The sequence below is a fragment of the Dromaius novaehollandiae genome, chromosome Z (genome assembly GCF_036370855.1).
Source record: "Dromaius novaehollandiae isolate bDroNov1 chromosome Z, bDroNov1.hap1, whole genome shotgun sequence".
NCBI lineage: Eukaryota > Metazoa > Chordata > Aves > Casuariiformes > Dromaiidae > Dromaius > Dromaius novaehollandiae.
The window spans coordinates 32,599-154,823 of NC_088132.1; the positions used below are offsets into that span (position 1 = coordinate 32,599).

At 58.1% G+C, this 122,225-nt stretch overlaps 5 protein-coding genes and 4 long non-coding RNA genes across 13 annotated transcripts in view; all 9 read right to left on the reverse strand.

Annotated features, from left to right (window-relative positions):
* Window positions 1–9,909, reverse strand: part of LOC112997167 (maestro heat-like repeat-containing protein family member 7) — a 13,106-nt gene extending 3,197 nt beyond the window's left edge. Inside the window, exons 1-18 of the mRNA XM_064501843.1 lie at window positions 9,780–9,909; window positions 9,176–9,252; window positions 8,809–8,931; window positions 8,439–8,518; window positions 8,119–8,223; window positions 7,893–8,013; window positions 7,503–7,589; window positions 6,612–6,704; window positions 5,994–6,174; window positions 5,517–5,626; window positions 4,966–5,115; window positions 4,615–4,769; window positions 4,055–4,202; window positions 3,246–3,430; window positions 3,019–3,156; window positions 2,190–2,304; window positions 1,605–1,742; window positions 564–740 (exon numbers count right to left, since the gene is read on the reverse strand). Of these exons, the coding sequence (XP_064357913.1) occupies window positions 564–740; window positions 1,605–1,742; window positions 2,190–2,304; window positions 3,019–3,156; window positions 3,246–3,430; window positions 4,055–4,202; window positions 4,615–4,769; window positions 4,966–5,115; window positions 5,517–5,626; window positions 5,994–6,174; window positions 6,612–6,704; window positions 7,503–7,589; window positions 7,893–8,013; window positions 8,119–8,223; window positions 8,439–8,518; window positions 8,809–8,931; window positions 9,176–9,252; window positions 9,780–9,909 (2,313 nt within the window). The remainder of the gene's footprint in view (window positions 1–563; window positions 741–1,604; window positions 1,743–2,189; window positions 2,305–3,018; window positions 3,157–3,245; window positions 3,431–4,054; window positions 4,203–4,614; window positions 4,770–4,965; window positions 5,116–5,516; window positions 5,627–5,993; window positions 6,175–6,611; window positions 6,705–7,502; window positions 7,590–7,892; window positions 8,014–8,118; window positions 8,224–8,438; window positions 8,519–8,808; window positions 8,932–9,175; window positions 9,253–9,779) is intronic.
* Window positions 9,910–16,333: 6,424 nt separating this feature from the next.
* Window positions 16,334–25,111, reverse strand: LOC135324795 (uncharacterized). 2 transcript variants are annotated; one of them, XR_010386056.1, is made up of 3 exons: window positions 25,064–25,111; window positions 20,173–20,256; window positions 16,334–17,612 (listed from the first exon to the last, which is right to left on the reverse strand). It is a non-coding gene; the product is annotated as an uncharacterized LOC135324795 (long non-coding RNA). The 2 variants fall into 2 exon arrangements; XR_010386055.1 differs by lacking the exon at window positions 25,064–25,111 and having other exon boundaries at window positions 20,173–20,777.
* Window positions 25,112–28,353: 3,242 nt separating this feature from the next.
* LOC135324854 (maestro heat-like repeat-containing protein family member 7) lies at window positions 28,354–41,461 on the reverse strand. The gene is made up of 23 exons (XM_064501856.1): window positions 41,332–41,461; window positions 40,728–40,804; window positions 40,361–40,483; window positions 39,991–40,070; window positions 39,671–39,775; window positions 39,445–39,565; window positions 39,055–39,141; window positions 38,164–38,256; window positions 37,546–37,726; window positions 37,068–37,177; window positions 36,517–36,666; window positions 36,166–36,320; window positions 35,606–35,753; window positions 34,797–34,981; window positions 34,570–34,707; window positions 33,741–33,855; window positions 33,156–33,293; window positions 32,115–32,291; window positions 31,092–31,247; window positions 30,171–30,272; window positions 29,631–29,733; window positions 29,206–29,265; window positions 28,354–28,862 (listed from the first exon to the last, which is right to left on the reverse strand). Exons 1-23 carry the CDS (start codon window positions 41,459–41,461, stop codon window positions 28,669–28,671), a joined length of 2,928 nt encoding a protein of 975 aa, XP_064357926.1. The 3' UTR covers window positions 28,354–28,668.
* Window positions 41,462–47,883: 6,422 nt separating this feature from the next.
* LOC135324788 (uncharacterized) lies at window positions 47,884–56,668 on the reverse strand. 2 transcript variants are annotated; one of them, XR_010386049.1, is made up of 2 exons: window positions 56,616–56,668; window positions 47,884–51,806 (listed from the first exon to the last, which is right to left on the reverse strand). It is a non-coding gene; the product is annotated as an uncharacterized LOC135324788 (long non-coding RNA). The 2 variants fall into 2 exon arrangements; XR_010386050.1 differs by lacking the exon at window positions 56,616–56,668 and adding an exon at window positions 52,690–53,754.
* A 2,704-nt stretch (window positions 56,669–59,372) lies between these two features.
* Window positions 59,373–69,353, reverse strand: LOC135324855 (maestro heat-like repeat-containing protein family member 7). The gene is made up of 15 exons (XM_064501857.1): window positions 69,098–69,353; window positions 68,622–68,731; window positions 68,071–68,220; window positions 67,720–67,874; window positions 67,158–67,305; window positions 66,349–66,533; window positions 66,122–66,259; window positions 65,293–65,407; window positions 64,708–64,845; window positions 63,667–63,843; window positions 62,644–62,799; window positions 61,723–61,824; window positions 61,183–61,285; window positions 60,758–60,817; window positions 59,373–60,415 (listed from the first exon to the last, which is right to left on the reverse strand). Exons 1-15 carry the CDS (start codon window positions 69,351–69,353, stop codon window positions 60,222–60,224), a joined length of 2,187 nt encoding a protein of 728 aa, XP_064357927.1. The 3' UTR covers window positions 59,373–60,221.
* Window positions 69,354–69,519: 166 nt separating this feature from the next.
* On the reverse strand, window positions 69,520–78,587 carry LOC135324856 (uncharacterized). Its single transcript, XM_064501858.1, has 8 exons — window positions 78,502–78,587; window positions 72,884–73,014; window positions 72,280–72,356; window positions 71,913–72,035; window positions 70,997–71,117; window positions 70,607–70,693; window positions 69,716–69,808; window positions 69,520–69,530 (listed from the first exon to the last, which is right to left on the reverse strand). The coding sequence occupies exons 2-8, from the start codon at window positions 73,011–73,013 to the stop codon at window positions 69,520–69,522; spliced, it is 642 nt and encodes a 213-aa protein (XP_064357928.1). The 5' UTR covers window position 73,014; window positions 78,502–78,587.
* An 842-nt stretch (window positions 78,588–79,429) lies between these two features.
* On the reverse strand, window positions 79,430–88,215 carry LOC135324786 (uncharacterized). Of its 2 annotated transcripts, XR_010386047.1 has the most exons (3): window positions 88,163–88,215; window positions 83,269–83,352; window positions 79,430–80,708 (listed from the first exon to the last, which is right to left on the reverse strand). It is a non-coding gene; the product is annotated as an uncharacterized LOC135324786 (long non-coding RNA). The 2 variants fall into 2 exon arrangements; XR_010386046.1 differs by lacking the exon at window positions 88,163–88,215 and having other exon boundaries at window positions 83,269–83,873.
* A 2,688-nt stretch (window positions 88,216–90,903) lies between these two features.
* Window positions 90,904–104,541, reverse strand: LOC112982659 (maestro heat-like repeat-containing protein family member 7). The gene is made up of 23 exons (XM_064501859.1): window positions 104,412–104,541; window positions 103,808–103,884; window positions 103,441–103,563; window positions 103,071–103,150; window positions 102,751–102,855; window positions 102,525–102,645; window positions 102,135–102,221; window positions 101,244–101,336; window positions 100,626–100,806; window positions 100,150–100,259; window positions 99,599–99,748; window positions 99,248–99,402; window positions 98,688–98,835; window positions 97,879–98,063; window positions 97,652–97,789; window positions 96,823–96,937; window positions 96,238–96,375; window positions 95,197–95,373; window positions 94,174–94,329; window positions 93,253–93,354; window positions 92,713–92,815; window positions 92,288–92,347; window positions 90,904–91,946 (listed from the first exon to the last, which is right to left on the reverse strand). Exons 1-23 carry the CDS (start codon window positions 104,539–104,541, stop codon window positions 91,753–91,755), a joined length of 2,928 nt encoding a protein of 975 aa, XP_064357929.1. The 3' UTR covers window positions 90,904–91,752.
* Window positions 104,542–110,957: 6,416 nt separating this feature from the next.
* On the reverse strand, window positions 110,958–119,739 carry LOC135324783 (uncharacterized). Of its 2 annotated transcripts, XR_010386040.1 has the most exons (3): window positions 119,693–119,739; window positions 114,798–114,881; window positions 110,958–112,236 (listed from the first exon to the last, which is right to left on the reverse strand). It is a non-coding gene; the product is annotated as an uncharacterized LOC135324783 (long non-coding RNA). The 2 variants fall into 2 exon arrangements; XR_010386039.1 differs by lacking the exon at window positions 119,693–119,739 and having other exon boundaries at window positions 114,798–115,415.
* Between the last annotated feature and the right edge of the window lie 2,486 nt (window positions 119,740–122,225).

Consider the following 122,225-nt stretch of genomic DNA (forward strand, 5'->3'; position numbering starts at 1 on the left):
CTGCCCCAGGAGACGCACCGAGGAGGAGACAGGGAAGGCCCTCCACAGCAGCTCTTGCATGCATCCCCATCCGCTCCAAGCCCCACCTGCCTGCCACGGCAAGCGGCAAGAGCGCATCTGCAGGGATGGGCAGCAGCAGGACAGGCTTCCCTGAGCTCTGCCTGCCTGCCCCTCCTGGGCAACCTTTCTTGATTGCCTGGGGGCTTGCTCCGCGCTCCCCAGCTCAAGAGGCTGGCAGAAAGAGGCAGCCACGCGGCATGGCCTCTCCCTCACGCCCAGGCCTGCTTCTGGCATGGCAGGGGCCAACCACAACATGGAGCAGCCACGGGCAGAGAGGGCGCTGCCTCAACCTAGTCCTGCACACCAGGACACCATGGGCAGGACAAGGCAATGACCCCACATCCACAAGGCAAACAGTTTCCTGACAGCACCCAGGGCCTGTGGTGGAAAGCGCAAATTCGCATGCCGGGGGCATGCGCACAGGGGAAAACACCACAGCCGTGACGCCGCACACAGGCTCACAGACATGCCAACAGGGCCCCCAGCTCTTCCCCCAGCCTTACGTCATCAAAGAGCGGCAGGAGCTTCTCCAACAGCTGCAGAGCGATGCCAGCCACCCTCTCTCTGGCCATGACATGGACCACATGGCTGAGCACCACCAAGGCCTTTGTGCCAATGTCCCTGTCCACATCCTGCAGCTGCTCCATGAGGAGTGGCACCAGGAAATGCATTCTTCGTACCTGCGTGAAACACAACCTCGATTTCTGAAGAAAGACACCTGGCCCTGGCAACGATGCTTGCCTTATTGGACACCATCTTCCTCTCTGGCTTTCCAGAAGCAGGCACAGCAATTACTGCAGCAACCTGCTGCCACGCAGGGCTTACTGGCACAGCCACAGGGGGTGTGGCGACTGGGGGCATAGGCAGGGAGGAGACACCAGCATGGGCTCCTCTCCACCTGACCAGTAGCCCTCTTCTGCACCACACTTGACTGGGCAGGGGCGCTAGTGGCTAACACTGTCTGGAAAGCTGCCCAGGCCACGAGCAGTCTCAACCCTAGCAGGCTTCTTTCCCGTTGGGGCTCAGTGCCCCATTGCCAAGGGCCTGCAGGCACCTACCCCTTGTGCACAGGGGCTGCAGTGTGGCACGGCACAGCGCAGAGACCCCCCCTCCGCAAGGCAGCACTCAGCATGCCGTGGCCCCTGCCTGGTGGGGGCTGCTGCCTCACGGCCCCAAAGCTGCGTGTGGCATTAGCCTGGCCCTGCGCTCAGGCTTGCCTTCCACCACGCAGCAGGATGCTCCCGCTGGGCACAGCACTCCCACCACACAAGCTCTTTGGAGCTGTCCTGCTTGGTGCAGGGCCAGGAGCTCTTGCTGGTGCAGCCACAACATGCAGTGGCAGGAACGCTTTCAGGCATGCACTGGTGTCTCTCACTGTGTGCCACAGCCAAGGGCCTGGCCCAAAAGACTCGGGGAGATGCACAGGGCAAGGGCAGAGCTGCAAAGTCCAGCAAAGTCCAAGCTACTGTGTTACCCAGACACCCCCACCCCCCCCCCCAGCCCCACGCTGCCGGCACGGGTTCACCCGGCTGACCCCTGCTCACCGTCTCCTCCCTCTCACACAGCAGGACGAGGCCTCTGAGCACCAGCCCGCGCATCACCCCGCAGCGACTCTGCAGATACCTCCCAAGGACAACCAGCACATCCTCATCTTCTCCACAAAGGTCACCGCAGGCCAGCAGCTGAAACACACAGCACAATGAGACTGGCACTGTCAGCAGCACTCCCTGCCTCGTGCAGTGCTGCATCCCACCAACAGCTCCGGGCAAGGCCACCGGGCCCAGACGAAGCCCGCCACAAAGGCACCCTTGAGTGCGGAGAGCCCCTGGGGCCCCACTCTCTGCCCGGGGCATCACTGCACCGCACAGATTGCTCGCCTGCTCCTCCACACTATCTGCAGCCTCTTATCCGCATGCCTTTGAGCAGACGGGCAAGAGAGCTGCCACAAGGCAGGCAGGAAATGCAGGTGGGCACAAGAGTTACCCCGCCACAGAGGGGCCAAGCCCCGGGTAGTAATCACAGTGCACCTGCTCCCCAGCTCCACTCACTGCCGTCCACCCCTCAGCGGGGGCACAGGACACTAGAGGGGATAGGGGCACGCCAGGTGCACCGCCTGCCAGCACACTCACCTCCACCAGGAAAGCCATGGCAGGGATCTCTTGCAAGGCCTCCTCCCTGCGGAGCAGCTCTGTCAGCCGCTGCAGCATGAAAGCACGCAGGTGACTTGATGTCTTCCTCATCTCTCTGGCAGAGGGAAAAAGGCACCATTGCTCTTGAGCAGCAAGGAAAATCTCTTCTGGCATCACCCTGCCCCATCCCTCTCGTCTGTCCCCCATGGCCTATGACAGGCAGGGCAGGGCAGGACCAAGTTTCTGCTCAGCTCCGGCAGCCGACCGCATTTGCTCGTGGACACGTGGTCTTTCCCCACCACACCTCACCATGAGGAAGCCACTGCCCAGCAGCATTCGGCTCCTTTTGGCGCCGGAGACTGGAAAAACATCCTTCCGGTCCTGAAGTCAGCCCTGACAACGCGACCCATTTCCTGCTCACTTTAGATTCATGCCCCCCATGGGCTCTTCCACTAATCCCCTGGGCATCCTGACCCTTCCCTGCTTGGCTGCCCTTGCGGGGGCTGCCTGCACACAGTGCCTGCGGCTCGCTCTCAAGGGCACGAGCCCAGGCCCCGTGTGAGGGGACTCCAGGCCTTTGTGAGGTGAGTGCTCCTGGCCCCCACACTCTCTTGTGCCTGGAAACACCCATTCTCCCTCGGCAGCTTGCAAAGCCTGGCAGCGACGGAGTGGCAGCTCCCTTGGCCGCTCTACTCGGCCACGCCTCACTCACAAGTGCTGAAGCTGCAGCCCCGTTCCTTGAGGCCTGGGCACCCCTGCGGGCTTGGTGGTGTGCCCCATCTGCAGGGCAGAAAGCCTGGGGGCACAGCAGGGACAAGGGGGCTCTCACCTGGCCAGCAAACCCACTCCCCTGTAGAGGGTCTCTGTGCTGAGCAGCAGGTCCCAGCCACGCTTCCTCTCCATGAGCAGCACCTGCGCCTCATAGCCAACACAGCACAGCAGCGCTTTCATCGTCTGCACTGTGAACCTGTGTGCAGAGCAAAGCCCAGGTCACACCGGCACCCCTGGCCCTGCCCCCAGGTCCACAGCAGAGATGGCGGGGCTGAGATGCAGCACCTCACGGCACTGCTCAGAGCAGACTCTTCCCCTTGGCATTCCCTCCAGATCTCGGCCTCCTCTGGCGACAGCTCTGTGGTGAAGGAAATCTGGAAGAGCAGCACCAGGAAGAGCTGGTGGAAAAAGGCCTCCACCTCCTGCAGGTAGCTGGACTGCTGGAGGATCTCATGAAGCGCTCGTGTTGCCTGCCAAAAACACACAGAGACAGCTCTCGCTGCGGAGACGTCCCTGTCGCACGGCCCCAGCACCACCGGGCGTGAGGCTCAGACACTGCCCTGGGCCACGGGACATGCAGAAGGAGTGCACGGTCTGGCTGTCCACCCAGACAAAAGCTGTGGGCGCTCTGTGGACTCAGCTCCTCTTCATGATGTGGACACAACAACCCTTCCTGGGGCGGCGGGAATGTTGCCCTGGGGGCCCTCGATGCACAGGCCTGCCCGGCATGTGCCTTGCTCCTGCCAGGCCCCTAACCATGCCCCGCACACTAAGCTAGACCCTAACCCAGGTTTCCAGCCCACTAAGCAAGGTGCAGGGGCAGAAGAGGGGGGGAAGGCCACCCAGACAGGGCTCCAGGGTTGTGTGTAGAGGGCCTCATGCAGTGCACTGCAGCCCAGGGTGCTGCCGCAGCGCAGGCCTCCCCAGTGGAGCTGGGCAGGGCCCTGCCAGCCGTAGCCCTGACGGGCTGTGCCTGTGCGCCCTGGGGGAGGGCACAGCCTGGGGGTGGATGGGGAAGGGGAGGACTCCCTGCCTCTCGCCCACAGAGGTGAGCCCAGCCCTGGGAGCGCGCGAGGCCTCGGCCGGAAACTCACGGCCAGGGAAAAGACGTCTGTGTCGTCCCCATCCGAGGTGAATATCTCGTGCAGCGGCCAGTCCTCCAGCACGCTGAGCAGCTCCTGCAGCACCCTCTCCGCAGCCTCGGGCTTCGAGACCAGCAGCCTCCACATGGCCGCGGCAGCACTGCAGGCCCAAAGCACCCTGTCAGCAGCTGCCGCGGCCACAGCACCGTGGCCTTGGCGGCCCCAGAGGGCCTGGGCTGGCCACCAGCCCTGCCTCTGCCCACTGCCCTCTGCCCACTTGCTGGCCGCGCCCAGCCGGCCCTGCCCCACCTCCCAGCAGACAGCCAAGCTCGAGCACACAGCTTGCGGGGCAGGCAGGGAGCAAGGCAGCTGGGCTCTGGGGCTGACGGCACACAGACGGTTGGCTCTGGCTGATGCGGCCCTGCCTGATGCACCGTGGCTGGCACAGGGGCACAGCGGGAGGGCCCAGCCCCTCAGCACTCTCTTGAAAAGCTCCATCAATCTGGCAGACCACATGGGATGAGCCCAAAAGGCTGCGAGGCCCCAAGCACTAGAGACACCTGGGCGCATACCTGTCGCATGATGGGCAACACCGCAACAGGGTCATGACCACGTCTTCAGGGTACGTGCAGGTCAGCTTCAGGAGGGCCCTGTCCAGGCTGAGCCGGGCAGACACCTCTGTGATGGAGAGCACGCTTCTCCAGATGCACCTCACTATCTTGGGCACCTGGAGGGGACACGGCGCAGAGTGGGGCTGCTGCCGGAGTGCAGCCATTTGCCCAGCTCCCACTGAGAACGGCATCCCTTGCCACCGCTCTGTGCTGGCCTCAGGGGGGGCCGCCTGTCTGGCAGACCTGCAGTCAGGGGGAAAAACATCCCCCGGAGGGCTCGAACCCCGGCCACACCACCCGCCACCTACTCACATGCTCCATAAGGCAGGCATCCTCTGTCACAAGGACATCCAGCATGTGAGCAGCTGCCTGCGTGTCATAGGCGCTGCAGGCTCTCATGGCCCTGATGGCCATGACGATGACGTCTGTGCTCTCAGAGGGCTGCAGGTATTTCCCAACTACCTACAGGAGGAAGGGCAGCAAGCAAGGCGCATACGTCACACCCCGTGTCCCGACTGCGCTGCCTGCCTCAGCAGCGAGTGGCCCTGGAGACAGACACAGGGCAGGGCTGGCACAGCCACCCCCGGCGAGCCAGGAGCTGGGGCCCTGCTGGGCTGGGGGACAGCACTGGGCAGCAGGCGGATGGTTGGGCTCAGGGGCCCCGGGCGCTGCTCCTGCGCGCGACCAGAGCTCGCTGGCGGCAAGAGGGAAGCCTTTGCCTAGTCCCGGCCCACGGACTGTGTGAGCCCTCTCCCCAGGCACCGCAAGGCCCCGGCAGCCCCGCCGCTGAGCAATCCCTCTGCTCGTCCAAGCCGCGTGCTGACCCCTGGGCTGGCAGTCCCAGCCAGGGAGGTGCTCCTTACCGTCAGGAGTTGCCTGGCATCGCTGGACTGTGAAAGACAGAAGGCGTTGATTGCTTCCCAGTCCTTCTGGAGCTGCAGGTGCTCTGGGCTAGCCGGCCACTGCTCCCTGCCTGGACAGGAGGGGAAACGCAGGGCCCTCAGCGGGAAGGCTGCGTGGGTGCCCGCGGCCCACTGAGGGCGTCAGGGAGGACTCTCCCCTGGCAGCCCAAGAGGGCACGCCAGAAATGTCTGGGGAGCAGGATCCCCTGGGAGGGTCTGGGCCTACGGCAAGGCGGGGGGGGAAGGAGCAATTGCTTTCAGGAATACAGCGAGGCAGAACGTCTTGGACCAGACTTTCTGCTCTGAAGCAAGAAAGGAGGCCTCAGCGTAGCAGGTGCTGCCAAAGGGTTTCCAGGTCACTGCTAAGCAGCACAGGCACGAGGCTCTGGCGGCTGGGTGGCTGCGTCTGGAAGGACCCAGCCCAGCGCAGCTACTCACTCTCTTCCCGCAGGATGAATCTGCAGAGGTGCCGAAGAGCAGCCGCAGCCCTGTCACTAGTCCCCTGCTCCTCGTAGGCACAGCAGAGCGTGAGACACCCCACCAGCTGCCCCAGGATTGGGAAATGCTTCTGTCTCCCATGGCCAGAGCTGTCGCTGGTTTCTTCAAAGTGGTGCTGGGCCTGGGGGCACAGGAAGCGCTGGCACCAGGGCTGAGGGGCACCGGTCAGGACCAAAGGCCCAAACCCACAGTCCATCGAGAGCTGGAGCCCACGTGAGCCAGAGCTTTGGGGGGCCCTGCTGGCCCTGGCTCCCAAAGCAGCCGTGCAGCAGCCGAGAGCGGGGAGGGCTGCCACACCTGCTGGGCCCACGACCTGTGCCCAGGGCAGGCCTGCCCTGCGCAGGGCTGGCGGCACAGTCGGCTCATGAGGGAGCTGGGACCACAGCGGGAAACCCAAAGAGGCAGGGCTGAGATCTTAGCCTCTGGGCAGGGTCTTGCTGAGGGCCCTGACCTCTGCCCAGGCCTCCCTCGGAGGCAGCCCGGACCTGCAGGGCACGCCGGGGCCCTGGCAAGGTGTCATGGGGTGGCTGGAGCATGCCTGCACCAGAGGCTCCTTACCTGCAGCAAGGAAGAGCTCACCAGCCTGGCAATCCGCCCCACGGCCCTCACACGCGCAGCTGCTTGCTTGGACTCCGTGAAGGGCAGCAGGACCTGCGAGGAGAAAAGCTGCTGGTCTGGTCTCCCCTGCGCCCTGACTGCTGCTCCGAGGCAGGCAGCTCTGCTTAATGCCTGGCCAGGTTTATGCTTTGGATCCTCGGAGTGGGAGCAAAGCCTGCAAGCAGGTTCTTGCCTCCAGAGGGCCTCGCAGCAGTGGGGCAAATCCCCCAGGTGAACCTGCTGTGGCCACGCTGGTAGCCGGAGCCCGTTGCTACCGCAGCTCCTGCTCCTTTCCAAAACTGGCCCTCCGGGCCTTCCCCAGTACCAGGAGGCTTTGGGGCCAGCACCACCTTGCTGCTGGGCACTCAGGGTGCTGGCCTAGGAGGAAGTCCCAGGGGCAAAGCTTCCAGCCTGACATGGGCAGGTCCCAGGGGGCCGCCGCCCTGCTCGGCCCTGGGGAGGAGAGCACAAGGGATGGGGGAGCCGAGGGGCAGCAGTGGCAGCTGCCCACTGTGTGGGGCCGAGGGAGGAGGCTGCAACTCCTTGCCCTGCTTTGGGGCCAGGGAAGCTTTGGGACAGTATTGGCCTGGAGGCACAGTGGGCAGCACTTTCCCCTGACACTGCAGGAATGAGGGGAGGGGAAGGGATGCTGACTGCCGCCAGGAGACACTGGGCTCACGGAAGAGCGCCGTGGAGAGCTCCGCTCCCGCAAGGCAGCCGGGACCCCCCCCCCACAGCGTGCTCTCTGCAACTGGTGCTGGGCAGGGAGGGGGCGGGGGTCACCTGAGGGTGTAACTTCCCTTCGCGGTGAGGGACTGGCCCTGTGAACCCCACTCTTGGCAAATACCAGACCTTCAGGATGATCTGCATCTCCAGCAGCTGAGAGGCAGGGCAGCTGAGCACCAACACCTGCAGCATGCTGTCCATGGCGTCCAGGGTCTGCAAGGAGGACAGAGGGTCAAGGCGCTTCTTCCCCAGTGCCCCTCGCCTGCCGCAGAGGGGCTCGAATTCCTCCTGCTTGAGGGGGACACCCATGGCCCTGCGGAGCCCAGGGAGAGGCCCTGGCGCAGGGGAGCTGCTGCACAGGCCCAGCCTGGCGGCACTGCCCGGGGCAAGGGGAAGAAGGGAGGCGGGTGGGAAAGCCAAGCTGGGATCCTGCCCCAGCTTGGAGCTTACAGCACAGGCGAGCCAGGGACCACTCCGGAGAGCCTGGCAGGCCTCCGTAGCCCAGCCAGTGCATACCTTGGAGTAGAGGGAAGCATTCAGGCTCTGTGCATCCTCCCTTGGAGGCAGGGAGAAGACGCTGCAGAAGCAGGCATGCAGCAGGCTGTTGTTTTCGCTCTCCGGAACCAGATGCACTTTGCTGCAAGCAGAGAGAGGAGCCTTTCAGTCCCTGAGGCTGGCAGCAGTCCCTTTATGCCCTGAGAAGGTTTTTGCGGACCTTGGGGCGGGAGACCGGGGAGGATACGTGCAGTAGGTGGGGGAGCCACCTCTTGCCCCCAGCATGCTGGCCAGGCACAGGCAACAGTCCTGGCAGGTGGGGCCCGATGCCCTCTCCATCTCCTGCTTCACCCTTTGGGGGAAAGCCCAGGAGACACAGGGTAGCCCCAGGGCCCTGTCTGCCCTCCCGTCTCCACCACTCTCGGGCCCAGCCCAGCAGAGAGCAGAGGCCCAGCACACGGCACTGGCAGATTGCCCCAGCACGGGGGATGCCTCCCTGCTAGGACTGGGGCCATCGGGGCCATATGGTGGGGAGGCCTGGGCCAAGCCAGCAGCTGGGGCAGCTACCTCATGGCACTGATGGCGAGCATGACTTGCTGCCGCACTGCACTGCCCATGTGGTCGCTGGGCTCCTCTTGCAGCAGCACCTGGAGAGCACAGCCGCGACGGGCCATGGGAGCTGCCAGTGCCCAGCGAGCAGCCTGCAGGCCCGGCAGAGCCCGGGTGCCCCCATCCCAGCACTGACACTCAGGGCGGCCCCCTCGTTGCCCAGCGCCCAGTTCGCAGGGGTCCTCAGGGGCTCCTGCAGCCCCGCAGTGGGAAGAAGGGCTGCGCCCACGAGCCATGACCACACACCTCCCTGTGCTTGCACACCCCCATCCTGCCCTCGTTGGTGTGCCAGTGCCCCCTCCACCAGCCCGACCGGGGGTCCCCTCACCTCCAGCGTCTCAGCCAGTTCCAATCTGCACAGCCAAAGCTGCTCCCGTAACCAGGCGTTGGAGCTGGCCGCTGTGCACAGAGTGCAGACAGAGGCCAGAAACCGCAGCTTCTCGGCCTCTTCCTGGTACCAGGAGCAGAGAGACAAACAGAGAGCGTAAGAGGCGCACAGCCACGGCCAGCAGCACCACAGCACTGCAGCGCCTGCAGCCAAGTGTGGGGCACCTGGAAGGGAGCAGCCCTCCCCAGCCAGCAGCCCCCAGAAGGGAGGGGGCTGGGGTGGGGGTGGGGGGCTTCTGAGCATGGCACCCCCGCAGGCACCCACCAGGAGATGCAGGCACAGCCCAGAGGGAAAGGGCAACAGGTACCTTTCCTCGGTGGCTCAGAAAGGCATGCAGGTGCTCCAGGGCTTCCGCCTCCTCTCTGGGAAGAGCCAGGCTGGGAGCTGATGGAGAAAGAGAGCAGGCAGAGCTGTAAGGGCTGGCAAAGAGAGGAGAGGGGAGAGCCGAGCCCTCTGCGCAGCTGCACGCCTGCAATCCCGCACACAGCGAGCCCTGGGCCAGGCACCAGCAACGGGGCACGGAGACCCCATCTCCCCTGGGCTCGTCAGGGTTGGGAGGTGCCCAGCGGACGGGACGGGACAGCACCGGACAGCGTGGGGCGCAGCGCTGGAGCACAGGTCAGCGCCTCCAGGTCAGGAACTCGCTCGCAGACAGGCAGGAAAGGTCCCTAGTGCATGGCTGCCTGGTGCCGCCCCAGCTGCCTCTCCCTGCCCGGCCCAGGGAGCGGGAGCTGGGTCCCCTCTGCTGCTCTGCCCCCGGGGGATGCTGTGCTGCGGTGGGCTGCCAAGCCCCAGCAGGCCCCGACGTTCAGGGCCCCAGGGCGCCCGCAGCAGCCTGACGGGAGGCTGTGGCAGAGCGGGGTGGGTCACAGCCCCCGGCCTGCCCAGCGCAGCGGTGCCCCCTCACTCACCCATCAGCAGTGCCTGGGGCACACACCCCTCATGGGGCTGCGGCTGGCTGCTGCTCTCCGCAAGGACCCCGGCCTCCTCCACCTGCTCCTGCCAGGCCACCCTGGGGCGGCTGGGGGGTCTCTCCGCCATCCTGGAGGACACAGCAAAGGCTCCGTGGGGCTGCCTGGGGGTGCCAGGGAAAGACGTGGGTGTGCTCGGGGGCTCCTCCGCCAGCCCTGCACACTCCTGCCCTGTCCCGGCGCCGTCCTGGCGGACACTGTGGAGCTGAGGCCACGCCGGCACCTGGCAACGCTGCGGGGTGTCACAGGAGCGCTGTCACAAAGGGCCCCGCTGTCACCCTAGTGCGTGCGGCCTGTCACCAGCCCGGGGAGGGGCAGGGCGCGTCCCCTCGGGGGCACAGGGCCGTCTCGCCCCCCCACCCGCAGCACCTCTCTTTGCCCTCAGCATGCCCTGGTCCCCTCAGAGCCGCTCTGATCCTCCTCTGGTGCCCCTTGAGCAGTGCACCCAGCCCCTGCCCTCAGCCCCTCTATGAGCGCCCCACGGGGACAGACTTGGGATGAGGTGTGAAGGCGATGAGCCCCGAAGGAAACCTCTCCTCCAGCGGGGCACCCTGTGGGCTGCTTCATCGCCACCACCAGCCACCCGCTGGGGAGCACGGCCAAAGCCAGAGGTCCTCACCGTGGGCCTGGCATCCCCAGGGCCCTGCCAACACCCGGCACCCCACAGGGCTCCTGGAGGGCTCTCTGTGAGATCAGCACCCTTGGGTGTCTCTGTGAAGTGCCTGTACACTCATGCCTGCAGCAAGGGGAAGAAATGGGAGGAATTTGAGATCTGTGTGCAGCTGCAGGGCTGTGGTCTCGCTGGGATCACAGAGACGTGGTGGGAGAGCCCGCACGCATGGAGTGGTGCAGTGGATGGATGGATGGATACAGGCTCTTTAGGGAGGCCCGGCGGGGAAGGCGAGGAGGGGCAGCCGCCCTGCGTGGGAGGCAGCAGCAGGAACGCATGGAGCTCTGCCTGGGGGTGGGTGGTGGTCTGACTGGGAGCTGATGGGTAAGGACACAGGGGCACACCAGCATGGGTGACATTGTTGTGGGAGTTTGCTGTAGGTCCCCTAGCCAAGCAGGTGAGGTAGATGAGGCCATCTACAGACAGCTACGAGTAGCAGTGCCCCTGGTCCTCTTGGGGCACTCCTCTTGAATCAGCCTGGTATCTGCTGGAGGGACAACGCAGCAGGGCCCAAGCAATCCAGGAGGTTCCTGGAGAGCATTGAGGACAAGTTCCTGAGAGTGGTGATGGAGGACAGGGGCTCTGCTGGACCTCCTGCTTGCAAAGAAGCAAGGGCTGGTCAGGGATGGGCAGGTCATGGGCAGCCTTGGCTGCAGTGACCAGGAGGTGATGGTGGCGCGCAGGATCTTGAGAGGAAGGAGCGGGGCAAAAAGCAGCATTACAAGCCTGGCCTGCAGGAGAGCAGACTTTGGCCTCTTCAGGGATCTGCTTGGAAGACTCCTAGGGGGCAGGGAATGGGGGGGGGGGGGGGGGGGGGCCACGAAGGCACTCAGCTCCTTCTCGCAACCTCAGCACTGAGATCCCTGGGGCAGGATCTTGCTGTGCTGGAGGGAAGGCATCTGCCGAGGGAGCAGGCCAGGGCTGGGACAGTGCATGGAGCCCATTTCTGCTTGCTAGCTTGGATTGCTAACCGCCCTGCTGAAACACAGGACAGGTGCCTTGCGCACCTTCAGAGCAGCATCAGAGCAGTAAAACCCTCTTCCTGGGCCCTGCAGCCACCTTTCATCAAAACAGCCCATCTAGAAACTCTCCCAGACAAAACGTTGCCCAGAGGCTCCCTGGGCAGGTGCCCGCAGGAGGCGGGCTGAGAGCAAAGGGAAGGAGCCACGGGGAGAAGGACAGCGGCAGCTTCCCACCCACTTGGGGAGCGCAGGGGAAAGAAAGCGTGTCCGGTTTGCTGGCAGCTTTTTGTCTGGCTGTACAGAGACAGCTTTTCCCCCTGGGGAACACTGTCAAGCATCTCCCTGATGCCGTATGTAGCTCTTCAATCCCCAGAGGGCTCACTCAGGCCCCTGGGTCATGAAAGAAGCAAGTGGAAGGACCACGGGGCTCACCAAAGGCACACAGAAGGCTCTGGGGTGCACTGAAATGCATCCCGAGAGGGATGGGGCCATGCCAGAAAGCACCCTGAGGGATCTGAGAGGCACTGAAAGGCATCCAGAGCAATCTACGGTGGGACAAACAACACGGCAAGGGCCTGAGAGATGCCAAGGGCACAGGGAGCACCCAGGGATGCACCAAAAGGCTCTCAAAAGCCTCTGGCGTGCACAGCAAGGCAATCAAAGGCTCCCGGGACTCACCACAAGGCACTCGAAGGCTCTTGGGAGGCAACAAATGAACTTGGAGGCCCCTTGAGGTTGCACCAAAAGGCACACGGAGAACCCAGCCCACACCATGCCTTGCCCAGAGGGCCCCTCTCTGCACCAGAAGTGTTGCAGAGGCCCCTGGGGCACAGCAAAAGGCACACGGGAGGCCCTCAGCGGAGGGAAAGGCCAAGCCAGTGATTGGGGATAGGCTGCCGACTGCTCAAAGAGCTCTTGGGCTGCTCTCTATTTGCTGCTTTACGCACCTCCTCGGTGCCTGGCAGCCAGTGTCTGCTGCACACGCTGGACGGGCATAGCTAGAAAAGCTTCTTCCCCTGGCAGGGGCACTGCAGAGGAGGCTGCTCTTCCGTGTCTGCCAAGTCCTCAGGTGCCCAGGGGCAAAGTGGGGCTGGGTGCAGGTCCAGGCCATCTCACGGAGTCGCTGCTAAAACTTCTGCAGTGCCGGCTGTGCTAAGGCTAAGGCTAAGGCTAAGGGACTAAGGCGACCCTTCATTTCCCCCAGCCTTTCCTTTGGCACACAGAGGGCCCCGTCACCAGCCCACGCTCTAGACTGCTCCCAGCTCATAACCACAGGGAAAACAAAGCAGTACGAATACCCTGCTGACAGCTGCTGAGAACCAGCAAAAGGAAAGAGGTGACGAACCGAGACAGGGATTTGGGGAAGCCCTCCTCTCCTGACCTGGCCCAGCCCGCACGCATGGGCTGTGCTGACCTAGGAGCCTCCAGGGAACCTGCCCTGACCGGGGGAGGCAGCCCTGGCAGAGCCAGCTGCTGCAGCGCAGCACCCAGTGCCACCCTCGAGAGAAGCAGCGAAAGAATCAGGGTTAGGGAGTGTGCCTGTGGCTTTGCTTGCCGGTTTCACTGGCCTCCAGTGCAGGGGGCTGCAGTGAGAGCAGGATCCGGATGGCTGCTCTGGTCATTGCAGAGCATCCTGCCTGGGCTGCGCTGGGAGGGACAAGGCTGAGCTGGGCTGGACGGAGGGTGCCGGGTGTCACGGCAGAAAGGGCAGAAGCCAGGGCAGGTGCTGTTGGCTGCCTGCTGCCCGCGTGGGGCTCTTGTCTGGGACGCTTGGTGTGCTGCAGCCTGAAAGGGAGGGGGAGAGGGCTCAGGTGGGACGTGAGCACTTCTCCCTCTCCTTCCTCACACTGGCACTGCCCTGTGCTATACCTGGAGCCACGGCAGAATTTCAGCCAAGCCTAGCATGCCCGGAATGGCACTAGAGACACTCCTCGAGGCCCAGCCATGCTGGGGCTCTGCCCGGCCCCAGCCTCATGCAACACAACAGCTTTGCTCTGCCTGCTTCGAGAGCAGGCGTGGGAACTCTCCCGGCACTGTCCTGCCTGGGTGCCGGGCTTGGCTCTCACGCCTTTGGGGAATTTGCCGTGCAAAGAGACTTCTCCTGACAACCCCCGCCATGGGCACACACACTCCCATCATCTGTGCTGAAAGCGTCCCCCTTTTGACAGCCATCCCAGGGACCCAGATAGCACAAAACTCCTTGCTCCGCCACCAGCTCCTGCAGGACCTAGTCCCAGCTCCCTCCCACTCGGAGGGGGGGGCGGGGGAGGGGGGGGACCAGGGCAGCGCTGCCCCACTCCTGCCACCAGCCCCAGCCAGCCCCAAACCTCTTCCTTTCCCCCCAACCCTGCTCCCCAGGGAAGGGGCACGTTCAATAGCCCTCTGCACCCTGGCCTCTTCCCTTGCTACTCCCCCACGTGGGGCCACCCTGTTACAAGACAACCCTGAGAAGCTCAGAAAGAATGTTCATACTGTTTAAACTAGGCAGATTAGGATAACTTCTATCTCTATGTTCTGAAAAGAAGCAGTCTTTAATCAAAGGCATCCTAGAACTGCTAAAGCCCTAAAAGAAACATTAAATCAAAATGTTTTATTTCTAGGTATGTATTGCCAATTTGGGAAAAGAATTGGAGGTCCAGGTATCCCTAACTGAACTGTCCTCATTATAATACAAAAAATCACGCCCATAGGTCAAAAAGACCAGTGCCCAGGTGAAGACCCCTCCCCTGAGCATGCGTAGGAGTAAAATGGTGTGTAAGCAAAATTATAGTTGTATGTAAATCACTAACAAATCAGTGTAAAAGGGAAAGTTGCAAACCCGGCAATTTGTTTGTATAAATGCTACTTGAAAAGCTGAGGTGCTTGATCTGTGGGAAACCACTGAGCACCCAGGCTTGCGCAACTCTGAAATAAATAAGCAAATGTCTCTCCTCAGTGTGTAATTATTGGCTTATTGCACACCGGGCAACAAATCCACTTTTCGGACAACACCCACAGCGTCCCTCCTATTCTCCCTGCCCTCCCCATTTCCAAGAGGGACAGCCCCAGCCCCTGGGGACAACCCTGCCTGGTCACAGCAGAGATGGAAAATGCTTCCTGCCCTGTACCAGGGAAAACCAGGGAAATTCCACTGTCCCCAATGACCTATAGGGACTCTTGCATGAGCGGCACATGTCCGGTAAGACACAGACACAGCAGTTCACTGCTGCAGGGCTGAGGAGGCACCGGCACCTGGAACTGCAGCTCCTGGCCTGCCACAGAGCACGACGCGGCCGGCTGGTGGGAACCCCGCTGGCAGAGACCTGCCGCCCGCCCGCCATCGTCACCCAGTAGCCCAGTCTGAGAAGACTACCGCTCCCGGCATGCCGCGCAAAACAACATGGCCGCCCGGAAGCCCAGTGCCGGAAGACTGCTGCTCCCGGCATGCTGGGGGCCGCAGCGCTCGGTGAGGTTTGACGCCGTGGAGATTCCGTTCCGTCCCGCCCCTCTTCCTTCCCGTCCCCCCCTGCCATCCTCCCCAGTCCCCCCGGAAACCGCCGCAGAGCCCCGAGCGCGGCCCCGCGAGCCCCAGCACCGGCCCGAGGCTCCCCCGACACCCCCGCGACTGGCCCCGGCTCAGCTCCGACACTGCCGCTGCCCCCCCGCGACTCTCCCTGGGGCTTCCCCTGCGATTCCTCCTCCCTCTCCCCGACACGCCCCCCGCCCGGCGCTACTCCGCGCAGTAAACCGCACCATAGCCCCGCCGCACCCCCTTCCTCCCCCCACCACGTCCTCGGCCCCCACCGCCCCGGCGCACCGCCACCTCCAGCCCTAGTGCTGTTTCCCCTGGCGCTCCCCGGTTGTGCCGCATCACCCAGGACGCTCCCATCCGCCCGGACCCCCGGCACATGCAGAACCCGCAGCCCCGAGTGTGGCGCCCCCGGGCCCCGCTCACCTCTTCTGGGGGGCAGCTGCTGTGCCGGTCCCAGCAGGCAGTGCTCGGCCATGGCTCCGTTGTCACAGGCTGGCCCCCGCACGAGCTTCCCCCAACTGCAGCCCCAGCTCCGGTGGGTGCCCACCCCCTGCCATGGCCACCAGCCCCACCTGGGGCTCATCCCACCCCCACCAGCTCCCCCTGGCATTCATCCCAGCCCCAGGGCCCACAGCTGCAGCCCATCAGAAACTGGGGAGGGGGCATGGCCATCAGCCCCTTCAGGGACAGCTGGGGCTGCCAGGGCAGCAGAGGCACCCCCACTCCTGAGAGCAGCTTGCTGAAAGCTGAAGGGAAAGCCCTGGGGTGTAGAGAGAGGAAAGGGGAGTAGGCAGAGGACAAGAGAACAAATCGAGAGCTCTGGGTGCAACAAAAGTAGAAAAAGGCAATGATAGAGCAAACACAGTGACTCTGGGGGCATCAAAAGGCAAAGGAAAGGCCCTGGGGGCAAGCCAAAATACAAATGAAGGGCCTTGGTGCACACCAAAGAAGCCATAAGGCATGTCACAGTTCAATGCAGCTGACAGCATGGTGCCTGCAGGCTCCCCCCATCCCCATGGAAACACTGTCTCCCAGCTCCAGGTACATAGGCCCTGGCCCCAGACACACAAGCGACACTGGGGAGTGCCAAAAGCAAATCCAGGAGCAGTCTGGGGACCTCATGCAGCCCTGGAGGGGCTCTGGCTGCCCCCACAATGATGGGAAACCCCCAAGAGCCACAAGGGTCCAGGCAATGCAAGGAAAATTCCCCACAGCTCTGTGAACAGCACTGGGCTCCCTGGGAACCACAGGGACTCCAAAGTACAAGGAACTCAGGGACCAGCTCCCAGCCCTGGACACAATGTGTGAGCTCCTCCCCAGGCATCATCTTCAGGAACGACAGACATGAGCACAAAGAATAAAGCAACTGTTTATTGTTTTACTGTGCAGAAACAACACCTGAAAGCAAGTCTGCCATGGAGCTTGGTGCCAGCATGCTTTCCCTTACCTGTGATACCTGAAGAGTCATCACCACACCAGCATCCATCTGTTTGTCAGGGAAGGGTCAGCTCCTGCTGCTGCCCTTGACATGGCAGGTGTCTGAGTAGCTGACAGCCTACTCCTCTGCTTTTTCCTTCAGGGATAGGATTCAGCTCTGAGAGTTGAGAGGAAAATGCCTGATCCCACCTGTCTGCACTTCTGCCCTGCAAGACACTTCCACAGCTCTCAGCTCACCCATCACATTGCCAGTCTCTGTGATAGGCCAGCGCCATATGCAATCCAGCACTCAGGTCAGTGCAGAGCTGAATGCTGGGTACAGGGGGAAGGTTACCAAGCCCAAAGAAGGGTTCACAGCCTGCTGCTTAGCCTTCGGGGCTTACAGTTTATTATCTAAGGATTTAGCCCTTTTCCTTTATCAGCAAGTCATAAGCCTGAATGTTAAGTGACAAACTGCAAGTCTTAGAACCCCAGTGGTTGCCAAAGCTTTAAAATTTACGGATGGGGTTGGATTTTAAGTTCTGTGCCCTGATCGCTAAATGAGCAAACCGTAACCCTTGACTGATAAAGGCTGAGCCCCACAAAATAAAGTAATAACCCATAACTTCTGAGTGAGAGACCCTCAACAACAAACTAAACAATAAACCTTAAGTGAAAAATCCCAAACCCTCGGCTTTAAGCAAGAAACACCAAAGCACTCATGAGCATGAAAACAGTAAAGAGAAGCCAAGGAGTTTTTCCCGCAGCTTAGGAAGTTTCCCCTTCTTTTAGAAGCATAGCAGAACAGGAAGACACACACCAGGATCGTGTTACAGTTGCTGTTTATAGGCTTGTTTTTTAGCCACCATTCAAATGTGAGCATGTGCAAGAATCACTCCACAGGACTGCACTAAGCTGCACTTCCACTGCACCTACCTGAAAGCCTGCAAGCACTAATTCATCTCCGGGTCAGGCAATTAGTATGTTTGGTCCTCTCAGCTCCGTGGGCAAACAGCCACAGCCAGCGACGCCAGTGACCACACCCAGGGGACAACTGCCTCACACCTCCCAGCCCCGCTCACATACGATGCAGCCCAGGACTTAGCTGTGTCCACACTGCAAGTCAGAGCTCATCCTCCACGGCCGGCCGCGCATCTCTGCAGAGCTCCCAGCTGTGACCAGGCTCCTTTGACTGCCCAGCTGGGCTTTGGCACCTGCAAAGAGGTCAGAGCAGTTCCTGAGAGGCCAGGCAACTGCACAGCCCTTACAGACCTACTCCCTAGTCCAAGGCCTGTGATTGTTCCCACAGTTGTGACCGACCCTCCGTGCTGCTTCAGTCACCCTCTCTGGCTCCATTTCATCAGCAAGATGTCAGAGCAGCTCTCATGGACAGTCAGGCTCACTCAGGCACCCGGCTACCTCCAGCCTTCGCTAGATGGTCCTCTCCTCAGGGAAACTCTGCCTCTGACGGACACTCTCAGAAAGCACTGCCCAGCCAAGGCAGGATAGAAACTAAGGCCTCCAAAAGCTCCATACTCCGGAGAGATGGAGCTGATGGGAAACCGACTCGTGCTACTGGTACTGTAGGTTATGCTTTCGCTGTGTACTATGGTGCTGTTGCTTGTACACATGTAACCCCATTTCTCTGCTATAGCAAAGTTACTTTTGTAGCTGGCTCCTGAAAGAAACCATAACTTGTGAAAGCAAAAAGTCCAGGTAAGACAGTTGCGTACTTAAGACATCAGTTGTGAAGGACCTTTACTCTCAAAGCACAAACAATACTGGAACCCCTGGGCTTCAAAGAAAGAAGCCACCTGGAAGGTGTGTGGCCCAACATTAATAATACTAGAAGCAGAAATTGTTTGGAGGGGGCCAGAGCAGCAAAAAGCAAGGAGTTCCAAGGAAAGAAATGAGCCAGAAGCTATGTAAATGATCGCACTTGCTAAGATAAACTCCAAGCATTCTTCATCAGCAAGCGACAGTGGGGAGGGCAGTGGGGGTGTTGACAGCACAGCACAGCCCCTTGGGAAGCACTAGATCAACAACATGGGTTGAGCTGGAGATGTAGGGAAGACACCAGTTTGCATCAAGGCAGACCTGACAGAAAACTGGGCTCGATGCTGGCGTTGTGATCATGACTCAAGCTGCACCGCGTGGCAGCCCCGTCTGCACACAGGCGGACAAGATGTGGTAACTGCAGACTGCACTGACGAGAAGCAGTCGACAACAGCAGCAGCTCCAGACCGCCCTACCGCAGGCACCTGTCCTAACACCCGAGTACTTGGAGCCTCTGCTGCTCTCTGCCTCCACGACACCTTCCCCAGGAGCCTCTTTGCTGTCTACTACATACCCCACAGCATCTCTGGCCCATTCGTGCTTCCCCCACTGCACAGCCACAGCCCTGTGCCTCTGCAGGCAGAGTCACTGCAGCGGTGTCTGATGTGACCCGAACCAGGCAGACCGATGGCACCCTCTGGGTGCTGCTGATCATTCTCTCTGCTGAGCACCAACCACCTCTTGGCACCTGCCACACTAGACAAAACACACAGAAATGACAGACCTTCAGCTGGACACAGGGACAGGGAGCAGAACAGAAGAAAAGAGGGGTAGAGAGCTTGGCAGAGGGATGGAGAAAGAAAGAGAAGGACAGAAACCTGGCCCCAGGGTCAGGGTGCTGGACTAGAAGGACTAGAAGGAGAGGGCTAGAAGGCCACACAGATGGATGGGGGGCTGCACAGAGGACTGGGGAGCAGAAGAGAGCAAAAGAGGGAAGGGGAGGTGGGCAGAAGAATAAAGAGGGGCAAGGAGGGAAGGGGAGGCAGGCAGAGGGACAGGGAGCAAAAGAGAAGGGAAGAGAATCAAACAGAAGAAGAGGGACTGGAAAAGAGGGACAGGGAGCCGGTCAGAGTGATGGAAAGAGAATGAAAATGATGACTAGCTGGCCAGAAGGGTAGAGAGAGAAAAAGAGGGAGGGGAATTCAGACAGAGAGATGGGATAGAACAGGGGAAAAGAGGGACAGGGAGGCAAACAGATGGATGAGGAGCTGAACAGAGGGATGGAACTAGAGAGAGAGGGCTGGAGAGGCGGGCAGAGGGCCAGGAAGGCAAAGAGAAGTACAGAGAGACAGATGAGAGTGGCAGACGGATGGGGAGCTGGACAGAAGGACAGCAGGCAGGTAGCGGGATAGGGAGAGGAAGAGGATGCTGAAAAGCTGGATAGAGTGATAGGGAGCCAGTTAGAGGGACATAAATACTGACAGAGGGATGGAAAGAGTACAAGAGGGATGGGGAGCTGGCAGAGGAATGAGTAGCTAAACAAAGGGATCGGCACCGGACAGAGCCATGGGGAAAGAAAGAGAAGGATGGCGCGCTGGACAGAGGGACAGGGAGTGGAACTGGATGGATCTGGACAGCCCAGAACAGCACTTGCCACGCTCCAGCCCCACTCGCCTGCCAAGCACAAAGAGGTCTCTGCACACTGCTGTGCCCAAAGTCCGCTTCTGGGCCTGCTTACCTGTTTCCCTACAGCTCCGGGGTGTCTGCGTCTGCAAGAGCCAGCGTGCATGCACAGGCCCAGACGGGGGAGGAACCTTGTGTTCAGTCATGGTATTTTACTACTCCTTGTGCATTAGCCCCTTTCAGATGCTTAACCCCAAATGCCCTCAGCCCTTAACAACTTCAGTACCCATGGCACCTGGTTTCTCTCTGCTCTCAAATCTTCCTTGCTCTTTCCTGTCTTGTTTGAAAACCCTCCCAGACCCCTTCCGTACTTACATGCTTCCTCAAAACAGGATCACTGAAAGCAACAAAATGGGCTGAGCTGCTCCTCTTTGAGTTGCTGGCCCTCAGAACAGCAGCCTGCAAATGAATCAAACCACCAGAGTCACTGGCAGACTCTCCTTTTGGAGCTTTTTCTCCCCACCAAAGCTTTAAGGATGGTTCCCTAACCTGGGCAAATGCAGATCCTCCCTTAAGCACTCTAGCAGTTTTTATTCTGGGGTCCCAAGTCACTGTTATGACATTAAGCAGCAAAGCACAGAAAAGACAGGTGGGGTCACAGCTTATCCATCTAGCCACAAAAATTCCTATTTTAGGCCTCACTGGTTATTCAGTATATGCACACAAGCAAGGTAAATGAGAATACGCAAGCCACAAATACCGCTTGCCCCAACCCCTGTTTTGGAAGCCATGACGACAGTCGGGCTTGCCGTGACAGGGAAGTTAGACTAAGCAGCTGATAGCGATTAATCTTTAGCTGATAGCGATTAATCTTTTGGAAACCCTCTGCATCCACATTTTTGGCACAACCGTGCTCTGCACCTCAGTCAATTCAGACACGCACAAGATCCACTGCTTGTAACACTTGCACAGTAACCCCCCCCCCCCCCCCGGCTCTTTAAGATTAGCACCCATTGTGCCACTTGGATAGATGATAATCTGCTGTCTATTTGTTTCCCTGACGTTACTACTTTAGGGGGGATTGAGCAGATTGAATTACCTCTGTGCTATCAAAGGTAAAAGTCTCCAAGATGGTTACAACCTAGACTGCTGCTGAACAGTCTTTCTCACAGCTGGAGAATTTTTGTTCTGGCCCCAAAGGATGATGCTGCTGGCACCCACTTTCCCTTACCGACGTTTTCTAACAGTGCTGCTCCCATGGAGTCAGCAGGTGAAAAGCACTGCTGAAAAAGGCTTGCCTTGTCCTGGGAATTTGAGGGCAGGAAGTGTTACAGCCACTTACTCCCGGTTAGTGAAAGCAGCGTCACATTCCTTGTTCCAGCTCCGTTCCCGACTTCCTTCCAGTCATTTCCACCATGGTCTGCTGCTACTGGCAAAGCCATGTTAACACTGCTGGAGGAAATTACATCCTCCTAAAATTGCTCCAAGTTGGAACTGATGAGAAGGAGCCTTAATTCCACAAGGCTTTAAGCCTGCTTCTATCTTCTGTCTTCCTGTTTCCGCAAATACCATTGCCAGGTAACTACCTGGGGGTTGCACTAATTGAGCCTTCCTGAAGTTGGTCTCTTAATTTTGCACTTCAGACACTTCTCTCTCTCATTCTCACTTGCACACAGAGGCTCTTCTCACTACCACACAGAGGACCAGAGGTGCGGAGTGACCATGCATGGCTGAGAAAATGGTGCAAGAAAGAGGAATTCCAAATCACTAGGAACTATAGAAACATGTAAAACAGAAGGAACCTAGAGAGGAGGCATGGCCTTCCTCATAAGCAACATGCAATCAGTCTGCTGACATTTACAATTGCAAAAAAAGAAAAGATACAAGAGAGTTGAACCTAAGAATTACAGAAAAGCCAACAAGTGTGAAAAAGGGCCTAGTTTGGGGTGATGCATACTGTAGAAGTAAAGATCTAAAATCTTTGTATTCCTAAGTAAAGCCTAAGGTAAAGAGAAACTAATGGGGCAGCTATAAAAATAAAAATATTTTCAAGTTGCAGGGAGAACATTTGAAGACATTGCGTCGGAGATCATACATTATTACCGATTAGGAAAGGCTAAGAAGAGATCCAAAATAATTATTCTGATGGGGGGGGATTAAGGTAGCCCTCAAAAAGTGGAAGTTATGCTCAGAGGCAGAAAACAGAAGTGGCCACAAACTTTCACTTTAAAGCACAATACCTCAGGCCTGAAAAGAAAAATAGTTTGAGGAAAACAATTTGCAGACAGCATGAGAACTGATGAGTATTTTCTCAGCCATGTGAGGAACTGGAAGACTATCAAAGAGTTTGTAAGGCCAATTGATGGTCAAAACTTAAAGAGGGTACTGAAAGTGGATTTTTTGCACCCGTTTTACTTCAGGCAAACTTGAGAAAGTTCCGGGGGGGGGGGGGGGATGCTCCCCCCCCCACCTGCCATCTGGTGCCAGTTACAAGCAGTCTGCATTCCTGTACTTCACACTCTGAAAGGGAGGATGTCAAGACTCTGAGATAACACCTGCTTGGGCACCAGGACCCTGAGAAACAGCCTCCTCTCACTGCTGGGGCAGTGTTAATTATGGTGGTCTGGACTATCTCCTCCTCATCAGGACCTTGAGAGAGAACACCTGCTTTCACAGCTGGGGGGGTGTTAATCATTGCAGACTGCAATTTACTCCTCCTTACCCCAGCTATGGGATCTCTCCTTGGGACCACCACTGAAAGAGTAAAGCGGTCATTTGCAAACTCCTTTCTTCAGTGCTGAAGAGTGCTCAAGGCAGCTAGCCTGCCATTGGGGGTGTCTGGCCACCCCCTGCACACCCCATGACTGTGGGTGCAATCATCATAACAGTGATGGAGGAGAGTCGAACCCTGCAGTAGCCAAAAGCTAGGGACTGGGACTGTGTGAAGAGAACTGCAACTGGCCTAGTGACTCCACCTTCCCCTGAAGGGTAGAAATAGGTTGACCCCAAAGGCCCTCTTTGGCTCTCTGTGGGTGACAGGGAGCCTGCCAACTTGCAGATCCCCTTGGGACAGGGATGCCCTCCCACAGTTACTTCCCTGGGATTGAGTGTACATTGGCTGCTGAGGCAACGTGTGGATAAGATCAGTTAGAATTGTTTTGCCTCGTTCATTTGTTTGGGTAGTTACAGTTAGTATAAATTAGCTAGCTTTGTCTGTTTACTAAGTAGCTACTGTTAGTGTAATTAGAAAATAAATACTCTAGTTGAGCTAAGTTTCTGTTAATAAGAAGTGTTGCTTTGTACCGTTGTAACTTGTGCAGTAAATTTTGATCTTTGAAACAAGTTGTGCAGTAAATCTCCTCCCCTCCCTCGTGCCACAAGAAACCCACACAGTCCAGAACTGCAAGGTATTGGTTGTTCTGCAACAGCATGCAAAGGCAAGATTGCCGTGCCTTGAGACATTGCCATGAGACACTGTTGTTAGGGGAGCCGTTTTAACACGGTGGCACTGCTGTTAGTAGGCTGTGAGTAGGCCTGGTATAAGTTTCGGGAGGGGAGGAAGCCAAGAGGGGCGCTTGTTCTGGGGCAGCATTAGACATGCAAAGGTAAGACTGGCATGCCTAGAGCTCTTCTCTGTGATCCCTGGTTGGTGGGTGAGCCTTTTTAGCAGGGTAGCACTTGTTAGGGAAATTTCCTACTCTACTCTAGTTTTGGAGAGAAAGAACATGCAAGGTCATGCGCCCTACAAGCAGAACATCTTGCATGACCTTGCCTTAACCATGCTTTTTGTACAAAGTTGAGGAACTGCGAAGAAACCAGTCTAATCCAGCCAGCAGTACGAAAGTGGCTCAAAGGTAGCACCAGGAAAGGTGCAAAATCAGCTAATGAATAATTACAAGATGCACCATCTAAGGCTGGCATGAAACTATCTCATACTATAACATAGCAAGGGAACTGGTAGAACTAAGAATCCTAGATAGTTCTGGCTGGTTATGTAAACGAAAGTCTTGAATATAGAACAATTTACTATCACTTTAAAAGGTGTAACAAAAATATTGCTCAGGGTCCTTCCTGTGCTTCCAGCCAAGAGGCACCTTATAGCTGGCAATAAAACTTTAAAAACTTAGAAATCCGACTCCTGCTGCTCATTACCGGTGCCTGTGAATGAACAAAAGAGAAGAGAGCATTTTAGCAGTTTGGGGACCCAGATATGGGACCCAGGGGGCTTCCAATCTGGTGAGTGCCAGAACCACATTCAACACAGCTGGCCCAGGGTGATTTCACCTGACAGTCCTTGTGGTGTCCATACTCACTAGGGAGGTACTAAAACCGCGTCAGCACGAGTCATGGGGGGGTTCAGTAAGGAAGGTAAAATGGGAAAGGCTTCAGGAAGTAAGGCAAAAGTCTGAGGAACATCCAAGTGATTTTTTTGAATTGCTTGTGGCAAGTCCTATTACGCTATGGAGGGATGTCTGTGGAAAATTTTAGTGAAAGGCTGGCAGCGAGCATATTTGTCCAGCAAGCGGCACCAGATATCTAGAAGTATTTCAGAAAACATGCTCCAGGATGGCAGGAGAGAATTTACAGAAGATACTATCGTTAGCAACTTACATATGTGATGGACGGTCAGAAAAAGGAAGGAAGGAGAAGGAAAGACGAAAGTGGGAGGAAGTGAGTATGTTGGCACCAGCACTGGGAGGATTTCCAAAGGTTAAAAGAAGGGGAATAAATGTGAGAGGATGAGGTCAAAAGGGAAGAGGGACCCGAGGAGCAGGAATGGGTAGGGGACGGTTGGACCCAAATTGATGTGCATATTGTAGGAAATATTGAAAAGAGATTTACAAATGATTACACTGTCAAAAAACACTAAATTGATACAATATGTAGATGACTTGTTGATTGTGAGTACTGATTGTGATTTTTTTTTTTTTTTTTTGGGCTGGATACTAAAATATTGTTGTGTGCTCTAACAGAAAAGGGACATAAAGTCTCTCTTGCCAAAATGCAGTTGTACCAGTGTCGCGGCCCAAAAGGAGTCGTTCAGGACAACCTCCCTCCTCTTGGGACCAACGACAAAGTTCATGATGCCCTTGGACTGAATTAAGGTGAAACGACACCAGCCAACCAGTTTTAAGATTTAGTAACACAAAGTTAAGGCATGTGGTCAAATAGGATCAACTAGGTAGACAAGTCCCGTGTCAACAAAAAGGAGGGAAAAAGAGAGAAAAAGGGGAAAAGAGAGAGAGAGGGGAAAAGAGATCACCACCCGTGGATCCAGCGGCGTCCCCTTGGTCCTCTTCCTTTGGGAGTCTCAGCAGTGGGGGGGGGGGGGGGGTAAAGGGGGGGGCTCCCGTCTGGTGGTAGGTGGGTCCTCTTCACCCGCCGCTCTGAGTCCAGTGATGTTCTGCTGACTCCACTCCAGTCCTTCACTCGTCACAAACAAGCCCCACCCCCTTCACCCAGTCTGCAGTTTTTATAGGTTCTTGCCCCGCCTCTGGGAGGTGCTTCCTCACTCCCCATGCAGATTAGCGGTCATGCGCAGTCCGCCCTTCCGGAACCTTCCAGAAATGGGCTGGGGGCATCGGGGGGGGGGGGGGTCTCCTGCTCATGCGCAGATGGCAAATGAGTACGTGCGGTTCGTGCCAGGCATGCTGTTCCCCTAGAGACGACCTTCTGCCCTTTTCACGCCCTTTTTCCCCTGTGCAGGTGCAAGAGGTTTTTCACCTCGCAGACGGCTCCCCGGGGCGCCGGTGTGGCCTTGCCCAATGCGCCTTGGCAGCGGCGGCTCTGCAGCAGCGGCAGCAATGTCGAGACAAAACCGCACTTAGTACCGGTTCTCTACAACCAGCAACAAACTAATTATTTGGGAAGGATAATTTAGTCCTCTCTCAGGAGAGAGATTGATATCATCAGAGTGAATACAAGCAATCCAAGAAATACCAGTCCCTCAGATGAAAAGGCAGGTTAGGGCCTTTTCAGGTACATTAGGATTTAATAGGTATTAGGTTTCACTATTCACTAGGTTTAGTGAAAAAAGCAAAGGCATTAACACAGTTAACTAAAGATAGTGAACCAGATTTAGTGGTGTGGACTCCAGAGGTGGAAAAAGCATTTAAAGAGTTAAAGCAGGCAGTTCTGAAAGCTCCCTCTTTAGCATTACTGGACTATGGAAAGTCCTTTGTGTTATATTAGAATGAACGAAAGGGAATCGCAAGCAATGTTCTAGTTGGGAAAACTGCCCAGGGCTGGTGTGTGATAGCTTATTCTTCAGCGCAGCTGGATCTGGTAGTTCAAGGAATGACTGCATGCTCTAGGACTGTAGTGGCAATGGCTACAATGATTCAGAAGGTGAGGAATAGTGTTTCAGGACACCCTTTAACTGTAATGGTGCCTCATGCAGTGAAAATTGTCCTGACCCAGCAGGGTCACTCATTAGTTACCCACTAATGGTTGCATTGGTCTGAGCTAGTTTTCTGCGCTGAACCAAATGTGGTTTTAGAACAGTGTGATATGCTAAACCCAGCTACTTTGCTACCAGAAAGACTGCAACCCAAAGAAAAAGTAATTCACAGTTGTCTGGAAGTGACAGACTTGAGGCCAACCATTCCACCTACTCTGAAAGAAGAGCCCCTGCGCAATCTGGATTTACTCTTGTTCTGTGATAGATCATCATCCTATGAAAAGGGTCAAAGGGCTGCAGGGTATGCAGTAGCTATGCAACATATAGGACTGGAAGCTGGATCCCCTCGAGGACGATTTGGGGCTCAGGCAGCAGAATTGATAGCCTTAACCCGAGCATGTATTATAGCCACAAATAAGACTGCTAATATCGATATGGACTCCAAATAGGCTTTGGAACTGGTATTTGGAACGGGAATAGTTTGGAAAGAGAGAGGCTTCTCAACGGCAGTAAGACACCAAATAGCCCACTGACATCAGATTTTAGAGGAATTGAACTATCTGAAGGGAGGCTGTGAAGAGGATGAGGCCAGACTCTTCTCAGTGGTACCCAGGGGCAGGATGAGAGGCAGTGGGCACAAACAGAAGCACAGGAAGTTCCGCCTGAACATCAGGAAAAAAATTCTTTACTGAACGGGTGACTGAGCCTTCAAAGAGGCCGTCCAGAGAGGTTGTGGTGTCTCCATCCTTGAGGTACTCAGAAGCCATCTAGACAACATCCTGGGCAATGTGCTCTCGGTGACCCTGCTGAAGCAGGGAGGTTGGACTAGAAGCTTTCCAGAGGTTTCTTCCATCCTCAACTGTTCTTGGATTCTGTGATGGCCCTGGCGGGTGCTTTGTCTTCTGGTGGTGCTTGCTTGTCTTCCGGGGCTAAAGGCAAGGGCCTTGTGCAGGTTACAAAGCTTGTTCCTGCTATCAATTCCTGGAGTTGTGATCTTTGTCAAAAAAAGCATCCCTTGGGGCTGCAGGCCTGCTTTTTGGTAGCAGTGGGAGGCTTAGTTCCCATCAGTGTTAGTGGACTTAGAGAAGGGCTGTTCCTCTCCCAGCACAGCACTTCTTACCAGAGTGCTCCCCAGAACAAACCTTGTGGGAGCCTATTTGTGCTGAACAGGAGCAGCAGCTGGGGCTGCCCAGGAAGGGCTGGGGCTCAACGGCTGCCCCATCTGCTTTGCCGACTCTTACGGCACACATGATGCTCCAGCCCTTTGCAGCATGCTGTCTCTTTGGGTGCCCTCCTGGCATCTGCCGGGACTTTACACGCTCCATCTAGGCTCTCCTGCCTGTGCTCCCAGTGCATGCTGGGCTATGGGGCTGGGAACACCCATGGCCAAGCTCAGGACTGGCAGGAGCTGCCCCTCCAATGTTCCTCTCCCCCAGGGCTGCCTGCAGGAGACTTTCTCAGCAGTGGTGGGGAAGGGGTGCCAGGTGGCCCCCAAGCTCAGTGGGCCTTGGCTCACCTTCTTGCTGTGGTCACATGAAGGTTGGCAGCGTGGTGATCTCCAGGTGGCTGTGGGCCAGGTCAGGGAGCACCTGCTTGTGGCATACGATGACACAGACCTGAGGTAGGGTAGTGCAAAAGATCTTTTATTGAAAACACAATGGCTGGTTATACAGCAATCTAGCTCAGCCACTCCTCCAAGTATATCCTAGGCACTGTGGCATCTTGTGATAGGTAGGAAGACGTCTTCTGATGCCTGGCAGGCAGGCAGGACAGTCCAGCAGGATAGGCCCACCGCAGCTGCTGGCACGTAGGCAGGAAGGCACATGATCACTGGCAACTCACATGCACACATTCTGGCCACAAATCATAGTTACTACATCATTACTTTCTGCTTTAAAGGTTCTCTGCTGTCTTACACAGTGCCATCCTGTTTTGGTCCCCAACACAAACCCTCATCTGAAAGGGGTAAAATCTCTGTGCAAATAATGCATCATCATGTTGAAGGGGCACCCTCAAGCATCTTCCTGCTCTTACTTTTGGCTTTTGAAGTCACGGCGTGTGAAGAGCTCCATCTGCAGAGGGCCAGCAGCCTCTAGGGCCTGTGCAGAGCTCTGGGCTCTGAGGCACTGGTGCCAGGATGGGCAAAGCCAATGGTGCATGGGCACAGGGACTCACAGCCCTTGGCGTGCAAAGGGGAGCTTGCAGCACAGCAGCTGACTTTGCTGCTGAGGCCAGAGTGTGTGATCCTGATGCCTTCAGGGCCTGAGTTTTCCACCGCTTTGTTTGCACAAAGGAAAGACACTGACACGTGCTGAAGAGACAGGGCTGCTTGTTGGGGAAAAGCTCAGCAGAGGGTGGACTGGCAGCACAAGGCTGGGCTGGGCTGGGCCTGAGGGCTGGAGCTGTCCTGGGGCCAGGGAGGGAGGCCAGGAACAGCCCCAGGTGGCCGCTGTGTGCAGAGCAGCCTGGCATCAGGACACAGGCGAGCTCCAGCAGCAAACACGGCCAGCTCCCCAAGGACGGTGCCACCTCTCCCACGCTCTCCTCAGACGGTAGCACAGGCCTTGGTGGGTGCCTCCAGTCCCTGGAGCTCGCAGCAGCAGGATGGTTTGAGTGGCCAGGGAAGAGATCGACGGGCTGATGTCCTTCTCCAAACCTTGCAGGGCTGAGAGAGAAAGGACCAGAGCAGAGATCAAGCCTGTGGACCTGCACAGACCCCAGGCATCCCCTCCTGACAGGGCCAATCCCACCCAGCTCATCCCACGGCCAAGAGGGAGTGGCAGTGGAGTGGCGGGAGGTTGGGGGGGGGGGGGGAATGCATCAGCTGGCAGTTGCTGGCCAGCAACGTCCCCAAAGCCCCTGACATCTTCTTGACGCTCTACCCACACGGCGCCTGCTCTGCACGGGCAGCAGAGCCCTCCTCGCCTGGGGCAGGGATCAGAGCTCGCTGCCCAGAGTTGGTCTTCCTCCTCGCCAGCACCAGCTGGTGCCCCGCTGCCCTCACTCACCCTTGCAGATGTCCTCCAGTTTCTCCTTGCTCCGGCCCCTCAGGCACTGCCCAGCAAGCCCTAGGCACACACACAGCCCCTCACAAATCTTGCTGCCCAGCCCACCCCCAGCAGTAAAACTCTGCTCCGTGCCTTCCAGCCTGGCTGTGTGCCCTCCTCCCCTCAGGCAGGGCTGACCCCCCGGGTGCTTTCCCCCGTGCGACACCCAAGGAAGCTGGGAAGCTGGGCGGGACTGAACAAGGCTCCCACCAGCCCCACGTGCCTGGGCAAAGATGGGAGAGGGTGACGTGGAGCCCCCAGGCACCGCGTCAGGCACTGGGGGCTCCAGCAGCCACAGCAGCGCCACTTCCTGCTGCCAGCGCAGCAGCCAGGCCTTGGGTCAAGCTGCCCCAGGACAGAGAGGGACCCCAGGGGTTGCCACTCACCAGTGAACCTCACGGCTGCCTCCCGCAAGGGCTCCTGTGGGCTCTGCAAGCACGACAGGCTGTGGCGCAGGTATTCTCCTGCCCTTCTGCTGTCCCTCGCCAGCTGGGGAGAGCACAAGAGCACGGGCTTGGCACGCACCCTCCTCACCCAGCCAGGCACTCCCTCCGCCCAGCACTGGCCTCCCCAGCCTTCCCCTGCCAGGACGCTCACCACTCCCACACACAAGCTGTGCAGTGCTGAGGCTTGGAGGCAGCAGGGGGCTGGCTGCTCCCCAGGGATGCTGCAGTGCTCTCCTGCTCCCAAGGCCTGGCTGGGTCAGGGACTGCTTTAGCATCCCAGGGGCCAGTGAGGGGAGAGGCGCCTGGAGAAGAGCCCTCCGGGGCAGTGTGCTTGGAGAAGGGCAGCAGCAGTGCAGCTCCAGGCTGGCAGCCCCACGCTGCAGCTGTGGCGAGGGGCACAGCTGCCTGCCTCACACATTGGGCAGGGAGGGGGACAGCCCTTGTCCGGGCTGCGTCTGAGGGCTTTGGGGCTGGCCTTACCAGGCACTCGCCGATCCTCCACGTCTGTGCTGCCGCGGTCAGGTGTCCCAGCTGCTCCCACTTGAGGAACTTGGCAGCACCAAGGAGGGCTTCCTGCGAGGCCTGCACAGCAGCAGAGACTGAGAGATGCCATCGCAGCCCAGGGGAGAAGACCCTGCACCCTCCTCCCCCTGGCAAGCCTCACGGCCTTTCCCTGCCCAGCTGGGCACCCAATCTGCCACGGTTCCATGCCCTGGGCACAGACATGGGGCAACCACCATCTCAGGCACCTCGCTCTGCCGCAGCAGCACAACAGACACCCACCCCCAAGAGCTGCTGAGCTGGAGGTAAGGCCAGGAGGAGGCTGAAGGGCTGCAGTCGCACAGACACCCAGGCAGGACTCAGCTTCACACAAGCATTCCCAGCACAGTGCTTGGCTCCCCAGCCTGATCCATTGCTGCTCCCTTGTGCCCCGGGGCCAGAGCAGGGTACTCGGGATGCAGGGCCAGTCCCCTCTCCTGGCTGCATCTCCCTCCCTGGCACTCTGCCCTCCCCGGGCTCAGGGGCTGTGCAACTTGTTGGCTCCCAAAATGCCTTGCCAGTGCTGCACCTCTCGGTGTGCACCAGGGGCACTGCGGGCACAGGGTGAACTTAGTGAGCAGGGGGTCTCTTCCTGCGGTGGGCGTGCCTGAGGGAGCTGGGGCATGCCCCGGCCCAGACACCTCCAGGGCCCCTGGGCAGAGCACAGCAGCAACAGGGAATGGGGGTCAAAGCCCGGCCTCGCACACCTGCAGGCACAGCTGGGAAGCCCCGAGGGGCTACAGTGCTTAGGCCCTTGCAGCCACGGGCTGCTGTGGCACCAGGGAGAGCAAGTCTGGGAAATGCCATGCCCAGCTCCTTGGCCCCTTAGAAACTTCTAAGACCCTGGTTAGAAATCCATACCTGGGCCACGTTCAGGATCTCGTCATGCAAATGGAAGACCAGGGGGAGCAGGCTCCTGTGCACTTGCTCCTTCACCTGCTTATCTCTGCTGCCCACTACAGCCTCCATGACATCTTTGAAGAGGTGGATGGAGAGCTCTCGCACGTGCCTAGGCTCCTGGTGGGAAGGAAGAAGCAAGGGGCATCTCAACACTGGCTGCTCCAAGACCACGATCAGCACGGGGATCGGCATGGCAGATGTGGGCACAAATACTTCGGGCCCTCACTCCGCACCGAGGAGCTGTGGGCCAGGTCTGCAGCCATTGCAAAATGGCCCCAGGCCCACGCAGGGCAATGCAGCAGGCTTCTGTAACACGCTGTGGCCAGGCAGAGCAGAGCTGGGGGAGATGTCCGTGTCTGCAATAGCTCCTCTGGCCCTGGCCACACTCCCGCTAGTCACCCCCAGCAGAGGCCCACAAGAGCTGCCCCAGGAGACGCACCGAGGAGGAGACAGGGAAGGCCCTCCACAGCGGCTCTTGCATGCATCCCCATCCGCTCCAAGCCCCACCTGCCTGCCACGGCAAGCGGCAAGAGCGCATCTGCAGGGATGGGCAGCAGCAGGACAGGCTTCCCTGAGCTCTGCCTGCCTGCCCCTCCTGGGCAACCTTTCTTGATTGCCTGGGGGCTTGCTCCGCGCTCCCCAGCTCAAGAGGCTGGCAGAAAGAGGCAGCCACGCGGCATGGCCTCTCCCTCACGCCCAGGCCTGCTTCTGGCATGGCAGGGGCCAACCACAACATGGAGCAGCCACGGGCAGAGAGGGCGCTGCCTCAACCTAGTCCTGCACACCAGGACACCATGGGCAGGACAAGGCAATGACCCCACATCCACAAGGCAAACAGTTTCCTGACAGCACCCAGGGCCTGTGGTGGAAAGCGCAAATTCGCATGCCGGGGGCATGCGCACAGGGGAAAACACCACAGCCGTGACGCCGCACACAGGCTCACAGACATGCCAACAGGGCCCCCAGCTCTTCCCCCAGCCTTACGTCATCAAAGAGCGGCAGGAGCTTCTCCAACAGCTGCAGAGCGATGCCAGCCACCCTCTCTCTGGCCATGACATGGACCACATGGCTGAGCACCACCAAGGCCTTTGTGCCAATGTCCCTGTCCACATCCTGCAGCTGCTCCATGAGGAGTGGCACCAGGAAATGCATTCTTCGTACCTGCGTGAAACACAACCTCGATTTCTGAAGAAAGACACCTGGCCCTGGCAACGATGCTTGCCTTATTGGACACCATCTTCCTCTCTGGCTTTCCAGAAGCAGGCACAGCAATTACTGCAGCAACCTGCTGCCACGCAGGGCTTACTGGCACAGCCACAGGGGGTGTGGCGACTGGGGGCATAGGCAGGGAGGAGACACCAGCATGGGCTCCTCTCCACCTGACCAGTAGCCCTCTTCTGCACCACACTTGACTGGGCAGGGGCGCTAGTGGCTAACACTGTCTGGAAAGCTGCCCAGGCCACGAGCAGTCTCAACCCTAGCAGGCTTCTTTCCCGTTGGGGCTCAGTGCCCCATTGCCAAGGGCCTGCAGGCACCTACCCCTTGTGCACAGGGGCTGCAGTGTGGCGCGGCACAGCGCAGAGACCCCCCCTCCGCAAGGCAGCACTCAGCATGCCGTGGCCCCTGCCTGGTGGGGGCTGCTGCCTCACGGCCCCAAAGCTGCGTGTGGCATTAGCCTGGCCCTGCGCTCAGGCTTGCCTTCCACCACGCAGCAGGATGCTCCCGCTGGGCACAGCACTCCCACCACACAAGCTCTTTGGAGCTGTCCTGCTTGGTGCAGGGCCAGGAGCTCTTGCTGGTGCAGCCACAACATGCAGTGGCAGGAACGCTTTCAGGCATGCACTGGTGTCTCTCACTGTGTGCCACAGCCAAGGGCCTGGCCCAAAAGACTCGGGGAGATGCACAGGGCAAGGGCAGAGCTGCAAAGTCCAGCAAAGTCCAAGCTACTGTGTTACCCAGACACCCCCACCCCCCCCCCCAGCCCCACGCTGCCGGCACGGGTTCACCCGGCTGACCCCTGCTCACCGTCTCCTCCCTCTCACACAGCAGGACGAGGCCTCTGAGCACCAGCCCGCGCATCACCCCGCAGCGACTCTGCAGATACCTCCCAAGGACAACCAGCACATCCTCATCTTCTCCACAAAGGTCACCGCAGGCCAGCAGCTGAAACACACAGCACAATGAGACTGGCACTGTCAGCAGCACTCCCTGCCTCGTGCAGTGCTGCATCCCACCAACAGCTCCGGGCAAGGCCACCGGGCCCAGACGAAGCCCGCCACAAAGGCACCCTTGAGTGCGGAGAGCCCCTGGGGCCCCACTCTCTGCCCGGGGCATCACTGCACCGCACAGATTGCTCGCCTGCTCCTCCACACTATCTGCAGCCTCTTATCCGCATGCCTTTGAGCAGACGGGCAAGAGAGCTGCCACAAGGCAGGCAGGAAATGCAGGTGGGCACAAGAGTTACCCCGCCACAGAGGGGCCAAGCCCCGGGTAGTAATCACAGTGCACCTGCTCCCCAGCTCCACTCACTGCCGTCCACCCCTCAGCGGGGGCACAGGACACTAGAGGGGATAGGGGCACGCCAGGTGCACCGCCTGCCAGCACACTCACCTCCACCAGGAAAGCCATGGCAGGGATCTCTTGCAAGGCCTCCTCCCTGCGGAGCAGCTCTGTCAGCCGCTGCAGCATGAAAGCACGCAGGTGACTTGATGTCTTCCTCATCTCTCTGGCAGAGGGAAAAAGGCACCATTGCTCTTGAGCAGCAAGGAAAATCTCTTCTGGCATCACCCTGCCCCATCCCTCTCGTCTGTCCCCCATGGCCTATGACAGGCAGGGCAGGGCAGGACCAAGTTTCTGCTCAGCTCCGGCAGCCGACCGCATTTGCTCGTGGACACGTGGTCTTTCCCCACCACACCTCACCATGAGGAAGCCACTGCCCAGCAGCATTCGGCTCCTTTTGGCGCCGGAGACTGGAAAAACATCCTTCCGGTCCTGAAGTCAGCCCTGACAACGCGACCCATTTCCTGCTCACTTTAGATTCATGCCCCCCATGGGCTCTTCCACTAATCCCCTGGGCATCCTGACCCTTCCCTGCTTGGCTGCCCTTGCGGGGGCTGCCTGCACACAGTGCCTGCGGCTCGCTCTCAAGGGCACGAGCCCAGGCCCCGTGTGAGGGGACTCCAGGCCTTTGTGAGGTGAGTGCTCCTGGCCCCCACACTCTCTTGTGCCTGGAAACACCCATTCTCCCTCGGCAGCTTGCAAAGCCTGGCAGCGACGGAGTGGCAGCTCCCTTGGCCGCTCTACTCGGCCACGCCTCACTCACAAGTGCTGAAGCTGCAGCCCCGTTCCTTGAGGCCTGGGCACCCCTGCGGGCTTGGTGGTGTGCCCCATCTGCAGGGCAGAAAGCCTGGGGGCACAGCAGGGACAAGGGGGCTCTCACCTGGCCAGCAAACCCACTCCCCTGTAGAGGGTCTCTGTGCTGAGCAGCAGGTCCCAGCCACGCTTCCTCTCCATGAGCAGCACCTGCGCCTCATAGCCAACACAGCACAGCAGCGCTTTCATCGTCTGCACTGTGAACCTGTGTGCAGAGCAAAGCCCAGGTCACACCGGCACCCCTGGCCCTGCCCCCAGGTCCACAGCAGAGATGGCGGGGCTGAGATGCAGCACCTCACGGCACTGCTCAGAGCAGACTCTTCCCCTTGGCATTCCCTCCAGATCTCGGCCTCCTCTGGCGACAGCTCTGTGGTGAAGGAAATCTGGAAGAGCAGCACCAGGAAGAGCTGGTGGAAAAAGGCCTCCACCTCCTGCAGGTAGCTGGACTGCTGGAGGATCTCATGAAGCGCTCGTGTTGCCTGCCAAAAACACACAGAGACAGCTCTCGCTGCGGAGACGTCCCTGTCGCACGGCCCCAGCACCACCGGGCGTGAGGCTCAGACACTGCCCTGGGCCACGGGACGTGCAGAAGGAGTGCACGGTCTGGCTGTCCACCCAGACAAAAGCTGTGGGCGCTCTGTGGACTCAGCTCCTCTTCATGATGTGGACACAACAACCCTTCCTGGGGCGGCGGGAATGTTGCCCTGGGGGCCCTCGATGCACAGGCCTGCCCGGCATGTGCCTTGCTCCTGCCAGGCCCCTAACCATGCCCCGCACACTAAGCTAGACCCTAACCCAGGTTTCCAGCCCACTAAGCAAGGTGCAGGGGCAGAAGAGGGGGGGAAGGCCACCCAGACAGGGCTCCAGGGTTGTGTGTAGAGGGCCTCATGCAGTGCACTGCAGCCCAGGGTGCTGCCGCAGCGCAGGCCTCCCCAGTGGAGCTGGGCAGGGCCCTGCCAGCCGTAGCCCTGACGGGCTGTGCCTGTGCGCCCTGGGGGAGGGCACAGCCTGGGGGTGGATGGGGAAGGGGAGGACTCCCTGCCTCTCGCCCACAGAGGTGAGCCCAGCCCTGGGAGCGCGCGAGGCCTCGGCCGGAAACTCACGGCCAGGGAAAAGACGTCTGTGTCGTCCCCATCCGAGGTGAATATCTCGTGCAGCGGCCAGTCCTCCAGCACGCTGAGCAGCTCCTGCAGCACCCTCTCCGCAGCCTCGGGCTTCGAGACCAGCAGCCTCCACATGGCCGCGGCAGCACTGCAGGCCCAAAGCACCCTGTCAGCAGCTGCCGCGGCCACAGCACCGTGGCCTTGGCGGCCCCAGAGGGCCTGGGCTGGCCACCAGCCCTGCCTCTGCCCACTGCCCTCTGCCCACTTGCTGGCCGCGCCCAGCCGGCCCTGCCCCACCTCCCAGCAGACAGCCAAGCTCGAGCACACAGCTTGCGGGGCAGGCAGGGAGCAAGGCAGCTGGGCTCTGGGGCTGACGGCACACAGACGGTTGGCTCTGGCTGATGCGGCCCTGCCTGATGCACCGTGGCTGGCACAGGGGCACAGCGGGAGGGCCCAGCCCCTCAGCACTCTCTTGAAAAGCTCCATCAATCTGGCAGACCACATGGGATGAGCCCAAAAGGCTGCGAGGCCCCAAGCACTAGAGACACCTGGGCGCATACCTGTCGCATGATGGGCAACACCGCAACAGGGTCATGACCACGTCTTCAGGGTACGTGCAGGTCAGCTTCAGGAGGGCCCTGTCCAGGCTGAGCCGGGCAGACACCTCTGTGATGGAGAGCACGCTTCTCCAGATGCACCTCACTATCTTGGGCACCTGGAGGGGACACGGCGCAGAGTGGGGCTGCTGCCGGAGTGCAGCCATTTGCCCAGCTCCCACTGAGAACGGCATCCCTTGCCACCGCTCTGTGCTGGCCTCAGGGGGGGACGCCTGTCTGGCAGACCTGCAGTCAGGGGGAAAAACATCCCCCGGAGGGCTCGAACCCCGGCCACACCACCCGCCACCTACTCACATGCTCCATAAGGCAGGCATCCTCTGTCACAAGGACATCCAGCATGTGAGCAGCTGCCTGCGTGTCATAGGCGCTGCAGGCTCTCATGGCCCTGATGGCCATGACGATGACGTCTGTGCTCTCAGAGGGCTGCAGGTATTTCCCAACTACCTACAGGAGGAAGGGCAGCAAGCAAGGCGCATACGTCACACCCCGTGTCCCGACTGCGCTGCCTGCCTCAGCAGCGAGTGGCCCTGGAGACAGACACGGGGCAGGGCTGGCACAGCCACCCCCGGCGAGCCAGGAGCTGGGGCCCTGCTGGGCTGGGGGACAGCACTGGGCAGCAGGCGGATGGTTGGGCTCAGGGGCCCCGGGCGCTGCTCCTGCGCGCGACCAGAGCTCGCTGGCGGCAAGAGGGAAGCCTTTGCCTAGTCCCGGCCCACGGACTGTGTGAGCCCTCTCCCCAGGCACCGCAAGGCCCCGGCAGCCCCGCCGCTGAGCAATCCCTCTGCTCGTCCAAGCCGCGTGCTGACCCCTGGGCTGGCAGTCCCAGCCAGGGAGGTGCTCCTTACCGTCAGGAGTTGCCTGGCATCGCTGGACTGTGAAAGACAGAAGGCGTTGATTGCTTCCCAGTCCTTCTGGAGCTGCAGGTGCTCTGGGCTAGCCGGCCACTGCTCCCTGCCTGGACAGGAGGGGAAACGCAGGGCCCTCAGCGGGAAGGCTGCGTGGGTGCCCGCGGCCCACTGAGGGCGTCAGGGAGGACTCTCCCCTGGCAGCCCAAGAGGGCACGCCAGAAATGTCTGGGGAGCAGGATCCCCTGGGAGGGTCTGGGCCTACGGCAAGGCGGGGGGGGGAAGGAGCAATTGCTTTCAGGAATACAGCGAGGCAGAACGTCTTGGACCAGACTTTCTGCTCTGAAGCAAGAAAGGAGGCCTCAGCGTAGCAGGTGCTGCCAAAGGGTTTCCAGGTCACTGCTAAGCAGCACAGGCACGAGGCTCTGGCGGCTGGGTGGCTGCGTCTGGAAGGACCCAGCCCAGCGCAGCTACTCACTCTCTTCCCGCAGGATGAATCTGCAGAGGTGCCGAAGAGCAGCCGCAGCCCTGTCACTAGTCCCCTGCTCCTCGTAGGCACAGCAGAGCGTGAGACACCCCACCAGCTGCCCCAGGATTGGGAAATGCTTCTGTCTCCCATGGCCAGAGCTGTCGCTGGTTTCTTCAAAGTGGTGCTGGGCCTGGGGGCACAGGAAGCGCTGGCACCAGGGCTGAGGGGCACCGGTCAGGACCAAAGGCCCAAACCCACAGTCCATCGAGAGCTGGAGCCCACGTGAGCCAGAGCTTTGGGGGGCCCTGCTGGCCCTGGCTCCCAAAGCAGCCGTGCAGCAGCCGAGAGCGGGGAGGGCTGCCACACCTGCTGGGCCCACGACCTGTGCCCAGGGCAGGCCTGCCCTGCGCAGGGCTGGCGGCACAGTCGGCTCATGAGGGAGCTGGGACCACAGCGGGAAACCCAAAGAGGCAGGGCTGAGATCTTAGCCTCTGGGCAGGGTCTTGCTGAGGGCCCTGACCTCTGCCCAGGCCTCCCTCGGAGGCAGCCCGGACCTGCAGGGCACGCCGGGGCCCTGGCAAGGTGTCATGGGGTGGCTGGAGCATGCCTGCACCAGAGGCTCCTTACCTGCAGCAAGGAAGAGCTCACCAGCCTGGCAATCCGCCCCACGGCCCTCACACGCGCAGCTGCTTGCTTGGACTCCGTGAAGGGCAGCAGGACCTGCGAGGAGAAAAGCTGCTGGTCTGGTCTCCCCTGCGCCCTGACTGCTGCTCCGAGGCAGGCAGCTCTGCTTAATGCCTGGCCAGGTTTATGCTTTGGATCCTCGGAGTGGGAGCAAAGCCTGCAAGCAGGTTCTTGCCTCCAGAGGGCCTCGCAGCAGTGGGGCAAATCCCCCAGGTGAACCTGCTGTGGCCACGCTGGTAGCCGGAGCCCGTTGCTACCGCAGCTCCTGCTCCTTTCCAAAACTGGCCCTCCGGGCCTTCCCCAGTACCAGGAGGCTTTGGGGCCAGCACCACCTTGCTGCTGGGCACTCAGGGTGCTGGCCTAGGAGGAAGTCCCAGGGGCAAAGCTTCCAGCCTGACATGGGCAGGTCCCAGGGGGCCGCCGCCCTGCTCGGCCCTGGGGAGGAGAGCACAAGGGATGGGGGAGCCGAGGGGCAGCAGTGGCAGCTGCCCACTGTGTGGGGCCGAGGGAGGAGGCTGCAACTCCTTGCCCTGCTTTGGGGCCAGGGAAGCTTTGGGACAGTATTGGCCTGGAGGCACAGTGGGCAGCACTTTCCCCTGACACTGCAGGAATGAGGGGAGGGGAAGGGATGCTGACTGCCGCCAGGAGACACTGGGCTCACGGAAGAGCGCCGTGGAGAGCTCCGCTCCCGCAAGGCAGCCGGGACCCCCCCCCCACAGCGTGCTCTCTGCAACTGGTGCTGGGCAGGGAGGGGGCGGGGGTCACCTGAGGGTGTAACTTCCCTTCGCGGTGAGGGACTGGCCCTGTGAACCCCACTCTTGGCAAATACCAGACCTTCAGGATGATCTGCATCTCCAGCAGCTGAGAGGCAGGGCAGCTGAGCACCAACACCTGCAGCATGCTGTCCATGGCGTCCAGGGTCTGCAAGGAGGACAGAGGGTCAAGGCGCTTCTTCCCCAGTGCCCCTCGCCTGCCGCAGAGGGGCTCGAATTCCTCCTGCTTGAGGGGGACACCCATGGCCCTGCGGAGCCCAGGGAGAGGCCCTGGCGCAGGGGAGCTGCTGCACAGGCCCAGCCTGGCGGCACTGCCCGGGGCAAGGGGAAGAAGGGAGGCGGGTGGGAAAGCCAAGCTGGGATCCTGCCCCAGCTTGGAGCTTACAGCACAGGCGAGCCAGGGACCACTCCGGAGAGCCTGGCAGGCCTCCGTAGCCCAGCCAGTGCATACCTTGGAGTAGAGGGAAGCATTCAGGCTCTGTGCATCCTCCCTTGGAGGCAGGGAGAAGACGCTGCAGAAGCAGGCATGCAGCAGGCTGTTGTTTTCGCTCTCCGGAACCAGATGCACTTTGCTGCAAGCAGAGAGAGGAGCCTTTCAGTCCCTGAGGCTGGCAGCAGTCCCTTTATGCCCTGAGAAGGTTTTTGCGGACCTTGGGGCGGGAGACCGGGGAGGATACGTGCAGTAGGTGGGGGAGCCACCTCTTGCCCCCAGCATGCTGGCCAGGCACAGGCAACAGTCCTGGCAGGTGGGGCCCGATGCCCTCTCCATCTCCTGCTTCACCCTTTGGGGGAAAGCCCAGGAGACACAGGGTAGCCCCAGGGCCCTGTCTGCCCTCCCGTCTCCACCACTCTCGGGCCCAGCCCAGCAGAGAGCAGAGGCCCAGCACACGGCACTGGCAGATTGCCCCAGCACGGGGGATGCCTCCCTGCTAGGACTGGGGCCATCGGGGCCATATGGTGGGGAGGCCTGGGCCAAGCCAGCAGCTGGGGCAGCTACCTCATGGCACTGATGGCGAGCATGACTTGCTGCCGCACTGCACTGCCCATGTGGTCGCTGGGCTCCTCTTGCAGCAGCACCTGGAGAGCACAGCCGCGACGGGCCATGGGAGCTGCCAGTGCCCAGCGAGCAGCCTGCAGGCCCGGCAGAGCCCGGGTGCCCCCATCCCAGCACTGACACTCAGGGCGGCCCCCTCGTTGCCCAGCGCCCAGTTCGCAGGGGTCCTCAGGGGCTCCTGCAGCCCCGCAGTGGGAAGAAGGGCTGCGCCCACGAGCCATGACCACACACCTCCCTGTGCTTGCACACCCCCATCCTGCCCTCGTTGGTGTGCCAGTGCCCCCTCCACCAGCCCGACCGGGGGTCCCCTCACCTCCAGCGTCTCAGCCAGTTCCAATCTGCACAGCCAAAGCTGCTCCCGTAACCAGGCGTTGGAGCTGGCCGCTGTGCACAGAGTGCAGACAGAGGCCAGAAACCGCAGCTTCTCGGCCTCTTCCTGGTACCAGGAGCAGAGAGACAAACAGAGAGCGTAAGAGGCGCACAGCCACGGCCAGCAGCACCACAGCACTGCAGCGCCTGCAGCCAAGTGTGGGGCACCTGGAAGGGAGCAGCCCTCCCCAGCCAGCAGCCCCCAGAAGGGAGGGGGCTGGGGTGGGGGTGGGGGGCTTCTGAGCATGGCACCCCCGCAGGCACCCACCAGGAGATGCAGGCACAGCCCAGAGGGAAAGGGCAACAGGTACCTTTCCTCGGTGGCTCAGAAAGGCATGCAGGTGCTCCAGGGCTTCCGCCTCCTCTCTGGGAAGAGCCAGGCTGGGAGCTGATGGAGAAAGAGAGCAGGCAGAGCTGTAAGGGCTGGCAAAGAGAGGAGAGGGGAGAGCCGAGCCCTCTGCGCAGCTGCACGCCTGCAATCCCGCACACAGCGAGCCCTGGGCCAGGCACCAGCAACGGGGCACGGAGACCCCATCTCCCCTGGGCTCGTCAGGGTTGGGAGGTGCCCAGCGGACGGGACGGGACAGCACCGGACAGCGTGGGGCGCAGCGCTGGAGCACAGGTCAGCGCCTCCAGGTCAGGAACTCGCTCGCAGACAGGCAGGAAAGGTCCCTAGTGCATGGCTGCCTGGTGCCGCCCCAGCTGCCTCTCCCTGCCCGGCCCAGGGAGCGGGAGCTGGGTCCCCTCTGCTGCTCTGCCCCCGGGGGATGCTGTGCTGCGGTGGGCTGCCAAGCCCCAGCAGGCCCCGACGTTCAGGGCCCCAGGGCGCCCGCAGCAGCCTGACGGGAGGCTGTGGCAGAGCGGGGTGGGTCACAGCCCCCGGCCTGCCCAGCGCAGCGGTGCCCCCTCACTCACCCATCAGCAGTGCCTGGGGCACACACCCCTCATGGGGCTGCGGCTGGCTGCTGCTCTCCGCAAGGACCCCGGCCTCCTCCACCTGCTCCTGCCAGGCCACCCTGGGGCGGCTGGGGGGTCTCTCCGCCATCCTGGAGGACACAGCAAAGGCTCCGTGGGGCTGCCTGGGGGTGCCAGGGAAAGACGTGGGTGTGCTCGGGGGCTCCTCCGCCAGCCCTGCACACTCCTGCCCTGTCCCGGCGCCGTCCTGGCGGACACTGTGGAGCTGAGGCCACGCCGGCACCTGGCAACGCTGCGGGGTGTCACAGGAGCGCTGTCACAAAGGGCCCCGCTGTCACCCTAGTGCGTGCGGCCTGTCACCAGCCCGGGGAGGGGCAGGGCGCGTCCCCTCGGGGGCACAGGGCCGTCTCGCCCCCCCACCCGCAGCACCTCTCTTTGCCCTCAGCATGCCCTGGTCCCCTCAGAGCCGCTCTGATCCTCCTCTGGTGCCCCTTGAGCAGTGCACCCAGCCCCTGCCCTCAGCCCCTCTATGAGCGCCCCACGGGGACAGACTTGGGATGAGGTGTGAAGGCGATGAGCCCCGAAGGAAACCTCTCCTCCAGCGGGGCACCCTGTGGGCTGCTTCATCGCCACCACCAGCCACCCGCTGGGGAGCACGGCCAAAGCCAGAGGTCCTCACCGTGGGCCTGGCATCCCCAGGGCCCTGCCAACACCCGGCACCCCACAGGGCTCCTGGAGGGCTCTCTGTGAGATCAGCACCCTTGGGTGTCTCTGTGAAGTGCCTGTACACTCATGCCTGCAGCAAGGGGAAGAAATGGGAGGAATTTGAGATCTGTGTGCAGCTGCAGGGCTGTGGTCTCGCTGGGATCACAGAGACGTGGTGGGAGAGCCTGCACGCATGGAGTGGTGCAGTGGATGGATGGATGGATACAGGCTCTTTAGGGAGGCCCGGCGGGGAAGGCGAGGAGGGGCAGCCGCCCTGCGTGGGAGGCAGCAGCAGGAACGCATGGAGCTCTGCCTGGGGGTGGGTGGTGGTCTGACTGGGAGCTGATGGGTAAGGACACAGGGGCACACCAGCATGGGTGACATTGTTGTGGGAGTTTGCTGTAGGTCCCCTAGCCAAGCAGGTGAGGTAGATGAGGCCATCTACAGACAGCTACGAGTAGCAGTGCCCCTGGTCCTCTTGGGGCACTCCTCTTGAATCAGCCTGGTATCTGCTGGAGGGACAACGCAGCAGGGCCCAAGCAATCCAGGAGGTTCCTGGAGAGCATTGAGGACAAGTTCCTGAGAGTGGTGATGGAGGACAGGGGCTCTGCTGGACCTCCTGCTTGCAAAGAAGCAAGGGCTGGTCAGGGATGGGCAGGTCATGGGCAGCCTTGGCTGCAGTGACCAGGAGGTGATGGTGGCGCGCAGGATCTTGAGAGGAAGGAGCGGGGCAAAAAGCAGCATTACAAGCCTGGCCTGCAGGAGAGCAGACTTTGGCCTCTTCAGGGATCTGCTTGGAAGACTCCTAGGGGGCAGGGAATGGGGGGGGGGGGGGGGGGGCCACGAAGGCACTCAGCTCCTTCTCGCAACCTCAGCACTGAGATCCCTGGGGCAGGATCTTGCTGTGCTGGAGGGAAGGCATCTGCCGAGGGAGCAGGCCAGGGCTGGGACAGTGCATGGAGCCCATTTCTGCTTGCTAGCTTGGATTGCTAACCGCCCTGCTGAAACACAGGACAGGTGCCTTGCGCACCTTCAGAGCAGCATCAGAGCAGTAAAACCCTCTTCCTGGGCCCTGCAGCCACCTTTCATCAAAACAGCCCATCTAGAAACTCTCCCAGACAAAACGTTGCCCAGAGGCTCCCTGGGCAGGTGCCCGCAGGAGGCGGGCTGAGAGCAAAGGGAAGGAGCCACGGGGAGAAGGACAGCGGCAGCTTCCCACCCACTTGGGGAGCGCAGGGGAAAGAAAGCGTGTCCGGTTTGCTGGCAGCTTTTTGTCTGGCTGTACAGAGACAGCTTTTCCCCCTGGGGAACACTGTCAAGCATCTCCCTGATGCCGTATGTAGCTCTTCAATCCCCAGAGGGCTCACTCAGGCCCCTGGGTCATGAAAGAAGCAAGTGGAAGGACCACGGGGCTCACCAAAGGCACACAGAAGGCTCTGGGGTGCACTGAAATGCATCCCGAGAGGGATGGGGCCATGCCAGAAAGCACCCTGAGGGATCTGAGAGGCACTGAAAGGCATCCAGAGCAATCTACGGTGGGACAAACAACACGGCAAGGGCCTGAGAGATGCCAAGGGCACAGGGAGCACCCAGGGATGCACCAAAAGGCTCTCAAAAGCCTCTGGCGTGCACAGCAAGGCAATCAAAGGCTCCCGGGACTCACCACAAGGCACTCGAAGGCTCTTGGGAGGCAACAAATGAACTTGGAGGCCCCTTGAGGTTGCACCAAAAGGCACACGGAGAACCCAGCCCACACCATGCCTTGCCCAGAGGGCCCCTCTCTGCACCAGAAGTGTTGCAGAGGCCCCTGGGGCACAGCAAAAGGCACACGGGAGGCCCTCAGCGGAGGGAAAGGCCAAGCCAGTGATTGGGGATAGGCTGCCGACTGCTCAAAGAGCTCTTGGGCTGCTCTCTATTTGCTGCTTTACGCACCTCCTCGGTGCCTGGCAGCCAGTGTCTGCTGCACACGCTGGACGGGCATAGCTAGAAAAGCTTCTTCCCCTGGCAGGGGCACTGCAGAGGAGGCTGCTCTTCCGTGTCTGCCAAGTCCTCAGGTGCCCAGGGGCAAAGTGGGGCTGGGTGCAGGTCCAGGCCATCTCACGGAGTCGCTGCTAAAACTTCTGCAGTGCCGGCTGTGCTAAGGCTAAGGCTAAGGCTAAGGGACTAAGGCGACCCTTCATTTCCCCCAGCCTTTCCTTTGGCACACAGAGGGCCCCGTCACCAGCCCACGCTCTAGACTGCTCCCAGCTCATAACCACAGGGAAAACAAAGCAGTACGAATACCCTGCTGACAGCTGCTGAGAACCAGCAAAAGGAAAGAGGTGACGAACCGAGACAGGGATTTGGGGAAGCCCTCCTCTCCTGACCTGGCCCAGCCCGCACGCATGGGCTGTGCTGACCTAGGAGCCTCCAGGGAACCTGCCCTGACCGGGGGAGGCAGCCCTGGCAGAGCCAGCTGCTGCAGCGCAGCACCCAGTGCCACCCTCGAGAGAAGCAGCGAAAGAATCAGGGTTAGGGAGTGTGCCTGTGGCTTTGCTTGCCGGTTTCACTGGCCTCCAGTGCAGGGGGCTGCAGTGAGAGCAGGATCCGGATGGCTGCTCTGGTCATTGCAGAGCATCCTGCCTGGGCTGCGCTGGGAGGGACAAGGCTGAGCTGGGCTGGACGGAGGGTGCCGGGTGTCACGGCAGAAAGGGCAGAAGCCAGGGCAGGTGCTGTTGGCTGCCTGCTGCCCGCGTGGGGCTCTTGTCTGGGACGCTTGGTGTGCTGCAGCCTGAAAGGGAGGGGGAGAGGGCTCAGGTGGGACGTGAGCACTTCTCCCTCTCCTTCCTCACACTGGCACTGCCCTGTGCTATACCTGGAGCCACGGCAGAATTTCAGCCAAGCCTAGCATGCCCGGAATGGCACTAGAGACACTCCTCGAGGCCCAGCCATGCTGGGGCTCTGCCCGGCCCCAGCCTCATGCAACACAACAGCTTTGCTCTGCCTGCTTCGAGAGCAGGCGTGGGAACTCTCCCGGCACTGTCCTGCCTGGGTGCCGGGCTTGGCTCTCACGCCTTTGGGGAATTTGCCGTGCAAAGAGACTTCTCCTGACAACCCCCGCCATGGGCACACACACTCCCATCATCTGTGCTGAAAGCGTCCCCCTTTTGACAGCCATCCCAGGGACCCAGATAGCACAAAACTCCTTGCTCCGCCACCAGCTCCTGCAGGACCTAGTCCCAGCTCCCTCCCACTCGGAGGGGGGGGCGGGGGAGGGGGGGGACCAGGGCAGCGCTGCCCCACTCCTGCCACCAGCCCCAGCCAGCCCCAAACCTCTTCCTTTCCCCCCAACCCTGCTCCCCAGGGAAGGGGCACGTTCAATAGCCCTCTGCACCCTGGCCTCTTCCCTTGCTACTCCCCCACGTGGGGCCACCCTGTTACAAGACAACCCTGAGAAGCTCAGAAAGAATGTTCATACTGTTTAAACTAGGCAGATTAGGATAACTTCTATCTCTATGTTCTGAAAAGAAGCAGTCTTTAATCAAAGGCATCCTAGAACTGCTAAAGCCCTAAAAGAAACATTAAATCAAAATGTTTTATTTCTAGGTATGTATTGCCAATTTGGGAAAAGAATTGGAGGTCCAGGTATCCCTAACTGAACTGTCCTCATTATAATACAAAAAATCACGCCCATAGGTCAAAAAGACCAGTGCCCAGGTGAAGACCCCTCCCCTGAGCATGCGTAGGAGTAAAATGGTGTGTAAGCAAAATTATAGTTGTATGTAAATCACTAACAAATCAGTGTAAAAGGGAAAGTTGCAAACCCGGCAATTTGTTTGTATAAATGCTACTTGAAAAGCTGAGGTGCTTGATCTGTGGGAAACCACTGAGCACCCAGGCTTGCGCAACTCTGAAATAAATAAGCAAATGTCTCTCCTCAGTGTGTAATTATTGGCTTATTGCACACCGGGCAACAAATCCACTTTTCGGACAACACCCACAGCGTCCCTCCTATTCTCCCTGCCCTCCCCATTTCCAAGAGGGACAGCCCCAGCCCCTGGGGACAACCCTGCCTGGTCACAGCAGAGATGGAAAATGCTTCCTGCCCTGTACCAGGGAAAACCAGGGAAATTCCACTGTCCCCAATGACCTATAGGGACTCTTGCATGAGCGGCACATGTCCGGTAAGACACAGACACAGCAGTTCACTGCTGCAGGGCTGAGGAGGCACCGGCACCTGGAACTGCAGCTCCTGGCCTGCCACAGAGCACGACGCGGCCGGCTGGTGGGAACCCCGCTGGCAGAGACCTGCCGCCCGCCCGCCATCGTCACCCAGTAGCCCAGTCTGAGAAGACTACCGCTCCCGGCATGCCGCGCAAAACAACATGGCCGCCCGGAAGCCCAGTGCCGGAAGACTGCTGCTCCCGGCATGCTGGGGGCCGCAGCGCTCGGTGAGGTTTGACGCCGTGGAGATTCCGTTCCGTCCCGCCCCTCTTCCTTCCCGTCCCCCCCCGCCATCCTCCCCAGTCCCCCCGGAAACCGCCGCAGAGCCCCGAGCGCGGCCCCGCGAGCCCCAGCACCGGCCCGAGGCTCCCCCGACACCCCCGCGACTGGCCCCGGCTCAGCTCCGACACTGCCGCTGCCCCCCCGCGACTCTCCCTGGGGCTTCCCCTGCGATTCCTCCTCCCTCTCCCCGACACGCCCCCCGCCCGGCGCTACTCCGCGCAGTAAACCGCACCATAGCCCCGCCGCACCCCCTTCCTCCCCCCACCACGTCCTCGGCCCCCACCGCCCCGGCGCACCGCCACCTCCAGCCCTAGTGCTGTTTCCCCTGGCGCTCCCCGGTTGTGCCGCATCACCCAGGACGCTCCCATCCGCCCGGACCCCCGGCACATGCAGAACCCGCAGCCCCGAGTGTGGCGCCCCCGGGCCCCGCTCACCTCTTCTGGGGGGCAGCTGCTGTGCCGGTCCCAGCAGGCAGTGCTCGGCCATGGCTCCGTTGTCACAGGCTGGCCCCCGCACGAGCTTCCCCCAACTGCAGCCCCAGCTCCGGTGGGTGCCCACCCCCTGCCATGGCCACCAGCCCCACCTGGGGCTCATCCCACCCCCACCAGCTCCCCCTGGCATTCATCCCAGCCCCAGGGCCCACAGCTGCAGCCCATCAGAAACTGGGGAGGGGGCATGGCCATCAGCCCCTTCAGGGACAGCTGGGGCTGCCAGGGCAGCAGAGGCACCCCCACTCCTGAGAGCAGCTTGCTGAAAGCTGAAGGGAAAGCCCTGGGGTGTAGAGAGAGGAAAGGGGAGTAGGCAGAGGACAAGAGAACAAATCGAGAGCTCTGGGTGCAACAAAAGTAGAAAAAGGCAATGATAGAGCAAACACAGTGACTCTGGGGGCATCAAAAGGCAAAGGAAAGGCCCTGGGGGCAAGCCAAAATACAAATGAAGGGCCTTGGTGCACACCAAAGAAGCCATAAGGCATGTCACAGTTCAATGCAGCTGACAGCATGGTGCCTGCAGGCTCCCCCCATCCCCATGGAAACACTGTCTCCCAGCTCCAGGTACATAGGCCCTGGCCCCAGACACACAAGCGACACTGGGGAGTGCCAAAAGCAAATCCAGGAGCAGTCTGGGGACCTCATGCAGCCCTGGAGGGGCTCTGGCTGCCCCCACAATGATGGGAAACCCCCAAGAGCCACGAGGGTCCAGGCAATGCAAGGAAAATTCCCCACAGCTCTGTGAACAGCACTGGGCTCCCTGGGAACCACAGGGACTCCAAAGTACAAGGAACTCAGGGACCAGCTCCCAGCCCTGGACACAATGTGTGAGCTCCTCCCCAGGCATCATCTTCAGGAACGACAGACATGAGCACAAAGAATAAAGCAACTGTTTATTGTTTTACTGTGCAGAAACAACACCTGAAAGCAAGTCTGCCATGGAGCTTGGTGCCAGCATGCTTTCCCTTACCTGTGATACCTGAAGAGTCATCACCACACCAGCATCCATCTGTTTGTCAGGGAAGGGTCAGCTCCTGCTGCTGCCCTTGACATGGCAGGTGTCTGAGTAGCTGACAGCCTACTCCTCTGCTTTTTCCTTCAGGGATAGGATTCAGCTCTGAGAGTTGAGAGGAAAATGCCTGATCCCACCTGTCTGCACTTCTGCCCTGCAAGACACTTCCACAGCTCTCAGCTCACCCATCACATTGCCAGTCTCTGTGATAGGCCAGCGCCATATGCAATCCAGCACTCAGGTCAGTGCAGAGCTGAATGCTGGGTACAGGGGGAAGGTTACCAAGCCCAAAGAAGGGTTCACAGCCTGCTGCTTAGCCTTCGGGGCTTACAGTTTATTATCTAAGGATTTAGCCCTTTTCCTTTATCAGCAAGTCATAAGCCTGAATGTTAAGTGACAAACTGCAAGTCTTAGAACCCCAGTGGTTGCCAAAGCTTTAAAATTTACGGATGGGGTTGGATTTTAAGTTCTGTGCCCTGATCGCTAAATGAGCAAACCGTAACCCTTGACTGATAAAGGCTGAGCCCCACAAAATAAAGTAATAACCCATAACTTCTGAGTGAGAGACCCTCAACAACAAACTAAACAATAAACCTTAAGTGAAAAATCCCAAACCCTCGGCTTTAAGCAAGAAACACCAAAGCACTCATGAGCATGAAAACAGTAAAGAGAAGCCAAGGAGTTTTTCCCGCAGCTTAGGAAGTTTCCCCTTCTTTTAGAAGCATAGCAGAACAGGAAGACACACACCAGGATCGTGTTACAGTTGCTGTTTATAGGCTTGTTTTTTAGCCACCATTCAAATGTGAGCATGTGCAAGAATCACTCCACAGGACTGCACTAAGCTGCACTTCCACTGCACCTACCTGAAAGCCTGCAAGCACTAATTCATCTCCGGGTCAGGCAATTAGTATGTTTGGTCCTCTCAGCTCCGTGGGCAAACAGCCACAGCCAGCGACGCCAGTGACCACACCCAGGGGACAACTGCCTCACACCTCCCAGCCCCGCTCACATACGATGCAGCCCAGGACTTAGCTGTGTCCACACTGCAAGTCAGAGCTCATCCTCCACGGCCGGCCGCGCATCTCTGCAGAGCTCCCAGCTGTGACCAGGCTCCTTTGACTGCCCAGCTGGGCTTTGGCACCTGCAAAGAGGTCAGAGCAGTTCCTGAGAGGCCAGGCAACTGCACAGCCCTTACAGACCTACTCCCTAGTCCAAGGCCTGTGATTGTTCCCACAGTTGTGACCGACCCTCCGTGCTGCTTCAGTCACCCTCTCTGGCTCCATTTCATCAGCAAGATGTCAGAGCAGCTCTCATGGACAGTCAGGCTCACTCAGGCACCCGGCTACCTCCAGCCTTCGCTAGATGGTCCTCTCCTCAGGGAAACTCTGCCTCTGACGGACACTCTCAGAAAGCACTGCCCAGCCAAGGCAGGATAGAAACTAAGGCCTCCAAAAGCTCCATACTCTGGAGAGATGGAGCTGATGGGAAACCGACTCGTGCTACTGGTACTGTAGGTTATGCTTTCGCTGTGTACTATGGTGCTGTTGCTTGTACACATGTAACCCCATTTCTCTGCTATAGCAAAGTTACTTTTGTAGCTGGCTCCTGAAAGAAACCATAACTTGTGAAAGCAAAAAGTCCAGGTAAGACAGTTGCGTACTTAAGACATCAGTTGTGAAGGACCTTTACTCTCAAAGCACAAACAATACTGGAACCCCTGGGCTTCAAAGAAAGAAGCCACCTGGAAGGTGTGTGGCCCAACATTAATAATACTAGAAGCAGAAATTGTTTGGAGGGGGCCAGAGCAGCAAAAAGCAAGGAGTTCCAAGGAAAGAAATGAGCCAGAAGCTATGTAAATGATCGCACTTGCTAAGATAAACTCCAAGCATTCTTCATCAGCAAGCGACAGTGGGGAGGGCAGTGGGGGTGTTGACAGCACAGCACAGCCCCTTGGGAAGCACTAGATCAACAACATGGGTTGAGCTGGAGATGTAGGGAAGACACCAGTTTGCATCAAGGCAGACCTGACAGAAAACTGGGCTCGATGCTGGCGTTGTGATCATGACTCAAGCTGCACCGCGTGGCAGCCCCGTCTGCACACAGGCGGACAAGATGTGGTAACTGCAGACTGCACTGACGAGAAGCAGTCGACAACAGCAGCAGCTCCAGACCGCCCTACCGCAGGCACCTGTCCTAACACCCGAGTACTTGGAGCCTCTGCTGCTCTCTGCCTCCACGACACCTTCCCCAGGAGCCTCTTTGCTGTCTACTACATACCCCACAGCATCTCTGGCCCATTCGTGCTTCCCCCACTGCACAGCCACAGCCCTGTGCCTCTGCAGGCAGAGTCACTGCAGCGGTGTCTGATGTGACCCGAACCAGGCAGACCGATGGCACCCTCTGGGTGCTGCTGATCATTCTCTCTGCTGAGCACCAACCACCTCTTGGCACCTGCCACACTAGACAAAACACACAGAAATGACAGACCTTCAGCTGGACACAGGGACAGGGAGCAGAACAGAAGAAAAGAGGGGTAGAGAGCTTGGCAGAGGGATGGAGAAAGAAAGAGAAGGACAGAAACCTGGCCCCAGGGTCAGGGTGCTGGACTAGAAGGACTAGAAGGAGAGGGCTAGAAGGCCACACAGATGGATGGGGGGCTGCACAGAGGACTGGGGAGCAGAAGAGAGCAAAAGAGGGAAGGGGAGGTGGGCAGAAGAATAAAGAGGGGCAAGGAGGGAAGGGGAGGCAGGCAGAGGGACAGGGAGCAAAAGAGAAGGGAAGAGAATCAAACAGAAGAAGAGGGACTGGAAAAGAGGGACAGGGAGCCGGTCAGAGTGATGGAAAGAGAATGAAAATGATGACTAGCTGGCCAGAAGGGTAGAGAGAGAAAAAGAGGGAGGGGAATTCAGACAGAGAGATGGGATAGAACAGGGGAAAAGAGGGACAGGGAGGCAAACAGATGGATGAGGAGCTGAACAGAGGGATGGAACTAGAGAGAGAGGGCTGGAGAGGCGGGCAGAGGGCCAGGAAGGCAAAGAGAAGTACAGAGAGACAGATGAGAGTGGCAGACGGATGGGGAGCTGGACAGAAGGACAGCAGGCAGGTAGCGGGATAGGGAGAGGAAGAGGATGCTGAAAAGCTGGATAGAGTGATAGGGAGCCAGTTAGAGGGACATAAATACTGACAGAGGGATGGAAAGAGTACAAGAGGGATGGGGAGCTGGCAGAGGAATGAGTAGCTAAACAAAGGGATCGGCACCGGACAGAGCCATGGGGAAAGAAAGAGAAGGATGGCGCGCTGGACAGAGGGACAGGGAGTGGAACTGGATGGATCTGGACAGCCCAGAACAGCACTTGCCACGCTCCAGCCCCACTCGCCTGCCAAGCACAAAGAGGTCTCTGCACACTGCTGTGCCCAAAGTCCGCTTCTGGGCCTGCTTACCTGTTTCCCTACAGCTCCGGGGTGTCTGCGTCTGCAAGAGCCAGCGTGCATGCACAGGCCCAGACGGGGGAGGAACCTTGTGTTCAGTCATGGTATTTTACTACTCCTTGTGCATTAGCCCCTTTCAGATGCTTAACCCCAAATGCCCTCAGCCCTTAACAACTTCAGTACCCATGGCACCTGGTTTCTCTCTGCTCTCAAATCTTCCTTGCTCTTTCCTGTCTTGTTTGAAAACCCTCCCAGACCCCTTCCGTACTTACATGCTTCCTCAAAACAGGATCACTGAAAGCAACAAAATGGGCTGAGCTGCTCCTCTTTGAGTTGCTGGCCCTCAGAACAGCAGCCTGCAAATGAATCAAACCACCAGAGTCACTGGCAGACTCTCCTTTTGGAGCTTTTTCTCCCCACCAAAGCTTTAAGGATGGTTCCCTAACCTGGGCAAATGCAGATCCTCCCTTAAGCACTCTAGCAGTTTTTATTCTGGGGTCCCAAGTCACTGTTATGACATTAAGCAGCAAAGCACAGAAAAGACAGGTGGGGTCACAGCTTATCCATCTAGCCACAAAAATTCCTATTTTAGGCCTCACTGGTTATTCAGTATATGCACACAAGCAAGGTAAATGAGAATACGCAAGCCACAAATACCGCTTGCCCCAACCCCTGTTTTGGAAGCCATGACGACAGTCGGGCTTGCCGTGACAGGGAAGTTAGACTAAGCAGCTGATAGCGATTAATCTTTAGCTGATAGCGATTAATCTTTTGGAAACCCTCTGCATCCACATTTTTGGCACAACCGTGCTCTGCACCTCAGTCAATTCAGACACGCACAAGATCCACTGCTTGTAACACTTGCACAGTAACCCCCCCCCCCCCCCCGGCTCTTTAAGATTAGCACCCATTGTGCCACTTGGATAGATGATAATCTGCTGTCTATTTGTTTCCCTGACGTTACTACTTTAGGGGGGATTGAGCAGATTGAATTACCTCTGTGCTATCAAAGGTAAAAGTCTCCAAGATGGTTACAACCTAGACTGCTGCTGAACAGTCTTTCTCACAGCTGGAGAATTTTTGTTCTGGCCCCAAAGGATGATGCTGCTGGCACCCACTTTCCCTTACCGACGTTTTCTAACAGTGCTGCTCCCATGGAGTCAGCAGGTGAAAAGCACTGCTGAAAAAGGCTTGCCTTGTCCTGGGAATTTGAGGGCAGGAAGTGTTACAGCCACTTACTCCCGGTTAGTGAAAGCAGCGTCACATTCCTTGTTCCAGCTCCGTTCCCGACTTCCTTCCAGTCATTTCCACCATGGTCTGCTGCTACTGGCAAAGCCATGTTAACACTGCTGGAGGAAATTACATCCTCCTAAAATTGCTCCAAGTTGGAACTGATGAGAAGGAGCCTTAATTCCACAAGGCTTTAAGCCTGCTTCTATCTTCTGTCTTCCTGTTTCCGCAAATACCATTGCCAGGTAACTACCTGGGGGTTGCACTAATTGAGCCTTCCTGAAGTTGGTCTCTTAATTTTGCACTTCAGACACTTCTCTCTCTCATTCTCACTTGCACACAGAGGCTCTTCTCACTACCACACAGAGGACCAGAGGTGCGGAGTGACCATGCATGGCTGAGAAAATGGTGCAAGAAAGAGGAATTCCAAATCACTAGGAACTATAGAAACATGTAAAACAGAAGGAACCTAGAGAGGAGGCATGGCCTTCCTCATAAGCAACATGCAATCAGTCTGCTGACATTTACAATTGCAAAAAAAGAAAAGATACAAGAGAGTTGAACCTAAGAATTACAGAAAAGCCAACAAGTGTGAAAAAGGGCCTAGTTTGGGGTGATGCATACTGTAGAAGTAAAGATCTAAAATCTTTGTATTCCTAAGTAAAGCCTAAGGTAAAGAGAAACTAATGGGGCAGCTATAAAAATAAAAATATTTTCAAGTTGCAGGGAGAACATTTGAAGACATTGCGTCGGAGATCATACATTATTACCGATTAGGAAAGGCTAAGAAGAGATCCAAAATAATTATTCTGATGGGGGGGGATTAAGGTAGCCCTCAAAAAGTGGAAGTTATGCTCAGAGGCAGAAAACAGAAGTGGCCACAAACTTTCACTTTAAAGCACAATACCTCAGGCCTGAAAAGAAAAATAGTTTGAGGAAAACAATTTGCAGACAGCATGAGAACTGATGAGTATTTTCTCAGCCATGTGAGGAACTGGAAGACTATCAAAGAGTTTGTAAGGCCAATTGATGGTCAAAACTTAAAGAGGGTACTGAAAGTGGATTTTTTGCACCCGTTTTACTTCAGGCAAACTTGAGAAAGTTCCGGGGGGGGGGGGGGGGATGCTCCCCCCCCCACCTGCCATCTGGTGCCAGTTACAAGCAGTCTGCATTCCTGTACTTCACACTCTGAAAGGGAGGATGTCAAGACTCTGAGATAACACCTGCTTGGGCACCAGGACCCTGAGAAACAGCCTCCTCTCACTGCTGGGGCAGTGTTAATTATGGTGGTCTGGACTATCTCCTCCTCATCAGGACCTTGAGAGAGAACACCTGCTTTCACAGCTGGGGGGGTGTTAATCATTGCAGACTGCAATTTACTCCTCCTTACCCCAGCTATGGGATCTCTCCTTGGGACCACCACTGAAAGAGTAAAGCGGTCATTTGCAAACTCCTTTCTTCAGTGCTGAAGAGTGCTCAAGGCAGCTAGCCTGCCATTGGGGGTGTCTGGCCACCCCCTGCACACCCCATGACTGTGGGTGCAATCATCATAACAGTGATGGAGGAGAGTCGAACCCTGCAGTAGCCAAAAGCTAGGGACTGGGACTGTGTGAAGAGAACTGCAACTGGCCTAGTGACTCCACCTTCCCCTGAAGGGTAGAAATAGGTTGACCCCAAAGGCCCTCTTTGGCTCTCTGTGGGTGACAGGGAGCCTGCCAACTTGCAGATCCCCTTGGGACAGGGATGCCCTCCCACAGTTACTTCCCTGGGATTGAGTGTACATTGGCTGCTGAGGCAACGTGTGGATAAGATCAGTTAGAATTGTTTTGCCTCGTTCATTTGTTTGGGTAGTTACAGTTAGTATAAATTAGCTAGCTTTGTCTGTTTACTAAGTAGCTACTGTTAGTGTAATTAGAAAATAAATACTCTAGTTGAGCTAAGTTTCTGTTAATAAGAAGTGTTGCTTTGTACCGTTGTAACTTGTGCAGTAAATTTTGATCTTTGAAACAAGTTGTGCAGTAAATCTCCTCCCCTCCCTCGTGCCACAAGAAACCCACACAGTCCAGAACTGCAAGGTATTGGTTGTTCTGCAACAGCATGCAAAGGCAAGATTGCCGTGCCTTGAGACATTGCCATGAGACACTGTTGTTAGGGGAGCCGTTTTAACACGGTGGCACTGCTGTTAGTAGGCTGTGAGTAGGCCTGGTATAAGTTTCGGGAGGGGAGGAAGCCAAGAGGGGCGCTTGTTCTGGGGCAGCATTAGACATGCAAAGGTAAGACTGGCATGCCTAGAGCTCTTCTCTGTGATCCCTGGTTGGTGGGTGAGCCTTTTTAGCAGGGTAGCACTTGTTAGGGAAATTTCCTACTCTACTCTAGTTTTGGAGAGAAAGAACATGCAAGGTCATGCGCCCTACAAGCAGAACATCTTGCATGACCTTGCCTTAACCATGCTTTTTGTACAAAGTTGAGGAACTGCGAAGAAACCAGTCTAATCCAGCCAGCAGTACGAAAGTGGCTCAAAGGTAGCACCAGGAAAGGTGCAAAATCAGCTAATGAATAATTACAAGATGCACCATCTAAGGCTGGCATGAAACTATCTCATACTATAACATAGCAAGGGAACTGGTAGAACTAAGAATCCTAGATAGTTCTGGCTGGTTATGTAAACGAAAGTCTTGAATATAGAACAATTTACTATCACTTTAAAAGGTGTAACAAAAATATTGCTCAGGGTCCTTCCTGTGCTTCCAGCCAAGAGGCACCTTATAGCTGGCAATAAAACTTTAAAAACTTAGAAATCCGACTCCTGCTGCTCATTACCGGTGCCTGTGAATGAACAAAAGAGAAGAGAGCATTTTAGCAGTTTGGGGACCCAGATATGGGACCCAGGGGGCTTCCAATCTGGTGAGTGCCAGAACCACATTCAACACAGCTGGCCCAGGGTGATTTCACCTGACAGTCCTTGTGGTGTCCATACTCACTAGGGAGGTACTAAAACCGCGTCAGCACGAGTCATGGGGGGGTTCAGTAAGGAAGGTAAAATGGGAAAGGCTTCAGGAAGTAAGGCAAAAGTCTGAGGAACATCCAAGTGATTTTTTTGAATTGCTTGTGGCAAGTCCTATTACGCTATGGAGGGATGTCTGTGGAAAATTTTAGTGAAAGGCTGGCAGCGAGCATATTTGTCCAGCAAGCGGCACCAGATATCTAGAAGTATTTCAGAAAACATGCTCCAGGATGGCAGGAGAGAATTTACAGAAGATACTATCGTTAGCAACTTACATATGTGATGGACGGTCAGAAAAAGGAAGGAAGGAGAAGGAAAGACGAAAGTGGGAGGAAGTGAGTATGTTGGCACCAGCACTGGGAGGATTTCCAAAGGTTAAAAGAAGGGGAATAAATGTGAGAGGATGAGGTCAAAAGGGAAGAGGGACCCGAGGAGCAGGAATGGGTAGGGGACGGTTGGACCCAAATTGATGTGCATATTGTAGGAAATATTGAAAAGAGATTTACAAATGATTACACTGTCAAAAAACACTAAATTGATACAATATGTAGATGACTTGTTGATTGTGAGTACTGATTGTGATTTTTTTTTTTTTTTTTTTGGGCTGGATACTAAAATATTGTTGTGTGCTCTAACAGAAAAGGGACATAAAGTCTCTCTTGCCAAAATGCAGTTGTACCAGTGTCGCGGCCCAAAAGGAGTCGTTCAGGACAACCTCCCTCCTCTTGGGACCAACGACAAAGTTCATGATGCCCTTGGACTGAATTAAGGTGAAACGACACCAGCCAACCAGTTTTAAGATTTAGTAACACAAAGTTAAGGCATGTGGTCAAATAGGATCAACTAGGTAGACAAGTCCCGTGTCAACAAAAAGGAGGGAAAAAGAGAGAAAAAGGGGAAAAGAGAGAGAGAGGGGAAAAGAGATCACCACCCGTGGATCCAGCGGCGTCCCCTTGGTCCTCTTCCTTTGGGAGTCTCAGCAGTGGGGGGGGGGGGGGGGTAAAGGGGGGGGCTCCCGTCTGGTGGTAGGTGGGTCCTCTTCACCCGCCGCTCTGAGTCCAGTGATGTTCTGCTGACTCCACTCCAGTCCTTCACTCGTCACAAACAAGCCCCACCCCCTTCACCCAGTCTGCAGTTTTTATAGGTTCTTGCCCCGCCTCTGGGAGGTGCTTCCTCACTCCCCATGCAGATTAGCGGTCATGCGCAGTCCGCCCTTCCGGAACCTTCCAGAAATGGGCTGGGGGCATCGGGGGGGGGGGGGGGTCTCCTGCTCATGCGCAGATGGCAAATGAGTACGTGCGGTTCGTGCCAGGCATGCTGTTCCCCTAGAGACGACCTTCTGCCCTTTTCACGCCCTTTTTCCCCTGTGCAGGTGCAAGAGGTTTTTCACCTCGCAGACGGCTCCCCGGGGCGCCGGTGTGGCCTTGCCCAATGCGCCTTGGCAGCGGCGGCTCTGCAGCAGCGGCAGCAATGTCGAGACAAAACCGCACTTAGTACCGGTTCTCTACAACCAGCAACAAACTAATTATTTGGGAAGGATAATTTAGTCCTCTCTCAGGAGAGAGATTGATATCATCAGAGTGAATACAAGCAATCCAAGAAATACCAGTCCCTCAGATGAAAAGGCAGGTTAGGGCCTTTTCAGGTACATTAGGATTTAATAGGTATTAGGTTTCACTATTCACTAGGTTTAGTGAAAAAAGCAAAGGCATTAACACAGTTAACTAAAGATAGTGAACCAGATTTAGTGGTGTGGACTCCAGAGGTGGAAAAAGCATTTAAAGAGTTAAAGCAGGCAGTTCTGAAAGCTCCCTCTTTAGCATTACTGGACTATGGAAAGTCCTTTGTGTTATATTAGAATGAACGAAAGGGAATCGCAAGCAATGTTCTAGTTGGGAAAACTGCCCAGGGCTGGTGTGTGATAGCTTATTCTTCAGCGCAGCTGGATCTGGTAGTTCAAGGAATGACTGCATGCTCTAGGACTGTAGTGGCAATGGCTACAATGATTCAGAAGGTGAGGAATAGTGTTTCAGGACACCCTTTAACTGTAATGGTGCCTCATGCAGTGAAAATTGTCCTGACCCAGCAGGGTCACTCATTAGTTACCCACTAATGGTTGCATTGGTCTGAGCTAGTTTTCTGCGCTGAACCAAATGTGGTTTTAGAACAGTGTGATATGCTAAACCCAGCTACTTTGCTACCAGAAAGACTGCAACCCAAAGAAAAAGTAATTCACAGTTGTCTGGAAGTGACAGACTTGAGGCCAACCATTCCACCTACTCTGAAAGAAGAGCCCCTGCGCAATCTGGATTTACTCTTGTTCTGTGATAGATCATCATCCTATGAAAAGGGTCAAAGGGCTGCAGGGTATGCAGTAGCTATGCAACATATAGGACTGGAAGCTGGATCCCCTCGAGGACGATTTGGGGCTCAGGCAGCAGAATTGATAGCCTTAACCCGAGCATGTATTATAGCCACAAATAAGACTGCTAATATCGATATGGACTCCAAATAGGCTTTGGAACTGGTATTTGGAACGGGAATAGTTTGGAAAGAGAGAGGCTTCTCAACGGCAGTAAGACACCAAATAGCCCACTGACATCAGATTTTAGAGGAATTGAACTATCTGAAGGGAGGCTGTGAAGAGGATGAGGCCAGACTCTTCTCAGTGGTACCCAGGGGCAGGATGAGAGGCAGTGGGCACAAACAGAAGCACAGGAAGTTCCGCCTGAACATCAGGAAAAAAATTCTTTACTGAACGGGTGACTGAGCCTTCAAAGAGGCCGTCCAGAGAGGTTGTGGTGTCTCCATCCTTGAGGTACTCAGAAGCCATCTAGACAACATCCTGGGCAATGTGCTCTCGGTGACCCTGCTGAAGCAGGGAGGTTGGACTAGAAGCTTTCCAGAGGTTTCTTCCATCCTCAACTGTTCTTGGATTCTGTGATGGCCCTGGCGGGTGCTTTGTCTTCTGGTGGTGCTTGCTTGTCTTCCGGGGCTAAAGGCAAGGGCCTTGTGCAGGTTACAAAGCTTGTTCCTGCTATCAATTCCTGGAGTTGTGATCTTTGTCAAAAAAAGCATCCCTTGGGGCTGCAGGCCTGCTTTTTGGTAGCAGTGGGAGGCTTAGTTCCCATCAGTGTTAGTGGACTTAGAGAAGGGCTGTTCCTCTCCCAGCACAGCACTTCTTACCAGAGTGCTCCCCAGAACAAACCTTGTGGGAGCCTATTTGTGCTGAACAGGAGCAGCAGCTGGGGCTGCCCAGGAAGGGCTGGGGCTCAACGGCTGCCCCATCTGCTTTGCCGACTCTTACGGCACACATGATGCTCCAGCCCTTTGCAGCATGCTGTCTCTTTGGGTGCCCTCCTGGCATCTGCCGGGACTTTACACGCTCCATCTAGGCTCTCCTGCCTGTGCTCCCAGTGCATGCTGGGCTATGGGGCTGGGAACACCCATGGCCAAGCTCAGGACTGGCAGGAGCTGCCCCTCCAATGTTCCTCTCCCCCAGGGCTGCCTGCAGGAGACTTTCTCAGCAGTGGTGGGGAAGGGGTGCCAGGTGGCCCCCAAGCTCAGTGGGCCTTGGCTCACCTTCTTGCTGTGGTCACATGAAGGTTGGCAGCGTGGTGATCTCCAGGTGGCTGTGGGCCAGGTCAGGGAGCACCTGCTTGTGGCATACGATGACACAGACCTGAGGTAGGGTAGTGCAAAAGATCTTTTATTGAAAACACAATGGCTGGTTATACAGCAATCTAGCTCAGCCACTCCTCCAAGTATATCCTAGGCACTGTGGCATCTTGTGATAGGTAGGAAGACGTCTTCTGATGCCTGGCAGGCAGGCAGGACAGTCCAGCAGGATAGGCCCACCGCAGCTGCTGGCACGTAGGCAGGAAGGCACATGATCACTGGCAACTCACATGCACACATTCTGGCCACAAATCATAGTTACTACATCATTACTTTCTGCTTTAAAGGTTCTCTGCTGTCTTACACAGTGCCATCCTGTTTTGGTCCCCAACACAAACCCTCATCTGAAAGGGGTAAAATCTCTGTGCAAATAATGCATCATCATGTTGAAGGGGCACCCTCAAGCATCTTCCTGCTCTTACTTTTGGCTTTTGAAGTCACGGCGTGTGAAGAGCTCCATCTGCAGAGGGCCAGCAGCCTCTAGGGCCTGTGCAGAGCTCTGGGCTCTGAGGCACTGGTGCCAGGATGGGCAAAGCCAACGGTGCATGGGCACAGGGACTCACAGCCCTTGGCGTGCAAAGGGGAGCTTGCAGCACAGCAGCTGACTTTGCTGCTGAGGCCAGAGTGTGTGATCCTGATGCCTTCAGGGCCTGAGTTTTCCACCGCTTTGTTTGCACAAAGGAAAGACACTGACACGTGCTGAAGAGACAGGGCTGCTTGTTGGGGAAAAGCTCAGCAGAGGGTGGACTGGCAGCACAAGGCTGGGCTGGGCTGGGCCTGAGGGCTGGAGCTGTCCTGGGGCCAGGGAGGGAGGCCAGGAACAGCCCCAGGTGGCCGCTGTGTGCAGAGCAGCCTGGCATCAGGACACAGGCGAGCTCCAGCAGCAAACACGGCCAGCTCCCCAAGGACGGTGCCACCTCTCCCACGCTCTCCTCAGACGGTAGCACAGGCCTTGGTGGGTGCCTCCAGTCCCTGGAGCTCGCAGCAGCAGGATGGTTTGAGTGGCCAGGGAAGAGATCGACGGGCTGATGTCCTTCTCCAAACCTTGCAGGGCTGAGAGAGAAAGGACCAGAGCAGAGATCAAGCCTGTGGACCTGCACAGACCCCAGGCATCCCCTCCTGACAGGGCCAATCCCACCCAGCTCATCCCACGGCCAAGAGGGAGTGGCAGTGGAGTGGCGGGAGGTTGGGGGGGGGGGGGAATGCATCAGCTGGCAGTTGCTGGCCAGCAACGTCCCCAAAGCCCCTGACATCTTCTTGACGCTCTACCCACACGGCGCCTGCTCTGCACGGGCAGCAGAGCCCTCCTCGCCTGGGGCAGGGATCAGAGCTCGCCGCCCAGAGTTGGTCTTCCTCCTCGCCAGCACCAGCTGGTGCCCCGCTGCCCTCACTCACCCTTGCAGATGTCCTCCAGTTTCTCCTTGCTCCGGCCCCTCAGGCACTGCCCAGCAAGCCCTAGGCACACACACAGCCCCTCACAAATCTTGCTGCCCAGCCCACCCCCAGCAGTAAAACTCTGCTCCGTGCCTTCCAGCCTGGCTGTGTGCCCTCCTCCCCTCAGGCAGGGCTGACCCCCCGGGTGCTTTCCCCCGTGCGACACCCAAGGAAGCTGGGAAGCTGGGCGGGACTGAACAAGGCTCCCACCAGCCCCACGTGCCTGGGCAAAGATGGGAGAGGGTGACGTGGAGCCCCCAGGCACCGCGTCAGGCACTGGGGGCTCCAGCAGCCACAGCAGCGCCACTTCCTGCTGCCAGCGCAGCAGCCAGGCCTTGGGTCAAGCTGCCCCAGGACAGAGAGGGACCCCAGGGGTTGCCACTCACCAGTGAACCTCACGGCTGCCTCCCGCAAGGGCTCCTGTGGGCTCTGCAAGCACGACAGGCTGTGGCGCAGGTATTCTCCTGCCCTTCTGCTGTCCCTCGCCAGCTGGGGAGAGCACAAGAGCACGGGCTTGGCACGCACCCTCCTCACCCAGCCAGGCACTCCCTCCGCCCAGCACTGGCCTCCCCAGCCTTCCCCTGCCAGGACGCTCACCACTCCCACACACAAGCTGTGCAGTGCTGAGGCTTGGAGGCAGCAGGGGGCTGGCTGCTCCCCAGGGATGCTGCAGTGCTCTCCTGCTCCCAAGGCCTGGCTGGGTCAGGGACTGCTTTAGCATCCCAGGGGCCAGTGAGGGGAGAGGCGCCTGGAGAAGAGCCCTCCGGGGCAGTGTGCTTGGAGAAGGGCAGCAGCAGTGCAGCTCCAGGCTGGCAGCCCCACGCTGCAGCTGTGGCGAGGGGCACAGCTGCCTGCCTCACACATTGGGCAGGGAGGGGGACAGCCCTTGTCCGGGCTGCGTCTGAGGGCTTTGGGGCTGGCCTTACCAGGCACTCGCCGATCCTCCACGTCTGTGCTGCCGCGGTCAGGTGTCCCAGCTGCTCCCACTTGAGGAACTTGGCAGCACCAAGGAGGGCTTCCTGCGAGGCCTGCACAGCAGCAGAGACTGAGAGATGCCATCGCAGCCCAGGGGAGAAGACCCTGCACCCTCCTCCCCCTGGCAAGCCTCACGGCCTTTCCCTGCCCAGCTGGGCACCCAATCTGCCACGGTTCCATGCCCTGGGCACAGACATGGGGCAACCACCATCTCAGGCACCTCGCTCTGCCGCAGCAGCACAACAGACACCCACCCCCAAGAGCTGCTGAGCTGGAGGTAAGGCCAGGAGGAGGCTGAAGGGCTGCAGTCGCACAGACACCCAGGCAGGACTCAGCTTCACACAAGCATTCCCAGCACAGTGCTTGGCTCCCCAGCCTGATCCATTGCTGCTCCCTTGTGCCCCGGGGCCAGAGCAGGGTACTCGGGATGCAGGGCCAGTCCCCTCTCCTGGCTGCATCTCCCTCCCTGGCACTCTGCCCTCCCCGGGCTCAGGGGCTGTGCAACTTGTTGGCTCCCAAAATGCCTTGCCAGTGCTGCACCTCTCGGTGTGCACCAGGGGCACTGCGGGCACAGGGTGAACTTAGTGAGCAGGGGGTCTCTTCCTGCGGTGGGCGTGCCTGAGGGAGCTGGGGCATGCCCCGGCCCAGACACCTCCAGGGCCCCTGGGCAGAGCACAGCAGCAACAGGGAATGGGGGTCAAAGCCCGGCCTCGCACACCTGCAGGCACAGCTGGGAAGCCCCGAGGGGCTACAGTGCTTAGGCCCTTGCAGCCACGGGCTGCTGTGGCACCAGGGAGAGCAAGTCTGGGAAATGCCATGCCCAGCTCCTTGGCCCCTTAGAAACTTCTAAGACCCTGGTTAGAAATCCATACCTGGGCCACGTTCAGGATCTCGTCATGCAAATGGAAGACCAGGGGGAGCAGGCTCCTGTGCACTTGCTCCTTCACCTGCTTATCTCTGCTGCCCACTACAGCCTCCATGACATCTTTGAAGAGGTGGATGGAGAGCTCTCGCACGTGCCTAGGCTCCTGGTGGGAAGGAAGAAGCAAGGGGCATCTCAACACTGGCTGCTCCAAGACCACGATCAGCACGGGGATCGGCATGGCAGATGTGGGCACAAATACTTCGGGCCCTCACTCCGCACCGAGGAGCTGTGGGCCAGGTCTGCAGCCATTGCAAAATGGCCCCAGGCCCACGCAGGGCAATGCAGCAGGCTTCTGTAACACGCTGTGGCCAGGCAGAGCAGAGCTGGGGGAGATGTCCGTGTCTGCAATAGCTCCTCTGGCCCTGGCCACACTCCCGCTAGTCACCCCCAGCAGAGGCCCACAAGAGCTGCCCCAGGAGACGCACCGAGGAGGAGACAGGGAAGGCCCTCCACAGCAGCTCTTGCATGCATCCCCATCCGCTCCAAGCCCCACCTGCCTGCCACGGCAAGCGGCAAGAGCGCATCTGCAGGGATGGGCAGCAGCAGGACAGGCTTCCCTGAGCTCTGCCTGCCTGCCCCTCCTGGGCAACCTTTCTTGATTGCCTGGGGGCTTGCTCCGCGCTCCCCAGCTCAAGAGGCTGGCAGAAAGAGGCAGCCACGCGGCATGGCCTCTCCCTCACGCCCAGGCCTGCTTCTGGCATGGCAGGGGCCAACCACAACATGGAGCAGCCACGGGCAGAGAGGGCGCTGCCTCAACCTAGTCCTGCACACCAGGACACCATGGGCAGGACAAGGCAATGACCCCACATCCACAAGGCAAACAGTTTCCTGACAGCACCCAGGGCCTGTGGTGGAAAGCGCAAATTCGCATGCCGGGGGCATGCGCACAGGGGAAAACACCACAGCCGTGACGCCGCACACAGGCTCACAGACATGCCAACAGGGCCCCCAGCTCTTCCCCCAGCCTTACGTCATCAAAGAGCGGCAGGAGCTTCTCCAACAGCTGCAGAGCGATGCCAGCCACCCTCTCTCTGGCCATGACATGGACCACATGGCTGAGCACCACCAAGGCCTTTGTGCCAATGTCCCTGTCCACATCCTGCAGCTGCTCCATGAGGAGTGGCACCAGGAAATGCATTCTTCGTACCTGCGTGAAACACAACCTCGATTTCTGAAGAAAGACACCTGGCCCTGGCAACGATGCTTGCCTTATTGGACACCATCTTCCTCTCTGGCTTTCCAGAAGCAGGCACAGCAATTACTGCAGCAACCTGCTGCCACGCAGGGCTTACTGGCACAGCCACAGGGGGTGTGGCGACTGGGGGCATAGGCAGGGAGGAGACACCAGCATGGGCTCCTCTCCACCTGACCAGTAGCCCTCTTCTGCACCACACTTGACTGGGCAGGGGCGCTAGTGGCTAACACTGTCTGGAAAGCTGCCCAGGCCACGAGCAGTCTCAACCCTAGCAGGCTTCTTTCCCGTTGGGGCTCAGTGCCCCATTGCCAAGGGCCTGCAGGCACCTACCCCTTGTGCACAGGGGCTGCAGTGTGGCACGGCACAGCGCAGAGACCCCCCCTCCGCAAGGCAGCACTCAGCATGCCGTGGCCCCTGCCTGGTGGGGGCTGCTGCCTCACGGCCCCAAAGCTGCGTGTGGCATTAGCCTGGCCCTGCGCTCAGGCTTGCCTTCCACCACGCAGCAGGATGCTCCCGCTGGGCACAGCACTCCCACCACACAAGCTCTTTGGAGCTGTCCTGCTTGGTGCAGGGCCAGGAGCTCTTGCTGGTGCAGCCACAACATGCAGTGGCAGGAACGCTTTCAGGCATGCACTGGTGTCTCTCACTGTGTGCCACAGCCAAGGGCCTGGCCCAAAAGACTCGGGGAGATGCACAGGGCAAGGGCAGAGCTGCAAAGTCCAGCAAAGTCCAAGCTACTGTGTTACCCAGACACCCCCACCCCCCCCCCCAGCCCCACGCTGCCGGCACGGGTTCACCCGGCTGACCCCTGCTCACCGTCTCCTCCCTCTCACACAGCAGGACGAGGCCTCTGAGCACCAGCCCGCGCATCACCCCGCAGCGACTCTGCAGATACCTCCCAAGGACAACCAGCACATCCTCATCTTCTCCACAAAGGTCACCGCAGGCCAGCAGCTGAAACACACAGCACAATGAGACTGGCACTGTCAGCAGCACTCCCTGCCTCGTGCAGTGCTGCATCCCACCAACAGCTCCGGGCAAGGCCACCGGGCCCAGACGAAGCCCGCCACAAAGGCACCCTTGAGTGCGGAGAGCCCCTGGGGCCCCACTCTCTGCCCGGGGCATCACTGCACCGCACAGATTGCTCGCCTGCTCCTCCACACTATCTGCAGCCTCTTATCCGCATGCCTTTGAGCAGACGGGCAAGAGAGCTGCCACAAGGCAGGCAGGAAATGCAGGTGGGCACAAGAGTTACCCCGCCACAGAGGGGCCAAGCCCCGGGTAGTAATCACAGTGCACCTGCTCCCCAGCTCCACTCACTGCCGTCCACCCCTCAGCGGGGGCACAGGACACTAGAGGGGATAGGGGCACGCCAGGTGCACCGCCTGCCAGCACACTCACCTCCACCAGGAAAGCCATGGCAGGGATCTCTTGCAAGGCCTCCTCCCTGCGGAGCAGCTCTGTCAGCCGCTGCAGCATGAAAGCACGCAGGTGACTTGATGTCTTCCTCATCTCTCTGGCAGAGGGAAAAAGGCACCATTGCTCTTGAGCAGCAAGGAAAATCTCTTCTGGCATCACCCTGCCCCATCCCTCTCGTCTGTCCCCCATGGCCTATGACAGGCAGGGCAGGGCAGGACCAAGTTTCTGCTCAGCTCCGGCAGCCGACCGCATTTGCTCGTGGACACGTGGTCTTTCCCCACCACACCTCACCATGAGGAAGCCACTGCCCAGCAGCATTCGGCTCCTTTTGGCGCCGGAGACTGGAAAAACATCCTTCCGGTCCTGAAGTCAGCCCTGACAACGCGACCCATTTCCTGCTCACTTTAGATTCATGCCCCCCATGGGCTCTTCCACTAATCCCCTGGGCATCCTGACCCTTCCCTGCTTGGCTGCCCTTGCGGGGGCTGCCTGCACACAGTGCCTGCGGCTCGCTCTCAAGGGCACGAGCCCAGGCCCCGTGTGAGGGGACTCCAGGCCTTTGTGAGGTGAGTGCTCCTGGCCCCCACACTCTCTTGTGCCTGGAAACACCCATTCTCCCTCGGCAGCTTGCAAAGCCTGGCAGCGACGGAGTGGCAGCTCCCTTGGCCGCTCTACTCGGCCACGCCTCACTCACAAGTGCTGAAGCTGCAGCCCCGTTCCTTGAGGCCTGGGCACCCCTGCGGGCTTGGTGGTGTGCCCCATCTGCAGGGCAGAAAGCCTGGGGGCACAGCAGGGACAAGGGGGCTCTCACCTGGCCAGCAAACCCACTCCCCTGTAGAGGGTCTCTGTGCTGAGCAGCAGGTCCCAGCCACGCTTCCTCTCCATGAGCAGCACCTGCGCCTCATAGCCAACACAGCACAGCAGCGCTTTCATCGTCTGCACTGTGAACCTGTGTGCAGAGCAAAGCCCAGGTCACACCGGCACCCCTGGCCCTGCCCCCAGGTCCACAGCAGAGATGGCGGGGCTGAGATGCAGCACCTCACGGCACTGCTCAGAGCAGACTCTTCCCCTTGGCATTCCCTCCAGATCTCGGCCTCCTCTGGCGACAGCTCTGTGGTGAAGGAAATCTGGAAGAGCAGCACCAGGAAGAGCTGGTGGAAAAAGGCCTCCACCTCCTGCAGGTAGCTGGACTGCTGGAGGATCTCATGAAGCGCTCGTGTTGCCTGCCAAAAACACACAGAGACAGCTCTCGCTGCGGAGACGTCCCTGTCGCACGGCCCCAGCACCACCGGGCGTGAGGCTCAGACACTGCCCTGGGCCACGGGACGTGCAGAAGGAGTGCACGGTCTGGCTGTCCACCCAGACAAAAGCTGTGGGCGCTCTGTGGACTCAGCTCCTCTTCATGATGTGGACACAACAACCCTTCCTGGGGCGGCGGGAATGTTGCCCTGGGGGCCCTCGATGCACAGGCCTGCCCGGCATGTGCCTTGCTCCTGCCAGGCCCCTAACCATGCCCCGCACACTAAGCTAGACCCTAACCCAGGTTTCCAGCCCACTAAGCAAGGTGCAGGGGCAGAAGAGGGGGGGAAGGCCACCCAGACAGGGCTCCAGGGTTGTGTGTAGAGGGCCTCATGCAGTGCACTGCAGCCCAGGGTGCTGCCGCAGCGCAGGCCTCCCCAGTGGAGCTGGGCAGGGCCCTGCCAGCCGTAGCCCTGACGGGCTGTGCCTGTGCGCCCTGGGGGAGGGCACAGCCTGGGGGTGGATGGGGAAGGGGAGGACTCCCTGCCTCTCGCCCACAGAGGTGAGCCCAGCCCTGGGAGCGCGCGAGGCCTCGGCCGGAAACTCACGGCCAGGGAAAAGACGTCTGTGTCGTCCCCATCCGAGGTGAATATCTCGTGCAGCGGCCAGTCCTCCAGCACGCTGAGCAGCTCCTGCAGCACCCTCTCCGCAGCCTCGGGCTTCGAGACCAGCAGCCTCCACATGGCCGCGGCAGCACTGCAGGCCCAAAGCACCCTGTCAGCAGCTGCCGCGGCCACAGCACCGTGGCCTTGGCGGCCCCAGAGGGCCTGGGCTGGCCACCAGCCCTGCCTCTGCCCACTGCCCTCTGCCCACTTGCTGGCCGCGCCCAGCCGGCCCTGCCCCACCTCCCAGCAGACAGCCAAGCTCGAGCACACAGCTTGCGGGGCAGGCAGGGAGCAAGGCAGCTGGGCTCTGGGGCTGACGGCACACAGACTTGGTTGGCTCTGGCTGATGCGGCCCTGCCTGATGCACCGTGGCTGGCACAGGGGCACAGCGGGAGGGCCCAGCCCCTCAGCACTCTCTTGAAAAGCTCCATCAATCTGGCAGACCACATGGGATGAGCCCAAAAGGCTGCGAGGCCCCAAGCACTAGAGACACCTGGGCGCATACCTGTCGCATGATGGGCAACACCGCAACAGGGTCATGACCACGTCTTCAGGGTACGTGCAGGTCAGCTTCAGGAGGGCCCTGTCCAGGCTGAGCCGGGCAGACACCTCTGTGATGGAGAGCACGCTTCTCCAGATGCACCTCACTATCTTGGGCACCTGGAGGGGACACGGCGCAGAGTGGGGCTGCTGCCGGAGTGCAGCCATTTGCCCAGCTCCCACTGAGAACGGCATCCCTTGCCACCGCTCTGTGCTGGCCTCAGGGGGGGCCGCCTGTCTGGCAGACCTGCAGTCAGGGGGAAAAACATCCCCCGGAGGGCTCGAACCCCGGCCACACCACCCGCCACCTACTCACATGCTCCATAAGGCAGGCATCCTCTGTCACAAGGACATCCAGCATGTGAGCAGCTGCCTGCGTGTCATAGGCGCTGCAGGCTCTCATGGCCCTGATGGCCATGACGATGACGTCTGTGCTCTCAGAGGGCTGCAGGTATTTCCCAACTACCTACAGGAGGAAGGGCAGCAAGCAAGGCGCATACGTCACACCCCGTGTCCCGACTGCGCTGCCTGCCTCAGCAGCGAGTGGCCCTGGAGACAGACACGGGGCAGGGCTGGCACAGCCACCCCCGGCGAGCCAGGAGCTGGGGCCCTGCTGGGCTGGGGGACAGCACTGGGCAGCAGGCGGATGGTTGGGCTCAGGGGCCCCGGGCGCTGCTCCTGCGCGCGACCAGAGCTCGCTGGCGGCAAGAGGGAAGCCTTTGCCTAGTCCCGGCCCACGGACTGTGTGAGCCCTCTCCCCAGGCACCGCAAGGCCCCGGCAGCCCCGCCGCTGAGCAATCCCTCTGCTCGTCCAAGCCGCGTGCTGACCCCTGGGCTGGCAGTCCCAGCCAGGGAGGTGCTCCTTACCGTCAGGAGTTGCCTGGCATCGCTGGACTGTGAAAGACAGAAGGCGTTGATTGCTTCCCAGTCCTTCTGGAGCTGCAGGTGCTCTGGGCTAGCCGGCCACTGCTCCCTGCCTGGACAGGAGGGGAAACGCAGGGCCCTCAGCGGGAAGGCTGCGTGGGTGCCCGCGGCCCACTGAGGGCGTCAGGGAGGACTCTCCCCTGGCAGCCCAAGAGGGCACGCCAGAAATGTCTGGGGAGCAGGATCCCCTGGGAGGGTCTGGGCCTACGGCAAGGCGGGGGGGAAGGAGCAATTGCTTTCAGGAATACAGCGAGGCAGAACGTCTTGGACCAGACTTTCTGCTCTGAAGCAAGAAAGGAGGCCTCAGCGTAGCAGGTGCTGCCAAAGGGTTTCCAGGTCACTGCTAAGCAGCACAGGCACGAGGCTCTGGCGGCTGGGTGGCTGCGTCTGGAAGGACCCAGCCCAGCGCAGCTACTCACTCTCTTCCCGCAGGATGAATCTGCAGAGGTGCCGAAGAGCAGCCGCAGCCCTGTCACTAGTCCCCTGCTCCTCGTAGGCACAGCAGAGCGTGAGACACCCCACCAGCTGCCCCAGGATTGGGAAATGCTTCTGTCTCCCATGGCCAGAGCTGTCGCTGGTTTCTTCAAAGTGGTGCTGGGCCTGGGGGCACAGGAAGCGCTGGCACCAGGGCTGAGGGGCACCGGTCAGGACCAAAGGCCCAAACCCACAGTCCATCGAGAGCTGGAGCCCACGTGAGCCAGAGCTTTGGGGGGCCCTGCTGGCCCTGGCTCCCAAAGCAGCCGTGCAGCAGCCGAGAGCGGGGAGGGCTGCCACACCTGCTGGGCCCACGACCTGTGCCCAGGGCAGGCCTGCCCTGCGCAGGGCTGGCGGCACAGTCGGCTCATGAGGGAGCTGGGACCACAGCGGGAAACCCAAAGAGGCAGGGCTGAGATCTTAGCCTCTGGGCAGGGTCTTGCTGAGGGCCCTGACCTCTGCCCAGGCCTCCCTCGGAGGCAGCCCGGACCTGCAGGGCACGCCGGGGCCCTGGCAAGGTGTCATGGGGTGGCTGGAGCATGCCTGCACCAGAGGCTCCTTACCTGCAGCAAGGAAGAGCTCACCAGACTGGCAATCCGCCCCACGGCCCTCACACGCGCAGCTGCTTGCTTGGACTCCGTGAAGGGCAGCAGGACCTGCGAGGAGAAAAGCTGCTGGTCTGGTCTCCCCTGCGCCCTGACTGCTGCTCCGAGGCAGGCAGCTCTGCTTAATGCCTGGCCAGGTTTATGCGTTGGATCCTCGGAGTGGGAGCAAAGCCTGCAAGCAGGTTCTTGCCTCCAGAGGGCCTCGCAGCAGTGGGGCAAATCCCCCAGGTGAACCTGCTGTGGCCACGCTGGTAGCCGGAGCCCGTTGCTACCGCAGCTCCTGCTCCTTTCCAAAACTGGCCCTCCGGGCCTTCCCCAGTACCAGGAGGCTTTGGGGCCAGCACCACCTTGCTGCTGGGCACTCAGGGTGCTGGCCTAGGAGGAAGTCCCAGGGGCAAAGCTTCCAGCCTGACATGGGCAGGTCCCAGGGGGCCGCCGCCCTGCTCGGCCCTGGGGAGGAGAGCACAAGGGATGGGGGAGCCGAGGGGCAGCAGTGGCAGCTGCCCACTGTGTGGGGCCGAGGGAGGAGGCTGCAACTCCTTGCCCTGCTTTGGGGCCAGGGAAGCTTTGGGACAGTATTGGCCTGGAGGCACAGTGGGCAGCACTTTCCCCTGACACTGCAGGAATGAGGGGAGGGGAAGGGATGCTGACTGCCGCCAGGAGACACTGGGCTCACGGAAGAGCGCCGTGGAGAGCTCCGCTCCCGCAAGGCAGCCGGGACCCCCCCCCCACAGCGTGCTCTCTGCAACTGGTGCTGGGCAGGGAGGGGGCGGGGGTCACCTGAGGGTGTAACTTCCCTTCGCGGTGAGGGACTGGCCCTGTGAACCCCACTCTTGGCAAATACCAGACCTTCAGGATGATCTGCATCTCCAGCAGCTGAGAGGCAGGGCAGCTGAGCACCAACACCTGCAGCATGCTGTCCATGGCGTCCAGGGTCTGCAAGGAGGACAGAGGGTCAAGGCGCTTCTTCCCCAGTGCCCCTCGCCTGCCGCAGAGGGGCTCGAATTCCTCCTGCTTGAGGGGGACACCCATGGCCCTGCGGAGCCCAGGGAGAGGCCCTGGCACAGGGGAGCTGCTGCACAGGCCCAGCCTGGCGGCACTGCCTGGGGCAAGGGGAAGAAGGGAGGCGGGTGGGAAAGCCAAGCTGGGATCCTGCCCCAGCTTGGAGCTTACAGCACAGGCGAGCCAGGGACCACTCCGGAGAGCCTGGCAGGCCTCCGTAGCCCAGCCAGTGCATACCTTGGAGTAGAGGGAAGCATTCAGGCTCTGTGCATCCTCCCTTGGAGGCAGGGAGAAGACGCTGCAGAAGCAGGCATGCAGCAGGCTGTTGTTTTCGCTCTCCGGAACCAGATGCACTTTGCTGCAAGCAGAGAGAGGAGCCTTTCAGTCCCTGAGGCTGGCAGCAGTCCCTTTATGCCCTGAGAAGGTTTTTGCGGACCTTGGGGCGGGAGACCGGGGAGGATACGTGCAGTAGGTGGGGGAGCCACCTCTTGCCCCCAGCATGCTGGCCAGGCACAGGCAACAGTCCTGGCAGGTGGGGCCCGATGCCCTCTCCATCTCCTGCTTCACCCTTTGGGGGAAAGCCCAGGAGACACAGGGTAGCCCCAGGGCCCTGTCTGCCCTCCCGTCTCCACCACTCTCGGGCCCAGCCCAGCAGAGAGCAGAGGCCCAGCACACGGCACTGGCAGATTGCCCCAGCACGGGGGATGCCTCCCTGCTAGGACTGGGGCCATCGGGGCCATATGGTGGGGAGGCCTGGGCCAAGCCAGCAGCTGGGGCAGCTACCTCATGGCACTGATGGCGAGCATGACTTGCTGCCGCACTGCACTGCCCATGTGGTCGCTGGGCTCCTCTTGCAGCAGCACCTGGAGAGCACAGCCGCGACGGGCCATGGGAGCTGCCAGTGCCCAGCGAGCAGCCTGCAGGCCCGGCAGAGCCCGGGTGCCCCCATCCCAGCACTGACACTCAGGGCGGCCCCCTCGTTGCCCAGCGCCCAGTTCGCAGGGGTCCTCAGGGGCTCCTGCAGCCCCGCAGTGGGAAGAAGGGCTGCGCCCACGAGCCATGACCACACACCTCCCTGTGCTTGCACACCCCCATCCTGCCCTCGTTGGTGTGCCAGTGCCCCCTCCACCAGCCCGACCGGGGGTCCCCTCACCTCCAGCGTCTCAGCCAGTTCCAATCTGCACAGCCAAAGCTGCTCCCGTAACCAGGCGTTGGAGCTGGCCGCTGTGCACAGAGTGCAGACAGAGGCCAGAAACCGCAGCTTCTCGGCCTCTTCCTGGTACCAGGAGCAGAGGGACAAACAGAGAGCGTAAGAGGCGCACAGCCACGGCCAGCAGCACCACAGCACTGCAGCGCCTGCAGCCAAGTGTGGGGCACCTGGAAGGGAGCAGCCCTCCCCAGCCAGCAGCCCCCAGAAGGGAGGGGGCTGGGGTGGGGGTGGGGGGCTTCTGAGCATGGCACCCCCGCAGGCACCCACCAGGAGATGCAGGCACAGCCCAGAGGGAAAGGGCAACAGGTACCTTTCCTCGGTGGCTCAGAAAGGCATGCAGGTGCTCCAGGGCTTCCGCCTCCTCTCTGGGAAGAGCCAGGCTGGGAGCTGATGGAGAAAGAGAGCAGGCAGAGCTGTAAGGGCTGGCAAAGAGAGGAGAGGGGAGAGCCGAGCCCTCTGCGCAGCTGCATGCCTGCAATCCCGCACACAGCGAGCCCTGGGCCAGGCACCAGCAACGGGGCACGGAGACCCCATCTCCCCTGGGCTCGTCAGGGTTGGGAGGTGCCCAGCGGACGGGACGGGACAGCACCGGACAGCGTGGGGCGCAGCGCTGGAGCACAGGTCAGCGCCTCCAGGTCAGGAACTCGCTCGCAGACAGGCAGGAAAGGTCCCTAGTGCATGGCTGCCTGGTGCCGCCCCAGCTGCCTCTCCCTGCCCGGCCCAGGGAGCGGGAGCTGGGTCCCCTCTGCTGCTCTGCCCCCGGGGGATGCTGTGCTGCGGTGGGCTGCCAAGCCCCAGCAGGCCCCGACGTTCAGGGCCCCAGGGCGCCCGCAGCAGCCTGACGGGAGGCTGTGGCAGAGCGGGGTGGGTCACAGCCCCCGGCCTGCCCAGCGCAGCGGTGCCCCCTCACTCACCCATCAGCAGTGCCTGGGGCACACACCCCTCATGGGGCTGCGGCTGGCTGCTGCTCTCCGCAAGGACCCCGGCCTCCTCCACCTGCTCCTGCCAGGCCACCCTGGGGCGGCTGGGGGGTCTCTCCGCCATCCTGGAGGACACAGCAAAGGCTCCGTGGGGCTGCCTGGGGGTGCCAGGGAAAGACGTGGGTGTGCTCGGGGGCTCCTCCGCCAGCCCTGCACACTCCTGCCCTGTCCCGGCGCCGTCCTGGCGGACACTGTGGAGCTGAGGCCACGCCGGCACCTGGCAACGCTGCGGGGTGTCACAGGAGCGCTGTCACAAAGGGCCCCGCTGTCACCCTAGTGCGTGCGGCCTGTCACCAGCCCGGGGAGGGGCAGGGCGCGTCCCCTCGGGGGCACAGGGCCGTCTCGCCCCCCCACCCGCAGCACCTCTCTTTGCCCTCAGCATGCCCTGGTCCCCTCAGAGCCGCTCTGATCCTCCTCTGGTGCCCCTTGAGCAGTGCACCCAGCCCCTGCCCTCAGCCCCTCTATGAGCGCCCCACGGGGACAGACTTGGGATGAGGTGTGAAGGCGATGAGCCCCGAAGGAAACCTCTCCTCCAGCGGGGCACCCTGTGGGCTGCTTCATCGCCACCACCAGCCACCCGCTGGGGAGCACGGCCAAAGCCAGAGGTCCTCACCGTGGGCCTGGCATCCCCAGGGCCCTGCCAACACCCGGCACCCCACAGGGCTCCTGGAGGGCTCTCTGTGAGATCAGCACCCTTGGGTGTCTCTGTGAAGTGCCTGTACACTCATGCCTGCAGCAAGGGGAAGAAATGGGAGGAATTTGAGATCTGTGTGCAGCTGCAGGGCTGTGGTCTCGCTGGGATCACAGAGACGTGGTGGGAGAGCCCGCACGCATGGAGTGGTGCAGTGGATGGATGGATGGATACAGGCTCTTTAGGGAGGCCCGGCGGGGAAGGCGAGGAGGGGCAGCCGCCCTGCGTGGGAGGCAGCAGCAGGAACGCATGGAGCTCTGCCTGGGGGTGGGTGGTGGTCTGACTGGGAGCTGATGGGTAAGGACACAGGGGCACACCAGCATGGGTGACATTGTTGTGGGAGTTTGCTGTAGGTCCCCTAGCCAAGCAGGTGAGGTAGATGAGGCCATCTACAGACAGCTACGAGTAGCAGTGCCCCTGGTCCTCTTGGGGCACTCCTCTTGAATCAGCCTGGTATCTGCTGGAGGGACAACGCAGCAGGGCCCAAGCAATCCAGGAGGTTCCTGGAGAGCATTGAGGACAAGTTCCTGAGAGTGGTGATGGAGGACAGGGGCTCTGCTGGACCTCCTGCTTGCAAAGAAGCAAGGGCTGGTCAGGGATGGGCAGGTCATGGGCAGCCTTGGCTGCAGTGACCAGGAGGTGATGGTGGCGCGCAGGATCTTGAGAGGAAGGAGCGGGGCAAAAAGCAGCATTACAAGCCTGGCCTGCAGGAGAGCAGACTTTGGCCTCTTCAGGGATCTGCTTGGAAGACTCCTAGGGGGCAGGGAATGGGGGGGGGGGGCCCACGAAGGCACTCAGCTCCTTCTCGCAACCTCAGCACTGAGATCCCTGGGGCAGGATCTTGCTGTGCTGGAGGGAAGGCATCTGCCGAGGGAGCAGGCCAGGGCTGGGACAGTGCATGGAGCCCATTTCTGCTTGCTAGCTTGGATTGCTAACCGCCCTGCTGAAACACAGGACAGGTGCCTTGCGCACCTTCAGAGCAGCATCAGAGCAGTAAAACCCTCTTCCTGGGCCCTGCAGCCACCTTTCATCAAAACAGCCCATCTAGAAACTCTCCCAGACAAAACGTTGCCCAGAGGCTCCCTGGGCAGGTGCCCGCAGGAGGCGGGCTGAGAGCAAAGGGAAGGAGCCACGGGGAGAAGGACAGCGGCAGCTTCCCACCCACTTGGGGAGCGCAGGGGAAAGAAAGCGTGTCCGGTTTGCTGGCAGCTTTTTGTCTGGCTGTACAGAGACAGCTTTTCCCCCTGGGGAACACTGTCAAGCATCTCCCTGATGCCGTATGTAGCTCTTCAATCCCCAGAGGGCTCACTCAGGCCCCTGGGTCATGAAAGAAGCAAGCGGAAGGACCACGGGGCTCACCAAAGGCACACAGAAGGCTCTGGGGTGCACTGAAATGCATCCCGAGAGGGATGGGGCCATGCCAGAAAGCACCCTGAGGGATCTGAGAGGCACTGAAAGGCATCCAGAGCAATCTACGGTGGGACAAACAACACGGCAAGGGCCTGAGAGATGCCAAGGGCACAGGGAGCACCCAGGGATGCACCAAAAGGCTCTCAAAAGCCTCTGGCGTGCACAGCAAGGCAATCAAAGGCTCCCGGGACTCACCACAAGGCACTCGAAGGCTCTTGGGAGGCAACAAATGAACTTGGAGGCCCCTTGAGGTTGCACCAAAAGGCACACGGAGAACCCAGCCCACACCATGCCTTGCCCAGAGGGCCCCTCTCTGCACCAGAAGTGTTGCAGAGGCCCCTGGGGCACAGCAAAAGGCACACGGGAGGCCCTCAGCGGAGGGAAAGGCCAAGCCAGTGATTGGGGATAGGCTGCCGACTGCTCAAAGAGCTCTTGGGCTGCTCTCTATTTGCTGCTTTACGCACCTCCTCGGTGCCTGGCAGCCAGTGTCTGCTGCACACGCTGGACGGGCATAGCTAGAAAAGCTTCTTCCCCTGGCAGGGGCACTGCAGAGGAGGCTGCTCTTCCGTGTCTGCCAAGTCCTCAGGTGCCCAGGGGCAAAGTGGGGCTGGGTGCAGGTCCAGGCCATCTCACGGAGTCGCTGCTAAAACTTCTGCAGTGCCGGCTGTGCTAAGGCTAAGGCTAAGGCTAAGGGACTAAGGCGACCCTTCATTTCCCCCAGCCTTTCCTTTGGCACACAGAGGGCCCCGTCACCAGCCCACGCTCTAGACTGCTCCCAGCTCATAACCACAGGGAAAACAAAGCAGTACGAATACCCTGCTGACAGCTGCTGAGAACCAGCAAAAGGAAAGAGGTGACGAACCGAGACAGGGATTTGGGGAAGCCCTCCTCTCCTGACCTGGCCCAGCCCGCACGCATGGGCTGTGCTGACCTAGGAGCCTCCAGGGAACCTGCCCTGACCGGGGGAGGCAGCCCTGGCAGAGCCAGCTGCTGCAGCGCAGCACCCAGTGCCACCCTCGAGAGAAGCAGCGAAAGAATCAGGGTTAGGGAGTGTGCCTGTGGCTTTGCTTGCCAGTTTCACTGGCCTCCAGTGCAGGGGGCTGCAGTGAGAGCAGGATCCGGATGGCTGCTCTGGTCATTGCAGAGCATCCTGCCTGGGCTGCGCTGGGAGGGACAAGGCTGAGCTGGGCTGGACGGAGGGTGCCGGGTGTCACGGCAGAAAGGGCAGAAGCCAGGGCAGGTGCTGTTGGCTGCCTGCTGCCCGCGTGGGGCTCTTGTCTGGGACGCTTGGTGTGCTGCAGCCTGAAAGGGAGGGGGAGAGGGCTCAGGTGGGACGTGAGCACTTCTCCCTCTCCTTCCTCACACTGGCACTGCCCTGTGCTATACCTGGAGCCACGGCAGAATTTCAGCCAAGCCTAGCATGCCCGGAATGGCACTAGAGACACTCCTCGAGGCCCAGCCATGCTGGGGCTCTGCCCGGCCCCAGCCTCATGCAACACAACAGCTTTGCTCTGCCTGCTTCGAGAGCAGGCGTGGGAACTCTCCCGGCACTGTCCTGCCTGGGTGCCGGGCTTGGCTCTCACGCCTTTGGGGAATTTGCCGTGCAAAGAGACTTCTCCTGACAACCCCCGCCATGGGCACACACACTCCCATCATCTGTGCTGAAAGCGTCCCCCTTTTGACAGCCATCCCAGGGACCCAGATAGCACAAAACTCCTTGCTCCGCCACCAGCTCCTGCAGGACCTAGTCCCAGCTCCCTCCCACTCGGAGGGGGGGGCGGGGGAGGGGGGGGACCAGGGCAGCGCTGCCCCACTCCTGCCACCAGCCCCAGCCAGCCCCAAACCTCTTCCTTTCCCCCCAACCCTGCTCCCCAGGGAAGGGGCACGTTCAATAGCCCTCTGCACCCTGGCCTCTTCCCTTGCTACTCCCCCACGTGGGGCCACCCTGTTACAAGACAACCCTGAGAAGCTCAGAAAGAATGTTCATACTGTTTAAACTAGGCAGATTAGGATAACTTCTATCTCTATGTTCTGAAAAGAAGCAGTCTTTAATCAAAGGCATCCTAGAACTGCTAAAGCCCTAAAAGAAACATTAAATCAAAATGTTTTATTTCTAGGTATGTATTGCCAATTTGGGAAAAGAATTGGAGGTCCAGGTATCCCTAACTGAACTGTCCTCATTATAATACAAAAAATCACGCCCATAGGTCAAAAAGACCAGTGCCCAGGTGAAGACCCCTCCCCTGAGCATGCGTAGGAGTAAAATGGTGTGTAAGCAAAATTATAGTTGTATGTAAATCACTAACAAATCAGTGTAAAAGGGAAAGTTGCAAACCCGGCAATTTGTTTGTATAAATGCTACTTGAAAAGCTGAGGTGCTTGATCTGTGGGAAACCACTGAGCACCCAGGCTTGCGCAACTCTGAAATAAATAAGCAAATGTCTCTCCTCAGTGTGTAATTATTGGCTTATTGCACACCGGGCAACAAATCCACTTTTCGGACAACACCCACAGCGTCCCTCCTATTCTCCCTGCCCTCCCCATTTCCAAGAGGGACAGCCCCAGCCCCTGGGGACAACCCTGCCTGGTCACAGCAGAGATGGAAAATGCTTCCTGCCCTGTACCAGGGAAAACCAGGGAAATTCCACTGTCCCCAATGACCTATAGGGACTCTTGCATGAGCGGCACATGTCCGGTAAGACACAGACACAGCAGTTCACTGCTGCAGGGCTGAGGAGGCACCGGCACCTGGAACTGCAGCTCCTGGCCTGCCACAGAGCACGACGCGGCCGGCTGGTGGGAACCCCGCTGGCAGAGACCTGCCGCCCGCCCGCCATCGTCACCCAGTAGCCCAGTCTGAGAAGACTACCGCTCCCGGCATGCCGCGCAAAACAACATGGCCGCCCGGAAGCCCAGTGCCGGAAGACTGCTGCTCCCGGCATGCTGGGGGCCGCAGCGCTCGGTGAGGTTTGACGCCGTGGAGATTCCGTTCCGTCCCGCCCCTCTTCCTTCCCGTCCCCCCCTGCCATCCTCCCCAGTCCCCCCGGAAACCGCCGCAGAGCCCCGAGCGCGGCCCCGCGAGCCCCAGCACCGGCCCGAGGCTCCCCCGACACCCCCGCGACTGGCCCCGGCTCAGCTCCGACACTGCCGCTGCCCCCCCGCGACTCTCCCTGGGGCTTCCCCTGCGATTCCTCCTCCCTCTCCCCGACACGCCCCCCGCCCGGCGCTACTCCGCGCAGTAAACCGCACCATAGCCCCGCCGCACCCCCTTCCTCCCCCCACCACGTCCTCGGCCCCCACCGCCCCGGCGCACCGCCACCTCCAGCCCTAGTGCTGTTTCCCCTGGTGCTCCCCGGTTGTGCCGCATCACCCAGGACGCTCCCATCCGCCCGGACCCCCGGCACATGCAGAACCCGCAGCCCCGAGTGTGGCGCCCCCGGGCCCCGCTCACCTCTTCTGGGGGGCAGCTGCTGTGCCGGTCCCAGCAGGCAGTGCTCGGCCATGGCTCCGTTGTCACAGGCTGGCCCCCGCACGAGCTTCCCCCAACTGCAGCCCCAGCTCCGGTGGGTGCCCACCCCCTGCCATGGCCACCAGCCCCACCTGGGGCTCATCCCACCCCCACCAGCTCCCCCTGGCATTCATCCCAGCCCCAGGGCCCACAGCTGCAGCCCATCAGAAACTGGGGAGGGGGCATGGCCATCAGCCCCTTCAGGGACAGCTGGGGCTGCCAGGGCAGCAGAGGCACCCCCACTCCTGAGAGCAGCTTGCTGAAAGCTGAAGGGAAAGCCCTGGGGTGTAGAGAGAGGAAAGGGGAGTAGGCAGAGGACAAGAGAACAAATCGAGAGCTCTGGGTGCAACAAAAGTAGAAAAAGGCAATGATAGAGCAAACACAGTGACTCTGGGGGCATCAAAAGGCAAAGGAAAGGCCCTGGGGGCAAGCCAAAATACAAATGAAGGGCCTTGGTGCACACCAAAGAAGCCATAAGGCATGTCACAGTTCAATGCAGCTGACAGCATGGTGCCTGCAGGCTCCCCCCATCCCCATGGAAACACTGTCTCCCAGCTCCAGGTACATAGGCCCTGGCCCCAGACACACAAGCGACACTGGGGAGTGCCAAAAGCAAATCCAGGAGCAGTCTGGGGACCTCATGCAGCCCTGGAGGGGCTCTGGCTGCCCCCACAATGATGGGAAACCCCCAAGAGCCACGAGGGTCCAGGCAATGCAAGGAAAATTCCCCACAGCTCTGTGAACAGCACTGGGCTCCCTGGGAACCACAGGGACTCCAAAGTACAAGGAACTCAGGGACCAGCTCCCAGCCCTGGACACAATGTGTGAGCTCCTCCCCAGGCATCATCTTCAGGAACGACAGACATGAGCACAAAGAATAAAGCAACTGTTTATTGTTTTACTGTGCAGAAACAACACCTGAAAGCAAGTCTGCCATGGAGCTTGGTGCCAGCATGCTTTCCCTTACCTGTGATACCTGAAGAGTCATCACCACACCAGCATCCATCTGTTTGTCAGGGAAGGGTCAGCTCCTGCTGCTGCCCTTGACATGGCAGGTGTCTGAGTAGCTGACAGCCTACTCCTCTGCTTTTTCCTTCAGGGATAGGATTCAGCTCTGAGAGTTGAGAGGAAAATGCCTGATCCCACCTGTCTGCACTTCTGCCCTGCAAGACACTTCCACAGCTCTCAGCTCACCCATCACATTGCCAGTCTCTGTGATAGGCCAGCGCCATATGCAATCCAGCACTCAGGTCAGTGCAGAGCTGAATGCTGGGTACAGGGGGAAGGTTACCAAGCCCAAAGAAGGGTTCACAGCCTGCTGCTTAGCCTTCGGGGCTTACAGTTTATTATCTAAGGATTTAGCCCTTTTCCTTTATCAGCAAGTCATAAGCCTGAATGTTAAGTGACAAACTGCAAGTCTTAGAACCCCAGTGGTTGCCAAAGCTTTAAAATTTACGGATGGGGTTGGATTTTAAGTTCTGTGCCCTGATCGCTAAATGAGCAAACCGTAACCCTTGACTGATAAAGGCTGAGCCCCACAAAATAAAGTAATAACCCATAACTTCTGAGTGAGAGACCCTCAACAACAAACTAAACAATAAACCTTAAGTGAAAAATCCCAAACCCTCGGCTTTAAGCAAGAAACACCAAAGCACTCATGAGCATGAAAACAGTAAAGAGAAGCCAAGGAGTTTTTCCCGCAGCTTAGGAAGTTTCCCCTTCTTTTAGAAGCATAGCAGAACAGGAAGACACACACCAGGATCGTGTTACAGTTGCTGTTTATAGGCTTGTTTTTTAGCCACCATTCAAATGTGAGCATGTGCAAGAATCACTCCACAGGACTGCACTAAGCTGCACTTCCACTGCACCTACCTGAAAGCCTGCAAGCACTAATTCATCTCCGGGTCAGGCAATTAGTATGTTTGGTCCTCTCAGCTCCGTGGGCAAACAGCCACAGCCAGCGACGCCAGTGACCACACCCAGGGGACAACTGCCTCACACCTCCCAGCCCCGCTCACATACGATGCAGCCCAGGACTTAGCTGTGTCCACACTGCAAGTCAGAGCTCATCCTCCACGGCCGGCCGCGCATCTCTGCAGAGCTCCCAGCTGTGACCAGGCTCCTTTGACTGCCCAGCTGGGCTTTGGCACCTGCAAAGAGGTCAGAGCAGTTCCTGAGAGGCCGGGCAACTGCACAGCCCTTACAGACCTACTCCCTAGTCCAAGGCCTGTGATTGTTCCCACAGTTGTGACCGACCCTCCGTGCTGCTTCAGTCACCCTCTCTGGCTCCATTTCATCAGCAAGATGTCAGAGCAGCTCTCATGGACAGTCAGGCTCACTCAGGCACCCGGCTACCTCCAGCCTTCGCTAGATGGTCCTCTCCTCAGGGAAACTCTGCCTCTGACGGACACTCTCAGAAAGCACTGCCCAGCCAAGGCAGGATAGAAACTAAGGCCTCCAAAAGCTCCATACTCTGGAGAGATGGAGCTGATGGGAAACCGACTCGTGCTACTGGTACTGTAGGTTATGCTTTCGCTGTGTACTATGGTGCTGTTGCTTGTACACATGTAACCCCATTTCTCTGCTATAGCAAAGTTACTTTTGTAGCTGGCTCCTGAAAGAAACCATAACTTGTGAAAGCAAAAAGTCCAGGTAAGACAGTTGCGTACTTAAGACATCAGTTGTGAAGGACCTTTACTCTCAAAGCACAAACAATACTGGAACCCCTGGGCTTCAAAGAAAGAAGCCACCTGGAAGGTGTGTGGCCCAACATTAATAATACTAGAAGCAGAAATTGTTTGGAGGGGGCCAGAGCAGCAAAAAGCAAGGAGTTCCAAGGAAAGAAATGAGCCAGAAGCTATGTAAATGATCGCACTTGCTAAGATAAACTCCAAGCATTCTTCATCAGCAAGCGACAGTGGGGAGGGCAGTGGGGGTGTTGACAGCACAGCACAGCCCCTTGGGAAGCACTAGATCAACAACATGGGTTGAGCTGGAGATGTAGGGAAGACACCAGTTTGCATCAAGGCAGACCTGACAGAAAAGTGGGCTCGATGCTGGCGTTGTGATCATGACTCAAGCTGCACCGCGTGGCAGCCCCGTCTGCACACAGGCGGACAAGATGTGGTAACTGCAGACTGCACTGACGAGAAGCAGTCGACAACAGCAGCAGCTCCAGACCGCCCTACCGCAGGCACCTGTCCTAACACCCGAGTACTTGGAGCCTCTGCTGCTCTCTGCCTCCACGACACCTTCCCCAGGAGCCTCTTTGCTGTCTACTACATACCCCACAGCATCTCTGGCCCATTCGTGCTTCCCCCACTGCACAGCCACAGCCCTGTGCCTCTGCAGGCAGAGTCACTGCAGCGGTGTCTGATGTGACCCGAACCAGGCAGACCGATGGCACCCTCTGGGTGCTGCTGATCATTCTCTCTGCTGAGCACCAACCACCTCTTGGCACCTGCCACACTAGACAAAACACACAGAAATGACAGACCTTCAGCTGGACACAGGGACAGGGAGCAGAACAGAAGAAAAGAGGGGTAGAGAGCTTGGCAGAGGGATGGAGAAAGAAAGAGAAGGACAGAAACCTGGCCCCAGGGTCAGGGTGCTGGACTAGAAGGACTAGAAGGAGAGGGCTAGAAGGCCACACAGATGGATGGGGGGCTGCACAGAGGACTGGGGAGCAGAAGAGAGCAAAAGAGGGAAGGGGAGGTGGGCAGAAGAATAAAGAGGGGCAAGGAGGGAAGGGGAGGCAGGCAGAGGGACAGGGAGCAAAAGAGAAGGGAAGAGAATCAAACAGAAGAAGAGGGACTGGAAAAGAGGGACAGGGAGCCGGTCAGAGTGATGGAAAGAGAATGAAAATGATGACTAGCTGGCCAGAAGGGTAGAGAGAGAAAAAGAGGGAGGGGAATTCAGACAGAGAGATGGGATAGAACAGGGGAAAAGAGGGACAGGGAGGCAAACAGATGGATGAGGAGCTGAACAGAGGGATGGAACTAGAGAGAGAGGGCTGGAGAGGCGGGCAGAGGGCCAGGAAGGCAAAGAGAAGTACAGAGAGACAGATGAGAGTGGCAGACGGATGGGGAGCTGGACAGAAGGACAGCAGGCAGGTAGCGGGATAGGGAGAGGAAGAGGATGCTGAAAAGCTGGATAGAGTGATAGGGAGCCAGTTAGAGGGACATAAATACTGACAGAGGGATGGAAAGAGTACAAGAGGGATGGGGAGCTGGCAGAGGAATGAGTAGCTAAACAAAGGGATCGGCACCGGACAGAGCCATGGGGAAAGAAAGAGAAGGATGGCGCGCTGGACAGAGGGACAGGGAGTGGAACTGGATGGATCTGGACAGCCCAGAACAGCACTTGCCACGCTCCAGCCCCACTCGCCTGCCAAGCACAAAGAGGTCTCTGCACACTGCTGTGCCCAAAGTCCGCTTCTGGGCCTGCTTACCTGTTTCCCTACAGCTCCGGGGTGTCTGCGTCTGCAAGAGCCAGCGTGCATGCACAGGCCCAGACGGGGGAGGAACCTTGTGTTCAGTCATGGTATTTTACTACTCCTTGTGCATTAGCCCCTTTCAGATGCTTAACCCCAAATGCCCTCAGCCCTTAACAACTTCAGTACCCATGGCACCTGGTTTCTCTCTGCTCTCAAATCTTCCTTGCTCTTTCCTGTCTTGTTTGAAAACCCTCCCAGACCCCTTCCGTACTTACATGCTTCCTCAAAACAGGATCACTGAAAGCAACAAAATGGGCTGAGCTGCTCCTCTTTGAGTTGCTGGCCCTCAGAACAGCAGCCTGCAAATGAATCAAACCACCAGAGTCACTGGCAGACTCTCCTTTTGGAGCTTTTTCTCCCCACCAAAGCTTTAAGGATGGTTCCCTAACCTGGGCAAATGCAGATCCTCCCTTAAGCACTCTAGCAGTTTTTATTCTGGGGTCCCAAGTCACTGTTATGACATTAAGCAGCAAAGCACAGAAAAGACAGGTGGGGTCACAGCTTATCCATCTAGCCACAAAAATTCCTATTTTAGGCCTCACTGGTTATTCAGTATATGCACACAAGCAAGGTAAATGAGAATACGCAAGCCACAAATACCGCTTGCCCCAACCCCTGTTTTGGAAGCCATGACGACAGTCGGGCTTGCCGTGACAGGGAAGTTAGACTAAGCAGCTGATAGCGATTAATCTTTAGCTGATAGCGATTAATCTTTTGGAAACCCTCTGCATCCACATTTTTGGCACAACCGTGCTCTGCACCTCAGTCAATTCAGACACGCACAAGATCCACTGCTTGTAACACTTGCACAGTAACCCCCCCCCCCCCCCCCGGCTCTTTAAGATTAGCACCCATTGTGCCACTTGGATAGATGATAATCTGCTGTCTATTTGTTTCCCTGACGTTACTACTTTAGGGGGGATTGAGCAGATTGAATTACCTCTGTGCTATCAAAGGTAAAAGTCTCCAAGATGGTTACAACCTAGACTGCTGCTGAACAGTCTTTCTCACAGCTGGAGAATTTTTGTTCTGGCCCCAAAGGATGATGCTGCTGGCACCCACTTTCCCTTACCGACGTTTTCTAACAGTGCTGCTCCCATGGAGTCAGCAGGTGAAAAGCACTGCTGAAAAAGGCTTGCCTTGTCCTGGGAATTTGAGGGCAGGAAGTGTTACAGCCACTTACTCCCGGTTAGTGAAAGCAGCGTCACATTCCTTGTTCCAGCTCCGTTCCCGACTTCCTTCCAGTCATTTCCACCATGGTCTGCTGCTACTGGCAAAGCCATGTTAACACTGCTGGAGGAAATTACATCCTCCTAAAATTGCTCCAAGTTGGAACTGATGAGAAGGAGCCTTAATTCCACAAGGCTTTAAGCCTGCTTCTATCTTCTGTCTTCCTGTTTCCGCAAATACCATTGCCAGGTAACTACCTGGGGGTTGCACTAATTGAGCCTTCCTGAAGTTGGTCTCTTAATTTTGCACTTCAGACACTTCTCTCTCTCATTCTCACTTGCACACAGAGGCTCTTCTCACTACCACACAGAGGACCAGAGGTGCGGAGTGACCATGCATGGCTGAGAAAATGGTGCAAGAAAGAGGAATTCCAAATCACTAGGAACTATAGAAACATGTAAAACAGAAGGAACCTAGAGAGGAGGCATGGCCTTCCTCATAAGCAACATGCAATCAGTCTGCTGACATTTACAATTGCAAAAAAAGAAAAGATACAAGAGAGTTGAACCTAAGAATTACAGAAAAGCCAACAAGTGTGAAAAAGGGCCTAGTTTGGGGTGATGCATACTGTAGAAGTAAAGATCTAAAATCTTTGTATTCCTAAGTAAAGCCTAAGGTAAAGAGAAACTAATGGGGCAGCTATAAAAATAAAAATATTTTCAAGTTGCAGGGAGAACATTTGAAGACATTGCGTCGGAGATCATACATTATTACCGATTAGGAAAGGCTAAGAAGAGATCCAAAATAATTATTCTGATGGGGGGGGATTAAGGTAGCCCTCAAAAAGTGGAAGTTATGCTCAGAGGCAGAAAACAGAAGTGGCCACAAACTTTCACTTTAAAGCACAATACCTCAGGCCTGAAAAGAAAAATAGTTTGAGGAAAACAATTTGCAGACAGCATGAGAACTGATGAGTATTTTCTCAGCCATGTGAGGAACTGGAAGACTATCAAAGAGTTTGTAAGGCCAATTGATGGTCAAAACTTAAAGAGGGTACTGAAAGTGGATTTTTTGCACCCATTTTACTTCAGGCAAACTTGAGAAAGTTCTGGGGGGGGGGGGGGGATGCTCCCCCCCCCCCACCTGCCATCTGGTGCCAGTTACAAGCAGTCTGCATTCCTGTACTTCACACTCTGAAAGGGAGGATGTCAAGACTCTGAGATAACACCTGCTTGGGCACCAGGACCCTGAGAAACAGCCTCCTCTCACTGCTGGGGCAGTGTTAATTATGGTGGTCTGGACTATCTCCTCCTCATCAGGACCTTGAGAGAGAACACCTGCTTTCACAGCTGGGGGGGTGTTAATCATTGCAGACTGCAATTTACTCCTCCTTACCCCAGCTATGGGATCTCTCCTTGGGACCACCACTGAAAGAGTAAAGCGGTCATTTGCAAACTCCTTTCTTCAGTGCTGAAGAGTGCTCAAGGCAGCTAGCCTGCCATTGGGGGTGTCTGGCCACCCCCTGCACACCCCATGACTGTGGGTGCAATCATCATAACAGTGATGGAGGAGAGTCGAACCCTGCAGTAGCCAAAAGCTAGGGACTGGGACTGTGTGAAGAGAACTGCAACTGGCCTAGTGACTCCACCTTCCCCTGAAGGGTAGAAATAGGTTGACCCCAAAGGCCCTCTTTGGCTCTCTGTGGGTGACAGGGAGCCTGCCAACTTGCAGATCCCCTTGGGACAGGGATGCCCTCCCACAGTTACTTCCCTGGGATTGAGTGTACATTGGCTGCTGAGGCAACGTGTGGATAAGATCAGTTAGAATTGTTTTGCCTCGTTCATTTGTTTGGGTAGTTACAGTTAGTATAAATTAGCTAGCTTTGTCTGTTTACTAAGTAGCTACTGTTAGTGTAATTAGAAAATAAATACTCTAGTTGAGCTAAGTTTCTGTTAATAAGAAGTGTTGCTTTGTACCGTTGTAACTTGTGCAGTAAATTTTGATCTTTGAAACAAGTTGTGCAATAAATCTCCTCCCCTCCCTCGTGCCACAAGAAACCCACACAGTCCAGAACTGCAAGGTATTGGTTGTTCTGCAACAGCATGCAAAGGCAAGATTGCCGTGCCTTGAGACATTGCCATGAGACACTGTTGTTAGGGGAGCCGTTTTAACACGGTGGCACTGCTGTTAGTAGGCTGTGAGTAGGCCTGGTATAAGTTTCGGGAGGGGAGGAAGCCAAGAGGGGCGCTTGTTCTGGGGCAGCATTAGACATGCAAAGGTAAGACTGGCATGCCTAGAGCTCTTCTCTGTGATCCCTGGTTGGTGGGTGAGCCTTTTTAGCAGGGTAGCACTTGTTAGGGAAATTTCCTACTCTACTCTAGTTTTGGAGAGAAAGAACATGCAAGGTCATGCGCCCTACAAGCAGAACATCTTGCATGACCTTGCCTTAACCATGCTTTTTGTACAAAGTTGAGGAACTGCGAAGAAACCAGTCTAATCCAGCCAGCAGTACGAAAGTGGCTCAAAGGTAGCACCAGGAAAGGTGCAAAATCAGCTAATGAATAATTACAAGATGCACCATCTAAGGCTGGCATGAAACTATCTCATACTATAACATAGCAAGGGAACTGGTAGAACTAAGAATCCTAGATAGTTCTGGCTGGTTATGTAAACGAAAGTCTTGAATATAGAACAATTTACTATCACTTTAAAAGGTGTAACAAAAATATTGCTCAGGGTCCTTCCTGTGCTTCCAGCCAAGAGGCACCTTATAGCTGGCAATAAAACTTTAAAAACTTAGAAATCCGACTCCTGCTGCTCATTACCGGTGCCTGTGAATGAACAAAAGAGAAGAGAGCATTTTAGCAGTTTGGGGACCCAGATATGGGACCCAGGGGGCTTCCAATCTGGTGAGTGCCAGAACCACATTCAACACAGCTGGCCCAGGGTGATTTCACCTGACAGTCCTTGTGGTGTCCATACTCACTAGGGAGGTACTAAAACCGCGTCAGCACGAGTCATGGGGGGGTTCAGTAAGGAAGGTAAAATGGGAAAGGCTTCAGGAAGTAAGGCAAAAGTCTGAGGAACATCCAAGTGATTTTTTTGAATTGCTTGTGGCAAGTCCTATTACGCTATGGAGGGATGTCTGTGGAAAATTTTAGTGAAAGGCTGGCAGCGAGCATATTTGTCCAGCAAGCGGCACCAGATATCTAGAAGTATTTCAGAAAACATGCTCCAGGATGGCAGGAGAGAATTTACAGAAGATACTATCGTTAGCAACTTACATATGTGATGGACGGTCAGAAAAAGGAAGGAAGGAGAAGGAAAGACGAAAGTGGGAGGAAGTGAGTATGTTGGCACCAGCACTGGGAGGAATTCCAAAGGTTAAAAGAAGGGGAATAAATGTGAGAGGATGAGGTCAAAAGGGAAGAGGGACCCGAGGAGCAGGAATGGGTAGGGGACGGTTGGACCCAAATTGATGTGCATATTGTAGGAAATATTGAAAAGAGATTTACAAATGATTACACTGTCAAAAAACACTAAATTGATACAATATGTAGATGACTTGTTGATTGTGAGTACTGATTGTGATTTTTTTTTTTTTTTTTTGGGCTGGATACTAAAATATTGTTGTGTGCTCTAACAGAAAAGGGACATAAAGTCTCTCTTGCCAAAATGCAGTTGTACCAGTGTCGCGGCCCAAAAGGAGTCGTTCAGGACAACCTCCCTCCTCTTGGGACCAACGACAAAGTTCATGATGCCCTTGGACTGAATTAAGGTGAAACGACACCAGCCAACCAGTTTTAAGATTTAGTAACACAAAGTTAAGGCATGTGGTCAAATAGGATCAACTAGGTAGACAAGTCCCGTGTCAACAAAAAGGAGGGAAAAAGAGAGAAAAAGGGGAAAAGAGAGAGAGAGGGGAAAAGAGATCACCACCCGTGGATCCAGCGGCGTCCCCTTGGTCCTCTTCCTTTGGGAGTCTCAGCAGTGGGGGGGGGGGGGGGTAAAGGGGGGGGCTCCCGTCTGGTGGTAGGTGGGTTCTCTTCACTGAGTCCAGTGATGTTCTGCTGACTCCACTCCAGTCCTTCACTCGTCACAAACAAGCCCCACCCCCTTCACCCAGTCTGCAGTTTTTATAGGTTCTTGCCCCGCCTCTGGGAGGTGCTTCCTCACTCCCCATGCAGATTAGCGGTCATGCGCAGTCCGCCCTTCCGGAACCTTCCAGAAATGGGCTGGGGGCATGGGGGGGGGGGGGGTCTCCTGCTCATGCGCAGATGGCAAATGAGTACGTGCGGTTCGTGCCAGGCATGCTGTTCCCCTAGAGACGACCTTCTGCCCTTTTCACGCCCTTTTTCCCCTGTGCAGGTGCAAGAGGTTTTTCACCTCGCAGACGGCTCCCCGGGGCGCCGGTGTGGCCTTGCCCAATGCGCCTTGGCAGCGGCGGCTCTGCAGCAGCGGCAGCAATGTCGAGACAAAACCGCACTTAGTACCGGTTCTCTACAACCAGCAACAAACTAATTATTTGGGAAGGATAATTTAGTCCTCTCTCAGGAGAGAGATTGATATCATCAGAGTGAATACAAGCAATCCAAGAAATACCAGTCCCTCAGATGAAAAGGCAGGTTAGGGCCTTTTCAGGTACATTAGGATTTAATAGGTATTAGGTTTCACTATTCACTAGGTTTAGTGAAAAAAGCAAAGGCATTAACACAGTTAACTAAAGATAGTGAACCAGATTTAGTGGTGTGGACTCCAGAGGTGGAAAAAGCATTTAAAGAGTTAAAGCAGGCAGTTCTGAAAGCTCCCTCTTTAGCATTACTGGACTATGGAAAGTCCTTTGTGTTATATTAGAATGAACGAAAGGGAATCGCAAGCAATGTTCTAGTTGGGAAAACTGCCCAGGGCTGGTGTGTGATAGCTTATTCTTCAGCGCAGCTGGATCTGGTAGTTCAAGGAATGACTGCATGCTCTAGGACTGTAGTGGCAATGGCTACAATGATTCAGAAGGTGAGGAATAGTGTTTCAGGACACCCTTTAACTGTAATGGTGCCTCATGCAGTGAAAATTGTCCTGACCCAGCAGGGTCACTCATTAGTTACCCACTAATGGTTGCATTGGTCTGAGCTAGTTTTCTGCGCTGAACCAAATGTGGTTTTAGAACAGTGTGATATGCTAAACCCAGCTACTTTGCTACCAGAAAGACTGCAACCCAAAGAAAAAGTAATTCACAGTTGTCTGGAAGTGACAGACTTGAGGCCAACCATTCCACCTACTCTGAAAGAAGAGCCCCTGCGCAATCTGGATTTACTCTTGTTCTGTGATAGATCATCATCCTATGAAAAGGGTCAAAGGGCTGCAGGGTATGCAGTAGCTATGCAACATATAGGACTGGAAGCTGGATCCCCTCGAGGACGATTTGGGGCTCAGGCAGCAGAATTGATAGCCTTAACCCGAGCATGTATTATAGCCACAAATAAGACTGCTAATATCGATATGGACTCCAAATAGGCTTTGGGACTGGTATTTGGAACGGGAATAGTTTGGAAAGAGAGAGGCTTCTCAACGGCAGTAAGACACCAAATAGCCCACTGACATCAGATTTTAGAGGAATTGAACTATCTGAAGGGAGGCTGTGAAGAGGATGAGGCCAGACTCTTCTCAGTGGTACCCAGGGGCAGGATGAGAGGCAGTGGGCACAGAAACACAGGAAGTTCCGCCTGAACATCAGGAAAAAAATTCTTTACTGAACGGGTGACTGAGCCTTCAAAGAGGCCGTCCAGAGAGGTTGTGGTGTCTCCATCCTTGAGGTACTCAGAAGCCGTCTAGACAACATCCTGGGCAATGTGCTCTCGGTGACCCTGCTGAAGCAGGGAGGTTGGACTAGAAGCTTTCCAGAGGTTTCTTCCATCCTCAACTGTTCTTGGATTCTGTGATGGCCCTGGCGGGTGCTTTGTCTTCTGGTGGTGCTTGCTTGTCTTCCGGGGCTAAAGGCAAGGGCCTTGTGCAGGTTACAAAGCTTGTTCCTGCTATCAATTCCTGGAGTTGTGATCTTTGTCAAAAAAAGCATCCCTTGGGGCTGCAGGCCTGCTTTTTGGTAGCAGTGGGAGGCTTAGTTCCCATCAGTGTTAGTGGACTTAGAGAAGGGCTGTTCCTCTCCCAGCACAGCACTTCTTACCAGAGTGCTCCCCAGAACAAACCTTGTGGGAGCCTATTTGTGCTGAACAGGAGCAGCAGCTGGGGCTGCCCAGGAAGGGCTGGGGCTCAACGGCTGCCCCATCTGCTTTGCCGACTCTTACGGCACACATGATGCTCCAGCCCTTTGCAGCATGCTGTCTCTTTGGGTGCCCTCCTGGCATCTGCCGGGACTTTACACGCTCCATCTAGGCTCTCCTGCCTGTGCTCCCAGTGCATGCTGGGCTATGGGGCTGGGAACACCCATGGCCAAGCTCAGGACTGGCAGGAGCTGCCCCTCCAATGTTCCTCTCCCCCAGGGCTGCCTGCAGGAGACTTTCTCAGCAGTGGTGGGGAAGGGGTGCCAGGTGGCCCCCAAGCTCAGTGGGCCTTGGCTCACCTTCTTGCTGTGGTCACATGAAGGTTGGCAGCGTGGTGATCTCCAGGTGGCTGTGGGCCAGGTCAGGGAGCACCTGCTTGTGGCATACGATGACACAGACCTGAGGTAGGGTAGTGCAAAAGATCTTTTATTGAAAACACAATGGCTGGTTATACAGCAATCTAGCTCAGCCACTCCTCCAAGTATATCCTAGGCACTGTGGCATCTTGTGATAGGTAGGAAGACGTCTTCTGATGCCTGGCAGGCAGGCAGGACAGTCCAGCAGGATAGGCCCACCGCAGCTGCTGGCACGTAGGCAGGAAGGCACATGATCACTGGCAACTCACATGCACACATTCTGGCCACAAATCATAGTTACTACATCATTACTTTCTGCTTTAAAGGTTCTCTGCTGTCTTACACAGTGCCATCCTGTTTTGGTCCCCAACACAAACCCTCATCTGAAAGGGGTAAAATCTCTGTGCAAATAATGCATCATCATGTTGAAGGGGCACCCTCAAGCATCTTCCTGCTCTTACTTTTGGCTTTTGAAGTCACGGCGTGTGAAGAGCTCCATCTGCAGAGGGCCAGCAGCCTCTAGGGCCTGTGCAGAGCTCTGGGCTCTGAGGCACTGGTGCCAGGATGGGCAAAGCCAACGGTGCATGGGCACAGGGACTCACAGCCCTTGGCGTGCAAAGGGGAGCTTGCAGCACAGCAGCTGACTTTGCTGCTGAGGCCAGAGTGTGTGATCCTGATGCCTTCAGGGCCTGAGTTTTCCACCGCTTTGTTTGCACAAAGGAAAGACACTGACACGTGCTGAAGAGACAGGGCTGCTTGTTGGGGAAAAGCTCAGCAGAGGGTGGACTGGCAGCACAAGGCTGGGCTGGGCTGGGCCTGAGGGCTGGAGCTGTCCTGGGGCCAGGGAGGGAGGACAGGAACAGCCCCAGGTGGCCGCTGTGTGCAGAGCAGCCTGGCATCAGGACACAGGCGAGCTCCAGCAGCAAACACGGCCAGCTCCCCAAGGACGGTGCCACCTCTCCCACGCTCTCCTCAGACGGTAGCACAGGCCTTGGTGGGTGCCTCCAGTCCCTGGAGCTCGCAGCAGCAGGATGGTTTGAGTGGCCAGGGAAGAGATCGACGGGCTGATGTCCTTCTCCAAACCTTGCAGGGCTGAGAGAGAAAGGACCAGAGCAGAGATCAAGCCTGTGGACCTGCACAGACCCCAGGCATCCCCTCCTGACAGGGCCAATCCCACCCAGCTCATCCCACGGCCAAGAGGGAGTGGCAGTGGAGTGGCGGGAGGTTGGGGGGGGGGGGAATGCATCAGCTGGCAGTTGCTGGCCAGCAACGTCCCCAAAGCCCCTGACATCTTCTTGACGCTCTACCCACACGGCGCCTGCTCTGCACGGGCAGCAGAGCCCTCCTCGCCTGGGGCAGGGATCAGAGCTCGCCGCCCAGAGTTGGTCTTCCTCCTCGCCAGCACCAGCTGGTGCCCCGCTGCCCTCACTCACCCTTGCAGATGTCCTCCAGTTTCTCCTTGCTCCGGCCCCTCAGGCACTGCCCAGCAAGCCCTAGGCACACACACAGCCCCTCACAAATCTTGCTGCCCAGCCCACCCCCAGCAGTAAAACTCTGCTCCATGCCTTCCAGCCTGGCTGTGTGCCCTCCTCCCCTCAGGCAGGGCTGACCCCCCGGGTGCTTTCCCCCGTGCGACACCCAAGGAAGCTGGGAAGCTGGGCGGGACTGAACAAGGCTCCCACCAGCCCCACGTGCCTGGGCAAAGATGGGAGAGGGTGACGTGGAGCCCCCAGGCACCGCGTCAGGCACTGGGGGCTCCAGCAGCCACAGCAGCGCCACTTCCTGCTGCCAGCGCAGCAGCCAGGCCTTGGGTCAAGCTGCCCCAGGACAGAGAGGGACCCCAGGGGTTGCCACTCACCAGTGAACCTCACGGCTGCCTCCCGCAAGGGCTCCTGTGGGCTCTGCAAGCACGACAGGCTGTGGCGCAGGTATTCTCCTGCCCTTCTGCTGTCCCTCGCCAGCTGGGGAGAGCACAAGAGCACGGGCTTGGCACGCACCCTCCTCACCCAGCCAGGCACTCCCTCCGCCCAGCACTGGCCTCCCCAGCCTTCCCCTGCCAGGACGCTCACCACTCCCACACACAAGCTGTGCAGTGCTGAGGCTTGGAGGCAGCAGGGGGCTGGCTGCTCCCCAGGGATGCTGCAGTGCTCTCCTGCTCCCAAGGCCTGGCTGGGTCAGGGACTGCTTTAGCATCCCAGGGGCCAGTGAGGGGAGAGGCGCCTGGAGAAGAGCCCTCCGGGGCAGTGTGCTTGGAGAAGGGCAGCAGCAGTGCAGCTCCAGGCTGGCAGCCCCACGCTGCAGCTGTGGCGAGGGGCACAGCTGCCTGCCTCACACATTGGGCAGGGAGGGGGACAGCCCTTGTCCGGGCTGCGTCTGAGGGCTTTGGGGCTGGCCTTACCAGGCACTCGCCGATCCTCCACGTCTGTGCTGCCGCGGTCAGGTGTCCCAGCTGCTCCCACTTGAGGAACTTGGCAGCACCAAGGAGGGCTTCCTGCGAGGCCTGCACAGCAGCAGAGACTGAGAGATGCCATCGCAGCCCAGGGGAGAAGACCCTGCACCCTCCTCCCCCTGGCAAGCCTCACGGCCTTTCCCTGCCCAGCTGGGCACCCAATCTGCCACGGTTCCATGCCCTGGGCACAGACATGGGGCAACCACCATCTCAGGCACCTCGCTCTGCCGCAGCAGCACAACAGACACCCACCCCCAAGAGCTGCTGAGCTGGAGGTAAGGCCAGGAGGAGGCTGAAGGGCTGCAGTCGCACAGACACCCAGGCAGGACTCAGCTTCACACAAGCATTCCCAGCACAGTGCTTGGCTCCCCAGCCTGATCCATTGCTGCTCCCTTGTGCCCCGGGGCCAGAGCAGGGTACTCGGGATGCAGGGCCAGTCCCCTCTCCTGGCTGCATCTCCCTCCCTGGCACTCTGCCCTCCCCGGGCTCAGGGGCTGTGCAACTTGTTGGCTCCCAAAATGCCTTGCCAGTGCTGCACCTCTCGGTGTGCACCAGGGGCACTGCGGGCACAGGGTGAACTTAGTGAGCAGGGGGTCTCTTCCTGCGGTGGGCGTGCCTGAGGGAGCTGGGGCATGCCCCGGCCCAGACACCTCCAGGGCCCCTGGGCAGAGCACAGCAGCAACAGGGAATGGGGGTCAAAGCCCGGCCTCGCACACCTGCAGGCACAGCTGGGAAGCCCCGAGGGGCTACAGTGCTTAGGCCCTTGCAGCCACGGGCTGCTGTGGCACCAGGGAGAGCAAGTCTGGGAAATGCCATGCCCAGCTCCTTGGCCCCTTAGAAACTTCTAAGACCCTGGTTAGAAATCCATACCTGGGCCACGTTCAGGATCTCGTCATGCAAATGGAAGACCAGGGGGAGCAGGCTCCTGTGCACTTGCTCCTTCACCTGCTTATCTCTGCTGCCCACTACAGCCTCCATGACATCTTTGAAGAGGTGGATGGAGAGCTCTCGCACGTGCCTAGGCTCCTGGTGGGAAGGAAGAAGCAAGGGGCATCTCAACACTGGCTGCTCCAAGACCACGATCAGCACGGGGATCGGCATGGCAGATGTGGGCACAAATACTTCGGGCCCTCACTCCGCACCGAGGAGCTGTGGGCCAGGTCTGCAGCCATTGCAAAATGGCCCCAGGCCCACGCAGGGCAATGCAGCAGGCTTCTGTAACACGCTGTGGCCAGGCAGAGCAGAGCTGGGGGAGATGTCCGTGTCTGCAATAGCTCCTCTGGCCCTGGCCACACTCCCGCTAGTCACCCCCAGCAGAGGCCCACAAGAGCTGCCCCAGGAGACGCACCGAGGAGGAGACAGGGAAGGCCCTCCACAGCAGCTCTTGCATGCATCCCCATCCGCTCCAAGCCCCACCTGCCTGCCACGGCAAGCGGCAAGAGCGCATCTGCAGGGATGGGCAGCAGCAGGACAGGCTTCCCTGAGCTCTGCCTGCCTGCCCCTCCTGGGCAACCTTTCTTGATTGCCTGGGGGCTTGCTCCGCGCTCCCCAGCTCAAGAGGCTGGCAGAAAGAGGCAGCCAAGCGGCATGGCCTCTCCCTCACGCCCAGGCCTGCTTCTGGCATGGCAGGGGCCAACCACAACATGGAGCAGCCACGGGCAGAGAGGGCGCTGCCTCAACCTAGTCCTGCACACCAGGACACCATGGGCAGGACAAGGCAATGACCCCACATCCACAAGGCAAACAGTTTCCTGACAGCACCCAGGGCCTGTGGTGGAAAGCGCAAATTCGCATGCCGGGGGCATGCGCACAGGGGAAAACACCACAGCCGTGACGCCGCACACAGGCTCACAGACATGCCAACAGGGCCCCCAGCTCTTCCCCCAGCCTTACGTCATCAAAGAGCGGCAGGAGCTTCTCCAACAGCTGCAGAGCGATGCCAGCCACCCTCTCTCTGGCCATGACATGGACCACATGGCTGAGCACCACCAAGGCCTTTGTGCCAATGTCCCTGTCCACATCCTGCAGCTGCTCCATGAGGAGTGGCACCAGGAAATGCATTCTTCGTACCTGCGTGAAACACAACCTCGATTTCTGAAGAAAGACACCTGGCCCTGGCAACGATGCTTGCCTTATTGGACACCATCTTCCTCTCTGGCTTTCCAGAAGCAGGCACAGCAATTACTGCAGCAACCTGCTGCCACGCAGGGCTTACTGGCACAGCCACAGGGGGTGTGGCGACTGGGGGCATAGGCAGGGAGGAGACACCAGCATGGGCTCCTCTCCACCTGACCAGTAGCCCTCTTCTGCACCACACTTGACTGGGCAGGGGCGCTAGTGGCTAACACTGTCTGGAAAGCTGCCCAGGCCACGAGCAGTCTCAACCCTAGCAGGCTTCTTTCCCGTTGGGGCTCAGTGCCCCATTGCCAAGGGCCTGCAGGCACCTACCCCTTGTGCACAGGGGCTGCAGTGTGGCGCGGCACAGCGCAGAGACCCCCCCTCCGCAAGGCAGCACTCAGCATGCCGTGGCCCCTGCCTGGTGGGGGCTGCTGCCTCACGGCCCCAAAGCTGCGTGTGGCATTAGCCTGGCCCTGCGCTCAGGCTTGCCTTCCACCACGCAGCAGGATGCTCCCGCTGGGCACAGCACTCCCACCACACAAGCTCTTTGGAGCTGTCCTGCTTGGTGCAGGGCCAGGAGCTCTTGCTGGTGCAGCCACAACATGCAGTGGCAGGAACGCTTTCAGGCATGCACTGGTGTCTCTCACTGTGTGCCACAGCCAAGGGCCTGGCCCAAAAGACTCGGGGAGATGCACAGGGCAAGGGCAGAGCTGCAAAGTCCAGCAAAGTCCAAGCTACTGTGTTACCCAGACACCCCCACCCCCCCCCCCAGCCCCACGCTGCCGGCACGGGTTCACCCGGCTGACCCCTGCTCACCGTCTCCTCCCTCTCACACAGCAGGACGAGGCCTCTGAGCACCAGCCCGCGCATCACCCCGCAGCGACTCTGCAGATACCTCCCAAGGACAACCAGCACATCCTCATCTTCTCCACAAAGGTCACCGCAGGCCAGCAGCTGAAACACACAGCACAATGAGACTGGCACTGTCAGCAGCACTCCCTGCCTCGTGCAGTGCTGCATCCCACCAACAGCTCCGGGCAAGGCCACCGGGCCCAGACGAAGCCCGCCACAAAGGCACCCTTGAGTGCGGAGAGCCCCTGGGGCCCCACTCTCTGCCCGGGGCCTCACTGCACCGCACAGATTGCTCGCCTGCTCCTCCACACTATCTGCAGCCTCTTATCCGCATGCCTTTGAGCAGACGGGCAAGAGAGCTGCCACAAGGCAGGCAGGAAATGCAGGTGGGCACAAGAGTTACCCCGCCACAGAGGGGCCAAGCCCCGGGTAGTAATCACAGTGCACCTGCTCCCCAGCTCCACTCACTGCCGTCCACCCCTCAGCGGGGGCACAGGACACTAGAGGGGATAGGGGCACGCCAGGTGCACCGCCTGCCAGCACACTCACCTCCACCAGGAAAGCCATGGCAGGGATCTCTTGCAAGGCCTCCTCCCTGCGGAGCAGCTCTGTCAGCCGCTGCAGCATGAAAGCACGCAGGTGACTTGATGTCTTCCTCATCTCTCTGGCAGAGGGAAAAAGGCACCATTGCTCTTGAGCAGCAAGGAAAATCTCTTCTGGCATCACCCTGCCCCATCCCTCTCGTCTGTCCCCCATGGCCTATGACAGGCAGGGCAGGGCAGGACCAAGTTTCTGCTCAGCTCCGGCAGCCGACCGCATTTGCTCGTGGACACGTGGTCTTTCCCCACCACACCTCACCATGAGGAAGCCACTGCCCAGCAGCATTCGGCTCCTTTTGGCGCCGGAGACTGGAAAAACATCCTTCCGGTCCTGAAGTCAGCCCTGACAACGCGACCCATTTCCTGCTCACTTTAGATTCATGCCCCCCATGGGCTCTTCCACTAATCCTCTGGGCATCCTGACCCTTCCCTGCTTGGCTGCCCTTGCGGGGGCTGCCTGCACACAGTGCCTGCGGCTCGCTCTCAAGGGCACGAGCCCAGGCCCCGTGTGAGGGGACTCCAGGCCTTTGTGAGGTGAGTGCTCCTGGCCCCCACACTCTCTTGTGCCTGGAAACACCCATTCTCCCTCGGCAGCTTGCAAAGCCTGGCAGCGACGGAGTGGCAGCTCCCTTGGCCGCTCTACTCGGCCACGCCTCACTCACAAGTGCTGAAGCTGCAGCCCCGTTCCTTGAGGCCTGGGCACCCCTGCGGGCTTGGTGGTGTGCCCCATCTGCAGGGCAGAAAGCCTGGGGGCACAGCAGGGACAAGGGGGCTCTCACCTGGCCAGCAAACCCACTCCCCTGTAGAGGGTCTCTGTGCTGAGCAGCAGGTCCCAGCCACGCTTCCTCTCCATGAGCAGCACCTGCGCCTCATAGCCAACACAGCACAGCAGCGCTTTCATCGTCTGCACTGTGAACCTGTGTGCAGAGCAAAGCCCAGGTCACACCGGCACCCCTGGCCCTGCCCCCAGGTCCACAGCAGAGATGGCGGGGCTGAGATGCAGCACCTCACGGCACTGCTCAGAGCAGACTCTTCCCCTTGGCATTCCCTCCAGATCTCGGCCTCCTCTGGCGACAGCTCTGTGGTGAAGGAAATCTGGAAGAGCAGCACCAGGAAGAGCTGGTGGAAAAAGGCCTCCACCTCCTGCAGGTAGCTGGACTGCTGGAGGATCTCATGAAGCGCTCGTGTTGCCTGCCAAAAACACACAGAGACAGCTCTCGCTGCGGAGACGTCCCTGTCGCACGGCCCCAGCACCACCGGGCGTGAGGCTCAGACACTGCCCTGGGCCACGGGACATGCAGAAGGAGTGCACGGTCTGGCTGTCCACCCAGACAAAAGCTGTGGGCGCTCTGTGGACTCAGCTCCTCTTCATGATGTGGACACAACAACCCTTCCTGGGGCGGCGGGAATGTTGCCCTGGGGGCCCTCGATGCACAGGCCTGCCCGGCATGTGCCTTGCTCCTGCCAGGCCCCTAACCATGCCCCGCACACTAAGCTAGACCCTAACCCAGGTTTCCAGCCCACTAAGCAAGGTGCAGGGGCAGAAGAGGGGGGGAAGGCCACCCAGACAGGGCTCCAGGGTTGTGTGTAGAGGGCCTCATGCAGTGCACTGCAGCCCAGGGTGCTGCCGCAGCGCAGGCCTCCCCAGTGGAGCTGGGCAGGGCCCTGCCAGCCGTAGCCCTGACGGGCTGTGCCTGTGCGCCCTGGGGGAGGGCACAGCCTGGGGGTGGATGGGGAAGGGGAGGACTCCCTGCCTCTCGCCCACAGAGGTGAGCCCAGCCCTGGGAGCGCGCGAGGCCTCGGCCGGAAACTCACGGCCAGGGAAAAGACGTCTGTGTCGTCCCCATCCGAGGTGAATATCTCGTGCAGCGGCCAGTCCTCCAGCACGCTGAGCAGCTCCTGCAGCACCCTCTCCGCAGCCTCGGGCTTCGAGACCAGCAGCCTCCACATGGCCGCGGCAGCACTGCAGGCCCAAAGCACCCTGTCAGCAGCTGCCGCGGCCACAGCACCGTGGCCTTGGCGGCCCCAGAGGGCCTGGGCTGGCCACCAGCCCTGCCTCTGCCCACTGCCCTCTGCCCACTTGCTGGCCGCGCCCAGCCGGCCCTGCCCCACCTCCCAGCAGACAGCCAAGCTCGAGCACACAGCTTGCGGGGCAGGCAGGGAGCAAGGCAGCTGGGCTCTGGGGCTGACGGCACACAGACGGTTGGCTCTGGCTGATGCGGCCCTGCCTGATGCACCGTGGCTGGCACAGGGGCACAGCGGGAGGGCCCAGCCCCTCAGCACTCTCTTGAAAAGCTCCATCAATCTGGCAGACCACATGGGATGAGCCCAAAAGGCTGCGAGGCCCCCAGCACTAGAGACACCTGGGCGCATACCTGTCGCATGATGGGCAACACCGCAACAGGGTCATGACCACGTCTTCAGGGTACGTGCAGGTCAGCTTCAGGAGGGCCCTGTCCAGGCTGAGCCGGGCAGACACCTCTGTGATGGAGAGCACGCTTCTCCAGATGCACCTCACTATCTTGGGCACCTGGAGGGGACACGGCGCAGAGTGGGGCTGCTGCCGGAGTGCAGCCATTTGCCCAGCTCCCACTGAGAACGGCATCCCTTGCCACCGCTCTGTGCTGGCCTCAGGGGGGGCCGCCTGTCTGGCAGACCTGCAGTCAGGGGGAAAAACATCCCCCGGAGGGCTCGAACCCCGGCCACACCACCCGCCACCTACTCACATGCTCCATAAGGCAGGCATCCTCTGTCACAAGGACATCCAGCATGTGAGCAGCTGCCTGCGTGTCATAGGCGCTGCAGGCTCTCATGGCCCTGATGGCCATGACGATGACGTCTGTGCTCTCAGAGGGCTGCAGGTATTTCCCAACTACCTACAGGAGGAAGGGCAGCAAGCAAGGCGCATACGTCACACCCCGTGTCCCGACTGCGCTGCCTGCCTCAGCAGCGAGTGGCCCTGGAGACAGACACGGGGCAGGGCTGGCACAGCCACCCCCGGCGAGCCAGGAGCTGGGGCCCTGCTGGGCTGGGGGACAGCACTGGGCAGCAGGCGGATGGTTGGGCTCAGGGGCCCCGGGCGCTGTTCCTGCGCGCGACCAGAGCTCGCTGGCGGCAAGAGGGAAGCCTTTGCCTAGTCCCGGCCCACGGACTGTGTGAGCCCTCTCCCCAGGCACCGCAAGGCCCCGGCAGCCCCGCCGCTGAGCAATCCCTCTGCTCGTCCAAGCCGCGTGCTGACCCCTGGGCTGGCAGTCCCAGCCAGGGAGGTGCTCCTTACCGTCAGGAGTTGCCTGGCATCGCTGGACTGTGAAAGACAGAAGGCGTTGATTGCTTCCCAGTCCTTCTGGAGCTGCAGGTGCTCTGGGCTAGCCGGCCACTGCTCCCTGCCTGGACAGGAGGGGAAACGCAGGGCCCTCAGCGGGAAGGCTGCATGGGTGCCCGCGGCCCACTGAGGGCGTCAGGGAGGACTCTCCCCTGGCAGCCCAAGAGGGCACGCCAGAAATGTCTGGGGAGCAGGATCCCCTGGGAGGGTCTGGGCCTACGGCAAGGCGGGGGGGAAGGAGCAATTGCTTTCAGGAATACAGCGAGGCAGAACGTCTTGGACCAGACTTTCTGCTCTGAAGCAAGAAAGGAGGCCTCAGCGTAGCAGGTGCTGCCAAAGGGTTTCCAGGTCACTGCTAAGCAGCACAGGCACGAGGCTCTGGCGGCTGGGTGGCTGCGTCTGGAAGGACCCAGCCCAGCGCAGCTACTCACTCTCTTCCCGCAGGATGAATCTGCAGAGGTGCCGAAGAGCAGCCGCAGCCCTGTCACTAGTCCCCTGCTCCTCGTAGGCACAGCAGAGCGTGAGACACCCCACCAGCTGCCCCAGGATTGGGAAATGCTTCTGTCTCCCATGGCCAGAGCTGTCGCTGGTTTCTTCAAAGTGGTGCTGGGCCTGGGGGCACAGGAAGCGCTGGCACCAGGGCTGAGGGGCACCGGTCAGGACCAAAGGCCCAAACCCACAGTCCATCGAGAGCTGGAGCCCACGTGAGCCAGAGCTTTGGGGGGCCCTGCTGGCCCTGGCTCCCAAAGCAGCCGTGCAGCAGCCGAGAGCGGGGAGGGCTGCCACACCTGCTGGGCCCACGACCTGTGCCCAGGGCAGGCCTGCCCTGCGCAGGGCTGGCGGCACAGTCGGCTCATGAGGGAGCTGGGACCACAGCGGGAAACCCAAAGAGGCAGGGCTGAGATCTTAGCCTCTGGGCAGGGTCTTGCTGAGGGCCCTGACCTCTGCCCAGGCCTCCCTCGGAGGCAGCCCGGACCTGCAGGGCACGCCGGGGCCCTGGCAAGGTGTCATGGGGTGGCTGGAGCATGCCTGCACCAGAGGCTCCTTACCTGCAGCAAGGAAGAGCTCACCAGCCTGGCAATCCGCCCCACGGCCCTCACACGCGCAGCTGCTTGCTTGGACTCCGTGAAGGGCAGCAGGACCTGCGAGGAGAAAAGCTGCTGGTCTGGTCTCCCCTGCGCCCTGACTGCTGCTCCGAGGCAGGCAGCTCTGCTTAATGCCTGGCCAGGTTTATGCGTTGGATCCTCGGAGTGGGAGCAAAGCCTGCAAGCAGGTTCTTGCCTCCAGAGGGCCTCGCAGCAGTGGGGCAAATCCCCCAGGTGAACCTGCTGTGGCCACGCTGGTAGCCGGAGCCCGTTGCTACCGCAGCTCCTGCTCCTTTCCAAAACTGGCCCTCCGGGCCTTCCCCAGTACCAGGAGGCTTTGGGGCCAGCACCACCTTGCTGCTGGGCACTCAGGGTGCTGGCCTAGGAGGAAGTCCCAGGGGCAAAGCTTCCAGCCTGACATGGGCAGGTCCCAGGGGGCCGCCGCCCTGCTCGGCCCTGGGGAGGAGAGCACAAGGGATGGGGGAGCCGAGGGGCAGCAGTGGCAGCTGCCCACTGTGTGGGGCCGAGGGAGGAGGCTGCAACTCCTTGCCCTGCTTTGGGGCCAGGGAAGCTTTGGGACAGTATTGGCCTGGAGGCACAGTGGGCAGCACTTTCCCCTGACACTGCAGGAATGAGGGGAGGGGAAGGGATGCTGACTGCCGCCAGGAGACACTGGGCTCACGGAAGAGCGCCGTGGAGAGCTCCGCTCCCGCAAGGCAGCCGGGACCCCCCCCCCACAGCGTGCTCTCTGCAACTGGTGCTGGGCAGGGAGGGGGCGGGGGTCACCTGAGGGTGTAACTTCCCTTCGCGGTGAGGGACTGGCCCTGTGAACCCCACTCTTGGCAAATACCAGACCTTCAGGATGATCTGCATCTCCAGCAGCTGAGAGGCAGGGCAGCTGAGCACCAACACCTGCAGCATGCTGTCCATGGCGTCCAGGGTCTGCAAGGAGGACAGAGGGTCAAGGCGCTTCTTCCCCAGTGCCCCTCGCCTGCCGCAGAGGGGCTCGAATTCCTCCTGCTTGAGGGGGACACCCATGGCCCTGCGGAGCCCAGGGAGAGGCCCTGGCGCAGGGGAGCTGCTGCACAGGCCCAGCCTGGCGGCACTGCCTGGGGCAAGGGGAAGAAGGGAGGCGGGTGGGAAAGCCAAGCTGGGATCCTGCCCCAGCTTGGAGCTTACAGCACAGGCGAGCCAGGGACCACTCCGGAGAGCCTGGCAGGCCTCCGTAGCCCAGCCAGTGCATACCTTGGAGTAGAGGGAAGCATTCAGGCTCTGTGCATCCTCCCTTGGAGGCAGGGAGAAGACGCTGCAGAAGCAGGCATGCAGCAGGCTGTTGTTTTCGCTCTCCGGAACCAGATGCACTTTGCTGCAAGCAGAGAGAGGAGCCTTTCAGTCCCTGAGGCTGGCAGCAGTCCCTTTATGCCCTGAGAAGGTTTTTGCGGACCTTGGGGCGGGAGACCGGGGAGGATACGTGCAGTAGGTGGGGGAGCCACCTCTTGCCCCCAGCATGCTGGCCAGGCACAGGCAACAGTCCTGGCAGGTGGGGCCCGATGCCCTCTCCATCTCCTGCTTCACCCTTTGGGGGAAAGCCCAGGAGACACAGGGTAGCCCCAGGGCCCTGTCTGCCCTCCCGTCTCCACCACTCTCGGGCCCAGCCCAGCAGAGAGCAGAGGCCCAGCACACGGCACTGGCAGATTGCCCCAGCACGGGGGATGCCTCCCTGCTAGGACTGGGGCCATCGGGGCCATATGGTGGGGAGGCCTGGGCCAAGCCAGCAGCTGGGGCAGCTACCTCATGGCACTGATGGCGAGCATGACTTGCTGCCGCACTGCACTGCCCATGTGGTCGCTGGGCTCCTCTTGCAGCAGCACCTGGAGAGCACAGCCGCGACGGGCCATGGGAGCTGCCAGTGCCCAGCGAGCAGCCTGCAGGCCCGGCAGAGCCCGGGTGCCCCCATCCCAGCACTGACACTCAGGGCGGCCCCCTCGTTGCCCAGCGCCCAGTTCGCAGGGGTCCTCAGGGGCTCCTGCAGCCCCGCAGTGGGAAGAAGGGCTGCGCCCACGAGCCATGACCACACACCTCCCTGTGCTTGCACACCCCCATCCTGCCCTCGTTGGTGTGCCAGTGCCCCCTCCACCAGCCCGACCGGGGGTCCCCTCACCTCCAGCGTCTCAGCCAGTTCCAATCTGCACAGCCAAAGCTGCTCCCGTAACCAGGCGTTGGAGCTGGCCGCTGTGCACAGAGTGCAGACAGAGGCCAGAAACCGCAGCTTCTCGGCCTCTTCCTGGTACCAGGAGCAGAGGGACAAACAGAGAGCGTAAGAGGCGCACAGCCACGGCCAGCAGCACCACAGCACTGCAGCGCCTGCAGCCAAGTGTGGGGCACCTGGAAGGGAGCAGCCCTCCCCAGCCAGCAGCCCCCAGAAGGGAGGGGGCTGGGGTGGGGGTGGGGGGCTTCTGAGCATGGCACCCCCGCAGGCACCCACCAGGAGATGCAGGCACAGCCCAGAGGGAAAGGGCAACAGGTACCTTTCCTCGGTGGCTCAGAAAGGCATGCAGGTGCTCCAGGGCTTCCGCCTCCTCTCTGGGAAGAGCCAGGCTGGGAGCTGATGGAGAAAGAGAGCAGGCAGAGCTGTAAGGGCTGGCAAAGAGAGGAGAGGGGAGAGCCGAGCCCTCTGCGCAGCTGCACGCCTGCAATCCCGCACACAGCGAGCCCTGGGCCAGGCACCAGCAACGGGGCACGGAGACCCCATCTCCCCTGGGCTCGTCAGGGTTGGGAGGTGCCCAGCGGACGGGACGGGACAGCACCGGACAGCGTGGGGCGCAGCGCTGGAGCACAGGTCAGCGCCTCCAGGTCAGGAACTCGCTCGCAGACAGGCAGGAAAGGTCCCTAGTGCATGGCTGCCTGGTGCCGCCCCAGCTGCCTCTCCCTGCCCGGCCCAGGGAGCGGGAGCTGGGTCCCCTCTGCTGCTCTGCCCCCGGGGGATGCTGTGCTGCGGTGGGCTGCCAAGCCCCAGCAGGCCCCGACGTTCAGGGCCCCAGGGCGCCCGCAGCAGCCTGACGGGAGGCTGTGGCAGAGCGGGGTGGGTCACAGCCCCCGGCCTGCCCAGCGCAGCGGTGCCCCCTCACTCACCCATCAGCAGTGCCTGGGGCACACACCCCTCATGGGGCTGCGGCTGGCTGCTGCTCTCCGCAAGGACCCCGGCCTCCTCCACCTGCTCCTGCCAGGCCACCCTGGGGCGGCTGGGGGGTCTCTCCGCCATCCTGGAGGACACAGCAAAGGCTCCGTGGGGCTGCCTGGGGGTGCCAGGGAAAGACGTGGGTGTGCTCGGGGGCTCCTCCGCCAGCCCTGCACACTCCTGCCCTGTCCCGGCGCCGTCCTGGCGGACACTGTGGAGCTGAGGCCACGCCGGCACCTGGCAACGCTGCGGGGTGTCACAGGAGCGCTGTCACAAAGGGCCCCGCTGTCACCCTAGTGCGTGCGGCCTGTCACCAGCCCGGGGAGGGGCAGGGCGCGTCCCCTCGGGGGCACAGGGCCGTCTCGCCCCCCCACCCGCAGCACCTCTCTTTGCCCTCAGCGTGCCCTGGTCCCCTCAGAGCCGCTCTGATCCTCCTCTGGTGCCCCTTGAGCAGTGCACCCAGCCCCTGCCCTCAGCCCCTCTATGAGCGCCCCACGGGGACAGACTTGGGATGAGGTGTGAAGGCGATGAGCCCCGAAGGAAACCTCTCCTCCAGCGGGGCACCCTGTGGGCTGCTTCATCGCCACCACCAGCCACCCGCTGGGGAGCACGGCCAAAGCCAGAGGTCCTCACCGTGGGCCTGGCATCCCCAGGGCCCTGCCAACACCCGGCACCCCACAGGGCTCCTGGAGGGCTCTCTGTGAGATCAGCACCCTTGGGTGTCTCTGTGAAGTGCCTGTACACTCATGCCTGCAGCAAGGGGAAGAAATGGGAGGAATTTGAGATCTGTGTGCAGCTGCAGGGCTGTGGTCTCGCTGGGATCACAGAGACGTGGTGGGAGAGCCCGCACGCATGGAGTGGTGCAGTGGATGGATGGATGGATACAGGCTCTTTAGGGAGGCCCGGCGGGGAAGGCGAGGAGGGGCAGCCGCCCTGCGTGGGAGGCAGCAGCAGGAACGCATGGAGCTCTGCCTGGGGGTGGGTGGTGGTCTGACTGGGAGCTGATGGGTAAGGACACAGGGGCACACCAGCATGGGTGACATTGTTGTGGGAGTTTGCTGTAGGTCCCCTAGCCAAGCAGGTGAGGTAGATGAGGCCATCTACAGACAGCTACGAGTAGCAGTGCCCCTGGTCCTCTTGGGGCACTCCTCTTGAATCAGCCTGGTATCTGCTGGAGGGACAACGCAGCAGGGCCCAAGCAATCCAGGAGGTTCCTGGAGAGCATTGAGGACAAGTTCCTGAGAGTGGTGATGGAGGACAGGGGCTCTGCTGGACCTCCTGCTTGCAAAGAAGCAAGGGCTGGTCAGGGATGGGCAGGTCATGGGCAGCCTTGGCTGCAGTGACCAGGAGGTGATGGTGGCGCGCAGGATCTTGAGAGGAAGGAGCGGGGCAAAAAGCAGCATTACAAGCCTGGCCTGCAGGAGAGCAGACTTTGGCCTCTTCAGGGATCTGCTTGGAAGACTCCTAGGGGGCAGGGAATGGGGGGGGGGGGCCCACGAAGGCACTCAGCTCCTTCTCGCAACCTCAGCACTGAGATCCCTGGGGCAGGATCTTGCTGTGCTGGAGGGAAGGCATCTGCCGAGGGAGCAGGCCAGGGCTGGGACAGTGCATGGAGCCCATTTCTGCTTGCTAGCTTGGATTGCTAACCGCCCTGCTGAAACACAGGACAGGTGCCTTGCGCACCTTCAGAGCAGCATCAGAGCAGTAAAACCCTCTTCCTGGGCCCTGCAGCCACCTTTCATCAAAACAGCCCATCTAGAAACTCTCCCAGACAAAACGTTGCCCAGAGGCTCCCTGGGCAGGTGCCCGCAGGAGGCGGGCTGAGAGCAAAGGGAAGGAGCCACGGGGAGAAGGACAGCGGCAGCTTCCCACCCACTTGGGGAGCGCAGGGGAAAGAAAGCGTGTCCGGTTTGCTGGCAGCTTTTTGTCTGGCTGTACAGAGACAGCTTTTCCCCCTGGGGAACACTGTCAAGCATCTCCCTGATACCGTATGTAGCTCTTCAATCCCCAGAGGGCTCACTCAGGCCCCTGGGTCATGAAAGAAGCAAGTGGAAGGACCACGGGGCTCACCAAAGGCACACAGAAGGCTCTGGGGTGCACTGAAATGCATCCCGAGAGGGATGGGGCCATGCCAGAAAGCACCCTGAGGGATCTGAGAGGCACTGAAAGGCATCCAGAGCAATCTACGGTGGGACAAACAACACGGCAAGGGCCTGAGAGATGCCAAGGGCACAGGGAGCACCCAGGGATGCACCAAAAGGCTCTCAAAAGCCTCTGGCGTGCACAGCAAGGCAATCAAAGGCTCCCGGGACTCACCACAAGGCACTCGAAGGCTCTTGGGAGGCAACAAATGAACTTGGAGGCCCCTTGAGGTTGCACCAAAAGGCACACGGAGAACCCAGCCCACACCATGCCTTGCCCAGAGGGCCCCTCTCTGCACCAGAAGTGTTGCAGAGGCCCCTGGGGCACAGCAAAAGGCACACGGGAGGCCCTCAGCGGAGGGAAAGGCCAAGCCAGTGATTGGGGATAGGCTGCCGACTGCTCAAAGAGCTCTTGGGCTGCTCTCTATTTGCTGCTTTACGCACCTCCTCGGTGCCTGGCAGCCAGTGTCTGCTGCACACGCTGGACGGGCATAGCTAGAAAAGCTTCTTCCCCTGGCAGGGGCACTGCAGAGGAGGCTGCTCTTCCGTGTCTGCCAAGTCCTCAGGTGCCCAGGGGCAAAGTGGGGCTGGGTGCAGGTCCAGGCCATCTCACGGAGTCGCTGCTAAAACTTCTGCAGTGCCGGCTGTGCTAAGGCTAAGGCTAAGGCTAAGGGACTAAGGCGACCCTTCATTTCCCCCAGCCTTTCCTTTGGCACACAGAGGGCCCCGTCACCAGCCCACGCTCTAGACTGCTCCCAGCTCATAACCACAGGGAAAACAAAGCAGTACGAATACCCTGCTGACAGCTGCTGAGAACCAGCAAAAGGAAAGAGGTGACGAACCGAGACAGGGATTTGGGGAAGCCCTCCTCTCCTGACCTGGCCCAGCCCGCACGCATGGGCTGTGCTGACCTAGGAGCCTCCAGGGAACCTGCCCTGACCGGGGGAGGCAGCCCTGGCAGAGCCAGCTGCTGCAGCGCAGCACCCAGTGCCACCCTCGAGAGAAGCAGCGAAAGAATCAGGGTTAGGGAGTGTGCCTGTGGCTTTGCTTGCCGGTTTCACTGGCCTCCAGTGCAGGGGGCTGCAGTGAGAGCAGGATCCGGATGGCTGCTCTGGTCATTGCAGAGCATCCTGCCTGGGCTGCGCTGGGAGGGACAAGGCTGAGCTGGGCTGGACGGAGGGTGCCGGGTGTCACGGCAGAAAGGGCAGAAGCCAGGGCAGGTGCTGTTGGCTGCCTGCTGCCCGCGTGGGGCTCTTGTCTGGGACGCTTGGTGTGCTGCAGCCTGAAAGGGAGGGGGAGAGGGCTCAGGTGGGACGTGAGCACTTCTCCCTCTCCTTCCTCACACTGGCACTGCCCTGTGCTATACCTGGAGCCACGGCAGAATTTCAGCCAAGCCTAGCATGCCCGGAATGGCACTAGAGACACTCCTCGAGGCCCAGCCATGCTGGGGCTCTGCCCGGCCCCAGCCTCATGCAACACAACAGCTTTGCTCTGCCTGCTTCGAGAGCAGGCGTGGGAACTCTCCCGGCACTGTCCTGCCTGGGTGCCGGGCTTGGCTCTCACGCCTTTGGGGAATTTGCCGTGCAAAGAGACTTCTCCTGACAACCCCCGCCATGGGCACACACACTCCCATCATCTGTGCTGAAAGCGTCCCCCTTTTGACAGCCATCCCAGGGACCCAGATAGCACAAAACTCCTTGCTCCGCCACCAGCTCCTGCAGGACCTAGTCCCAGCTCCCTCCCACTCGGAGGGGGGGGCGGGGGAGGGGGGGGACCAGGGCAGCGCTGCCCCACTCCTGCCACCAGCCCCAGCCAGCCCCAAACCTCTTCCTTTCCCCCCAACCCTGCTCCCCAGGGAAGGGGCACGTTCAATAGCCCTCTGCACCCTGGCCTCTTCCCTTGCTACTCCCCCACGTGGGGCCACCCTGTTACAAGACAACCCTGAGAAGCTCAGAAAGAATGTTCATACTGTTTAAACTAGGCAGATTAGGATAACTTCTATCTCTATGTTCTGAAAAGAAGCAGTCTTTAATCAAAGGCATCCTAGAACTGCTAAAGCCCTAAAAGAAACATTAAATCAAAATGTTTTATTTCTAGGTATGTATTGCCAATTTGGGAAAAGAATTGGAGGTCCAGGTATCCCTAACTGAACTGTCCTCATTATAATACAAAAAATCACGCCCATAGGTCAAAAAGACCAGTGCCCAGGTGAAGACCCCTCCCCTGAGCATGCGTAGGAGTAAAATGGTGTGTAAGCAAAATTATAGTTGTATGTAAATCACTAACAAATCAGTGTAAAAGGGAAAGTTGCAAACCCGGCAATTTGTTTGTATAAATGCTACTTGAAAAGCTGAGGTGCTTGATCTGTGGGAAACCACTGAGCACCCAGGCTTGCGCAACTCTGAAATAAATAAGCAAATGTCTCTCCTCAGTGTGTAATTATTGGCTTATTGCACACCGGGCAACAAATCCACTTTTCGGACAACACCCACAGCGTCCCTCCTATTCTCCCTGCCCTCCCCATTTCCAAGAGGGACAGCCCCAGCCCCTGGGGACAACCCTGCCTGGTCACAGCAGAGATGGAAAATGCTTCCTGCCCTGTACCAGGGAAAACCAGGGAAATTCCACTGTCCCCAATGACCTATAGGGACTCTTGCATGAGCGGCACATGTCCGGTAAGACACAGACACAGCAGTTCACTGCTGCAGGGCTGAGGAGGCACCGGCACCTGGAACTGCAGCTCCTGGCCTGCCACAGAGCACGACGCGGCCGGCTGGTGGGAACCCCGCTGGCAGAGACCTGCCGCCCGCCCGCCATCGTCACCCAGTAGCCCAGTCTGAGAAGACTACCGCTCCCGGCATGCCGCGCAAAACAACATGGCCGCCCGGAAGCCCAGTGCCGGAAGACTGCTGCTCCCGGCATGCTGGGGGCCGCAGCGCTCGGTGAGGTTTGACGCCGTGGAGATTCCGTTCCGTCCCGCCCCTCTTCCTTCCCGTCCCCCCCCGCCATCCTCCCCAGTCCCCCCGGAAACCGCCGCAGAGCCCCGAGCGCGGCCCCGCGAGCCCCAGCACCGGCCCGAGGCTCCCCCGACACCCCCGCGACTGGCCCCGGCTCAGCTCCGACACTGCCGCTGCCCCCCCGCGACTCTCCCTGGGGCTTCCCCTGCGATTCCTCCTCCCTCTCCCCGACACGCCCCCCGCCCGGCGCTACTCCGCGCAGTAAACCGCACCATAGCCCCGCCGCACCCCCTTCCTCCCCCCACCACGTCCTCGGCCCCCACCGCCCCGGCGCACCGCCACCTCCAGCCCTAGTGCTGTTTCCCCTGGCGCTCCCCGGTTGTGCCGCATCACCCAGGACGCTCCCATCCGCCCGGACCCCCGGCACATGCAGAACCCGCAGCCCCGAGTGTGGCGCCCCCGGGCCCCGCTCACCTCTTCTGGGGGGCAGCTGCTGTGCCGGTCCCAGCAGGCAGTGCTCGGCCATGGCTCCGTTGTCACAGGCTGGCCCCCGCACGAGCTTCCCCCAACTGCAGCCCCAGCTCCGGTGGGTGCCCACCCCCTGCCATGGCCACCAGCCCCACCTGGGGCTCATCCCACCCCCACCAGCTCCCCCTGGCATTCATCCCAGCCCCAGGGCCCACAGCTGCAGCCCATCAGAAACTGGGGAGGGGGCATGGCCATCAGCCCCTTCAGGGACAGCTGGGGCTGCCAGGGCAGCAGAGGCACCCCCACTCCTGAGAGCAGCTTGCTGAAAGCTGAAGGGAAAGCCCTGGGGTGTAGAGAGAGGAAAGGGGAGTAGGCAGAGGACAAGAGAACAAATCGAGAGCTCTGGGTGCAACAAAAGTAGAAAAAGGCAATGATAGAGCAAACACAGTGACTCTGGGGGCATCAAAACGCAAAGGAAAGGCCCTGGGGGCAAGCCAAAATACAAATGAAGGGCCTTGGTGCACACCAAAGAAGCCATAAGGCATGTCACAGTTCAATGCAGCTGACAGCATGGTGCCTGCAGGCTCCCCCCATCCCCATGGAAACACTGTCTCCCAGCTCCAGGTACATAGGCCCTGGCCCCAGACACACAAGCGACACTGGGGAGTGCCAAAAGCAAATCCAGGAGCAGTCTGGGGACCTCATGCAGCCCTGGAGGGGCTCTGGCTGCCCCCACAATGATGGGAAACCCCCAAGAGCCACGAGGGTCCAGGCAATGCAAGGAAAATTCCCCACAGCTCTGTGAACAGCACTGGGCTCCCTGGGAACCACAGGGACTCCAAAGTACAAGGAACTCAGGGACCAGCTCCCAGCCCTGGACACAATGTGTGAGCTCCTCCCCAGGCATCATCTTCAGGAACGACAGACATGAGCACAAAGAATAAAGCAACTGTTTATTGTTTTACTGTGCAGAAACAACACCTGAAAGCAAGTCTGCCATGGAGCTTGGTGCCAGCATGCTTTCCCTTACCTGTGATACCTGAAGAGTCATCACCACACCAGCATCCATCTGTTTGTCAGGGAAGGGTCAGCTCCTGCTGCTGCCCTTGACATGGCAGGTGTCTGAGTAGCTGACAGCCTACTCCTCTGCTTTTTCCTTCAGGGATAGGATTCAGCTCTGAGAGTTGAGAGGAAAATGCCTGATCCCACCTGTCTGCACTTCTGCCCTGCAAGACACTTCCACAGCTCTCAGCTCACCCATCACATTGCCAGTCTCTGTGATAGGCCAGCGCCATATGCAATCCAGCACTCAGGTCAGTGCAGAGCTGAATGCTGGGTACAGGGGGAAGGTTACCAAGCCCAAAGAAGGGTTCACAGCCTGCTGCTTAGCCTTCGGGGCTTACAGTTTATTATCTAAGGATTTAGCCCTTTTCCTTTATCAGCAAGTCATAAGCCTGAATGTTAAGTGACAAACTGCAAGTCTTAGAACCCCAGTGGTTGCCAAAGCTTTAAAATTTACGGATGGGGTTGGATTTTAAGTTCTGTGCCCTGATCGCTAAATGAGCAAACCGTAACCCTTGACTGATAAAGGCTGAGCCCCACAAAATAAAGTAATAACCCATAACTTCTGAGTGAGAGACCCTCAACAACAAACTAAACAATAAACCTTAAGTGAAAAATCCCAAACCCTCGGCTTTAAGCAAGAAACACCAAAGCACTCATGAGCATGAAAACAGTAAAGAGAAGCCAAGGAGTTTTTCCCGCAGCTTAGGAAGTTTCCCCTTCTTTTAGAAGCATAGCAGAACAGGAAGACACACACCAGGATCGTGTTACAGTTGCTGTTTATAGGCTTGTTTTTTAGCCACCATTCAAATGTGAGCATGTGCAAGAATCACTCCACAGGACTGCACTAAGCTGCACTTCCACTGCACCTACCTGAAAGCCTGCAAGCACTAATTCATCTCCGGGTCAGGCAATTAGTATGTTTGGTCCTCTCAGCTCCGTGGGCAAACAGCCACAGCCAGCGACGCCAGTGACCACACCCAGGGGACAACTGCCTCACACCTCCCAGCCCCGCTCACATACGATGCAGCCCAGGACTTAGCTGTGTCCACACTGCAAGTCAGAGCTCATCCTCCACGGCCGGCCGCGCATCTCTGCAGAGCTCCCAGCTGTGACCAGGCTCCTTTGACTGCCCAGCTGGGCTTTGGCACCTGCAAAGAGGTCAGAGCAGTTACTGAGAGGCCGGGCAACTGCACAGCCCTCCTGCTAGAACTGCTCCCTAGTCCAAGGCCTGTGATTGTTCCCACAGTTGTGACCGACCCTCCGTGCTGCTTCAGTCACCCTCTCTGGTACCATTTCATCACAAAGGTGTCAGAGCGGCTCTCACGGACAGTCAGGCTCACTCAGGCACCCGGCCACCTCCAGCCTTCGCTAGATGGTCCTCTGCAGGGAAACTCTGCCTCTGACGGACACTCTCAGAAAGCACTGCCCAGCCAAGGCAGGATAGAAACTAAGGCCTCCAAAAGCTCCATACTCCGGAGAGATGGAGCTGATGGGAAACCGACTCGTGCTACTGGTACTGTAGGTTATGCTTTCGCTGTGTACTATGGTGCTGTTGCTTGTACACATGTAACCCCATTTCTCTGCTATAGCAAAGTTACTTTTGTAGCTGGCTCCTGAAAGAAACCATAACTTGTGAAAGCAAAAAGTCCAGGTAAGGCAGTTGCGTACTTAAGACATCAGTTGTGAAGGACCTTTACTCTCAAAGCACAAACAATACTGGAACCCCTGGGCTTCAAAGAAAGAAGCCACCTGGAAGGTGTGTGGCCCAACATTAATAATACTAGAAGCAGAAATTGTTTGGAGGGGGCCAGAGCAGCAAAAAGCAAGGAGTTCCAAGGAAAGAAATGAGCCAGAAGCTATGTAAATGATCGCACTTGCTAAGATAAACTCCAAGCATTCTTCATCAGCAAGCGACAGTGGGGAGGGCAGTGGGGGTGTTGACAGCACAGCACAGCCCCTTGGGAAGCACTAGATCAACAACATGGGTTGAGCTGGAGATGTAGGGAAGACACCAGTTTGCATCAAGGCAGACCTGACAGAAAAGTGGGCTCGATGCTGGCGTTGTGATCATGACTCAAGCTGCACCGCGTGGCAGCCCCGTCTGCACACAGGCGGACAAGATGTGGTAACTGCAGACTGCACTGACGAGAAGCAGTCGACAACAGCAGCAGCTCCAGACCGCCCTACCGCAGGCACCTGTCCTAACACCCGAGTACTTGGAGCCTCTGCTGCTCTCTGCCTCCACGACACCTTCCCCAGGAGCCTCTTTGCTGTCTACTACATACCCCACAGCATCTCTGGCCCATTCGTGCTTCCCCCACTGCACAGCCACAGCCCTGTGCCTCTGCAGGCAGAGTCACTGCAGCGGTGTCTGATGTGACCCGAACCAGGCAGACCGATGGCACCCTCTGGGTGCTGCTGATCATTCTCTCTGCTGAGCACCAACCACCTCTTGGCACCTGCCACACTAGACAAAACACACAGAAATGACAGACCTTCAGCTGGACACAGGGACAGGGAGCAGAACAGAAGAAAAGAGGGGTAGAGAGCTTGGCAGAGGGATGGAGAAAGAAAGAGAAGGACAGAAACCTGGCCCCAGGGTCAGGGTGCTGGACTAGAAGGACTAGAAGGAGAGGGCTAGAAGGCCACACAGATGGATGGGGGGCTGCACAGAGGACTGGGGAGCAGAAGAGAGCAAAAGAGGGAAGGGGAGGTGGGCAGAAGAATAAAGAGGGGCAAGGAGGGAAGGGGAGGCAGGCAGAGGGACAGGGAGCAAAAGAGAAGGGAAGAGAATCAAACAGAAGAAGAGGGACTGGAAAAGAGGGACAGGGAGCCGGTCAGAGTGATGGAAAGAGAATGAAAATGATGACTAGCTGGCCAGAAGGGTAGAGAGAGAAAAAGAGGGAGGGGAATTCAGGCAGAGAGATGGGATAGAACAGGGGAAAAGAGGGACAGGGAGGCAAACAGATGGATGAGGAGCTGAACAGAGGGATGGAACTAGAGAGAGAGGGCTGGAGAGGCGGGCAGAGGGCCAGGAAGGCAAAGAGAAGTACAGAGAGACAGATGAGAGTGGCAGACGGATGGGGAGCTGGACAGAAGGACAGCAGGCAGGTAGCGGGATAGGGAGAGGAAGAGGATGCTGAAAAGCTGGATAGAGTGATAGGGAGCCAGTTAGAGGGACATAAATACTGACAGAGGGATGGAAAGAGTACAAGAGGGATGGGGAGCTGGCAGAGGAATGAGTAGCTAAACAAAGGGATCGGCACCGGACAGAGCCATGGGGAAAGAAAGAGAAGGATGGCGCGCTGGACAGAGGGACAGGGAGTGGAACTGGATGGATCTGGACAGCCCAGAACAGCACTTGCCACGCTCCAGCCCCACTCGCCTGCCAAGCACAAAGAGGTCTCTGCACACTGCTGTGCCCAAAGTCCGCTTCTGGGCCTGCTTACCTGTTTCCCTACAGCTCCGGGGTGTCTGCGTCTGCAAGAGCCAGCGTGCATGCACAGGCCCAGACGGGGGAGGAACCTTGTGTTCAGTCATGGTATTTTACTACTCCTTGTGCATTAGCCCCTTTCAGATGCTTAACCCCAAATGCCCTCAGCCCTTAACAACTTCAGTACCCATGGCACCTGGTTTCTCTCTGCTCTCAAATCTTCCTTGCTCTTTCCTGTCTTGTTTGAAAACCCTCCCAGACCCCTTCTGTACTTACATGCTTCCTCAAAACAGGATCACTGAAAGCAACAAAATGGGCTGAGCTGCTCCTCTTTGAGTTGCTGGCCCTCAGAACAGCAGCCTGCAAATGAATCAAACCACCAGAGTCACTGGCAGACTCTCCTTTTGGAGCTTTTTCTCCCCACCAAAGCTTTAAGGATGGTTCCCTAACCTGGGCAAATGCAGATCCTCCCTTAAGCACTCTAGCAGTTTTTATTCTGGGGTCCCAAGTCACTGTTATGACATTAAGCAGCAAAGCACAGAAAAGACAGGTGGGGTCACAGCTTATCCATCTAGCCACAAAAATTCCTATTTTAGGCCTCACTGGTTATTCAGTATATGCACACAAGCAAGGTAAATGAGAATACGCAAGCCACAAATACCGCTTGCCCCAACCCCTGTTTTGGAAGCCATGACGACAGTCGGGCTTGCCGTGACAGGGAAGTTAGACTAAGCAGCTGATAGCGATTAATCTTTAGCTGATAGCGATTAATCTTTTGGAAACCCTCTGCATCCACATTTTTGGCACAACCGTGCTCTGCACCTCAGTCAATTCAGACACGCACAAGATCCACTGCTTGTAACACTTGCACAGTAACCCCCCCCCCCCCCCCCCCGGCTCTTTAAGATTAGCACCCATTGTGCCACTTGGATAGATGATAATCTGCTGTCTATTTGTTTCCCTGACGTTACTACTTTAGGGGGGATTGAGCAGATTGAATTACCTCTGTGCTATCAAAGGTAAAAGTCTCCAAGATGGTTACAACCTAGACTGCTGCTGAACAGTCTTTCTCACAGCTGGAGAATTTTTGTTCTGGCCCCAAAGGATGATGCTGCTGGCACCCACTTTCCCTTACCGACGTTTTCTAACAGTGCTGCTCCCATGGAGTCAGCAGGTGAAAAGCACTGCTGAAAAAGGCTTGCCTTGTCCTGGGAATTTGAGGGCAGGAAGTGTTACAGCCACTTACTCCCGGTTAGTGAAAGCAGCGTCACATTCCTTGTTCCAGCTCCGTTCCCGACTTCCTTCCAGTCATTTCCACCATGGTCTGCTGCTACTGGCAAAGCCATGTTAACACTGCTGGAGGAAATTACATCCTCCTAAAATTGCTCCAAGTTGGAACTGATGAGAAGGAGCCTTAATTCCACAAGGCTTTAAGCCTGCTTCTATCTTCTGTCTTCCTGTTTCCGCAAATACCATTGCCAGGTAACTACCTGGGGGTTGCACTAATTGAGCCTTCCTGAAGTTGGTCTCTTAATTTTGCACTTCAGACACTTCTCTCTCTCATTCTCACTTGCACACAGAGGCTCTTCTCACTACCACACAGAGGACCAGAGGTGCGGAGTGACCATGCATGGCTGAGAAAATGGTGCAAGAAAGAGGAATTCCAAATCACTAGGAACTATAGAAACATGTAAAACAGAAGGAACCTAGAGAGGAGGCATGGCCTTCCTCATAAGCAACATGCAATCAGTCTGCTGACATTTACAATTGCAAAAAAAGAAAAGATACAAGAGAGTTGAACCTAAGAATTACAGAAAAGCCAACAAGTGTGAAAAAGGGCCTAGTTTGGGGTGATGCATACTGTAGAAGTAAAGATCTAAAATCTTTGTATTCCTAAGTAAAGCCTAAGGTAAAGAGAAACTAATGGGGCAGCTATAAAAATAAAAATATTTTCAAGTTGCAGGGAGAACATTTGAAGACATTGCGTCGGAGATCATACATTATTACCGATTAGGAAAGGCTAAGAAGAGATCCAAAATAATTATTCTGATGGGGGGGGATTAAGGTAGCCCTCAAAAAGTGGAAGTTATGCTCAGAGGCAGAAAACAGAAGTGGCCACAAACTTTCACTTTAAAGCACAATACCTCAGGCCTGAAAAGAAAAATAGTTTGAGGAAAACAATTTGCAGACAGCATGAGAACTGATGAGTATTTTCTCAGCCATGTGAGGAACTGGAAGACTATCAAAGAGTTTGTAAGGCCAATTGATGGTCAAAACTTAAAGAGGGTACTGAAAGTGGATTTTTTGCACCCATTTTACTTCAGGCAAACTTGAGAAAGTTCCGGGGGGGGGGGGGGGGGATGCTCCCCCCCCCCCACCTGCCATCTGGTGCCAGTTACAAGCAGTCTGCATTCCTGTACTTCACACTCTGAAAGGGAGGATGTCAAGACTCTGAGATAACACCTGCTTGGGCACCAGGACCCTGAGAAACAGCCTCCTCTCACTGCTGGGGCAGTGTTAATTATGGTGGTCTGGACTATCTCCTCCTCATCAGGACCTTGAGAGAGAACACCTGCTTTCACAGCTGGGGGGGTGTTAATCATTGCAGACTGCAATTTACTCCTCCTTACCCCAGCTATGGGATCTCTCCTTGGGACCACCACTGAAAGAGTAAAGCGGTCATTTGCAAACTCCTTTCTTCAGTGCTGAAGAGTGCTCAAGGCAGCTAGCCTGCCATTGGGGGTGTCTGGCCACCCCCTGCACACCCCATGACTGTGGGTGCAATCATCATAACAGTGATGGAGGAGAGTCGAACCCTGCAGTAGCCAAAAGCTAGGGACTGGGACTGTGTGAAGAGAACTGCAACTGGCCTAGTGACTCCACCTTCCCCTGAAGGGTAGAAATAGGTTGACCCCAAAGGCCCTCTTTGGCTCTCTGTGGGTGACAGGGAGCCTGCCAACTTGCAGATCCCCTTGGGACAGGGATGCCCTCCCACAGTTACTTCCCTGGGATTGAGTGTACATTGGCTGCTGAGGCAACGTGTGGATAAGATCAGTTAGAATTGTTTTGCCTCGTTCATTTGTTTGGGTAGTTACAGTTAGTATAAATTAGCTAGCTTTGTCTGTTTACTAAGTAGCTACTGTTAGTGTAATTAGAAAATAAATACTCTAGTTGAGCTAAGTTTCTGTTAATAAGAAGTGTTGCTTTGTACCGTTGTAACTTGTGCAGTAAATTTTGATCTTTGAAACAAGTTGTGCAATAAATCTCCTCCCCTCCCTCGTGCCACAAGAAACCCACACAGTCCAGAACTGCAAGGTATTGGTTGTTCTGCAACAGCATGCAAAGGCAAGATTGCCGTGCCTTGAGACATTGCCATGAGACACTGTTGTTAGGGGAGCCGTTTTAACACGGTGGCACTGCTGTTAGTAGGCTGTGAGTAGGCCTGGTATAAGTTTCGGGAGGGGAGGAAGCCAAGAGGGGCGCTTGTTCTGGGGCAGCATTAGACATGCAAAGGTAAGACTGGCATGCCTAGAGCTCTTCTCTGTGATCCCTGGTTGGTGGGTGAGCCTTTTTAGCAGGGTAGCACTTGTTAGGGAAATTTCCTACTCTACTCTAGTTTTGGAGAGAAAGAACATGCAAGGTCATGCGCCCTACAAGCAGAACATCTTGCATGACCTTGCCTTAACCATGCTTTTTGTACAAAGTTGAGGAACTGCGAAGAAACCAGTCTAATCCAGCCAGCAGTACGAAAGTGGCTCAAAGGTAGCACCAGGAAAGGTGCAAAATCAGCTAATGAATAATTACAAGATGCACCATCTAAGGCTGGCATGAAACTATCTCATACTATAACATAGCAAGGGAACTGGTAGAACTAAGAATCCTAGATAGTTCTGGCTGGTTATGTAAACGAAAGTCTTGAATATAGAACAATTTACTATCACTTTAAAAGGTGTAACAAAAATATTGCTCAGGGTCCTTCCTGTGCTTCCAGCCAAGAGGCACCTTATAGCTGGCAATAAAACTTTAAAAACTTAGAAATCCGACTCCTGCTGCTCATTACCGGTGCCTGTGAATGAACAAAAGAGAAGAGAGCATTTTAGCAGTTTGGGGACCCAGATATGGGACCCAGGGGGCTTCCAATCTGGTGAGTGCCAGAACCACATTCAACACAGCTGGCCCAGGGTGATTTCACCTGACAGTCCTTGTGGTGTCCATACTCACTAGGGAGGTACTAAAACCGCGTCAGCACGAGTCATGGGGGGGTTCAGTAAGGAAGGTAAAATGGGAAAGGCTTCAGGAAGTAAGGCAAAAGTCTGAGGAACATCCAAGTGATTTTTTTGAATTGCTTGTGGCAAGTCCTATTACGCTATGGAGGGATGTCTGTGGAAAATTTTAGTGAAAGGCTGGCAGCGAGCATATTTGTCCAGCAAGCGGCACCAGATATCTAGAAGTATTTCAGAAAACATGCTCCAGGATGGCAGGAGAGAATTTACAGAAGATACTATCGTTAGCAACTTACATATGTGATGGACGGTCAGAAAAAGGAAGGAAGGAGAAGGAAAGACGAAAGTGGGAGGAAGTGAGTATGTTGGCACCAGCACTGGGAGGAATTCCAAAGGTTAAAAGAAGGGGAATAAATGTGAGAGGATGAGGTCAAAAGGGAAGAGGGACCCGAGGAGCAGGAATGGGTAGGGGACGGTTGGACCCAAATTGATGTGCATATTGTAGGAAATATTGAAAAGAGATTTACAAATGATTACACTGTCAAAAAACACTAAATTGATACAATATGTAGATGACTTGTTGATTGTGAGTACTGATTGTGATTTTTTTTTTTTTTTGGGCTGGATACTAAAATATTGTTGTGTGCTCTAACAGAAAAGGGACATAAAGTCTCTCTTGCCAAAATGCAGTTGTACCAGTGTCGCGGCCCAAAAGGAGTCGTTCAGGACAACCTCCCTCCTCTTGGGACCAACGACAAAGTTCATGATGCCCTTGGACTGAATTAAGGTGAAACGACACCAGCCAACCAGTTTTAAGATTTAGTAACACAAAGTTAAGGCATGTGGTCAAATAGGATCAACTAGGTAGACAAGTCCCGTGTCAACAAAAAGGAGGGAAAAAGAGAGAAAAAGGGGAAAAGAGAGAGAGAGGGGAAAAGAGATCACCACCCGTGGATCCAGCGGCGTCCCCTTGGTCCTCTTCCTTTGGGAGTCTCAGCAGTGGGGGGGGGGGGGGGGTAAAGGGGGGGGCTCCTGTCTGGTGGTAGGTGAGTCCTCTTCACCCGCCGCTCTGAGTCCAGTGATGTTCTGCTGACTCCACTCCAGTCCTTCACTCGTCACAAACAAGCCCCACCCCCTTCACCCAGTCTGCAGTTTTTATAGGTTCTTGCCCCGCCTCTGGGAGGTGCTTCCTCACTCCCCATGCAGATTAGCGGTCATGCGCAGTCCGCCCTTCCGGAACCTTCCAGAAATGGGCTGGGGGCATCGGGGGGGGGGGGTCTCCTGCTCATGCGCAGATGGCAAATGAGTACGTGCGGTTCGTGCCAGGCATGCTGTTCCCCTAGAGACGACCTTCTGCCCTTTTCACGCCCTTTTTCCCCTGTGCAGGTGCAAGAGGTTTTTCACCTCGCAGACGGCTCCCCGGGGCGCCGGTGTGGCCTTGCCCAATGCGCCTTGGCAGCGGCGGCTCTGCAGCAGCGGCAGCAATGTCGAGACAAAACCGCACTTAGTACCGGTTCTCTACAACCAGCAACAAACTAATTATTTGGGAAGGATAATTTAGTCCTCTCTCAGGAGAGAGATTGATATCATCAGAGTGAATACAAGCAATCCAAGAAATACCAGTCCCTCAGATGAAAAGGCAGGTTAGGGCCTTTTCAGGTACATTAGGATTTAATAGGTATTAGGTTTCACTATTCACTAGGTTTAGTGAAAAAAGCAAAGGCATTAACACAGTTAACTAAAGATAGTGAACCAGATTTAGTGGTGTGGACTCCAGAGGTGGAAAAAGCATTTAAAGAGTTAAAGCAGGCAGTTCTGAAAGCTCCCTCTTTAGCATTACTGGACTATGGAAAGTCCTTTGTGTTATATTAGAATGAACGAAAGGGAATCGCAAGCAATGTTCTAGTTGGGAAAACTGCCCAGGGCTGGTGTGTGATAGCTTATTCTTCAGCGCAGCTGGATCTGGTAGTTCAAGGAATGACTGCATGCTCTAGGACTGTAGTGGCAATGGCTACAATGATTCAGAAGGTGAGGAATAGTGTTTCAGGACACCCTTTAACTGTAATGGTGCCTCATGCAGTGAAAATTGTCCTGACCCAGCAGGGTCACTCATTAGTTACCCACTAATGGTTGCATTGGTCTGAGCTAGTTTTCTGCGCTGAACCAAATGTGGTTTTAGAACAGTGTGATATGCTAAACCCAGCTACTTTGCTACCAGAAAGACTGCAACCCAAAGAAAAAGTAATTCACAGTTGTCTGGAAGTGACAGACTTGAGGCCAACCATTCCACCTACTCTGAAAGAAGAGCCCCTGCGCAATCTGGATTTACTCTTGTTCTGTGATAGATCATCATCCTATGAAAAGGGTCAAAGGGCTGCAGGGTATGCAGTAGCTATGCAACATATAGGACTGGAAGCTGGATCCCCTCGAGGACGATTTGGGGCTCAGGCAGCAGAATTGATAGCCTTAACCCGAGCATGTATTATAGCCACAAATAAGACTGCTAATATCGATATGGACTCCAAATAGGCTTTGGGACTGGTATTTGGAACGGGAATAGTTTGGAAAGAGAGAGGCTTCTCAACGGCAGTAAGACACCAAATAGCCCACTGACATCAGATTTTAGAGGAATTGAACTATCTGAAGGGAGGCTGTGAAGAGGATGAGGCCAGACTCTTCTCAGTGGTACCCAGGGGCAGGATGAGAGGCAGTGGGCACAGAAACACAGGAAGTTCCGCCTGAACATCAGGAAAAAAATTCTTTACTGAACGGGTGACTGAGCCTTCAAAGAGGCCGTCCAGAGAGGTTGTGGTGTCTCCATCCTTGAGGTACTCAGAAGCCGTCTAGACAACATCCTGGGCAATGTGCTCTCGGTGACCCTGCTGAAGCAGGGAGGTTGGACTAGAAGCTTTCCAGAGGTTTCTTCCATCCTCAACTGTTCTTGGATTCTGTGATGGCCCTGGCGGGTGCTTTGTCTTCTGGTGGTGCTTGCTTGTCTTCCGGGGCTAAAGGCAAGGGCCTTGTGCAGGTTACAAAGCTTGTTCCTGCTATCAATTCCTGGAGTTGTGATCTTTGTCAAAAAAAGCATCCCTTGGGGCTGCAGGCCTGCTTTTTGGTAGCAGTGGGAGGCTTAGTTCCCATCAGTGTTAGTGGACTTAGAGAAGGGCTGTTCCTCTCCCAGCACAGCACTTCTTACCAGAGTGCTCCCCAGAACAAACCTTGTGGGAGCCTATTTGTGCTGAACAGGAGCAGCAGCTGGGGCTGCCCAGGAAGGGCTGGGGCTCAACGGCTGCCCCATCTGCTTTGCCGACTCTTACGGCACACATGATGCTCCAGCCCTTTGCAGCATGCTGTCTCTTTGGGTGCCCTCCTGGCATCTGCCGGGACTTTACACGCTCCATCTAGGCTCTCCTGCCTGTGCTCCCAGTGCATGCTGGGCTATGGGGCTGGGAACACCCATGGCCAAGCTCAGGACTGGCAG

What these genes read in the sequence shown, in the direction of transcription:
- LOC135324854 (XM_064501856.1), bottom strand. Translation starts at nt 41,461, where the DNA reads ATGGCGGAGAGACCCCCCAGCCGCCCCAGGGTGGCCTGGCAGGAGCAG. An exon ending in AGATGCAGATCATCCTGAAG is followed by an intron (nt 38,257 to 39,054) that starts GTCTGGTATTTG and finishes TTCTCCTCGCAG; the next exon opens with GTCCTGCTGCCCTTCACGGA. An exon ending in TGTGTGAGAGGGAGGAGACG is followed by an intron (nt 32,292 to 33,155) that starts GTGAGCAGGGGT and finishes TGTTTCACGCAG; the next exon opens with GTACGAAGAATGCATTTCCT.
- LOC135324855 (XM_064501857.1), bottom strand. Translation starts at nt 69,353, where the DNA reads ATGGACTGTGGGTTTGGGCCTTTGGTCCTGACCGGTGCCCCTCAGCCC. An exon ending in CCATGGCTTTCCTGGTGGAG is followed by an intron (nt 64,846 to 65,292) that starts GTGAGTGTGCTG and finishes TGTGTGTTTCAG; the next exon opens with CTGCTGGCCTGCGGTGACCT. An exon ending in AGATCCTGAACGTGGCCCAG is followed by an intron (nt 61,825 to 62,643) that starts GTATGGATTTCT and finishes GCTGCTGTGCAG; the next exon opens with GCCTCGCAGGAAGCCCTCCT.
- LOC135324856 (XM_064501858.1), bottom strand. Translation starts at nt 73,013, where the DNA reads ATGGCGGAGAGACCCCCCAGCCGCCCCAGGGTGGCCTGGCAGGAGCAG. An exon ending in GCCCCAGGCACTGCTGATGG is followed by an intron (nt 72,357 to 72,883) that starts GTGAGTGAGGGG and finishes TTTCTCCATCAG; the next exon opens with CTCCCAGCCTGGCTCTTCCC. An exon ending in AACTGGCTGAGACGCTGGAG is followed by an intron (nt 71,118 to 71,912) that starts GTGAGGGGACCC and finishes CTCTGCTTGCAG; the next exon opens with CAAAGTGCATCTGGTTCCGG.
- LOC112982659 (XM_064501859.1), bottom strand. Translation starts at nt 104,541, where the DNA reads ATGGCGGAGAGACCCCCCAGCCGCCCCAGGGTGGCCTGGCAGGAGCAG. An exon ending in TTCTGAGCCACCGAGGAAAG is followed by an intron (nt 103,564 to 103,807) that starts GTACCTGTTGCC and finishes TCCTGGTACCAG; the next exon opens with GAAGAGGCCGAGAAGCTGCG. An exon ending in AACTGGCTGAGACGCTGGAG is followed by an intron (nt 103,151 to 103,440) that starts GTGAGGGGACCC and finishes TGTGCTCTCCAG; the next exon opens with GTGCTGCTGCAAGAGGAGCC.